Here is a 144,179-nt window from a genome sequence, read left to right as displayed (position 1 = left end):
TGCCAGATCAGTGCATCCTTCGGCCAGTTCTGGAAATTTTATCATGGTGGTTTCTTTTGGAAGAGCTTCTTTTAAGCTAGATGAAAGTTCAGTGAGCATTGCTCTTGAAGCAGCAACTGGGGGTTTCAGTGGAAATCTTAAGGTCTCACTTCTTCGTGATCGAGTTTTCTCCTTTTGTGTGTCCACCAAGACTGTTGGTTTCCATCTTTTTAATCTGAGGAGTTTTGCATGCAAGCAGTTTAAGTGTTTTTTCCATCTTTGGGGAAGAGGTGGACCAAATTGGCAGAGAGAATTTCAACAATGGCAAGATGAAAATCAGCAATCTTGGACACTTGTGAGTCCTGGTAAAAAAAGGGTTCAACTTGGCATGAATGCATTGAAGCAAGGAAGGCCAAAACCTATATTGAAGGCAAAAGATGCTCCTCCTAAGAAGTTGTCCTTCTCAGAATCCATTGAATACACAGCGTGTCAAGGATATCAAAAACCTTCTTTTGCTCCTGGTGTGATTTTGCCACCTACACATGTGACATCCACATCACCACCACTGCTTTTTGGTTCAGCAAAACCATTTGATTTTGTACAAGAGAAGATTGGAGCCAAGCTTAAGAATCATATGGTTGATCTTGTTCCTAGTACAAATATTGCAAGTACTTCTGGTGTTAAAGATTGTTTAGTGGAAAATCCTGACCCTGCTAAGCTTGTAGAGGACCCACATGGATATATTGCCCTGGAAAAATTAGTTGATGATATGGCATATGAAGTTTGGGAGTGCTCGAGGTGTTTATCTATGGGACATAATGCCAGGGAGTGCACAAGGAAAGTCAGATGTCGTTTTTGTTTCAGATATGGTCATTTTCGGAAAAATTGTTTTGATTGGAAGCAAAGTAAGTCTTTTAAATGGGTGCCTCGGGAAGGTACCAATGTAATTAATGAACCCCTGGTCGGTTCAGACAATGATTCCCACCTGGAGTCGGTTACCCAACGGAGGAGGGACGGTTCAGATTCTAGTCATATTGCTAAATGTACACAAGTACCTCCTGTAGAGTCCTCTTCCCCTGTTTGTCCGCCCTCATCTTCTCCGCTGCCACCACCGTCGAGTGCTCCGACCATGGCCAACTACGAGGTTGATCCTACGCCTTGGCTGCCGCATGGACATCAAATCATCGATGGCGGCCCCACCCGTTTACCCAGAACTTTCTACAGTCCTTCGGTCGATCCGCCTCGGCGCCATGACAACATCTGCGTCGCTGAGCTTTTACCTCCGCCGCCAGCTCCTTTGATCCCGCATTGGAGGCAGCAGGTACGGAATTTCATCGAAGATCATCTGCAACGCACTGTGGAGGAAGTACAACCTTGTTTATTGGGGTTAGCTTTTTATCGTCTGCGAAGCCCTGCCGCTACAGCTGCCTTGGTGAATCATGTACCTTATCAAATTCAGCAAGGGGTTTTCGTTCGATTCGTGAGGCATGATGATAGGGATAATCATAGAGCTGTTCAGGGATTTCGTAATGGTTGGCTTATGTTCCTTAGCATCCCTTTGGATTTTAGGACGGACTATGACTTAGCTAATGCCATCAGTTCTTTTGGGAAATTACTGCATTGGCATCAAGATGATGCTCTGCTTGAGAGGACGATTTGTTATGTGGCTTTTTCTTCTGAAGCAACTGTTCCCAGGGATGTAGTGTTCACCAAATTTGCTTCTGTTGGTGGGATCAAGGAGTCATGGACTGCTGTTTGCTATATTTTAACTGCTGAATTTGCTGATGCTTTGCCCAATGACGAGGATCAAATGCCTGTCAATGGTAACCCACATCCACTGCCTGGACAGTTCTTGCCAAATTTGAACAACTTTGTGCTCCCACAATATCCTGAAATTGGTTGGAATGACCCTATGCCTCTGAATATTCCTGAACAAGTGCAACCTCCAGAGCAGGGCTTTCAGCACCCACAGATTCTCTTGGACCAAGAACAAGGCAATGATCAAGATCAGGTGATGGAAGTGCAGGGGGAAGGGCAGCAACCTGACAATGTTCTAGAGCAGCAGGTGGAGCATGAAATTCAGCAGGTTAATGAGTCAGCTGTTATTGACTCATCAAGTTCAGAGGGATCAGTTAATATGATGCAGGGGCCCCAGCAGATGATTGTCAACACAATTGAGCTTCAATTTTCTGTTTTGGACAAAGACCTTATCTCCTTTCTGGACAGACAATTTCCTAGCTATAAAAATTGCATGGATGGTCTGATTGTTGGTCCTATCTTGCCAAAGGAAATATTGATGGATAAAATCTCTAAGGATCTAATTCCTAGCATGTTTATGCACACAATTCCTGCTGCAGTAACAGTCTCTAAGCTTGCTTGGCTTAAGTGCTCTAATGACAACTTCAGGCTGCAGAATAATTACTTTATGGTTCCTGCTGGTATAGAACCTCTTGCTAGGAAAGGGGTAACCAGGAAAGGCAAGAAAGTCATCCCACCAAGCTCTAGGGTCACAAGGAGTGCTCTTAAAGCTCAGATGAGTATTCAGAAGCATACTTGGAGGAATAAGGATAAGAGATCTTCTGCTGGTGTCTCTTTGTTCACTGATCCAGTGGACAGTTCAGATTGGACTGTGAATTCAGTTAGGAGGTGTACAAGGCACATGGCTAAGACTGGTGGGTACAAGTTTGAATTCATGAAGGACAAAAGCACAGCAAGGAAGAAGGCACAAGCATCCAAGCCTGATGAAGCAGAGGAAGAGGTGGTTCCTTTCATACCAGTACCAACTCTGCAACACATTGGTAGACAGTTGCAGATATCAGAAGAAGAACTGACAGAGGAGAGGCTTATGGCTACTTCTGATGATTCCAAGGGCACCACATCAACCGGTAATAATGATGATTGAAGGAATCTGTAATGCAATCAGTGTTGCTTTTGTGTCAGTTCATGAGGAGAATTTTGAGAATGAACAACTTGTTATTTTAATCACTATCTGTAATGACATTATTAAGTACTCATGTGGTTATGAAATCTCTTTATGTGACCTGCTATGTATGGATCACTTTGGCTACTACCAGTTTGGTTTTCAATGAATAGTCCATCAAATTTGAAGGTTGATTGGAATGTGCTTTGTTGGAATGTTAGAGGCTTAAATGATAAAGACAAGAGACTAGCTGTATACAGCAAGATTGATGAGAGTAATTGTGCCATTATATGCTTGCAAGAAACCAAATGTGAAAATTTTGAGCACTCATTCATCAGGACTTTTTGTCCTAAACGTTTTGATAGATTTGTGTTTGTACCTTCCATTGGTGCTTCTGGAGGTATTATTGTGCTTTGGAACAGTAAGGTTTTTATGGGAACTTTAATAGAAACAACTCATTCGGCTATTAGAATGCAATTTGCTTCTGCTCACACTGCTGAAATTTGGACTATGATTACTGTTTATGGACCTTGTAGAGGGGTTATGAGGGATGAATTTGTCCAATGGTTATTTGATTTGGATATCCCTGTGCATGATAATTGGTTACTTCTTGGAGACTTTAATTTCATGAGATCAGTGGATAATAGGAATAAACCTGGGGCTGATATGGCAGACATTTTTCTCTTTAATAATATTATAAGTCACCTGGGTTTATTGGAACTGCCTCTAAAGGGGAGAAGATTCACTTGGTCAAATATGCAAGCTACTCCACTCTTGGAGCAAATAGACTGGTTTTTTACATCTTGTGAGTGGACATTGAGATTCCCTAATACAATGGTTTTTCCACTTGCAAAATCCACCTCTGATCATACTCCCTGTGTGGTATCTATCTCTACCTCCATACCAAAGGCAAAGATTTTTCGGTTTGAGAATATTTGGTTAGAGCAGCCAGGTTTTATGGAGGTGGTTACAAATGCTTGGAATATGCCAGTAAATAAGAAGAGTGTGGCTTCAGTGCTAACTGCAAAATTCAAAAATCTTAGATATGCTTTGAAGAAATGGGGGAAAGGCCTATCACATCTGAAGATACTTATTGAACAATGCAATAAAGTTATCCTATTTTTTGACAATTTGGAAGACTCCAGAGATCTGAATAGAGCTGAATTTAATTTTAGGAATATTGTCAAGACACATCTGAAGAAACTTTTGAGTATACAATCAAACTATTGGAAGAATAGGTGTACAATTAGATGGATTAAATTAGGAGGAGAAAACACCAAATTTTTCCATGCAAAGGCCACTGAAAGATATAGGAATAATGTTATATCAGTACTAAAAGATGAACAAGGAAATCCATTGGTGGAACACAATCAGAAAGCTAATGCATTGTGGGCTTGTTACAGAAATAGAATGGGAGTTACAAATGATAATGCAACACAAGCCAATATATCACATCTGATTACTCCAGTGGAAGGTTTGGATATTCTCTCTAAGGAATTTACCACAGAGGAAATTGAGGGAGTCTTGAAGCATTTGAAAACTGATAGAGCTCCTGGGCCTGATGGTTTTAATGGAATGTTTGTCAAGAAATGCTGGAGTATAATCAAGGATGACTTCATTAATCTGTGTAGGGATTTTCACAAAGGACAAGCCCCTCTGGAGAGTATTAATAGTTCATACATCACCTTGATTCCAAAGAATTTGTCCCCAGAGACAGTGAATGATTTTAGGCCAATTTCTTTAACAAATACATGTCTCAAATTTTTGACAAAGTTGGCTGCTAACAGGTTACAGTTACAAATCAAAAGTTGCATTCATGAAAATCAATATGGATTTATAAGAGGGAGAACCATTCAGGATTGTCTGGCTTGGACTTTTGAATATTTGCATCAGTGTCATAAATCCAAAAGAAAAGTGATTCTACTCAAATTAGACTTTGAAAAGGCTTTTGACACAATTGAGCATAAGGCTATCATCAAGATAATGGAAATTAAAGGTTTTGATTCAACTTTCATTCAGTGGGTTAAAGAAATTCTGACTTCTGGTTCTTCTGCTATCCTTTTAAATGGTGTTCCTGGGAAACCTTTCTTGTGCAGAAGAGGGGTCAGGCAGGGTGATCCTCTCTCTCCTTTGTTGTATGTTCTTGGTGGTGACCTGTTGCAAAGTTATGTGAATCATGCTTTCAGAGAAGGAAGATTGAAGGCTCCAATTCCCAATAGAGGCAGTAATGATTACCCTATTGTACAATATGCAGATGATACCATTATAATGTTGCCAGCTGAGGCAGATCAGTTACAAGTATTGAAAGAACTATTGGAGGAATATTCTGCTTTTACTGGACTCAAAGTTAATTACCACAAATCATCACTTATTCCTATCAACATATCTCAAGCTGAAGCTGAGGCTCTGTCAACGCAAATACAATGTTCTATTGCATCAATGCCCTTCCCATATCTTGGCATTCCTATGGGCACTACTAAGCCAACAATAAGAGATTTATCTCCCCTAACTGATAGAATTGAAAGAAGGCTCACTGCTTCATCCTCTTTCTTATCATATGGTGACAAAGTTAATCCTGGTCAACTCGTTTTGTCATCAATGCCCATACATTATCTTAGTACACTAGATATACCAGATGGAGCAATTGAGGTAATTGATAGAGCTAGAAGGAATTGTCTGTGGAGAAAGAAAAAAGATGATGATAAGGCACACTCTCTGGCTTCTTGGGAGATGGTTTGTAAACCAAAAAACAAGGGTGGATTAGGTATCATTAATCTGAAAATTCAGAATAAATGTCTTATGTTGAAGCAATTGCATAAATTTTACAACAATGTGGATCTTCCCTGGGTCAAATTAATTCGAAACTCATATTATTATAAGGAAGTCCCACATGCAGTTACTATCTGTGGTTCCTTTTGGTGGAGGAATATTATGAAGCTAATTGATATTTATAGGAAAATGACACATTGCAATTTGGGGAATGGAGAGACAATTCTATTTTGGACGGATAACTGGAAAAATATGCTCTTTGATGAAAGGTTTCCAAGACTTTTTTCCTTTGTCAAGGATAAACTTATCTCGGTAAATGAGGCGTTACAGATCTCTGATCCTGCACAAGCTTTTCATCTCCCTCTATCAAATGAAGCTTCAGATGAGTTCAGAATGTTACGAGCATTTTGAGAGGTGTTGTCACATCGGAGAATCAAGACCAATGGCTTATTTCATGTAACAAAAATGGAGATTTTGTTCCAAGTCAAGTCTACAGATTAACCTACCAACATATTCCCTCTCATTTTCCATCTCAATGGATCTGGAAAAGTAAGTGTACATCAAAGCACAAATTTTTTGCTTGGCTAATTGTGCATGATCGTATCAATACAAAGGATATGCTTAGAAGAAGACACTGGAATGTCACATCAGATCACAGTTGTGTGTTATGTAGTACCCATGCATTAGAAGATTGGTCACACTTATTTTTTGAGTGTATGTTCAGTGTGAGAATTTGGATATATCTGCAAGTTAATTGGGTACATGGTTCTGGGCCAGAGATGTTAAAGGGGACTAAGAGAAGATTCAAAGGCCCTCGTTTTACAGTAAATTATAATTCTTGCATGCTCGGAATATTTGGAAGCAAAGGAACAATAAGATCTTTAGAGGCATGCAGCCATCTTTCAGGAGTTGGAAAACTGGCTTCATTACAGATGTTACCCTTCTTAAGCATAGGGTAAAGGAGAGTTCTGTAGGTCTTTTGTCATCATGGATTGACAACCTGTTGTAATTAGTAGGTAGGTAGTTGTTGTATATATTTTTTTTTTAGACTTTTGTACATAATTTCTTTTGATAAGCAATAAAAGGCTGTGGGGGGCTCCCCTGCAGTAGTTAAGTTCAAAAAAAAAAACTATACCATCTGGTGCTACGAAATCAAAAGGATCGATATATAAGAACGAGAATATAAATTGTCAAATGGGTGTATTTATTCTGGATTGATGTCAGTTGTTTCCAAGCATTCTAGCAGACAACGATATAATAGTTCATACTACATGGAGTCCAAGATAACGACACGATAGCTAAATACAAGATCAGAGACAAAACGATAAGATCAACTCGGCCGAGAGATATTTAGACTCCATGCCCGATGGCACATCGCCGGCACCATGCCTCGATGGCTCGTCACCTGCAGCTAGCAGAGCTACTCGATCAACAAAGTTGCTGCATCCGGAAATTCAGGGCACGGCAGATATATGAACATTAGCTCCGATATGAACAATAAAAATGATGTCTCCAATAGCAAGAAAATAAGCTTAAGGGTGTCCCCTGCTGGGGTGGCCCCTGGTGGTGGTTGACTTGCGTCTACGGCCCACAGGCTGATGCTGACAAGATCACCTTCCTCGCAGAGCTCCGCGACATCCGCGGGATACAACATGGCCCATGGGCTCTCTGCGGGGACTTTAACATGATTTACCGCCATGAGGACAAGAACAATGGGAACCTGAACCACAGGATGATGGGTAGATTTTGCCGCTTCCTGAATGACTGCGAGCTCAAAGAGATCTATCTCCATAGGCGCCGCTACACCTGGTCAAACGAGAGGGACACACCCACTCTTGTTCGGCTGGATCAGGTGTTCACCACGGTCACCTGGGAGGAGATGTTCGGTAGCTGCATGTTGCGCTGCTTGGCGACGGTGGTGGCGGATCACTACTCCCTCGTGCTGGATTGTACCACAAAATCTGCAGGGTGGAAAAGGTTCCAGTTCGAGCGCTTCTCGCTGAGGTTGGATGGGTTCAGTGAGGTGGTGCAAAACAGCTGGGGTGTGGTGGATGGAGACCCGAACCCTTTCCGGCGGCTCACCGCCAAGCTGAAGCGTACGGCGCGTAGCCTCATAAGCTGGAGCGATAAGAAGGTGGGGTGTGTCAAGATGCAGCTGATGATAGCGCGGGAGGTGGTGCTGAGGCTGGATATCGCCATGGAATCCCGACAACTGTCTCAGGACGAACGTCGACTCTGGGCCCACCTCAAGCACGCCTACTTGGGTCTAGCCTCCCTCGAACGCACTATGGCTCGCCAGAGGGCCAAGATTGCGTGGCTTCGGGAGGGCGACTCCAACACATCATTCTTTCACCAGCATGCGGCCTATAGGAGGCAGAAGAACATGATCCACAGCATGCAGGTGGATGGCGCGGTCATATCGGACCATGCGGCCATGACTGAAGCGACCTTCACGCACTTTGAGGGTCTGCTAGGAACCTCGGTGGACAGGGTGCAGGACTTGGACTTTCTGAGTACCCACTCAGAGGATCTTTCCGAGCTGGAGGCTGCGTTCACTGAGGACGAGAGCTGGGAGGTGATTAGGCGTCTGCCGCCGGGCAAAGCGCCAGGACCCGATGGCTTCACGGCCGAGTTCCTGCAGAAATGTTGGAACATGGTCAAGGGTGATTTCATGGCTGCCTTCGACAAGCTGTTTACGATGTGTGGGCGCGGTTTCAAGACCTAAATCAGGCACTGATGATCCTGCTGCCTAAGCGCCCGGACGCGGCGGCGCTGGGTGATTATAGACCGATTAGTGTCATCCACATCTTCGCCAAGCTGGTGGCTAAGACTTCGGCTACTAGGCTAGCCCCTAGGATGGAGTCGCTGGTGGATCGCAACCAATGCGCGTTCATTCGCAAGCGGTGCATCCATGACAACTTTATGTTGGTCCAGCAGACACCTAAGTTCTTGCACGGGAGGAAGGAGCCGCGGGTGATGCTCAAGTTGGACATAGCTCGGGCGTTTGACTCTGTCTCGTGGGGGTTCCTCATGGAGGTCCTTCGCAAGATAGGGATTGGCCCCAAGTTCCGCGAGCTGGTCTCCATTCTGCTATCCACGGCAAGTACCAGGGTGTTGCTCAATGGCAAGCCAGGCTCCCCCATATGGCATAGGAGGGGCCTGAGACAGGGCGACCCTATGTCACCGTCGTTGTTCGTCCTGATGATGAACTCGCTTAATAGGTTGCTGGCCAAGGCCATCGAGCTGGGTGTTCTTAGACGGTTGGCTCGGCGTGACCTGGTGACATCGGTGTCGCTGTATGCGAACGATGTGGTGATCTTCTGCCACCCGGATGAGTCGGAACTACGCGCTGTCCGCGGCATGCTGGAGCTCTTTGGGCAGGCTTTGGGATTGCGCACCAACTTCGCCAAGTGCTCGGTCTCCCCCATTGGATGATCGGAGGATGAGGCTGCTGGCGCCGCTAGACTGATGGAGTGCCAGCTGGCGCAGTTCCCGGTGAAGTACCTAGGCACCCGCTCTCTATCAGGAAGTTGTCGGCTACATCCTTTCAACCCCTGGTAGACCGGTTGGCTGACAAACTCCCTACCTGGCGGGCTTCCATGATGCCCAGGGCAGGGCGTTTAGCGTTGATTCGCGCGGTCCTCGCGGTGATCCCTTTTCATCAGCTGATGGTGCTGAGGCTAGACAAGAAGACGTTGAAACAGGTGAACAAGATTTTGCGCGGCTTCCTGTGGGCTGTGGGCTGGCAGTGCAGAGGCCAATGGAGGACATTGTCATGTCAACTGGTCCAAGGTATGTCGGCCGCTGTGGCTGGGGGGGTCTGGGGATCCCCAACTTGGCGCGCACTGCGACCAGTCTAAGGGTGCGTTGGATTTGGAGGATGCGTATAGACCCCACGCGACCTTGGCGCAGGCTTGATATGCAGTTCTCAAAGATGGAGCTCGACGCCTTCGCGGCCTCCACCACGATGGAGGTTGGCAATGGAGAGTCTGCCCTCTTTTGGGAGGACAAATGGCTGGATGGCAGGTCCATCAAAGAGATAGCGCCGGAGGTTTACGCGCTGGTACCTAATCGCCGCAGGAAAGCGCGTACGGTCCGGGAAGCGCTAATCGATCGAGCCTGGATCCCCGACATAGCTGGCGCGCCAAGTGCACTCACACTCTAGCAGTACGTACAGCTATGGGGTAGGCTACGTGAGGTGCAGCTCTCTGCGGAGCAAGATAGGATGGTGTGGCGTTGGACGATGGATGGACGATACAGTGCTCGTTCCTGCTATGACACCCACTTCCAGGGGGCCATCACTTCAGGATCGTGGAGGCTGAACTGGAAATCCTGGGCGCCGCCAAGGGTGAAGTTCTTCATCTGGCTGGCCTGCATGGATAGATGTTGGACGGGTGAGAGGTTGGCGCGGCGGGGCCTGCCGCATGCGCCTAGATGCCCGTTGTGCGACCAGGCTGTGGAGACCATGTCACACCTGCTCACTGGGTGCTCTTTCTCCAAGACGGTGTGGTTTGAGGTCCTCTCGTGGATCCAATCCACCTCAGGTCCTCCCACGGTGGAGGATGACTTCGCGGAGTGGTGGTCGCTGGCTGTGCGGACCGCCCCTCGCCAGCTGCGCAAAGGAACTTCGTCGATTATCATGCTTACGGCGTGGTGGATATGGAAACACCGGAATGCAGCTGTCTTCGACAACGCACGGCCTTCGGTGACGTCCCTATTCAACGACATGAGGTCCGACGCGCGGCTTTAGGCGGACGCGGGGGCCCAGGGTGTCCGTCAGCTCCTCTCCTAGACTAGTTTCCTTTTCTTGGGTTGAGTTGTATGGCGGGGTGTGCCGTTTTGGGGGCTTCTACATATAACTTTTTTTTCTATCAATACATCGAAACGCAAGGCTTTTGCGTTTTCGCCAAAAAAAAAGAGAATAAGCTTCAATCGTCTGAATCCAACAAAATACAAGAGTTGCTGCACATATAACGGATCGAATTTCATCTGAATCCAACAAAAATGAATGCAACCATGTCATCATGGTCGATAGCTGGAAAAAAGTACTACATGATCAAGTTGCATACATTATTTTCAAGTAGCTCAGATTTCGTAATAGCGTGGTTCACTTCAAGCATGTATATATAAAGTAGCTCCATTAGTTACGAGTAGTACTTCAAATTTTCTGTAATGAACCTAAATTCCAAGATTGGCGATCATCTATTCAACTTTGTTTCGAGATGAATGGGTCATGCTGGCATCCCCGTTGCTGATGCCGCCGGTAGTCCCCGGAGAACCTAAAGAGTCATCTGTTGGATAATTAGGCACAATTTCCATGATTAATTCCAGAATATAAAACATGATGACAGCAACTACTAACATGTGAAACTCGAACATACTAGATGCATTAATCAACATGAGTAGCAGCAACGCAAACGGTAAAGCATCCATCGCTAAACAGATCGAGATATGTCGCACGTACCGATCTGGTGGAGGTGGCGGTGGAGGTGTAGCAGATGATGTCGCAGCAGTAACGTTGTTGATGACAACGTTGTTGACGACGGGGACGACGGGTCGAAGTAGACGGCATTGAAGACGACGGAAGGCAGCACCGCCCGACTTGGACGGAAGGCGACCCGTGATGAAGAACTTGAGCAGTCGCGCAGAGCGCTTCCCAAAAACCTAATTCGCCCTCTCCCGTACAGGATCGCAAGGACGAGCGGTTCCGGAGACCTGCTCTCCCGTTCGCCGATGCACGTCGGCGCGCGGGATGGAGTAGGCTACGATGGCGGCGCAAGCAGAGAGAGGTGGAAACCCTAACTCGTGTATTCAGTTTTTTTCTGCGGTAGCCGGGCAAGAGATTATATAGGCTCGGGAAACCCTAGGCAACGTGGGCCACGCCCACGTCGCACGAACGTTTCGAGTCGGTTACAGATAGCCGAGCGACCCGAACCGACTAACTGTGACGCGTCCGTCTAGAACTCTGTTCGTTTTCCTGAGCTGCAAAAAGTAAGGAAAGTCTCGGCTCGAGGCTCAATCCACTCACCACGAGCGCGGCGCGCGTCGTGACGTGTCGTGTCGAGTCGAGTCGAGTCGAGTCGAGACGAGCGAGCGAGGAGGAGGAGGAGCGCGCGTGTAGCACTCCTATTCTCACTCACTTACTAGTGGTGAAACAACCCACCTTATAAGGTGGTCTAACTTCCTCTCAACTTTCCATGTGGGACTAAACTTCCCACCTCTTGCCACTCACTAGTGAGCTGCCACCAACTTGGGCTCAAACTCACAAGGCTGCCACTATGTGGGCTTTGAGATTTATAGGGAAAACTGAAATCTAATTTGGGCCACTAAAAGTGGGCCCAATATTTCAACAATCCCCCACCAGATCTCAAATCCCCATTTAGAGATTTACCAAATACTCGCTGCTTGTTTATATACCAGTTGTTTCAGACGGAGACCGTTAAGTTGAACTTCCGCCTAGAACCTTAAGCTACATCCATTCACGCTTGAACAATGGACTAAGCCTTGAATTGCAAGTTTTGCGTGAACAGGGTTTCACTCAAAGTCATGACCAGTACATGGCTGCCAGTAGCCTACCCCGCGGGTGAAGCATATGCGTCATACTTCATGGTCTCTTCATGAGTTTACTAGAGATCACCCAAATCTCATAGATTGCGACGTTTAACAATCGGACTCATATAGGTGTGTTATTTCAAGAATGCTCCGTAGGACAACATCTTTGCTATAATAGCCAACATAAACACATTAAGGCTTGTCGCCAACCCGCCTTACAAAGCAATTGAGAGTTGTGTATCTTCACATAGAGAGGGTTACATAATACTCTCCTCAATTAAACCACTAGTTTGTTCTTCCCGTGTCCTAATTCACGGGATCTCCGATCACAAAGGTTGGGTTACCACTATGGTGTAACATCAACGGGTCTCAAACCCATCTCCTCGATGCACTTTCTATCACATTACGTGATAGTCCCTTTGTAAAGGGATCTGCCGGGTTTTTGTCTCGTTTGAATATATGTAACAGTTATTACTCCGGAGTTTCGCAATTTTCTCGACGTGACTTCAAACGTCTCTTGACGTGTCTTGATGACTTCGCGTTATCCTTAGAATTGTTCACTTTGACAATTACAGCTTGATTGTCACAATTCAAAAGGATTGCCGGAACAGGTTTTTCAACCACAGGCAAGTCCATCAAGAGCTCACGCAACCATTCTGATTCAACAGTGGTTGTGTCTAAAGCAATAAGTTCTGCTTCCATAGTTGACCTCGTCAATATGGTTTGCTTGCAAGATCTCCATGACACTGCGCCACCTCCAAAGGTAAATACATACCCACTTGTGGCGTACAGATCAGCTACATCTGAGATCCAATTCGAATCACTATATCCTTCAAGCACAGCTGGGTGCCCTGAATAGTGAATCCCATAACTCATTGTACCACATAGGTAGCGCATGACCCTATCAAGTGCATGCCAATGATCAGTACTCGGGTTTGACATGAACCTACTCAACTTGCTAACAAGCAAAAGAGATGTCGGGTCTAGTCGCGCTCGCTAAGTACATGAGTGAGCCAACGATCCGAGAATATCTCAATTGATCTATGGCGATTCTCCGGTTCTTGCGTAATGTCACATCGGGATCATAAGGTGTTGAAGAAGGCTTGCTATCAATATAGCCGAACCGGCTCAAGATCTTCTCAACATAATGGGATTGCGTTAGAGTAATCCCACTCTCGTTCTTAATCGCCTTGATGTTCGAATCACATCGGCTTCTCCCGGATCTTTCATATCAAAGCTCTTTGACAAGAAAGACTTGACCTCGTGTATTACTTTCATGTTTGTACCAAAGATCAGAATATCATCCACATACAAACATAATATAACACCTTCGCCCCCACCATGGCGGTAGTAAACGCACTTGTCAGCCTCATTGACAATAAAGCCTACAGAAGTTAAAGTTCTGTCAAACTTCTCATGCCATTGCTTAGGTGCTTGTTTTAGGCCATATAAAGATTTTAGCAACTTGCACACCTTTCTTTCTTCACCTTTTACTACAAACCCATCGAGCTGATCCATATAGATTTCCTCTTCCAACTCTCCATTAAGAAAAGCTCGTCTTTACATCCATTTGATGAACGATAAGACCATAGGAGGCAGCCATGGAAAGTAGTACTCGAATGGTGGTAAGTCTAGCGACAGTGTGAATAGGTGTCGAAGTAATCTTCGCCTTCTCTCCGTGTGTAGCCTTTCGCTACAAGCCGCGCCTTGTACTTCTCAATAGTACCATCAGGTCTTAGCTTCTTCTTGAACACCCATTTGCAGCCCACAGGCTTGCATCCATGGGGTCGTTCGATAGCTCCCAAGTTCCATTAGAAAGAATCGAGTCCATCTCATTATGGACAGTCTTCTTTCCGACCATCTCGCATCCGGAGATGCATATGCCTCCGCAATGGACGTGGGAGTATCATCCACAAGGTACACAATGAAATCATCACCAAAGGATTTTTCAATCCTTCGTCTCTTGCTCCGTTTAGGAGCTTCATTGTCATCCTTCTCAATAACAATCTCATGTGATTGTTCAAAATACTCATTAGATGTACTAGATTCAGGAACTATCTCAGTAGAAATTCTAGCAATGCTATGCATATCTTTCATAGGAAACATATTCTCAAAGAATGTTGCATCACGAGATTCCATAATAGTGTCAACATGCATATCGAGTACTTCGATTGAACTACTAAAAATCTATAGCCTACACTCCGCGGAGCATAACCTAGAAAGATACAATCCACTGTCTTTGGTCCGAGTTTGCGCTTCTTAGTAATTGGAATATTGACTTTCGCCAAACATCCCCATGTGCGCAAATACGAAAGTGATGGTTTTCTCCCGGACCACTCCTCGTAAGGGGTTTTATCTTTATTCTTGTTAGGAACTCTATTCGGGACATGACATGTAGTCAACAAAGCCTCCCCCACCATGCCTTTGATAAACCAGCAAGTAGCTAACATGGAATTCACCAAGTCGAGTCAGCGTGCGGTTTTTCCTCTCGCAACCCCGTTTGATTGGGGCGAATAGGGAGGCGTCCTCTCATGAATAATACCATGTTCCTCACAGAATTCATCAAAGATTTTAGGAAAATATTCACCACCACGATCGGACCTAAGACGCTTGATCTTTCTCTCTAGTTGATTTTCAACTTCGGCCTTATAAATTTTAAAGTAGTCTAAAGCTTCATCTTTAGTCCGCAACAAATAAACATAGCAAAATCTAGTCGCATCATCAATCAATGTCATGAAATATCTCTTTCCACCTTTTGTCAACACACCATTCATCTCGCATAGATCGGAATGTATGAGTTCTAGAGGTGCCAAGTTTCTCTCCTCGGCCGCCTTGTGAGGCTTTCGAGGTTGCTTTGATTGCACACAACTATGGCACTTAGAACCTTTGGCAATGGTGAAATTCGGAATTAAACTTAAACTCGGATAGCCGAGACATTAAACCAAAATTAATGTGACATAAACGAGAATGCCAAACACCGGTATCATCACTAACATTGCCACAAATATGGTTCACGAGACTTATTACGAAATCGAAAGCGAAAAGCGGAACAAGCCTCCGCACTCATAGCCTTTACCAATAAATTGTCCAAACTTGGAAACAACTACTTTATTCGACTCTAAGACAACCTTAAACCCATCTCTGCATAGAAGGGAGCCGCTAACGAGATTCTTGTTCATAGTAGGGACATGCCGCACGTTCCTCGCTCGCACGATCTTCCCGAAGTGAACTTCGCATCTACCGTGCCAACACCACGAACGAAACATGTGACCCATTCCCCATCAAGACGGAAGAATCCCGAGCGACCTGGTAAGAAGTGAACATGGATATGTCGAGCACACACATGAACATTAGCACCCGTATCAATCCACCAACATGGAGATTGAAATACCGAAAGAACAAGAAAGAGATTACCGTACCCATCAGCATTGCTAGCGGTCACCGTGTTGACTTGCCTCGCCTTTTTCTTGCGGTCTGCCCTCTCCGGACAGTCCTTAGAAAAGTGGCCAGCCTCTCCACGAGTAAAGCAGCTCGGATCTCGCTTTGTTTATCATCTTCTTCTTTTTGAAGGTTGTAGTCTTCATAGGCTTATTGAAGGAGGGCTTGTTATTCCCTTTGTTCTTGCTCGTAGGGTTTCTTCTGCACCATATTGGCGCTAGATCGACCCTCTCCTTTCTCGGCAGTATCCTTAGCCCGAGCTTTCTCCTCAACATCAAGAGACGCTATCGAGTTTTCAACCGATATCTCCCCGTCTCTTGTGTTTGAGAGTTGTGGCAAAGTTCCTCCATGAAGGGGGCAACTTCGCAATAATGCATCCAGCCACAAACTTGTCAGGTAAGGCACACTTAAGGAGTTCAAGCTCTTTCGCAATGCACTGTATCTCATGAGCTTGTTCGACTACGTAACGGTTGTTCACCATCCCGATGTCATGGAAGCTCTCCATGATGTACAGCTTCATCGCTCGCATCGGTTGCACCAAATTTAGCATTCAAGGCATCCCGTAGCTCTTTACCGTCCGTTATGTGCATGTACACATCACACGGACGATCAGCAAGAATACTCGTAACGCATCCGACGAAGAGAGTATTGTTTTCCTTGAACTTGTTCCGATCTTGGTCGAGATATAGTTCCTTCGGGTAAACCATTACTAATTTCGAACACTTTCGGATGAGTAAGCCGGAGCGTGGCCTTAACCTGCCACCTCTTAAAGTGCACACCGGTAAACTTATCCGGCCTCGATGCATCGACAGAAACCAGCCATTGTTAACTCAGAAATTGCCTACAATTAGGTTTTTGGATTGTTGGATAATTAGGCACAATTTCCATGATTAATTCCGTAATATAAAACATGATGACAAGCAACTACTAACATGTGAAACTCGAACATACTAGATGTATTAATCAACATGAGTAGCAAGCAACGCAAACGGTAAAGCATCCATCGCTAAACGGATCGAGATATGTCGCACGTACCGATCTGGTGGAGGTGGCGGTGGAGGTGTAGCAGATGATGTCGCAGCAGTAACGTTGTTGATGACAACGTTGTTGACGACGGGGACGACGGGTCGAAGTAGACGGCGTTGAAGACGACGGAAGGCAGCACCGCCCGACTTGGACGGAAGGCGACCCGTGATGAAGAACTTGAGCAGTCGCGCAGAGCGCTTCCCAAAAACCTAATTCGCCCTCTCCCGTATAGGATCGCAAGGACGAGCGGTTCCGGAGACTCGCTCTCCCGTTCGCCGATGCACGTCGGCGCGCGGGATGGAGTAGGCTACGATGGCGGCGCAAGCGAGAGAGAGGTGGAAACCCTAACTCGTGTATTCAGCTTTTTCTCGCGGTAGCCGGGCAAGAGATTATATAGGCTCGGGAAACCCTAGGCAACGTGGGCCACGCCCACGTCGCACGAACGTTTCGAGTCGGTTACGGATAGCCCACGATCCGGGAGCGACCCGAACCGACTAACCGTGACGCGTCCGTCTAGAACTCCGTTCGTTTTCCCGAGCCGCAAAAGTAAGGAAAGTCTCGGCTCGAGGCTCAATCCACTCACCACGAGCGCGGCGCGCGGTCGTGACGTGTCGTGTCGTGTCGTGTCGAGTCGAGTGCCGAGTCGAGGACGAGCGAGGAGGAGGAGGAGCGCGCGTGTAGCACTCCTATTCTCACTCACTTACTAGTGGTGAAACAACCCACCTTATAAGGTGGTCTAACTTCCTCCCAACTTTCCATGTGGGACTAAACTTCCCACCTCTTGCCACTCACTAGTGAGCTGCCACCAACTTGGGCTCAAACTCACAAGGCCGCCACTATGTGGGCTTTGAGATTTATAGGGAAAACTGAAATCTAATTTGGGCCACTAAAAGTGGGCCCAATATTTCAACATCATCAGCCAGTGGCGGCCTCATGTAGGCTGGGACTGGCATCTTCGCCGGGAGGCTGGGCAGTGGCATCTCCAACCGCAGAGCGCTGACGGCCTTCCTGATGGACGGTCTCAGACTGGGTTCGGGGTGCCCGCACCAAAGCCCTACCACCATGACACGCTCCATCTCCTGCTCGACGAAATTGCCATCCAACCGCACATCGGCTGCCTCGAGGATGGCCCCTTGGCCATAAGCCTCCCGGCACCCACTACACCGGGTGGATGACGACTCCCTCATCATCGTCTCGGGCCACGGCCGGCCTTCGGCGAGCAGCTATCTCCGGCAGGACGACACCAAAGCCGTACACGTCGGACTCCATGCTGGCCCCCGCCTCGAGTACACGCACTTTGGGTCCATGTACCCAAGTGTCCCGGCTGCACCTGTCGTGAGCGAGGCCCCGCCATCGCAGACGAACCTTGCGAGGCCGAAGTCACCGAGCTTGGCATTAAAGGACACGTCCAGCATGATATTGCTCGGCTTGACGTCCCTGTGCACGACGCACTGCTCCGTATCATGGTGCAGGTACATCGCCGCGAGCCAAGGCCAAGCGCGACCTCGTACCCGATCTGTCCATGGAAGCAAGTAGTCCGGCTTGTACAAATGAGCATCTAGACTGCCGTTGGGCATCAGTTCATAGACGAGCAGGAGATCACCTTCATCACCACCATTAAACCATCCAAGGAGCTGCACAAGGTTTCGGTGCCGGAGACGGCCGATGATCCTCACCTCGGCAACAAACTCCTTCCAGCCCTGGCGGGAGCTCTTGGACACTTTCTTCACGGCAATGTGAAGGTTCGTGTCCTTGAGGAACCCCCTGTACACGCACCCAAAGCCTCCTTCGCCTAACTTGTTCTGGCTGGAGAAGGCATCAGTGGCTACTGCGAGCTCATTATATGTGAATCGCCTGGGGCCAGTACCTTGCTCGAGCTCATCTTGATATACTCTTTTGCTGCGGTAGTAAGCCATCAGTTTCGCCAGTTTTTCCAGGTATGATCTCATGGCAACCTTGGCTGCTGCCACCCATTTTCGCCACCGGTTCCTCAGGAACCAAACCAACTTGACGATCAAGCACACCACTAGCACCACGAGGACGGTGACAAGGCTGGCAATGATGGCCACCTTTCGTCGTCGCTTCCTGCGAACCTTCGCCATCTCCCTCTCATAATAATTTCTCCTCTCGGCCATCTCCTTCTCATCTTTCTCCATCTCCTTCTCATATTTCTCGCTATACTGGTATCTCTCCAGCCGCACCTTCACCGCCGGTTTGTCTGCCAAGATGGCGTACCGCAGGTAGCAGCTCGACCCTTTGATGGCGCCGCCGCTATTGTTCGGGAACAATCGCGGCAACTGATCGGTGTAGTAGGAGAGGCAGCGTGTGCACTCGCTCGGCGGCAGGTCCCTCGTGCACTGCACCACCGCCCGCACCCACTGTGTGTCGGTGAACGGTTGTGTGCCCTCCGCGATCCGCACGGCCGCTTGGCTGGCCTTCACCGTCAACCGTTGAATCAGCTTGAGCCTTGTCTGACTCAAGCCAACCTTGTCCACAACATACCCTACAAGTAACCCTCCACCGTACCAAGTTTGGTCAGGGGCTCTGCTGTTCCAAGGTTTGTAAGGGGTTCCTCCACCGTACCAAGTTTGGTCAGGGGCTCTGTTGTTCCCAGGTTGGTAAGCTGTTTTTTCCACCTGGGGCGCGACGGAAAGGTCGACCATGTCAACGACGGAGAGGTCGGCAACAGAGAAGAATGACTCATCGGAGTATTGGAGGGAGCAAGAGTTGTAGACAGCGCGAACCGTCCGGCTGTGGGGGCACAACATCATGATACCATCGGGTGCGCGCTCGAGGCAGTCCTGGCACTCGGGATCGGTGTCGCCGGCGTAGCACATGAAGAGGCCAAAGGCCTCATCGCCTGCCGTGCCGAACGTACCGTTGAAGAAGCCGTTGGAGTCGACGGCCATGGGGATGGCCGACAGGAGCCGGTAGAGGTTCAGATGGTATGGGCTTCCGTCGCTGTAGTTGCCGGCAGTTGAGCACGAGATTACAGATGGTCGCAGGGGCTGGGTGGCCAGGCTGCCGTCGAAGTCTTCTTCAACAAGTGGACGGGCATGGTAAGCAGGGACGATTGCCAGGAGCAGCAGAAGGCAAACCCATGGAGTTAAAGCCATGGCCGGCCAGTGGTGGTGGCGACCTTGGTGAGTTGTGAGCAACAACAATCACACGAGGCACCCGTTGATGTAAGTACATCGGTGTATATATGCAGAGAGCAGCTATGCCACCGAGAATAACCCCCTCCATGTGCATTGCTTTAAATATTCCACCAGCTCGTGATATTTTGCATTTTCTGGGAGATTGACCAAGATCCGTCAACTTCGGTGGGCACACTGTTTTGGTTATTTTGGGCATCAAGTCGTTGAGAGTCTATCTTGTGCTACAACCATTATTGCAGGAAAATTCCACACTGATTTATAGCTGCACCAAGCCACCAACTGTGAGTTGCCGGCACTTGAGCATGAGATTACAGCTGGCCGCAGTGGCCGTGTGGTCCTGCTCTCGTCAATGTCTTCGACGAGTGGTGCTGGTGGTGGTGAGGGGGCACAGCGCATGGCGTAGCGACAACAGTCGGGAGTAGCAGAAGGCAAACGCATGGAGGTGAAGCCAAGGCCGGCCAGTGGTGGTGGTGACTTGATGAACTGGTGACCGACGCAATCACACAAGACACTGCCCCTTGATATAGGTAGAGGAACCATCCCTCTGAACTCAATACACTGAAAATGAGCACCACTCCATCTCCACTGCTTTCAATATTTCACCACCACCTAGTGGTATTGCACGTATTTTCTGGAGTTTGTAGAGACTAGAGAAACCTTCACACTCTTTCGTTGCCATTTTCTTCCAATCTTCTCTGCGACAACGATTGCGGAACTGGAAACTGAGCTACCAAAGTTGGACTTGGTTATCAAGATATTTTCGTCCCGAGTTGGGCAGCGATTGTATACAAGACTAGGGGTGTTCAATAACCGGTTGGGACAAACCCGTCCAACCAATTTTCTCTGTCCCCTGCAAAAAAAAAAAACAATTTTCTCTGCCACAGCATTTATGGCTTAACCATTTGGAATTGTTTGTTCTGTTCAAAGAAATCTTGTAGGTTTAGAATCCCTAGGAATTTTCTCTATGAGACTTGTTTGATAGGAATTTCTCACAAGGCTTGTTTGATTTGTAGCACTACAAGCTTCCAGAACTTTTTTCTACAATTCGCTTTCCACTTGGTTCCAACTGGAAACTTCCATTGAATCTGACCTCTTGAAAACTGAAATATTTCCTTTGTTGCTATGAAAACTATGACATGCACCTAATCCCTCAAGAAAATTCCAGTTTTTTTTTCCTTGCGTCACTTGCAACGACTTGTAACATATGTACCATGCCATCCAACTCATACTTTTGCTATTCGTGTATTTTAAAATACTATGGATAAGTGAGGTTTACTAGAGTTCAAAAACTTTGTCGGTCAACTCAGCGCTATTAATACTTTGCTTACCAAGATTGATGCAGGGTCCCTACTGTTTTTCTGTGTGTGGCACTCAACCTGAAAGCAACTGGGCATCTAATAAGTAATAAAACATCTTTGGCACTAATAAGTTCACCATTACGTATACTTAATTAGAAGACCAGACTCTGGCAGCTAGCTCCAACCGGTCTCCAGTCTCCACTGCTGTCACTGTCAGAAATCAAAGGAGACTGACTCACAAGTTTCCAAAAATCATGAAAAAGATCATACGAGTGATCAACAGTGGCACGCAGAAGCTAAGATAGTCAATAACTAAGTGGTTTCGCTCTGTAATAGCATGCATTATGTTCGCGTATTTTGGAAACTCTAGCATGCATCAGCTGAGTAGAGTGATACAGTGCAAAAATTAAATACTATGCACAACTTATATCTTAGTTTGATCTGACTGGTGTTTTCTTTTTCAATTTGGGCATAGGCCTTTGATGTTTTCTCCTACTCCCTCCGTTCACTTATAAGACGTTTTGGCAAGCTAACGGACTGTCAAAAGGTCTTATAAAAGTGAACAGAGGTTGTACTATGTATCAACAGAAAAGCAGAACCACTGCCCTGTTTAAAAAAAGGCATGGATTGGACTCACCTTTGCTCCTGCAGGCTGATCATTCCTGCTCCTGTGCGTGCTTTTGCCTACAGTGGGGCACATGAAAAATTGATTCAGTTTTTGCTACATGCTGATGGGGGAAAAACCCCAACTGATTTATAATTATTTTCTCACTACAAGGAAGATGCTATATATTTTGACAGAGATGTATAATTACGTTTTCATGACTTGTCGAGCTTTAGACATGCCTTGAACGACACGGTGTGACCATATGGTCATATAATCCATTGCAGCAACTAAGAGGCAATCAACCTCAATGCTGATAGTGACAACAATTTAATTCTGGTAGAGGCAATCAACGGATACTTGGTTACCTCGCTAGGAGTTAGCTATGAGTCTTTGTCAAATGGAATATACTGAATTATTAGCTCACGCTGAGTTGGCTGAAGATTTCTTTAATTTGACTATTGAGGCCTAGTTGCTGTCAATGTATCAATAAGCCGTATTAAGGACGTTACAAAAACAACCATATAAGGGGTGTGGTGTGTGATCGTGCGACTCACCAACAGACACACCTCTGGCCACCATGGCTCCACCTCCATGTCTTTGCGTTCTGCTACTCCTAGCAGTCATTGGTGCACGCTGCGCCGGAGCACTGGAGCAATGGGGCACTTGATCAGGACTGCTCAAGTGTCGGCAAGTACAGCGATGGAAGCCAGTACCCTAAGAACCTCTACGGCTTCCTTGAGAAAATCACCTCGTTGGCCACCAAAAAATACCACAAAGGTGTGTCTGCCATGGGTGCTGGAAAGATCTTCGCCGTTTTCATGTGCTATGTGGACCCCGACTCTTCCATGCCTGCGTGACAGAAATGCCCTGCCTCACCTGAGTCGATAATGAAGGTATGCCCCCATAGCCAGACAGCCCACATTGTCAATGGCTACTGCGTCCTCCGGTACTCAGGCAGATCCTTCTTGTCTATGAGCTGATGCCCAAAGGCAGCCTCGATGCCGGAGCCGGCTGATGATCCTCATCTTGGAGACGAACTCCTTCCAGCCTTGACGGGAGCTCTTGGAAACTTTCTTCACACCAATGTAGAGGTTCGTGTCATGGAGGAACCCACAGTACACGGACCCAAAGCCTTCTGCTAACTTCTTCCCGTCAGAGAAACGGTCAGTGGCGGCTGCAAACTCATCATACGAGAATCGCACAGCACAGGCCCAGTCCCTTGCTCGAGCTCGTCTTGATCTATGGTTTTGCCACAGAAGTAGACTGCCTCGTCTCCAGCTCTGATATCACTGCCGCTGCCGACCGCCTTTGCCGTTGGCGCCACACGTACACCATCACTATTAGTAAACACAATTGGTCCTATTTCATACATGAGCAGATTGATCTGGTAGTTTATCGCCTGGCTACTATACCTCATTCCTCGCCCATTTGCAAGTTTCTTGACCAAATGGTGTCAAGGCTGTTATTTCACTCAACAGTCTTACACAGAACTACAACCTTTTCTTCTTCACCTAACGATATATTTCTAGGTAAAATGATTTCAGTAGAACCCAAATGTTGTCACACTTGCCCAAATTCCGTTATGTCCAACAAAAATAAGTTGGACCTACTTATGACGAGTCTCACCATGAAGTCAGCCTCACATCTCCTTCAGCGTATTTTCTTCTTCACATCTCTCATCTCTGTCCAACCCCCAGTCTCCAACACATTTTCTTCTTCACATCTCTGTCCAATCCCAGTCTTCAACTTGGATTTCTTCTTCATCCTCTATTACCTTAGCTGCATGTCCACTCCATCTTCTTCTTCACCTCCTCAAAGAGGTGACCACTGCTGCATAAGATTTTACATGAAATGTCAGAGAGATTATGCATGAAATTTCCGCACTTGGTGGAAGCAACTCTCCTGGTTCCAGCCTAATGAGCTTCCTGACTTTGACTCTTCCTCATCCACACCATAACTCTTCTCTTCCCCACAGCTTACGCCATCCTACCATCAATTCATCATGCCACTCCTCCCTTGCTCACAGTTTCCAGTGGCGAGGCCATGACAGCCAGCGAAGCATACAACCCGAGCATGTGCCAGAAGTCCTTCACATGCAGCAACCAAGTCGATGACCAGTACCCGTTCTACCTTTCCAACGAGTCCAAGGTTATTGACGGGGTAACCAACTTCTAGTGGGGCTCTCCCGGCATGGCCATCCTTTGCAAGAACAGCACTGCCATCCTGCAGCTCGGCGGCGGCGGCAATTACACTGTGCTGAGCTTCGACCATGGCAACTACACCATCACGCTCGTGAGCGCGGACGCACTGGCCGGCAGTGGGCATGGCTACCCAAGAGTCCAGCACAATGCCATCATCCTGCCGGAAGTGTGGCACAACTTCTCAACCACCGGCAGAACAGCAGCATCTCCTTTGAATGCAACTTCACGGCCTCTGCACATCAGACGCCGGACATCATCACGGTCAACTGTAGAGGCTTTGAACAAGGTCACTTTTCATAGGGCTGGCTAGTAAGCTGGAGTATAGCCAGCGACTGGGGAGCAGCAGGTATGGCGGGATTCCAGCTGAGCTGCCCCCCGAGCGACAGCTCACGCCGTGTTACAAATGCAAGCTGTCAAAGGGCCACTGCTGCTACAACCAGGTCGGTGGGTTCCTTGGATGCTTCTGCTCTGAGGCCATGTTGCGAAGGCCGCAATGCACTAAGCAAAGTTACCTCTAAAAGCATCAGGAATGTCCATTAAAAAATCTCAACTTATTTGGTAAAATGGTGAATTTTAAATATCAGGTGGACATACATTTGAATGATAGAATGCATTTCTATAAGTCTCTTGTTTAACTTACGCACCCCGACCGATACGATTTTGTCACTATGATGATCAATACATGTTAGGAATCTAAGGCAAAGGTATATAACTGCCTAATTAAGGACAAAGGAAAAAAGATAGAAAACTCATATGAAATCAAGAAAAACGCAGAAACATTTATGGATCTCTTCTATACGAAATCCGTTGTCAAGTGTCAACCTTTATTAAGGGTGCACATAACATGGTTAAAATGGTATTGGGTATTTGTTCACGTTTACTTGTGGTACTCTATGAAAAATTCAGATACCTCTGGGAGTGTTCACGTTTGCTGTTGAGACTTCACCTAGGAGTGTGACGCTTATGCTAACAGAAATAGAAACGTCTAACTTTGACAGCAGGATAAATATAGAAAGAACGATTAATTCTTTAATATTCCAAATAGAACACTAGAAAATGGTAGAACATTCATACAAAATCAAGAAGAAGAAAAATACTAGAGATACAGAAGCAATTAGGGACCTCTAAGCAAAATATGACAATTATGATGTTCATAAATGATGAGAAAGCTTATAAAAGATTTAAGAGCTTAATATTTTGTCCACAAATCCATACTGCAACTACTCATGACCAGTGCTAAAAAAATTGCAGGTGGTGGGCACATGAAGAAACAAAGAAAAATCATTAAAAAAAAGCCTTATACTAGATGTTTTGGATCTTCCCATTTGTGCTCGTTACCAAATCAGCTTCAATCATGTGAACTTACTATCCTAATAATCATGTTCAGTTTATGAAAATAGTGAATGCAGCAGCCAATTTTCAGCAGTGGATTTAAGAAAGTATGTACGAATATTGTTTCAGCGCTTCAGAGAGCAATGGCGAGATCGCAGAGATTGTAAAGAAGATGATGGTTGTTGGATTTTGGTGTATACAGTTAAGTGCTAGCAATTGACCAACTATGACTAGAGTTGTTGAGATGGTACAAGGGAGCACGAGCCGCCCAGAGTTACCGGTAGAAGTACTCTTAAGTAGATAACCATTGTCTCATTGATATGTTTCTTGGCTATTCACTTCTTCCAGTATTGCACAACTGCAAGTAAGCTGCAAATTTCAAGACTTCCTTTGCATGCAGTTCATTTGCAATTAGCAGTGCACCTATGAAATTGTTCACTGTGGTGACCATATAGGACTCTATGTCTGTATGACTATAACACCAAGTAATGAGACTCTTTTGCACAGTTATAATTTGAAGTCGATAAATCATAGGTACATTACAGATTCAGTAGTCACTTTAGGCTTTAAATACTTTTCAATTCCTACACTAACTATGCAAATAAGAAACAGCATAAACAAATTCATTTGCCAGTCCACAAATCCATACCAGAGGGTCACACAAACTACAAATACCATGCTCGCTGTTAAGTACTTGAACTGTAAAATACACGATGGAGATGTGGAGTCAGAGCTTACCTATTCAGAGCATCGGAGTAATTCAAATTTCAGAAGTGAACAGCCTGTTGTAGGCCACGTCGCCGCCTGAGTTGAGGCCCAATAAGCACAGCCACATGTGAGTAAAGTATCGCCGGAGAGAGGGGAGGTTGCAATGAGCGCACCGTCTACAGATTAGCTGACCAAGGAGGTAGCCCAACGAGCTTAGTGAGGTGGCGAGCACCAGTATGTGCCGATGAAGTTTTGTCAATTATCTTACAGCATAACAGGACTGTTTGTCTTTTGCTATGTAGGGTTGTCAATTTTGCAATACCAGTACTTCAGTATGCACTAGTGCTTACCAGGTGCTTACACATATTCTAGGAACAAGCTTGATTGTACTCAGTGGTAAAGTTCATATATGTATAATATTCCAGGAAAGGGAATTCCTTCCCATGTTTTCCATATCAGAGATCTTACTAGAGCTTGATTCAAGATTTTTGAATTTAAGGCTAAAAGGAACACAAACAGCTCCGAAGACAAAACAAGAATATTAAAAAAAAGAAACAGAAAATAACAGGGAGTGGGGGTGGTTGAATGGTCACTGACTGAAAACAGTGGTCACCATGGGATTTCTTGACCATCCCAAGCAAAGAACTTCCCGTTGTCGCTCTTCTTGGCATTGTCGATGATGGACAGGAGCTTCTGTACAGAGAATTCCCTCGTGAAAAGCTTATCCTTGGCCACATTTTTTTGGAATGGCCGTGAGAGGTCGGTGTCGACTGTTCCTGGATGTAGCAAAATGCAGGCAATGTTGTCCTTCTTGCCCAATTCGACTGATGCGGTCTTTGTCACTGCAAAACATGACGAATGCGTGCATTTCATGAGAAACCTAAGAGAAAGAAAGGCAGATAATTGTGTGATGACTAGTTTTTCCTGGATAGAATGAATGATATGTTGAATGAGTGAAACTTAGATGATAACAAGATTAGTATGGATAACAGGCTAGTGAAATCTGAATAGAACATGCATCTTACTGTTCACATACATTGATTCAGTGCGGTCTTAGAAGCTCTGTACGAATGCCAGCCTCCCAAACCATTGTCCCCTATCGAGCCAACCCTGGCGCTCATATTTGCAACCAACGAGAAACCTTTCCCTGTTTCCGAGCTCGCACCAATCTTCAGGAACGGGCGCATGTGCTGCCAAAAAAGAAGATCAAATCAGGCATCAGAGTACAATGAAAGATCAATTCAGACACTGGAGTGCAATGAAAGATCAATTCGGACACTGCGGAGTACACTGAAAGATCAATTCAGACAGTTGAGTACACACACAGCATAGACTAGAAGAATGCCAACGCGATCGGGAGCAGAAACGAAGATGGTGATCTCTATTCTCTACCTTGATGACTAGAATAGGTCCAACAGCATTCACTTCATACGCCAGTAGCAGGGACGACTTCTGAACTTTGCTCAGTGAGGTCTCTGCAACATGAGACCAGAGCAACCCTTATTTCAGTCAAACCATCATCAGGCCATAAGCCCATCACCAACCGAATGCAAACTGGAAAGCAGTGCCCCAGTGTAAAAACAGACGGTTCTCGATGGCTGTGTGAAGAACAGACCTGGCTGTATGACATTTGGGATCGAAAGGATGCCGGCGGCATTGATCAGCAGGTCGAGGGATCCGTGGGTCTCCCCAATTGCGGCCGCCGCAGCCTGCCATGAAACAACAGGTAGTATCACTGCATCAGCTTGCGGAATTGTGCGGGGAAAGGGAAGGGGAGATTATCCATTAGACCATTACCTCTATGGTGGTCTCGTCGGTGACGTCCAGCGGCAGCACGGTGAGGCGCCGCGCGTGCTCCCGCCTCAGCTCCTGGAGCTCGGCGGCGGAGTCCGGGGCGCGGCACGTCGCCACGACGCGGCCCTGGTCGCTCCTCCGCAGCAGCTGCCTCACCTACGGGCAGAAATCGAGAGGCGTGAGACGGGATCAGCGAACCGGAGATTCCAAGAAGGGCGACGCGCAGACGGAATGCGGATAGGAGGGATTGGGTTTGTGTACTCACGAACTCGAGCCCGATGCCCCGCGACGCGCCCTGCACCATGGAGACGCCGCCGGCGGCGCCGTGGGCTGCGGGGGCGGACGAGAAGGCCCTGACCACCGTCGACATCGCCGCTCTGAGCGTGCTCCCGCGCATCGTCTCCGGCCCTCTCTTCCGTCCCGGCGTTCAATGGCGTCGCCGTCTTCACGCCTTCACATGGTTGGGCGCCACCGTCGGTACTGGAGGTTGCAGTAATGGCGGACCGGATTTGCGCGGCTGGAGGACGGGACACGTGTCCTCGCTCTCCCCTTGGGCTTCTCGTCTCTTTTTTCCTTTTTCTTTTCTTTTGCCATTTTAACCAGGGGCACTGATAATCTCGTCTGAAATGTACTACGGATAAAGTAATCTTATATGTGCAATGCTTTTTCTCATAGGCAAAATTGCATATACTTGATCCATATAACATTTTCACATGGGATATGCAGTGTATTGGTACCGAGGATTCGTATGATTCTGAAAATATAGAAATAGCAAAAGCATAGAAACAGGACATGTGCAAGAAATAGGATTATGAAAAGACATGAACTTTGTGAAAGTAGATGTTTGAATCACATTTTGCAACATAGAAAGTCAGATTTGCAAAAATAGGAAACAATAAGGAAATTCTTAAAACCCATAATCAAACCAAGATTAAGTTGAGATATTATGCGACTTATGGCATTTTGCCTTGTCCTTTACGCGTAGAAATGTAAATAAAGGTTTGACCCGATTGTACGATTCCTTTCTGAAGGAAAATAACAGGAATAGAAAACTTTTCTTTGACTGCACTATCCACCCATTTGATTCAAAGGAATGGAGGATTTTTTTTCCCTTTGGTTTAAGTTTGAATCAAAGAGGCCCCATATTGGTGTCAGAATATGACATGGAATAGGTAGACGGAAGCGGTGCAACCCACGTGTACAAGGCACTCTTTTGCATCTTTGTCCCTATTGTTTTCCAAATTATTTTTCCATTTTTATCATGAAAGACTAACACTTTTCTGATTGTTATTTTAATTGACCCACACTTCATCATTTTCCACTCCTATATCTCCCTCAACTTCTACATCTTCCTTCATGTTCTCTCTAATCTGAGACCCAATCTGCTCACCTGCTTAAGTGCCTATTGTAATAAATCTTGCTGCATTTTCACCTCCAACTCTAGTTTCTTTTTACCGTCATTAGTTTCATGGCACTCTTTTTTCCTTCTAGTGCAAATCTAGTTTTGTGCCTGGCATTTCCTCTTCTAGAGTTTCAGCCTGTTTAAAATTTTATCACCAGCATTTTCCTCCATTTTATCATTTTCCAGGTTCTCTCTTTCATGAACAAAGTTTTCACTAGGGGATTTTTTCTTTGTTTCTTCTAATTACCTCTAATTGTTCCAGTGACAAGCTTGGTAACAAAATGTTCTCTCATTTTCCATCATCATGTATTGCCCTTTTATTATTCAAATCCTAACCATGTGGGCATTAGTTGTTGCTATGGTGCTAGCTAAGCTACCAACTTGACATGATTATATCACTTCTTTTATTTATGTTTTTGAAACAAAGGGAAAAAAATTGCATATTTTCATTGATTAAGAAGAACTTGATTTTTAACGTTACAAATTAGCCAAGAAGATTAGGATACATAAGCCTACTCTCGTGACATACTAGCACTCAAACGCTTAGTTCATGCGATCGCCCAAAGAGAGGCATTGCGCTTGATTGCTGCAAGGACGATCGTGTGCATCGAAAGCGAATTTGTTGAAGACCCAGACATTCTGCTCATTCCAAATATCCCAATTCACGAGCAAAAGCAAAGTAGAGAGACCCTCTCATCTCTGCCCCCACCCCCGCAAGCGAGCGCCACCACTCCTTGACAGAAGCAAAAAAAACTCCAATGAGAGATGTCCATATAAAGTAGGTCGAGCCATTTCTTGATGCCCTTCCAAACTCGGATAGAATACCGATATTTGAACATGATGTGTGATGTGGTCGCCGGCTCACACTTTCAAAGTTGGCAAATGCCACAATTTGGCCAACCTCGACGCGTAAGCCTATCCACCGTCCATACACGATCTTGTAGGATCAATCAAGCGAAGAACTTGCACTTTGGAGGTGCCCAATCATCCCAAACCACCGGCTTCGTGAAGGAGTTAGTACGCGCCTCAAATTGTATCAAAATAGGCCGAGGCGGTGGAGTATCTTCCATCACTTGTATGCTTCCAAATAATTGTGTATTCGGAGTGCCCAAAGAGATAGGTGGGTTTTTTTTTGAACATTCGCTGCTCAGGCTTTTATTCCATCAACGATAAAGTATCTAATTGAATAGGTTCAACCTGAAATCCAGGGATTTGTTCATAAGTAACAACTAAAGAAATAACATAAAGAGCAGCGCGAGCACATCATGTGCCGCTCTATTAGCCTCTCTCCTAGAAAAAGAGAACCTAAAACCCTGGAAATTGGAGACAGTAGCTTTCATCTCCCTTAAGACCTGATTAGAGGCTAGCATGTGCCCCTCATCCTTCTCCCACGCTGTGACCAGCAGCTGGCAATCCGTCTCCACCATAATGTGCATCCATCATGTCTCCTTAGCAAGCATGACAACATGACGGCATGCTAACAATTCCGATGTAGTCGGATCAGTGATATGCTCATATCTTCGGCATTTAGCGACCAAATACGCACCCGTATGGTCTCGCGGAACCACTCCCACTCCCGCTCTTTCAGCGATCATGTCCAGAACCCCATCACAATTTAGTTTCAGCCATCCATGATGGGTGGTTTGAATCTTGTTCCATATAGGAAGGAACTCGGATATTGTCTTGTATTAGTATCCATAAACTCTTACTTTAACCCCTTTTACTGAAAAGGACCTAGCTAGGAGGCTGGATTGCTTTTTTTTTTTGAGAATCCAGGAGGCTTCATTGCTAAGACATACATGTTCATAGTTTCGTATACATAATTAATAATTTACATGTCATGGGAGATCGCGGAAATTAGGGGGATCGCTTCTGCCTCTCGGGTCGCCTCCGCCTAGGCGACTCCGGAGGCCCCCATCCCGTCACCTAGAGCCCCAATCCCCGCCCTTGCCTAGCCGCTGCCGCTACCCCCGGTGGTGGCGGCGGTCGTCCCACCAAAGTCCATGGGCTCTTTGGTGGCTGCGTGTCCCATGGTCCTCTAGGCGGTGGGGCACGGCATCGAGCGTGTCTGGCGACGGTGCTGCGGAGGAGGTGCTGAGGTGGTGGGCGCTAGAAGGGGAAGTGGTGCAATCCACGTCTACAATGCACTCTTTTGCATCTTTCTCCCTATTGTTTTCCCAGTTATTCTTCCATTTTTATCATGAAAGGCTAACACTTTTCCAATTGTTATTTTAATCGACCCACACTTCATCATTTTCGGCTCCCATATCTCCCTCAACTTCTACATCCTCCATCGTGTTCTCTCTATTCTCAGACCCAATTTGCTCACCTTTATTCATGTCTGACACCTGCTTAAGTCCAACTCTAGTTTCTTTTTAGCTTCATGAGTTTCCTGCCACTTTTTTTCTTCTAGTGCAAATCTAGCTGCTTGCCTGGAATGTTTGTCTTCCTACAATTTCAGCCTGTTTAAAATTTCATAACTAGCATTTTCCTCCATTTTATCATTTTCCAGGCTCTCTCTTTCATGAACAAATTTTCACTAGGGGATTTTTTCTTTGTTTCTTCTGCATTGCCTCTAATTGTACCAGCGACAAGCTTCCTAACGAAATGTTCTCTCATTTTCGATCCTCATTTCTTGCCCTTTTATTATTCAAATCCTCTTGAGCACTGTCTTTTTTGTTGCTGACTTCTTGTGTTAACCCTGTCGGCAGGGAGGTGGCCACATATATGGCCAGACATGCGATGTGAAGTGTGCAATCATGAAGTGTCTGTGAACGTGCATGCCCTAGCCATTTGGTAGACTGTCTCCTAAAAGCATTAGCTGCTGCTGCTATCGTGCTAGCTAAGCTACCAACTTGATATGCTTATATCACTTCTTTTATTTATTTATTTATTTAAAACAAAGGCAAAAGTTTTGCCTATTTTCATGTCACCTAGCTAGGAGGCTGGATTGTTTCTTCTTGTTTGAGAGTCTTGGAGGCTGCATTGCTAAGACGTACATGTTCATAGTTTCGTGTACATAATTAATAATTTACATGTTATGGGATCGTAGAAATTGGCGGGATCGCATCTATCTCTCGGGTCGCCTCCGCCTTGGCGAGTCCATAGGCCTCCCATCCCCGTCGCCTCGATCCCCCATCCCCACCCTTGCCCGGCCGCTGTCGTTGCCGGCGGCGGTGGCGGCGCTCGTCTCACCAAAGGTGGCGGGCTCTTCGGTGGTAGCGCGACCCATGGTGATCTAGGCGGTGGGGCATGGCATCGGGCGTGTCTGGTGACGGCGCTACGGAGGAGGTGCTAGGGTGGTGGGCACTTGAAGGGGAGGGTCGGTGCGGCGCGCCATGGCCGGTGGCGGTGCTTGCCTACCGGCGGGGGAGCGGGCCGATCTGGGCCCAGCGAGGTGGCGGCCGCATTCTCTCCAGTCGTATCCTCGGTATCCATGCAGTTCGTCGCCTCCTCTGCTGCACGCTGGTGGCATGGAGGCTACTGGCGTGGCTTTGAATAAAGGTGGTTGTCCTAGGGTTCCAACTCACGCCAAGATGATGATCTGCGGATGTGAGTCCCCATCGATCTAGCTGGAGTGTCGTGTTCTGGAAGACTTTGATACGTCCCAAACGTATCTATAATTTCTTATGTTCCATGCTACTTTTATGATGATACTCACATGTTTTATACACATTATATGTCATTATTATGCATTTTCCGGCACTAACCTATTGACGAGATGCCGAAGAGCCGATTGCTGTTTTCTCGCTGTTTTTGGTTTCAGAAATCCTAGTAAGAAAATATTCTCGGAATTGGACGAAATCAACGCCCAGGGGCCTATTTTTCCACGAAGCTTCCAGAAGACCGAGGGAGATACGAAGTGGGGCCACGAGGTGGCGACACACCAGGGCGGCGCGGCCCTAGTGTGTGGGCCCCTCGTGACGCCTCCTGACCTGCCCTTCCGCCTACTTAAAGCCTTCGTCGCGAAACCCCCAGTACCGAGAGCCACGATACAGAAAACCTTCCAGAGACGCCGCCGCCGCCAATCCCATCTCGGGGGATTCAGGAGATCGCCTCCGGCACCCTGCCGGAGAGGGGAATCATCTCCCGGAGGTCTCTTCATCGCCATGATCGCCTCCGGATCGATGTGTGAGTAGTCCACCCCTCGGACTATGGGTCCATAGCAGTAGCTAGATGGTTGTCTTCTCCTCATTGTGCTATCATGTTAGATCTTGTGAGCTGCCTATCATGATCAAGATCATCTATTTGTAATGCTACATGTTGTGTTTGTTGGGATCCGATGAATATTGAATACTATGTCAAGTTGATTATCAATCTATCATATATGTTGTTTATGTTCTTGCATGCTCTCCGTTGCTAGTAGAGGCTCTGGCCAAGTTGATACTTGTAACTCCAAGAGAGAGTATTTATGCTCGATAGTGGGTTCATGCCTCCATTGAATCTGGGGGAGTGACAGCAACCTCTAAGATTGTGGATGTGCTGTTGCCACTAGGGATATGTTATCACCAGATTTTGGCTAAATCAGGAGGTGGGCCGCGATCAAGATGGGCTTGGAAGATTACATATGAAAGATCTATGAAGCGGCCTCGCACGGAGAAGTTGGGCTAGTTAGCCCGTGTATCTTAGTAGAATAAATTATGTATCGATTTAGAAGTTAGAGTTTATCTCGTGCACGGTTTAGTGCACATCCACATTAGAAAGTCCCCGGACTATAAATATGTACCTAGGGTTTATGGAATAAACAACAACTCACGTTCAACCCCAAAAACAAACCAATCTCGGCGCATCGCCAACTCCTTCGTCTCGAGGGTTTCTATGAGGTAAGCGACATGCTGCCTAGATCGCATCTTGCGATCTAGGCAGCACAAGCCCCACGTTGTTCATGCGTTGCTCGTACTGAAGCGCTTTTGATGGCGAGCAACGTAGTTATCATTAGATGTGTTAGGGTTAGCATTGTTCTTCGTTTAAGCATGCTTACGTAGTGCAACCCTTGCATATCTAGCCGTCCTCACGCCTATCTCGGGTGTGGGGGCGGCACCCGCTTGATCATTATTTAGTAGATCTGATCCGTTACGATTGCTCCTTGTTCTACAAGGATTAGTTTAATATCTCGCAATAGTTTGGCCTTACAAAGGGGGAGGATCCTGTGGCACGTAGGGTGGCGTTCGCAAGTCCTAAACGGGATGTTCCTAGGATCAACTTCATGTTGGTTTTTCGGCCTTGTTTAGGATCGGCTTACGAGCACCGTGCGTGGCCATCCGGCCCAACCCGGAGTAGGATGATCCGATTATGTGGTGAAAACCCTAAATCGTCGTAGATCTCATTAGCTTCATCTTGATCAAGCAGGACCACCAAGTATTCGTACACCCCGTACGGATCATGGGTGGATCGGCTCTTTGAGCCGATTCACAGGATAACCTCGAGAGCCGATCGAGGCTCGTATTTAACGTTTACATGTATGCCCCGCAGAAACTAAGCGAGGCAATCTCATCACCTTCCCGACCAGGTATAGGTCGGGTGGCACGCCCTTGCACTTCGCAACGCCGCGTGTGACCGAAGAGCATTGCGGGCCGTCGCTCGGAGGGGTCTCAGCCAGCCGCAGCTCTAGGCTCTTCCCGGCTCTACAGTGTTGACAAGGCCGCTGCCCGCCGGTGGGTTTTGGCAGTCAACACATTTCTGGCACGCCCGGTGGGACCATCGTCTACATCAACCACATCGCCGTCTACATCTGAGATGGCGGACGGCACGCCGCTCACATGCGACGAGATCAAAGCCATCCTCGAAGCCGCACTCTTCGGCTCCTCCCACCGAACCCACCCCCATGACGTCGGGGGAGGGGCTCCACGCCCGAAGGCGCGCTTGAGGAGAGAGATCTCTCCACCCCGTTGAAGGAGCGCACCAAGTCTCGAAGCATGGGGATCTACCCAAGGAGCTCGAAGGGAACATGACGGGATCAAGGCAACCCTTGGAGCCGAACTCATCGGCTCCGCCGAGAAGACCCGGCCGCATGATATCGGGCTTGGTACGAACCCACGCCGGGGCCCGGTGTCGACACGGTGGATCTCAGCCACCCCATAAATCGGCCAAAGTATTCCTTTGGTGTCAATGTGGCAAGAGCCGCAAGCTACCACGGCAAAGAGGAAACAGAAGCAGCCACTCCCGTGGCAAGGATGAAGAAGGGGCCGATCCGTGCGGCCAACCCCGAGGTGAGGACATGCGGTACCGGCAAGGGAGGGAATAAGAAGCATGCGGTATCAACGCCCACACTCTAAGCACCCTCTCGGCAAATACGAGCAACACCAAGACCGACGTCGGCGCTACGGCGCCGACGAGGAGGGAATGTCCGGTCCGATGCCGAGGTCGGAAGGTACCGCCAACATGGTAGAAGCAACAACGGGTACGGTCGTCGCGCCGAAGGGAGGCCAAGGGGACGGAGTGACATGGATAAGCACCGGGAATGCCCGTTCTTCGAACACTGCTGGGATTCGAGAATGAGCCGATTGCCCACAATCGGCAATTGCCCGGAATGCAATCGAGAAAAGAAGGAGGCAGCCAACGTGTCCGTGTTCGAGCGCTTAGGGCCTCTCCCACCACAAAGCAAATGCGCTGAGTCACCTCGTTGGGAAGATATTGAAGATTCGGAAGACGAGGGAGAAGTGGAAGAAGACAGTACCACCGGCCAAGGTGGTGCCACCGACGGACTCAGCCGTTCCCGAAGCGCAGGGTTCAGCGATTGCGCGGCCTGGAGGAAGCCGAAAGGTTGTACATCGCATACGCTAAGAAAGGCACGGCCCGATCTGGCTGCAAAGGTTCAGCGAACCCCGGATGAAGAGGGTCGTCCACGGAAAATGGAGTGGCGCCCTAAACAGAGGAAAGCCGATGATGAGACATCGGGCGGCACAAACATGGTACTCGTCTTGCCGACGGAGCGTAGCGCTCCACGACTCTACGGAGCACACAAGGTGGATGACAGCAGGCGCATCAAGTCGGAGGTTGGGTTGGTTTCATCCAGCCGACCAAGTAGCAAGACCAAACCAATGGGCAAACCGGAGAGGCTGATCCTTGTGATCGGCCCCAAAAATCTATGAAGGAACTTACAAAACCTTCAACGAACAAACAACGTGGAGGCCGATTCCGATGATCGGCCGGGAATATCCTCACCCACCATTCTCGCCTGGGTTCAACATGTTATCCAACGAGCCGATACCATCAATTCTCTTGACAGAATCGGCTCGGAGGGCACCCGGTATATAAAGTACGAGGGTGTGCAACAGAACCATTTCATCTTCTCGTTGATGGGTATTGGAACATGGGGGCCGATATACAAGTCGGCCGGAAAAATAAAAAATAAAAATTGGAATTCGGAAAATTTCAGGCATAGCCGATGCAAGCGAGCATCGAAAAATTTCAGGCATAGCCGATGCAGCGAGCATCGACTTAAGAGCAGAGGGGGTAGTTCCCTCCAAGAGTCTGGAGAGCGTCAGAAACACGAAAACGTTCTCACCGGAAGGTGCTTCAGCCTGCCGAAGATGATGAGCTGATCTGATCAGCAAGGCGCAAGGTTTGGACTAAAGAAGCTCGGGGGAGGGCGGCTCGTCCTGGAATTCCCTCATTCTAAAAGAGCCGATTTGTTCTAAATCGGTTGATACGGCGTTGTGAGTTAGAAACCAAGGATGATTGACGTAATCAGCTCGCTGCTATTCTTACCTTGAAGGCCCGGGGGCAGCTCACTTTGAAGGTCTCTGCTCCGGGAGCCGATCTCGTTGGGATCGGCCGAACTCTCGCACCGCAAGTTACCCGAAGAACGGTGCTTATGTTGCAAAATTATCATAGCTTGCTGGATCGGCTGTATGGACCCTCAACGGAAGGGAGGTAATCGGCTGGTGGCCCGGCGGGGTAATTCTCTTGGACAGGGTTGGGCCCGCCCCGAAATCTAAATGGTGATGATCCATCCTTTACCCTCGCCGTGGCTAAGGCTCGGGGGGCAGCTCGCCCTCGAGGTCTAACCAACTCTGTCAAGGTGGGCCCGCTCTTCGTGTCGGCTCGTTCAAAAGACGGTGTTTATTGTAGAGGGAAGCTGTCGGAGCTGAACGAGCAGAATTCGGAGAGAATAAGGAAGAGGAGACCTGACATTATTTCAGGAGGTTTGCCGCTAGGTCCAACATGTCATCTTGAATGAGATCTGTGGATTCGCGCGAATAAGGCGTGGACTTGTGTGGCAAGGAGTTTGGGTCTAGATGGATCTATCTCAAAATCTAGTGTGGAGGCCGGCGCGATGCCATCGGCTTGTTGGGCATGGTCTAGTGTGGCAATCGGCAGAATCAGGAGGGAAGACAATCGGCTAAATTATCATAAATGGAATCGGCAAAATCGAGTTGGGGAATTTCTTCATTGATGAGCCAGATTTCTTACAGAGAAGAGCTGATTGCCCTCAAAAGAGAAGACCAGGGGGATACATTGCCCCGTCTGCCATCGCTAGTCCTATGCTAAGACCCTATCTAGGGGCCGCCGCTGCCCTCGTCGTCGTCGTCGTCACCGTCGTCGCCACCGCCGGTGCTACTCCCCGCCGGCTCGTCGTCGCTGCTCCGGCGGCCGCCGATAGGACCCTCGTCGTCTTCGTCCTCTTCGTCGGCGTCGCCGTCACCGTCGACGTCGCCGAAGTTCCCGGGCCGCAGGTGGCGGCGTTTGGCCGGCGGCTCATCGGAGGAGCCGTCTTCATCCTCTTCCTCCTCTCCCTCTTCCTTCACCTCCTCGGAGGTGGTGAAGTCCGCCCAGGAGAGGCGGTCGTCTTCGCTCTCCACCACCGCTTCCTCGCCAGCAAGGAAGCGGAGATCGCTCTCCCCGTCGGTCTGGGATTTGTCATCCTCGGACCGGACGGAGGAGTCATGGTCCTCTTTGTCCCACTTTGTCGGGGCAAGGATGTCGTACGCCGCTTGCGTCCCCACGAGGGCGTCGACTCTCGGATTGGAGAGGACACGTGGGAAGGATCCGACGAAGAGGAAGAGGAAGAGGAAGAGGACATGGTTGCGAGAGGAGGGTTTTTTGGAGTGCCACCGCGGAAGGGGAAAAGAAGAGAACTGTTCGTTGCGGCTAAATAAAAGGAGGTGGGGGTTTTTAATTTCCGAGCAGTTCTCGAGGACATGGTGCCAAAACTGTCAAATCGTGCAGAGAAGTTGGGAAGGCAAGTCGTCATGATGAGGCATGCTGCGACAGTTCTGCTCTGCCGTGATACGACCCCTCTGGGGAAAAAACAGAGTGGTTTTGAAATTACCATTACCAAAACCAGGGGGGCATGTGTTATCACCAGATTTTGGCTAAATCAGGAGGTGGGCCGCGATCAAGATGGGCTTGGAAGATTACATATGAAAGATCTATGAAGCGGCCTCGCACGGAGAAGTTGGGCTAGTTAGCCCGTGTATCTTAGTAGAATAAATTATGTATCGATTTAGAAGTTAGAGTTTATCTCGTGCACGGTTTAGTGCACATCCACATTAGAAAGTCCCCTGGACTATAAATATGTACCTAGGGTTTATGGAATAAACAACAACTCACGTTCAACCCCAAAAACAAACCAATCTCGGCGCATCGCCAACTCCTTCGTCTCGAGGGTTTCTATCGTGTAGCGACATGCTGCCTAGATCGCATCTTGCGATCTAGGCAGCACAAGCCCCACGTTGTTCATGCGTTGCTCGTACCGAAGCGCTTTTGATGGCGAGCAACGTAGTTATCATTAGATGTGTTAGGGTTAGCATTGTTCTTCGTTTAAGCATGCTTACGTAGTGCAACCCTTGCATATCTAGCCGTCCTCACGCCTATCTCGGGTGTGGGGGCGGCACCCCGCTTGATCATTATTTAGTAGATCTGATCCGTTACGATTGCTCCTTGTTCTACAAGGATTAGTTTAATATCTCGCAATAGTTTGGCCTTACAAAGGGGGGAGGATCCCGTGGCACGTAGGGTGGCGTTCGCAAGTCCTAAACGGGATGTTCCTAGGATCAACTTCATGTTGGTTTTTTGGCCTTGTTTAGGATCGGCTTACGAGCACCGTGCGTGGCCATCCGGCCCAACCTCGGAGTAGGATGATCCGATTATGTGGTGAAAACCCTAAATCGTCGTAGATCTCATTAGCTTCATCTTGATCAAGCAGGACCACCAAGTATTCGTACACCCCGTACGGATCATGGGTGGATCGGCTCTTTGAGCCGATTCACAGGATAACCCGAGAGCCGATCGAGGCTCGTATTTAACGTTTACATGTATGCCCCGGGCAGAAACTAAGCGAGGCAATCTCATCACCTTCCCGACCAGTGTATAGGTCAGGTGGCACGCCCTTGCACTTCGCAACGCCGCGTGTGACCAGAAGAGCATTGCGGGCCGTCGCTCGGAGGGGTCTCAGCCAGCCGCAGCTCTAGGCTCCCCCCGGCTCTACAGTGTTGACAAGGCCGCTGCCCGCCGGTGGGTTTTGGCAGTCAACAGGATAAAACATCGATGCTTTGTCTAAGGATATTTGTGTTGATTACATTACGCACCATACTTAATGCAATTATCTGTTGTTTGCAACTTAATACTGGAAGGGGTTCGGATGATAACCTGAAGGTGGACTTTTTAGGCATAGATGCATGCTGGATAGCGGTCTATGTACTTTGTCGTAATGCCCCGATTAAATCTCATAGTACTCATCATGATATATGTATGTGCATTGTTATGCCTTCTTTATTTGTCAATTGCCCAACCGTAATTTGTTCACCCAACATCTCGTTTATCTTATGAGAGAGACACCACTAGTGAACTGTGGACCCCGGTCCAATTCTTTACATCTGAAATACAATCCATCGCAATTGTTCTTTACTGTTCTTCACAAACAAACATCATCATCCACACTATACATCTAATCCTTTGTTTACGAGTAGCTTCGGTGAGATTGACAACCTCATCGTTACGTTGGGGCAAAGTACTTTGATTGTGTTGTGCGGGTTCCACGTTGGCGCCGGAATCCCCGGTGTTGCGCCGCACTACACTCCGCCACCAACAACCTTCACGTGCTCCTTGACTCCTACTGGTTCGATAACCTTGGTTTCTTACTGAGGGAAACTTGCTACTGTGCGCATCACACCTTCCTCTTGGGGTTCCCAATGGACGTGTGCCTTACATGCCATCAAGCAAATTTCTGGCGCCGTTGCCGGGGAGATCAAGACACGCTGCAAGGGAAGTCTCCCACATCCAATCTCTTTACTTTGTTTTTGTCTTGCTTTGTTTTATTTTATTTACTGCTTTGTTTGCTCTCTATATCAAAAACACAGAAAAATTAGTTGCTAGCTTTACTTTATTTATTGTCTTGTTCTCTATATCAAAAACACAAAAAAATTAGTTACTTGCATTTACTTTATTTAGTTTTATTTATTTACTACTGCTAAAATGAGTAATCCGGAAGTTGAAGTTCGTTCCGTTAAGCAACAAGGGGGAGAAAGCTTTAAAGATGCTTGGTATAGAATTAGCGATGCTCATCATAGGTGCATTAAGAAACACTCCACTATTATACTACTTAGAAACTTTTATGTTGGTATCTCTAGTTGGAATAGGTATGTTCTTGATACTCTTGCGGGAGGTAATTTCCTAGGCACTCCTGCTTTAGAAGCTAGTTGCATTATTGAGAGTCTAGTTGGAATACCACTTGTTAATGAAGTTAAAATTGAAATCTCTCTTGAAGATGTCATGAAAAAGTTGGAAGTCATAGAGAAAGATCTTCCAAGTATTGAGACTAAATTGGTAATATTACTTAATAGCACTAATAAACTTGATAAATCTCTAGGTGGAATTAATGAGAGAATTGCCGCTTTAGAAACTTGTGCTACTCATGATAATCGAACCCATAGGATTAGTGAATTTGAAGAAGCTATGGGAACCTTGGGTTCAACTTTTTCTTCTCTTAAGTTTAAGGAGAAAGCTTATGTGAGTAAGGAGCAAAAATTCATGTATGCCTCTAAAGTGCCTAAGCCAAAAAGCTATTATAGGCCTAAAATTGACAAAGCCCTTAGCACCACTATGGATGATGGAACATCTAAGATACCCATTGATGTTGATGCTTCGTCTCTTGATAACACTTGATTCACACTTTCTGCGCCTAGCTGAAAGGCGTTAAAGAAAAGCGCTTATGGGAGACAACCCATTATTTTACTTCTGCACTTTTATTTTATATTTGAGTCTTGGAAGTTGTTACTACTATAGCAACCTCTTCTTATCTTTATTTTATTGCATTGTTGTGCCAAGTAAAGTCTTTGATAGTAAAGTCAATACTAGATTTGGATTACCACGCAGAAACAGATTTCTTGCTGTCACGAAATAGAGCTGCCCTCTCTGTAGAAAATTTATAAAAATCTGCCAATTTACGTGCGTGATCCTCAGATATGTACGCAACTTTCATTCAATTTGGGCATTTTCATCTGAGCAAGTCTGGTGCCTCTAAAAAATTATTGTGGTGAAGAATATGTACTTATGTGTCTTATTTCTTAATAAGTTGCTTGTTGAGCGGTAACCATGTTTCTAGGGACGCCATCAACTTTTACACCTTTGTTGAATATCATGTGAGTTGCTATGCATGTTCGTCTTGTCTGAAGTAAGGGCGATTTTCATGATCAAATGGTTTGAGTATGCATATTGTTAGAGAAGAACATTGGGCCGCTAACTTAAGCCATGATTCATGGTGGAAGTTTCGAGTTTGGACAACTAATCCTCAATCTCTTATGAGAATTTTAACTCGTTGTTGAATGTTTATGCATTAAAGAGGAGTCCATTATCTCGTTGTCTATGTTGTCCCGGATTGATGTCTAAGTTGAGAATAATCAAAAGCGAGAAATCCAATGCGAGCTTTCTCCTTAGACCTTTGTACAAGCGGCATAGAGGTACCCCTTTGTGACACTTGGTTGAAACATATGCTATGCAATGATAATCCATGTTAATCCAAGCTAATTAGGACAAGGTGCGAGCACTATTGGTATACTATTCATGAGGCTTGCAACTTATAAGATATCTTATACATAACACATGCTTTATTACTACCGTTGACAAAATTATTTCTTGTTTTCAAAATGAAAAGCTCTAGCACAAATATAGTAATCCATGCTTCCTCTCGCGAAGGGCCTATCTTCTACTTTATTGTTGAGTCGGCTTTACCTACTTCTTTCTATCTTAGAAGCAAACACTTGTATCAACTGTGTGCATTGATTCTTACATGTTTACCTATTGCACTTGTTATATTACTTTGTGTTGACAATTATCCATGAGATATACATGTTGAAGTTGAAAGCAACCGCTGAAACTTATATCTTCCTTTGTGTTGTTTCAAAGCTTTTTACTTTGAATTTATTGCTTATGAGTAAACTCTTATGCAAGTCTTATTGATGCTTGTCTTGAAAGTATTATTCATGAAAAGTCTTTGCTATATGATTCATTTGTTTACTCATTATCTTCATCATTGCTTCGAATCGCTGCATTCATCTCATATGCTTTACAATAGTATTGATCAAGATTATGATAGCATGTCACTTCAGAAATTATCTTTGTTATCGTTTACCTACTCGAGGGCGAGTAGGAACTAAGCTTGGGGATGCTTGATACGTCCCAAACGTATCTATAATTTCTTATGTTCCATGCTACTTTTATGATGATACTCACATGTTTTATACACATTATATGTCATTATTATGCATTTTCCGGCACTAACCTATTGATGAGATGCCGAAGAGCCAGTTGTTGTTTTCTGCTGTTTTTTGTTTCAGAAATCCTAGTAAGGAAATATTCTCGAAATTGGACGAAATCAACGCTCAGGGGCCTATTTTTCCACGAAGCTTCCAGAAGACCGAGGGAGATACGAAGTGGGGCCACGAGGTGGCGACACACCAGGGCGGCGCGGCCCAGGTCCTGGCCGCGCGGCCCTAGTGTGTGGGCCCCTCGTGACGCCTCCTGACCTGCCCTTCCGCCTACTTAAAGCCTTCGTCGCGAAACCCCCAGTACCGAGAGCCATGATGTCTACGGGTGCTTCTATTCTTGTAGACAGTGTTGGGCCTCCAAGGGCAGAGGTTTGTAGAACAGCAGCAAGTTTCCCTTAAGTGGATCACCCAAGGTTTATCGAACTCAGGGAGGAAGAGGTCAAAGATATCCCTCTCAAGCAACCCTGCAATCACGATACAAGAAGTCTCTTGTGTCCCCAACACACCTAATAGACTTGTCAGATGTATAGGTGCACTAGTTCGGCGAAGAGATAGTGAAATACAAGTAATATGGATGTATATGATTGGTAATAGCAATCTGAATAAAATATGGCAGCGAGTAAACATGCAACAGAACAGTAAGTAAACGGAGATTCGATGTTTGGAAGCAAGGCCTAGGGATCATACTTTCACTAGTGGACACTCTCAACATTGATCACATAATAAAACCACTCTACACTCTTTTGTTGGATGATGAACACCACTAATTGCGTAGGGCTACAAGAGCACCTCAATGCCGGAGTTAACAAGCTCCACAACATTCAATGTTCATATTTAAATAATCTTAGAGTGCATGATAGATCATTGCAATTACACCAAGTACTAACATAGCATGCACACTGTCACCATCACACTATGAAGGAGGAATAGATCGCATCAATACTATCATAGCAATAATTAACTTCATAATCTACAAGAGATTACAATCATAACCTACGCCAAGTACTACATGATGCACACACTGTCACCGTTACACCATGGAGGAGGAATAGAGTACTTTAATAACATCACTAGAGTAACACATAGATGAATAGTGATACAAAACTCATATGAATCTCAATCATGTAAGGCAGCTCATGAGATCATTGTATTGAAGTACATAGGAGAGAGATTAACCACATAGCTACCGGTACAGCCCTTAGCCTCGAGGGAGAACTACTCCCTCCTCATGGGAGACAACAGCGGTGATGAAGATGGCGGTGGTGTCGATGGAGGAGCCTTCCGGGGGCACTTCCCCGTCCCGGCGGCGTGCCGGAACAGAGACTCCTGTCCCCCAGATCTTGGCTTCGCGATGGCGGCGCCTCTGGAAGGTTTCTCGTACCGTGGCTTTTTCGTATCGAGGTTTTAGGTCAGGGACCCTTAAATAGGCGAAGAGGCGGAGTCGGAGGGCTGACGAGGCGACGACACAGTAGGGGGGCGCGGCCCACCCCCTGGCCGCGCCAGCCTATCATCTGGGCCCATAGGGCCCTCCTCTGGTGGCTCTCGGGTGTTCTGGAAGCTTCGTGTGATTCTAAGATGTTGGGCGTTGATTTCGTCAAATTCCGAGAATATTTCCTTACTTGGATTTCTGAAACCAAAAACAGCAGAAAACAGGAACTGGCCCTTCGGCATCTCGTCAATAGGTTAGTTCCGGAAAACGCATAAATATGACATATAATGTGTATAAAACATGTGAGTATCATCATAAAAGTAGCATGGAACATTAGAAATTATAGATACGTTTGGGACGTATCAAGCATCCCCAAGCTTAGTTCCTACTCGCCCTCGAGTAGGTAAACGATAACAAAGATAATTTCTTAAGTGACATGCTACCATAATCTTGATCATACTATTGTAAAGCATATGAGATGAATGCAGCGATTCGAAGCAATGATGAAGATAATGAGTAAACAAATGAATCATATAGCAAAGACTTTTCATGAATAATACTTTCAAGACAAGCATCAATAAGACTTGCATAAGAGTTAACTCATAAAGCAATAGATTCTTAGTAAAGGCATTGAAGCAACATAAAGGAAGATATAAGTTTCAGCGGTTGCTTTCAACTTCAACATGTTTATCTCATGGATAGTTGTCAACACAAAGTAATATAACAAGTGCAATAAGTAAACATGTAAGAATCAATGCACACAGTTGGCACAAGTGTTTGCTTATGGGATAGAAAGAATAGGCAAACTGACTCAACAATAAAGTAGAAGAAAGGCCCTTCGCAGATGGAAGCATTGATTACTATTTTTGTGCTAGAGCTTTTCATTTTGGAAACAAGAAACAATTTTGTCAATGGTAGTAATAAAGCATATGTGTTATTTATAAGATATCCTATAAGTTGCAAGCCTCATGCATAGTATACCAATAGAGATCGCACCTTGTCCTAATTAGCTTGGATTAACACGGATTATCATTGCATAACATATGTTTCAACCAAGTGTCACAAAGGGGTACCTCTATGCCGCCTGTACAAAGGTCTAAGGAGAAAGCTCGCATTGGATTTCTCGCTTTTGATTATTCTCAACTTAGACATCCATACCGGGACAACATAGACAATGAGATAATGGACTCCTCTTTAATGCATAAGCATTCAACAACAGATTAATATTCTCATAAGAGATTGAGGATTAATTGTCCAAACTGAAACTTCCACCATGAATCATGGCTTTAGTTAGCGGCCCAATGTTCTTCTCTAACAATATGCATACTCAAACTATTTGATCATGAAAATCTCCCTTACTTCAGACAAGACGAACATGCATAGCAACTCACATGATATTCAACAAAGGTAAAAGTTGATGGCGTCCCCAGAAACATGGTTACCACTCAACAAGCAACTTATTAAGAAATAAGATACATAGCTACATATTCTTCACCACAATAGTTTTTAAGGCTATTTTTCCATGAGCTATATATTGCAAAGATAAAGGAATATAATTTTTAAAGGTAGCACTCAAGTAATGTACTTTGGAATGGCAGAGAAATACCATGTGGTAGGTAGGTATGGTGGATACAAATGGCATGGTTATTGGCTCAAGGATTTGGATGCACGAGAAGAATTCCTCTCAATACAAGGCTAGGCTAGCAAGGTTGTTTGAAGCAAACTCAAGTATAAAATGGTGCAGCAAAGCTTACATATGAACATATTGCAAGCATTATAAGACTTTACATTGTCTCCTTGTTGTTCAAACACCTTAACCAGAAAATATCTAGACTCTAGAGAAACTAATCATGCAAACCAGATTTTAACAAGCTCTATGTAGTTCTTCATTAATAGGTGCAAAGTACATGATGCAAGAGCTTAAACATGATCTATATGAGCACAACAATTGCCAAGTATCAAATTATTCAAGACATTATACCAATTACCACATGCAGCATTTTCCGTTTCCAACCATATAACAATGAATGAAATAGTCCAACTTTCGCAATGAACATTAAAGATAAAGCTAAGAACACATGTGTTCATATGAACCAGCGGAGCGTGTCTCTCTCCCACACAAGCATGAATTTATTCAGAGAATGAAAATAACAAAAATGAAAATAAAAGCACACAGACGCTCCAAGTAAAGCACATACGATGTGACGGAATAAAAATATAGTTTCACTAGAGGTGACCTGATAAGTTGTCGATGAAGAAGGGGATGCCTTGGGCATCCCCAAGCTTAGATGCTTGAGTCTTCTTGAAATATGCAGGGATGAACCACGGGGGCATCCCCAAGCTTAGACTTTTCACTCTTCTTGATCATATTGTATCATCCTCCTCTCTTGACCCTTGAAAACTTCCTCCACACCAAACTCAAAACAAACTCATTAGAGGGTTAGTGCATAATCAAAAATTCACATGTTCAGAGGTGACACAATCATTCTTAGCACTTCTGGACATTGCTCAAAGCTACTGGAAGGTAATGGAACAAAGAAATCCATCCAACACAGCGAAAGAGGCAATGCGAAATAAAAGGCAGAATCTATCAAAACAGAACAGTCCGTAAAGACGAATTTTATAGAGGCACCAGACTTGCTCAGATGAAAATGCTCAAATTGAATGAAAGTTGCGTACATATCTGAGGATCACTCATGTAAATTGGCAGATCTTTCTGAGTTACCTACAGAGAACACTGCCCAAATTTGTGACAGCAAGAAATCTGTTTCTGCGCCGTAATCCAAATCTAGTATTGACTTTACTATCAAAGACTTTACTTGGCACAACAATGCAATAAAATAAAGATAAGGAGAGGTTGCTAAAGTAGTAACAACTTCCAAGACACAAATATAAAACAAAAGTACTGTAGTAAAATAAAAACATGGGTTATCTCCCAAGAAGTGCTTTCTTTATAGCCATTAAGATGGGCTCAACAGTTTTAATGATGCACTGTCAAGAAATAAGAGTTGAAGCAAAAGAGAGCATCAAGAAGTAAATTCAAAACAATTTTAAGCCTAACCCACTTCCTATGAAAAGGAATCTTGTAAATAAACAAGTCATGTAGGCATAATGCAACAAGCATAGGAAAACTAGACAAGCGCAACTTCAAGATTTTCAGCATATAGAGAGGTGTTTTAGTAACATGAAAATTTCTACAACCATATTTTCCTCTCTCATAATAACTTTCAGTAGCATCATGAGCAAACTCAACAATATAACTATCACATAAAGCATTCTTATCATGAGTCTCATGCATTAAAGTATCATTACTCTCCACATAAGCATAATCAGTTTTATTAGTTGTAGTGGGAGCAAATTCAACAAAGTAGCTATCATTATTATTCTCATCATCAAATATAGGAGGTATAGTATCATCATAATAAACTTTATCCTCCATAGTAGGCGGCACCAAAAGACCACTATCATTATAATCATCATAAATAGGAGGCATATCATAATCAACATAAACTTTCTCCTCAATACCCGGAGGGCTAAAGAGATCATTTTCATCAAAACCAGCCTCCCCAAGCTTAGAACTTTCTATATCATTATCAACAATGGTGTTCAAAGCGTTCATACTAATATCATTGCTACTAGCATGCAAATAAGGTTCCATAGGTTTTTTAATTTTCGCATTAAACCATTCATGTCTTGACTCAGGAAATAGTACAAAACGCTCACAGATGTTTTCCATTATGCCTTACTAGTGTTTAACAAGAAACAAAAAGATGCAATTGCAGGATCTAAAGGAAATAGCTTCGAGCATTCACACACCGGCAACAAGACTAGGAAATAGCTTAGTAGTCGGAGGATGTGAATACCTTTTACCTTACCTCCCCGGCAACGGCGCCAGAAAAGTGCTTTACCTGGGACCGGAGTATGAGTGCCTTTTACCTTTCCTCCCCGGCAACGGCGCCAGAAAAGTGCTTGATGTCTACGGGTGCTTCTATTCTTGTAGACAGTGTTGGGCCTCCAAGAGCAGAGGTTTGTAGAACAGCAGCAAGTTTCCCTTAAGTGGATCACCCAAGGTTTATCGAACTCGAGGGAGGAAGAGGTCAAAGATATCCCTCTCAAGCAACCCTGCAATCACGATACAAGAAGTCTCTTGTGTCCCCAACACACCTAATACACTTGTCAGATGTATAGGTGCACTAGTTCGGCGAAGAGATAGTGAAATACAAGTAATATGGATGTATATGAGTGGTAATAGCAATCTGAATAAAATATGGCAGCGAGTAAACATGCAACAGAACAGTAAGTAAACGTAGATTCGATGTTTGGAAGCAAGGTCTAGGGATCATACTTTCACTAGTGGACACTCTCAACATTGATCACATAATAAAACCACTCTACACTCTTTTGTTGGATGATGAACACCACTAATTGCGTAGGGCTACAAGAGCACCTCAATGCCGGAGTTAACAAGCTCCACAACATTCAATGTTCATATTTAAATAATCTTAGAGTGCATGATAGATCATTGCAATTACACCAAGTACTAACATAGCATGCACACTGTCACCATCACACTATGAAGGAGGAATAGATCACATCAATACTATCATAGCAATAATTAACTTCATAATCTACAAGAGATTACAATCATAACCTACGCCAAGTACTACATGATGCACACACTGTCACCGTTACACCATGGAGGAGGAATAGAGTACTTTAATAACATCACTAGAGTAACACATAGATGAATAGTGATACAAAACTCATATGAATCTCAATCATGTAAGGCAGCTCATGAGATCATTGTATTGAAGTACATAGGAGAGAGGTTAACCACATAGCTACCGGTACAGCCCTTAGCCTCGAGGGAGAACTACTCCCTCCTCATGGGAGACAGCAGCGGTGATGAAGATGGCGGTGGTGTCGATGGAGGAGCCTTCCGGGGGCACTTCCCCGTCCCGGTGGCGTGCCGGAACAGAGACTCCTGTCCCCCAGATCTTGGCTTCGCGATGGCGGCGGCTCTGGAAGGTTTCTCGTACCGTGGCTTTTTCGTATCGAGGTTTTAGGTCAGGGACCCTTAAATAGGCGAAGAGGCGGAGTCGGAGGGCTGACGAGGCGACGACACAGTAGGGGGGCGCGACCCACCCCCTGGCCACGCCAGCCTATCATCTGGGGCCCACAGGGCCCTCCTCTGGTGGCTCTCGGGTGTTCTGGAAGCTTCGTGTGATTCTAAGATGTTGAGCGTTGATTTCGTCCAATTCCGAGAATATTTCCTTACTAGGATTTCTGAAACCAAAAACAGGAGAAAACAGGAACTGGCCCTTCGGCATCTCGTCAATAGGTTAGTTCCGAAAAACGCATAAATATGAAATATAATGTGTATAAAACATGTGAGTATCATCATAAAAGTAGCATGGAACATAAGAAATTATAGATACGTTTGGGACGTATCAAGCCACGATACGGAAAACCTTCCAGAGACGCCGCCGCCGCCAATCCCATCTCGGGGGATTCAGGAGATCGCCTCCGGCACCCTGCCGGAGAGGGGAATCATCTCCCGGAGGTCTCTTCATCGCCATGATCGCCTCCGGATCGATGTGTGAGTAGTCCACCACTGGACTATGGGTCCATAGCAGTAGCTAGATGGTTGTCTTCTCCTCATTGTGCTATCATGTTAGATCTTGTGAGCTGCCTATCATGATCAAGATCATCTATTTGTAATGCTACATGTTGTGTTTGTTGGGATCCGATGAATATTGAATACTATGTCAAGTTGATTATCAATCTATCATATATGTTGTTTATGTTCTTGCATGCTCTCCGTTGCTAGTAGAGGCTCTGACCAAGTTGATACTTGTAACTCCAAGAGGGAGTATTTATGCTCGATAGTGGGTTCATGCCTCCATTGAATCTGGGGGAGTGACAGCAACCTCTAAGGATGTGGATGTGCTATTGCCATTAGGGATAAAACATCGATGCTTTGTCTAAGGATATTTGTGTTGATTACATTACGCACTATACTTAATGCAATTGTCTGTTGTTTGCAACTTAATACTGGAAGGGGTTCGGATGATAACCTGAAGGTGGACTTTTTAGGCATAGATGCATGCTGGATAGCGGTCTATGTATTTTGTCGTAATGCCCTGATTAAATCTCATAGTACTCATCATGATATATGTATGTGCATTGTTATGTCTTCTTTATTTTTCAATTGCCCAACTGTAATTTGTTCACCCAACATCTGTTTATCTTATGGGAGAGACACCACTAGTGAACTGTGGACCCCGATCCAATTCTTTACATCTGAAATACAATCTACTGCAATTGTTCTTTCATTGTTCTTCGCAAACAATCATCATCATCCACGATATACATCTAATCCTTTGTTTACGAGCAAGCCGGTGAGATTGACAACCTCACTGTTACGTTTGGGCAAAGTACTTTGATTGTGTTGTGCAGGTTCCACGTTGGCGCCGGAATCCCTGGTGTTGCGCCGCACTACACTCCGCCACCAACAACCTTCACGTGCTCCTTGACTCCTACTGGTTTGATAACCTTGGTTTCTTACTGAAGGAAACTTGCTACTGTGCGCATCACACCTTCCTCTTGGGGTTCCCAACGGACGTGTGCCTTACACGCCATCAGACTTCACCGGCGAACTCCATGGACGATTCTTGCCTAGAGATTCCTGGATCGGGTGGGATTCGGCCATGCGCACCCGTGTTTTTCTCTGGCCGTTTGGTTTCAGATGGAGCGCTGCGAAACTCTGCTCACTGTTACCATCATGAAGCTCGCTTTCTCCTTCCATTGTGAAGTCAGCCGGCTTAGAATGTCATTGAAGTCGGGAACTGAGGACTAGCTATGGTGGTTCTAGTCTTTGTGGCGATAAGGAATTGGCTTGGTGATTTTTGACTTGAAGAAGCGGCAACGTAAGTGGGAGCGTCAGCACATGAGAAGTTCAAAGTCTTGCCTCTCGGGGTGAAAATTCAAGGTTTGGCCTTAATTGGGCAATGAGCTAGTTGAAGGCATTGTTTTGTGAGAGGGGGCTTTCTCCAAGGTGAAAACCTAAGATCTTTGATCAGGCGATGACTGCGGTTATGCATTGTTTCCTTCTTGAGGCTTCATTTTTGGGAAGTTGGACTTCTGGTGTTATTTTGGTGGTGTTAGTGATGTTGCTACAAGGGTGTGATCGTTGTATCTGGAATTTTCTTTTACTGTAATTTTTTGTTCTTGTTTTGTTGTGTGCATCCGTATTGCTAGTTGTTGGAGAAGCTAGGTGTAATTAGTATTTTTGCGATATTAATATATAGTTTTTGTCGAAAATGTCATGGGAGATGAAATGGACGTACACATAATTCTTACTTTTGACCGGCTGAAAAATTGTCCCTCTCTGAAGTCTTAACAAGATGCAAAAGATACACTTTAGAGACGATCCGTGCCGACCAAAAATTAAATAAAAAAAATGAACATCTCAAACACAGGCATGATTAGAGAAGACTCAATCCTTTTTAGCGATCAAGCAACTCTACCAATAATCCCATCTGTAGTTCTGTACGAAGCAATACGTGTACCTATACACATACACGCACACATGTTCCCCTTCGCGCCCGAAAATCTTAGATCTCGCGCAAGAACGCACAAAAGAATCAATCAAATTCAGAAACGATACACAGGCATGCATGCAGTAATGTCGTGATGGTATCATTTGACCATCGGTGACACAACTAGTTAGCACGTAGCGTAGAGCTGGGCCAGCTCCCTCGCGACGTCGCCGCCGTCGTCGTCGCGGAGGTCCGCGGCGTTGTCGAGCATCCACAGTAGGTGGTCGAACAGCACCACCTCACACTTCACTGCGACCTCCGGCGCCTTGCTTGCAATCCCATCGCCACCGCCATCTCCGGTGGTGGTGTCGATGAGCGCGGTGATCAGAGGGTGGTTGAGGTGCTTGGCGCTGATCACGTACCGCCGCCGCGAGCTTCCCACGAACACCACCGCTGCGCCCTCGCCGGCAGCGGCGGACACCGCCGCCTCGTCGCCGGCGATGTCCCTGGCGGACATGGAGCGGAGGTTGCTGTAGGAGCTGGACGACCTGCTGCTCCCTGTCCGCGACAGGCTCTTGCACTTGCGCAGCAACACGTTCCTCAACCTGTGCATGTATGCAACTAAGACAAGTTCAATCAGACATGCACGATCAGAGGCAGCATGGCAAACAAAATCGAGACTGGAATGAGGAGTTTGCAGTTGAAAGAGCAAGGTTAGTTGCAGATGTACGTGTGGGTTGTGTTGGTGTGAGAAGGTCAGAGGTCACACAGGAGGGTGGCACGTTGTTGTAGGCAAGTGAGGGTAGTTCATCAGTCCTCACCTCACTTTTGCATGGCGGTTGGCCTAGTTAATTGGAGTGCAGATGTAGATATGATTTAATCTGCAATGGGACCATCCATTAAATATTTAGTTTGTGCTTCCATAGACCCCAAATCTTAAAGCAGTGTAAACCACTAAAGAGACACAAGAACAGTTGAGATTAAACGATAAATGTTTAGAATTATGGGTAGGATGGCTAGGATTAAATGATACCACGATACCTCTACGGAGGCTTACACTGTTTTGAAATTTGAATGTGTATGTTTAAATATTTTTGTTTTGACATACCAGGTACAACATAAGATTCATGCATGCTTGCTGAAGATTCACAAAGAATTTTTCTCAAAGCAGCATAGAACTCAAACGATTTCGGTGCATAATACGGAGTTGATGCAAAAGATATGAGGGCGAGGCTTTAAGCTCCGGTGAGAGTTTTCTCTCTTTATCCGCTCACTCAATTTTGCGAGATTTGAACGGGTATAAAAAAAAGTTATAATCCAACCATTCTAAGAAAGAGTAGCACGACCGACACTTTTGAATGGTGAAACTCGGTAGTACGTGACTAGTTCTAAATTTGAACATTCAAGCAGGAAAGCACATTTTCTCAGAGGTAGCGACTTGATCTTGATGGTACCGGCTTGACCATAACACCTCAAAAACGTACATCAGTACTCGAAGGTGCTGGGAAAGAGCGCTCGGAGGCTCCAATTAAATAAACAACTAGTTTTCGTCCGGAAAAAACTATTTGCTTGGTAGTTTCTGATTGGATGTAACTCGGAGGTTCCGGATCCAACAAACACCCTCTCACGGAAAATTACCAAGTCTCTGCTTGGAGATTCCATAGAAACTTCACTCGAGTCCTTCACCTCAACTTTGCCAAAGAAACCCACATGGCATAAAAAGGTGATGGCTCGCCTCGAATCATCACTTAGCAAATGTTGTCCTTATTCATCCAAGTTGGCATATAGTCATTATTCGTCACGTGGCACACCAGCCAGTGGATAACCATAGGTCCATATGTTGACAGGTGGCCTATCAAGTAGTGGAGCACCACATGATATGGAGTTGCACTCTCCACCTTGAGCCAGCTAATAGACTCAAGGAACTCCGAGCCTATAAATTTTGACCTCACCAACAGTTGAGCACTTGCACCAACAACTAGTAAATCATAATATATAGTCAGTACCAATTAATGACTAACTCCTCCAACATTGAGATTTTGCAGGCATGCGGAGCTTTGCAACCTCACCTTTGGACACCTTAAATCCATGGCACTTGAGTGCTCAATAAAGCTTGGGATACCCAATACTATCCACCGTTGTGGATGCGACGCCTCACTACATGACCTTTTCGCTGTCCTTCCAGTACTCGATAGCAAGAAGCCCTACTTACTTCTCCTCATGAGGTTCCTTGCCACGGCGGGTATCTTCATAGCTGATGATTCGGCAACAGGGGAGTGCACAAACAGTGGGGAAGCCACTACCTACCATATCACGCCGCTGTCTCGCCTCCTAGTGGATGATGACACATGTGGAAACATCTTCACAAACCTCTCGGCTCTCGCCATTCGTTCTTTCCCAAACACACGATGTCACACCAGCGTTGCACCTCTCCGATTAGTTCACAAGTGATGAAGGTTCGGCTGCGCCTGAGATGCCGTTTAGGATGGTCCACGGAATAGACCCATGGACAATCACGACTCATGATCCAATGGTGAATCCCGTTTTCAATGTTGGCATGGCAGCCAATACCCAATTTGCAATGAATTTCATCATCGACAACTGGAGCGAGGTGTTTGAGGGTGTATCCTTGTTGGTCGATGTCGCTGGCACGATAGGCATAATGGTGAGGTTCATTGCCAAGGCTTTACCGCATATCAAGTGCTCGGTTCGGGACCTCCCCAATGTGATCAATTCCATCCCGGGTGATGGTATTGTCAAGTACGTCGCGGGCGACATGATGAGGTACATCCCAATGGCTGATGTCGTGTTCCTCAAGGTAACCCAATAAGCTTTTCTTTGAGTGAAAATCTATTACGAACCATTTAATTTAAACGATTGATGTTTAATGTTTGTTGCAGAATGTGTTGCATGATTGGAACGATGAGGACAACATGAAGATCCTGACACAATGCAGGAAGGCGATCCCCAAACTAGGGGGAAAGTCATCTTCATGGACATCGTCGTCGGGTCGCTTTCAAAAGCCATGTACGAAGCCCATGTCATGTTCGATCTGTTGATGATGGTGATCACTGCAGGCAAGGAGCGTGATAAGAGCGAGTGGTGCAAGATATTCATGGACGCGGGGTTCAGTCATTGGAAGATGAGTCATGTTATGGGTGTATGGACATCATCGAGTTGTATCATTAGATTGTCGTGCATGGCCGCACCAAATGTTTGTAAGAACCGGAGTTAGTAGAGAGGCACATCCGTGTAGGGGTCACCGTAGGTTGCCGGCAACAATCCCACGGGGTGATCCGATGCACGAATGGTTCCTGGTGCTGACGAAGCCCTAGGAGGCCAGTGCTACGACCTGTAGACAACTGCTTTGAGGCTTGGAGCCTATGTACTTACAGATGGAGCCATGGAGGATTCTAGGGACGGGGTGGATGGCGGATGAGAAAGAAGAGGGTTGGAGGACGCGGTGGGAAAGAAACGTCGGGTATATAGGGACAAAATAGGAAGGGGAAAGAACAAATGGCTGGAAGGGGAAAAGATACACGCTACTATGATGACTTGTGGACTTCTTGGGAGCGTAAATGATCGGGTCTGAAAGGCATCAACGGGAACTGCATGCATGAGATGATGTGGAAGTGGGATGACTGATGTGGTCGGCCTGATGAGGGGGCATAATTGCATGTTTAGAGAAGTAGTTTAGTGGGGATGAACTTCTTAATTAGTTATATAAGATACTATCGAGTTGGCAATTCTATGCCCATGAGTTGTGAAACTTCATCAATCAATCGAGTTGGCATCTCTATGCCCATGAGTTGTGAAATATATTCATCAATCGAAGCATGGACTAGTAAAGGATATTTGTCCATGTAACATTACCGACTAGGGACCTAGAACAAACATCATACAGTGTATGGTCTCACAAACAAGTCACATATTTGTTTTTTTTTTTGAGATCAAGTCACATATTTGTTGATACATGTCACTGATGGTGTTCAAAGATGATATTAATAACTCATGAATACATACTGAAATATAATCATCACATCATTTCCTCCAAGGCATATTTCCAAGATATACGTGGTTGGGTGAATTCCCAACAATACTCCTCCTTATGTTAACATTGCACAACGGAAAAATGCTTTGTAATGTTAGTCTAAAGTCCCGCTGAACATTGGTTTTAGGTGGGCCTTAACTGGTGATAAGCGACTTCTTGGTTGCAGGTAAAGGTAATCAAATGGTGTATGGTGGTCTGCTAGTATAAGGTGCATGATCCAAATGGGAACAAGCAAATTGGCACCGTGTATTGCTTCAGCATTCAAGTTTTACTTCTCTAGAGAACTGCTAGCATATGGCCTACCGATACAGTTGAACCATCTTCTATTGCATCGAGCTGCATGTACTGTATAACATAAGCAAATCGTGTAAATGTTGGTCAGGATTATTGATGCTTCTTTAAACAGTTATGCCTCCCTTGAATCTGGTGAAATAATTTTATCTGGACTGAGAGAGGACTGCTCCCTCTCTGAGTTAAAATACCTGAACAGTATTAAATGTTAAGCACGGGACTTGGTGTTTTCTTTTAAGAAATATATTGAGCATCGAGTCACATTCTGAAAACATCAGAGAAGTCGGCATTGAGCATTGGCCTTTGGGAGCGATCATTAGTTTTTATATTTAGGTGGGCCTTAACCCACCTATTGTATAGTACCTTCTAAGAGTATTGATGTAATGCTAATTTAGCTTTCTAAAAATGCTTACATAACGAAGGTAATAAATCTGTATTTCCTCTATTTTTTGCACAATAAATGCATTGATCGGCTTTACTACAGTCAAGTACTACCTCAATGCTATTCATGCTCACATGATTGGAAGTTCCAGTGAACATGCTGGTGAGGGTCATCCCCAATTTCTGATCCTGGTGACCACTGGCTCAGCGAAGTGCAAGTGAACCTTTTATCTGAAATTGCAAGTACACGGTGTATTATACCTACGATTCGGTGTCCTTTTGGAATTTTTAAGTCGGACTATTTTTTTTTGTGCCAGATCATTTTTCTTCTTCAAAAATTATGTTTCTTGTGATTTAAAGAGTGGACTAGAGTCTAAAAAAGAAAAATTAACACAGCGGCCACAAGTGATACAAAACGCATGGCTCATCTCAAATCGTCCCCTAGCTAGCAAATAGAGCGCTGCCATAAACAGCTGATTCACGGCATACTTCATAAATGTTGTCCTTATTTTTTATAAAATAAATCAACCCAGTGGCCTCATGTGATACGAAACGTATGCCTCACCTCGACTCGTCTCTTAGCAAAAAGCAGTACCACAAGCTTGTATTCTTACTTATTAAGAAATAAATAATTAATCTAGTGGTCCCACGTGACAATGGCTCGCCTCGAATCATCCCCAGCAAATAAAATAGTGCCTTAAATAGAAAATCATTGGCAAATATATTGTTCATATTCATCCAACTTATTAATTGTTGCCTTAGTTTAGCCATAGTGGTAGTATCTTAGCTAGTATCATGTACATTGATTTCACAAAAATGCTGATGTAGCAGCTAATTAAGGAGAAGAGATGAGTTTAGAGTATCATAGGTGGATACTGTATCATAGCGCATATCACGAGAAAAATTAATGTCAAACAAATCTTATATATCAATTTGCATTGAGATTCTAAATAGCAATAAATATAGCATAACTATGGTACTATCCCTACATAATATTTAGCACTATGGTCAGCCTTATTCATCCACATGGCAGTGTGGAACACCACTAGTGGACAACCACATGTTACAGGTGGCATATTAAGCAGTGGAGCGCTGCATGCTACGACTCCACCCTTTGGCTTTTAGCTTTTGGCTTATACCAATAATATTCAATCAAAAGAAAAAGGAAAACCAAAAAACCTTTTTTTTTTGTTGCTTATAAGCCCATCCAAAAGGCAGAAAACATCCAACCAAACAGCCCACCTCCGAGTCTATAAATGTGGCCCTAGACACCCTTGAGCTCACTTGCACCACCAGCAGCGAGAAAATCCATCATGGCTGAAAACCACCAGTCCGTGCCGGTGGCAACCTCGTACAACGACGAGGTTCTGCAGGCCCACGCCGAGCTATGGAACCTGACCTACGGCTACCTCAAATCCATGGCGCTCGAGTGCGCCGTCAAGCTCGGGATCCCCAACGCCATCAACCGCTGCGGTGGCGCTGCCACGCTGCCCGACCTGCTCGCTGTCCTCCCAGTGCCCGAGGGCAGGAAGCCCTACCTACCTCGCCTCATGAGGTTCCTCGCCGCGTCAGGTATCTTCACAGCCGACGCTCCGGCATCCACAGGGGAGTGCGCCAACGGCGGCGCGACCGCCACCTACCGCCTCACGCCGCTGTCCCGCCTCCTCGTGGACGACGGCGCCACGGACCTCTCGCCGTTCGTGCTCTCCCAGACCAACAGGTACCACGTCGCGGCGGCGCTGCACCTCCCCGAGTGGTTCAAGAGCGACGACGCGGCCGAGATGCCGTTCAGGATGGCGAACGGCGCGGACCCGTGGACGGTCTTTTCCCGTGACCCGGAGATAAGCCGGGTCTTCAACGCCGGCATGGCGGCCGACACCCGGTTCGCGATGGACTTCGTCGTCACCCACTGCGGCGACGCGTTCGACGGGGTGACCTCGCTGGTCGACGTCGCCGGCGGGACGGGCACGGCAGCGAGGGCCATCGCCAGGGCCTTCCCGCACATCAAGTGCACCGTCCTGGACCTCCCCAGCGTGATCGACTCCGTCCCGGCCGACGGCGTGGTCAAGTACATCGCCGGTGACATGATGAGTTCCATCCCGAAGGCTGACGCTGTGTTCCTCAAGGTACAACTACAAGTTCGTAACCTAATCTATTGAACATTTCCATAAACATGTCCAATGTTCATCACTTGCAGTACGTGTTCCATGACTGGGACGACGAGGACTGCGTGAAGATCCTGAAGCAGTGCAGGAAGGCGATCCCGGAATCTGGGGGCAAGGTCATCATCGTGGACATGGTGGTCGGGTCTCCGTCCAAAGCCATGTACTACAAAGACCAGGTGCTGTTCGATCTGCTGATGATGGTGATGACAACAGGCAAGGAGCGTGACGAGCATGAGTGGCGCAAGATTTTCATGGACGCCGGGTTCACTCACCACAAGACAAGGCCTGTTCTCGGGTCCATGGCCCTCATTGAGCTGTACCCTTAATTAGCTATGCATGCATGACTGCAGCAAAATGTCTGTATGCCTAAAGTATGTGTGCCGTGGTAACGGCTGGTTTGTTTGCTTGCCTCAGATGGCTTCTCTGTATGATCTGTTGCCCGGCTGGACTTTGATGGAAATTAATAAAATCAGATCATTCTAGCTGTTAATTCATGATTTTTCTGTTTGCAGGTTAGTAAATTTCTTAAATCACATAAGTATATATCGCTGAGCCTTCTTTCCTGAAAAGCATCTATCAAAGATCTGTCGCCAAGGATTAAATCCATCGGCAGAAACAACACCAGATCATGAATTTTACCGCGAGAGTAGGCTTTTCTTTTCCTAGCATCTTGGCTAGGCTTGTAATCGAAACTTCTCTTGATCAATGAAACAGGCAAAGCTTTTTTCCTTTGTTTCAAAATAAAAACATTGCTCTCGCTCACCCAAACACTCGGGCATTGCGTCGTTTCCATAGCATCCATGCTGTCAGGATTACAAGTGTATCAAATTTCCTCCTGTCTGACTTCTGAACCTGCTCCCTTGAGGAAATCGGCCTTCAAGTCCTAGGTGCCGAGACGCAAAGCCTAAACCCTGTCGTCCTGGTGCCAGCATTCCACGCCAGTAAATCGGCATGTCAAACCGTTGGTGCTATTAGCAAAATCCCATTACGACTTGAGTACGCCTCTGGCATCAACCACTGATTGTTGTACAGACTTCAGGCACTGGATATCAAGTTCAGAACCAAAAAACAAAGATGAGCACCTCAATAGCAGAAACAAAAGGAGGAACTTGTCTTGAGCCACCACACTTCCAAGGTTTCTGATCGCTGCGGTTCAGCTAGTTGACGACCTGCAGCCTGCAGGCTCCCATGCCAAACATCTCTGGCATACACACACTGCACCAAGATGTTATCGACAGTGTCCTTGTCCTGCAAGCACAATGAAGCCTGATCCTGTAGCCCTTGTTGTGTTCTCCTGTCCGAGGTTCACAACCTGCATCTTAGCGCAAGCCACCAAAATTAATAAAATCAGATCATTCTAGCTGTTAATTCGTGATTTCGCAGGTTAAATCCATCGGCAGAAATAACACTGGATCCAACACAAATTTACAGTCAAAACCACATGAAGTTGTAATTAAACATGCAAATACGAACTCTGTAGGTCCAGCATGGGTTGTGTCGGTGAAGGTGATTGTATGTTGACCCAAATGATTAGAGTGGTGAGTTTGGTTTTGAAAGGGGTTGGCTATTTCAATGGTGATTAAGAAATAATAGTAGCCCGACTGATCAGTACAACCCACTTGCTGAAGAACATAACCCATGCAGCAACAACAATCTATTACAATAGTAACGCCTGGAAATCACTTCACTGCGCACCCCAACCAACCCATCATCAGTTCTGTGTTGCCTATGCTTGCGCCTCAAAACAGTTGCTGACAGCAAATGGCAACAGAGTACGTTTGTCGATTGTCATGTACAGAAGGAGAAACATCATATTCTGGATTCACATGTGTCCAATACAAACTGTGATAATAAACTTGGGGTGAGAGTACATTGACATGAAACATTACTACAAAAGACAGACCAAAGAACAATTTAACTATATATATGAGACAAACTGAGCATTCTTTTACAGAGTATCCTTGATAGTATAACTTTCTTGTTCCTCAGAACCTCTTTGTGCTGTCGCAAATCTCACGACAAGAATGTGGAAATGCAGATTTCTGCGCAAAAAAACCTGGCAGCATACCATGACATGTTCCAGCAGACAAACGAATCTCAACCTTGCGCAGGATCCATGATTTTACAGGAGAGCCCTGCCTCTCTGTATGTCAATCAGCCTGCTCGGGATTGTAGATTTGTCTAAAAAGAGGTTACAATGTACAGGATGCATGCTCCAACATACAAAATGGCTACTGGAGCACCTCAAATGGCTGTTCGGAAGCAAATTATGTGGACTTTTTAGATACTCTTTAAGATTTTCCTTTCAGAATAGCCACTTGAGCAGGCTGCCATCCATCTATGTGAAGGACCAAAATCCTGTTGTTACTTTTTCTGCTTTTGTTTACAGAAGACAGGTACAAGAAAATATATGCCTGCTATCTATGTTGTGCTTGGGAATCTTCAGAGGAGATACTAGAATGAGGTGAGGGGCTCTCGGACAACTCTAGTTGTGGCGACAATTGGCCTGGGAAACTGCCTTCAGGCTGGTCATCGCTTTCAGGGCACTCTGTACAGATGTCAATGAATAAAACATAAATATTATGACAGTGTCAGCCCCAATATCTCCAGAGAATAAGGACTCGGAAAATTTACCAAATAATGATTTGATGGTTGGTCGTTTTGGCTTGTTATTCTTTTTCTTCAATTCAGCTGCAGAGCCATAAAAAGAAAAATCATGAATAATGTATTCTGCAAGAAACCATGTCCAGATCACTTTTTGCGAAGAATGCAACAAGAACAAGGAGGCAAGGCCGCAAGGAAAGATGTCCAACCTATTCCTGGAAGTTCAGGATCATTCACTATTTCAAAGTTCTTGTAAGTATAACCGACAAAATTCATGTCCTTGGAGGAAAGCATCTGCATAAAAGAAAATTGGCTCAGGACCTTGACCAGGTAGTGAAATGATTGCTAGACAATAAAATATCATGGATCAAAATGTAATTCTTAGTCCAATAACAATTCAGTGATAACATGCACTAAAAAGGCAAGGTCTGTTGACAATGCAAAAAACCAAAAGGATATGCATTCTATTGATCTCTGTAATAAGTACCTTTCTCCAAGGACCTGCCTTTGATGAAGTTTGCATGGGAGGCGCGGTCTGGAATAACACCAAAAGCATAACTGTAAGTACTCGTTGAATAAGATAGATTACAAAACCTAAGATTCTTGCACTGGTGTGTTCTTATTTGGAACCAAGAGCAGGGCAGTGTCAGGATAACTTGTTTAGGGTTTAGGGTTAGGGTTAGTGTCAGAATAACAAGTAGAAGCTCTGATTTGTGTTGTCTACTATTCAGATAAGTAATTAAGTAGTTCTTGGTTTCTCCCCGTAATATTATTTTATTCTTTCAAAGTTCTTATTTATGGGAAATATGATTTGTAGGTATCTCTGTAGATGTATTATTGGGGTAACTACTTGAGAACAATAAACTAGCCTATGTAGCCAGAGGATAAGAGCTCACCTCCTCAAAATCCTCAAAGTTCTGTGTGTCCAACTCATCAGTAACTTCAGGTATGAAAGCTGCTTCCATCTGATATAGCTTTTCCCATTCAATGCTTCTAAACCATGGATGAGCCTGCATGAAGACTTTGTAAATGACCAAAAATTCAAATTCAATACTCGAAATCAAAACAAACAATCTAAACGATTTTCACCTTTATCTCATGTGCTCCTTTCATCCCAAGTCTCAGATCCACATTACATAATAGCTTATTAATTAGATCTTTAGCTTCTGGTGAAAGTTTGGCCTCTTCGGGAAATTTAAGATGGCTTCTCCAATTTACTATCTGCACAATTGCACCCAGACATCTGCTTAGTCGTAACAAGAATTCACGTACAAAGGCACAATTCTTATGAAAGGGCATGTTTTAGCTACAGGTACAAGTAGAGTACTTGATGTAAAAACACCATTCAAATTTACCTTCCTACATGTTGACATTGGATCTTCGGAATAAAATGGCGGATAACCGACAAGCATCTCATACATAATGGCCCCAAGTGACCACCTACAACATGTAAATATGAGAAAAAAAAAATCATCATTTAGGCATGAATTGCATACTAAGTTAAGAAGAACAAAACTAACCAGTCACATTCCATTCCATATCCTTTCTTCAATAGGACCTCCGGAGCAATGTAATCAGGTGTACCAACAGTTGAATAAGCCTGAAATTCCATTAAACAACATATATAAACGAAAGCAGAGCCAAGGCAATTATATCGTGTAAAAGATTACAGAGCCTGAATAACGATAGTACACACGGCTGCTCTTGAGTGTCAAATAAATGACATCTGCTTAGAAACTTTATCATTTAAGATTCTGTATGATAATGCAACACGCTGGAGAAATCTATTTCCATGTTATCATTTTCACGATGTGCTGTAGCAAGTTGTTCAATGGAAAGCACATCAAAACCTTCAATAATTTCACATGACTCGCGCAATAGTGTTTCACATGTAAATAGGTAATAATGAGAATGCCCGCATGTTCTTGGCTTCTTATAGCAAAATCGATTGGGATGCTTTTGCCTATGCATGCCTCTTTATGACCATTCTGCAAGAAATGTTAGTGCCAAAAGACTTGGGCCTAGAACTCCTAAGAGAATGCATAAGAATTAAGCAAGCACCGGGCTACAGGGAGGAACCAACGTATTAGTCTACCAGACAGTACAGTCTTAGTCCATGTTTGAGTTACAGTATCCAGCACGAATGATATAAGAAAGTTTCTACTGTTAAGCAAAGTATTGACTTACCAGCATCCGGCGATTCTTTTGCCAATGTAATAACTGTTCCTGCTGTGTCCGCCTGGGAACAGCAGGGCTACTTAATGGCTTATCACCATCTGCTGATGAATTGGAGTTATTTCCCGCTGCATTGTCGAATTCAGTAAAATTTGGAAAGCTGCTACTATCTAGAGGCTTGCATAGGCCAAAATCTGAAAGCTTCAGATGGCCAGTTCGATCTAACAATAAATTGTCAGGCTTGATATCCCTGAAAAGATGTAAAAAGAGTGAGCTGCAAGTTGCAGTTACTATACAGTTTGTGATGTTAATCTATTACCTATGAATATAATTATGCTTGTGAATGGATTCAATGGCTAGTATTGTCTCCGCAACATAAAACGAAGATTCCTCCTCTGTCAGTGTATCCTTGCGCATAAGTAGAGTCATCATGTCACCACCAGGAAGATACTCCATAACGAGGTACAGAAACTCGTCATCTTGGAATGAGCAATAGAGCTTAACTATATAAGCACTGTCAACCTCTGCAAGGAGGTTCCTTTCAGCTCTCACGTGCTCAACCTAGAAATAGCACATTACAAAATGAATCATTTTGCCACATAACCTGATTTAATACTTGATTAAGCTAACATGATGTACCTGGCCTCTTCGTAACATTTCAGACTTCTTGAGCTTTTTCATCGCATATACATTAGATGTAGTCTTTTCTCTACAGAGTCTCACCTGCAGAATATCAGTATAGACCAGAGGTAAGCAGTAGCAAAGTAGGATGAACAAAGACTTCCATGATAAACAGAAAACTATTCTGCATGTACACACAAGAATATGCTCAGTGAATAACTGATGCATCACCTCTCCAAAAGCACCTCTCCCAATAATGGTCAGCAATTCAAAATCATCGACGCCCATTTTGTGCCTCCTTAGGCGCATGTATTCTGTCTCTTTTTTTTCTAAATCCTTCAGGATATTATTTTGCTCCTCTACGGATACATCAGCATCAGCAAGCTTCTTCTCCAGCATCAAACGCCTACAATATAACTATATATATTAAGATGCAGTTATGGATAGCACCAAACAAGAACAGGCACTCAATGGCATGCAACCTATGGTTAGCCAAAACCCACATAAAGCAGTTTTGAAGGACCTACGGCAGGTCACAAGAAGATAAATGCAGGCAAGTAAAAACTATCTATGGCAATAAGATCTCTGTGAACAAGCCTCTGTATGCTCCATGCCATCTTCCTTTACCGACTTAGAGCACAGTAGCCAAAACTGAGAGCATCAGCGCCATTGCTTTCGTAATGTACAATAGCTTGTATAGGCATTGCGTGAAAGAACACTTTAAGGTACATATACAGCAACATTTCATTCCTACTTATGTAGATTTGAGTTGGTGGTCGTCCGTTCACTCCTTTTCTAGTCTTCCTCTTCTCAGACCTCACAAGTCCGATCATGCAAATCTACGAGTACAGTAGCAAGCTACCATCTCCTCAGCCATCCCAATAAACTAAAGCCTCAAAGTCATTTAATTTGACATATAACTTGAGTAAACTATGTTCCACATAGTTTTCGTAGCGTAGCACGAGCGTGTTACTAGTATAATGATGTTTCCTGCTCCCATTAAGTCTAGTAAATGTACAGATTTCCAAACAGAATCAAAGTTGTACCCCGTTTCTACTACATTGATTTACTGGAACTTATCACTTATGGTATTCTCATTATTATATAACATTGTTCTGGAGCACACCAGTTTTTAACCAAGGAAATCAGCACGTTGGATTTTGTTCCAGAACAGGAGGCAATACATCATTTATCAGCTTCCACGCTATTTCGGTCCGTCCGAGTGACACACCACCTTACCTCCTTTGACCCTATTTTCCCTATTTTTACACAACGACACGGCACTACAGCCATGCACACCAACTTCACAACATTATCTTTGATTATCACAATATTCTAATCAATTTCCCTCCACGATCCTAGTAATATTATGCTACCAACAAGGCAAAAAGAAAGCATATACACTGAGGTAATTACACTGACATCATAGCTAAATGCACAGCCATAAAATTGCGAAAAAAACACCTCTTCGTCCAAAATTAGGCGGCAGCTATCGCATGCCATGCAACACATCCAAGATTATACATCTCCATGACTACATCCTCAGCGCCCAGGTGCATACACTAGTACGGCAACACCAGTACCACATTCAATAGTCAACACTAGCCAGTAACTAGTAGTCTACTACTCTGCGAACAGCGAAGTCGGCACAATTCCACCATGATGCAGCCATCTTATAAGGGACTAGGACATGGATCACGACCCACTAACGGAGTGGTGCAACGAATAAGCCAAGCAGGACGCCAATTCACGGCTACTAATCTATTACCTCCACAACGGGACACCCACAGAGCGATCTCAACCAAATCCATACACATTGTCAATTCAAAGCTTAAATCAGCAGGCGGCAAGAAAGCATATACACAGAGGTAATTACACTGACATCATAACTAAATGCGCAGCCATAAAATTGCGAGAATTCACCTCTACGTCCAAAATTAGGCGGCGGCTACCTCTACGTCCAAAATTAGGCGGCGCCTATCACATGCCATGCAACACATCTAAGATTATACATCTCCATGACTACATCCTCAGCACCAGTTGCATACACTAGTACAACAACGCCGGTACCACATACAAGAGTCAACACTAGCCAGTAACTACTAGTCCACTACTCTGCGAACAGCGAAGTTGGCACAATTCCACCATGATGCAGCCATCTTAGAAGGGACTAGGACACAGATCACGACCCACAAACGGAGTGGCGCAACGAATCAGCCAAACAGCACGCCAATTCAGGACTACTAATCTGTTACCTCCGCAACGAGACACCCACGGAGCGATCCCAGCCAAATTCACACACATTGCCAATTCAAAGCTTAAATCGGCAGGCGGTCAACCGGACCAGGTGATCCGCGGGCACAGAGAGAGCACGGAGCGACTGACCTCTCCTTGCGCTCTTGCATCGATCTGGCCTGCTCCCTGTAGTGGTTCTCGATGCACTGCTTGGCCGCCTCCGCCTTCTGCTTGGAGGCGCTGGACACGACCTCCCCGTCCCCCTCGCCACCCTCCGCCGACATCCCCGGCTTGCCCTTGTCCTTGTCCCGCTGCAGCTTCTGGAGCCAGCCCCGGGCGGAGTCCATCGGCCGGCCGGGCGGTGGAACAGCACAGCAGCACAGCAACAGCACTGAAGCGGCGACCGGGATCGATCGGATCAGGGCAGCGCGCCGGCCATTGCGGCCGCGGAGGTGGGTGGGATCTCCGGATCTGGCGGGCTAGGGTTCGATTCGGTTTGGATGGGCTAGTGGAGCGCGCGGGCGCGGCGGGCGGGCACGAGCGCCGCGCGATTCGAATCGGGTAAAGAAATTCGGCAAGTGGGCGCGTGGTGGTGGTGGTGGTGGCGCTCTAGTGGATGCGGTGGGGGAGCACGGCGGGGAGAGGCGGCGCCGCCACTGCCGGCGTTGGAACGCCGATCGAGGAGGATTTTCTTGCGCCGATTGTTTGTTTGTTTGTTTACTGTTGCTCCGTTCAAAGCAGAGTGGGAGGAGAGTGGTGGAGTGGAGGGGAGGGCGCGCGGTTTGCTTTCATTTTTTCTTTCGGAAAAGGCCCTCTACAAAGACTACAATTGAGTTAATAAAATGTTTCTGATGAATTCAATTCGATTGAGATTTTGAAATATATTTTCCATTTATCTAGCTAAATGCTTGTGTGTTGCTATCGATCAACGAATTGTCTTATTTTCTCCAATAAATCTAGCTTATGCATCACATAGGCGTGTTGAAAGTGGTGGCTACGGGATTGGGCAGTTAGTGTTGAGTGCAAATTCGCCCCACTCCTTATTCCCTGCCAAAATATGCATGACGCAGACGTCCCCGTGCTATATCTCTTCTTGATTTTCCATGGATGGAGGCAGTTGGAAATGAAATTTAGATGACCTTTGTGATTCCTTTGAAGGAATCTGACACGCCTCCTTTGACCTAGTCCACATTCGGTGCGGTGTGTATGTCCGCTTATGCATCTATATCAGTTGCTTCCGTCCAATGACTATGGGATGAATGAACAACGATCCAACGAATGACATCAACGGGTTCAAGGCCGCGTCGTCGTCATAGTCCTCGTACGTGTCCGGCACAACAAGTTTCAGCTCTTCGTCATGCCCAATAAACCCTAGGAGGAGTCCTCGTGATGGAGCGCCCTAGGTTTTCAGTTATAGCGCCCCTGATTGATTGCTACCGTATATGATCCCTTATTGATGTGAACCAGCCAAAAAATCATTCATGGCGAATATGGAACGGTCATTACAACAACATATAATTATGTGTTTCTTTTTTTCTAATTTGAATGTGACCACTCACATGGATAGGTAGAAATCGAGGAAATACTATCACCACCAACTCTCGTCTAAAAATAAAGAAAGAAGAAATGTGGATGTCAAAATCAATGATTGATGTAGTTATTTTTACGAAGATAACCAATGTGGTTTTATGTGTAGATGTTCATGGAAAGATGGAAATAAGAAGACCGGCGAAGACATGGGTCTATGTTCGGTCTTATCATAGCATATACTGCCTCTAGTGAATACGAGACCGATGGGATCGGCCAAGTGAATGACACCCGATTGAAAATCAGCTTCTTTTTTTAAAAAAATCAGCTTAATGTATGTAACCTTGATAAAAATAAGTTGGACGTCAAGGGTGCCCGCACAGAAGCCTCATACTCGAGGGAGCAAACTGCAGAGCTTCGTTGCAACACCTCGATACATGTCCACGTGGCAACATCTGCATGTGCGTGCGCCAACCCGCGCTGTCGCTGTGCGCACCGCGACGCGACCGCGCGGAGCGGCACGCCACCTCTCGCTACGGACGTACACCAGCGAACTATCTATTCTGGGCTGTGTGCCTGTGTACTAGGCGTGTAGCTAGCTTCTCCCGCGGATCACGGAATCGGTGCGTATATCTCGCGCAGATGCTGGTGATCCTTCCCGGTGGCAACATCACGGCACGTCGGGACCGATCATCACGCACGGCGTGTGCCAGCACATGCGTCGACGATTGATGTCTCTGATCTCTCCGTGCTTTGCTCGAGCTGCACCGTGATACTTGAAGCAGTGGCTACCCATGATCTCTGGATTTGGCACTCTTTTTTTGGTATGCCTGGATCCAACAATGACATCAACGTCCTAAACTGCTCCCCGATCTTTTCCACGCTTGTTGAGGGTCATCCTCCACCAGTGAACTATGTGATCAATGGTCGGCACTACAACAAAGGATACTACCTTGCAGACAGTATCTATCCAAAGTGGGCAACATTTGTGAAGACTATCTCGAAACCTAGCACCCCCAAATTTTGCGAGTTTATCAAGAAACAAGAAGCTTGCCGAAAAGACGTCGAGCGTGCATTTGGTGTCCTCCAGCAGAGATTTGTTGTCGTCCGGTTCCCCGCTATGACATGGTCCAAAGATCAGATGTGGGAGGTGATGAACTGTTGTGTGTGCTTACACAATATGATTATTGAAAATGAGCGAAAACATCCGATTCCTCTGTCTGAGTAAGAAGCACCATATGATAGAGAGGGTCCTCTTGCACAGCCTAATCACCAGGTACCGACATCATGGGCCGCCTTCATTGCTATGAGCCAGGAGATTCGGGACTCTACAATGCATCAACAGCTGCAAGATGATCTGGTGGAGCACATATGTACGCTCCGAGGCAACGCCAACGCCGACGCCAACTAGTCTGTCTTAATTTGTTTCAAAACTTGTGAAATTGTGTGCTTCATTTGTTTCAGCACTTGTTAAACATTGTACTGATTTTCGCCGAATTTGTTTCAGCAATTTCCTGACTCTTGTTCGCCGAACTTGTTAAATTTTATGTCGAATTTGTTTGAAATATGTCAAATGGTCGAGGGTGGGGGTTTCCTGCCGCGGGGACGGCTGGAACTTCGGCGCTCCCCAGGCCAAAATTTCCTCCAATCCGGACGAAAATCGCCGGATTTGGGCATGGAGATCGCCAACGAGTGGAGATGCTCTAACACATAGTGCATCTGTGTTCGCCACTTCATTCGTTCGTGATCATTTCTCAAATATAAAAAAAAATACTTGGTTCATGTCATTTACGAAGGCGATATTCTCGAGAAAGTAAGGAATTAACCAATGAAATTTGTAATTGCAAAAATAAAGTAAGCACGAGCGCCGCGCGACTCGAATCGGGTAAAGAAATTCGGCAAGTGGGCGCGTGGTGGTGGTGGTGGTGGCGGTGGTGCTCTAGTGGATGCGGTGGGAGAGCACGGCGGGGAGAGGCGGCGCCGCCACTGCCGGCGTTGGAACGCCGATCGAGGAGGATTTTCTTGCGCCGATTGTTTGTTTGTTTACTGTTGCTCCGTTCAAAGCAGAGTGGGAGGAGAGTGGAGTGGAGGGGAGGGCGCGCGGTTTGCTTTCATTTTTTCCTTTCGGAAAAGACCCTCTACAATTGAGTTACTCCTACTAAAATGTTACTCATGAATTCAAGTCGATTGAGATTTTGTTGATAAGAAATGCATTTTCAATTTATCTAATAGCTAAATACGTGTGTGTTGATATGGATCAACAAATTGTCTTTTTTCTCCAATAAATCTAGCTTCTGCGTCACATAGGCGTGTTGAAAGTGGTGGCTACGGGATTGGGCAGTTAGTGTTGAGTGCACATTCGCCCCGCTCCTTATTCCCCGCCAAAATGTGCATGACGCGCACGTCCCCGCGCTATATCTCTTCCTGATTTTTCATGGATGGAGGTAGTTGGCAATGGAATTTAGAACTGGATGGCCTTGGTGATTCTGTCAAAGGAATCTGACACCGTGACACGTCCTTTGACCTAGTCGACACTCGGCGGTGTGTGTGTGTTCGCTTATGCATCTATATCAGTTGCTTCCGTCCAATGACTATGGAATGAATGAATAACGATCCAATGAATGCCAACAACGGGTTCAAGGAGGCGTCATCGTCATAGTCCTAGTATGTGTCCGGCACAACAAGTTTCATCTTTTTGTCATGCCCAATAAACCCTAGGAGGAGTCCTCGTGATGGAGTGCCCTAGGTTTTCAGCTATAGCGCCCCTCGTGCTGCCATATATGATCCCTTGCTGATGTGAACCAGCCAAAATTGCATTCATGGAAAATATGGAAAAGACCGTTACAACATATAATCTTGTGTCTATTTAAAAAAAATGGAAACTCTCATTTAAAAATAAAGAAAGAAGAAATATAGATGTCAACATCAATGATTGATGTAATTACTTTTAGGGAAATAACTGATGCCGTTTTATGTATAGATGTTGATGAAAAGATGGAACTACGAAGATCGGCAAAGACATGAAAGTTCGCGATTTTCTCTTTCATGACGTAACTTTCTAAAGAAAATTTTAAGATTACCTTGAAATAAAACTAGCAACCATATATATCTCTTTCATCATTTGGTTATCCTTGTTTTTAATAGATATTTGGATTATGGCACTGCGTGGCAACTTCCAACATCTCCCATTTTTCCCTAAAAACACCTCTCATTTTATTGCACTGTTTTTTGTCCTCAAGTACGCGACTGTGTCTGTCTATCGCCCGAAGGCTATGCACAACACAAGGTGGTTAGAGGAGTGCTTACAAAAAATAAAGTAAGCATTTTTTTTCGAGAGCACGTCGAAGACTTGTAATGATTTTGTAAAGACGAAGCATTTTCACAAGCACCCACGCTTATATTTGTAAACGGGAGGAGCTTAGTCATGCATCCGGTCGATCGGATAACGAAAAATAAGTTGGATGCCAAGGGTGCCCGCACAGAACCCTCGTAGTCGAGGGAGCAAACTGCAGAGCTTCGTTGCAACACCTCAGTACGTGTCCGTGCAACATCCGCACGTGCGCCCGCGCTGTCGCTGTGCGCACCGCGATGCCACCTATCGCTACGGACGTACACCAGCGAACTCGTGTTTACGTGGTCCGGTGGCACTGGCACGCCACCTCTATCCTAGGCTCTCCCGCGGATCACGGAATCGGTGCGTATATCTCGGTATCTCGCGCAGCTGGTGATCCTTCCCGGTGGGCCTACCACGGCACGTCGGGACCGATCATCACGCACGGCGTGTGCCAGCACATGCGTCGACGATCGATCTCTCTGATATCTCTCCGTGCTTAATTTGCTCTAGCAAGCAACGTGCACGTCGCAACTTGCCAAGCTCAATGATCCTGCGTGGTGTGCGCTAGCGATCTTTTCCAGCGAGAGATACTACTGTCGCGACACAAGAAGCGCGAGTACGCAGCTTGGAAGTGAGCATCCGTAGACATGGTTATTCTGCAAGATTTTTGAAGGAGGGACAATCTAAGACATCAGTTATTTCCACGAGGTATAATCTTCTGCTACGGATCCTCTTGAACTTTCACGGGAGGAACATGCATGTGGTGTTTTTGTTTTTCTGTGAAAAAAGATTATATGGGATGAATCAATGGTTTCTTTTTTTGAAGCAATGCCTAGTACTCCATGTCTCCATCCGATCCATATTACTTGGTGCTAAAATGAATATATTTACGACTCAAATATGTTTAGATACATCTATATTAGAGTTAACTAATATAAATTAGAGGGAGTAGCGTTTTACTACATCAAATAGAATAGAATCTGGAGGATTACCATCCCAAACTAAAAAGCTTTTCGAGTTGTAAGCATTCCTTGCAAAATTATGCAACAACGATGCAGGGGTTATGTGCTTGTATGTATTATTTGGTGTTTATTTAATAAATATCCTTACAAATCACAAATTTTGGAACCAACTATTTCCATTTTTACCTTCGAAAACTCCAAGCAATTGTGTGCAAACTCAAAGTTCTCATTTCCCCTCCGTCTTTCTCTCTCTTCCCCCTCCACTTTTGAGTGTGTCATGTCGACCCCAGGCTCCTCTCACCCTTCCTCTCCGGCAACTTCACCAGCCTTAGGCGACGGGGGAGAGGAGGATAGCCTGTACAAACTAGTTGTAGGTTGTCTAGGGCTAGGGTTCAGTCTAGAGTCAGTTAGCATCCCGTTTTGGCACTGTGTCGGTCGAGATATGGTGACCAATGCTTGCAGGCGGCGTTTGGCGACTGGAGTGATTCTAATACTGCTTTGCGGTGCTCCGGTGAGTGGGACCTGGAGGTGAGAAGCGGTGCCTCCTCTCCCGCCACAAAAAGTTAGCTCAAGGTTGCTCCTGACAAGGAAGATCTAGAGGTTTTTGTCCCTGTTCTTACCGCCTTGGTGGTGGAAGGAGCAAACGAGAATGAGATCAGTATAGATCCGACGAGATATGGAGCAAACCGGGGATGTTGAGTGTTGCGTCAACTAATTCATCAGTGAATCCTTCGGAGGGTGACATGGGTATTGGGAACTCATCCTCGGTGGCATGAACGTTGTCAACCCTTCACGACGAAAGGCGGCCACTCTCCCCTTGGATGCTAGCTTTGGATGGCCAACGTAAGGCCTTCCTCAATTTCCAACTGTGGAGGCCCTTCATCTACACCATGAGTGGCTCCCGCTATGGCGACCCAAGTGTTCATGTTCCTGGTGTTCGCAGTTGCTCATGGTTTGGACACGTCACGAGCTCGATGGAGATGGAGATGGACCTAATCACATTCTGCTTTGAGGTTCTATGATCTAATATCATGGACTTGATTATATTTTTCAACTCTTTTCAAGATTTTATCTGTATGGTCTTTGGATGGATCCTAGCTTTAAAAAGGAAAAAATCATCACCAACATCCTTGATGAATTCAAACTCTAGTAGACGACGAGAGTTGGAGGGAGAGCGATAGTGCTGCGAGAGTAGGCGTAGGTGTGTGTTGGGGTCTTTCAGTGGGGTTGTTCGCAACCCTAACCGTTTCTTGTAAATTGTTTTGCTACCTTCAATAAAGATATGGTGCGTCTTTGGCGCACTCTCGAAAAAAAGGAAAAATCAGCTAGACCATAAATCAGTCTATAGCACCCCCTTCATTATCTTTTATTCTACATTTTAGGAAAAATCTGATAAATTAGTAGTGCATTTATTAGTACTACTTAAAGTTGCTAAACAACCAATCCAAACTACATTAAAAATGGTGACATCCAATATATAAAGCAGAATCATTATGTTTTCCGTATTTTTGTTGACTAAAGCTAGAATGTAGAGTATTTCAGAATAAATTTTAGATCTACAATGTAAATTATGGGTGTGACTATTTCTCAGATAATACCATAAAGTCGCAGTTATAAATCATGTTGCAACTTATGACTAACACGAATCACGAAGCAAATCAAATACTGAGAACTAGCAAATCTTGCAGAGTATTTTAGAATGGAGGGAGTAAGGTGGAATTGTGGATTGCCATCGCGGGCTGGGCTTTCATGGTTTAACCTGCATTCCCGTTTGGGGCCCAGATGCTTCACAAGCCCGAAGCCCCGAACCCAGTACTCCCTTCCTCAGTGACACCTTCGTCCGCCACCACCGGCAACCACCTCATGGCAGCCGCCAAGGCCACCAGCTTGGCCTCGGCGGCGGAGTCCGCCGTGTTCCGGGGCAACCAGGAGCTCACCCGCCTGGCGCGCTCGGGCCAGCTGGCCGCCGCGCGCCGCCTGTTCGACGAGATGCCCCGCCGCAACACCGTCTCCTACAACGCCATGCTCTCCGCCTTCGCGCGCCACGGCCGCTTCGCCGACGCGCGGCGCCTGTTCGACGAGATGCCCCGCCGCAACACCGTTTCGTGGAACGCCATGATCTCCGCCTGCTCGGACCACGGCCGCGTCGCGGACGCCCGGGAGCTGTTCGCCGCAATGCCCGCCCGGGACGACTTCTCCTGGACGCTCATGGTCTCCTGCTACGCCCGCGCGGGCGAGCTGAAGCTCGCGAGGGACACGTTCGACCGGATGCCCGGGGAGAAGTGCGCGGCGTGCTACAACGCCATGATCTCCGGGTACGCGAAGAACGGCAGGTTTGACGACGCGGTGACGCTGCTGCGGGAAATGCCGGCCCCTGACATAGTTTCTTGGAACTCGGTGCTGGTGGGGATGACCCGGGATGGGAAAATGGCCCGGGCGGTCCAGTTCTTTGACAAGATGCCGCAGAGGGACATGGTGTCCTGGAACGTGATTCTGGATGGGTACGTGCGTGCTGGGGATCTTGCCGCGGCTTCTGGCTTATTCGAGAGGATCCCATCGCCTAATGTCATTTCTTGGGTTACCTTGCTGAATGGTTATTGCCGGGCAGAGAGGATAGGTGAGGCGAGAGAACTGTTCGACAGAATGCCCGAACGCAATGTTGTGTCTTGGAATGTGATGCTTGGTGGGTACGTGCGGCTTTCGAACATGGAGGAGGCCTATAAGTTGTTCACGGAGATGCCGGATAAGAACTCAATCTCATGGACAACTATCATAAGTGCATTAGTGCGTGCTGGGAAGCTCCAAGAAGCAAAGGATATGCTGAACAAGATGCCTTTCGATAGCTTTGCAGCAAAGACTGCGCTGATGCATGGTTATGTGCAGAGCAAGATGGTCAAGGATGCACGCCACATCTTTGATGGACTTGAGGTCCGAGATGCGGTGTGCTGGAATACCATGATATCTGGCTATGTCCACTGTGGAATGCTTGACGAGGCCATGTCGTTGTTCCAGCAAATGCCGAACAAGGACATGGTTTCTTGGAACACCATGATTGCTGGCTATGCCCATGATGGTCAAATGCGCAAGGCAGTAAGTATTTTCAGAAAGATGAATCAGAGGAATGCAGTATCGTGGAACTCAGTCATCTCCGGATTCGTTCAGAATGGGCTCTGTGTTGAAGCACTCCAACATTTCGTGCTCATGACGAGGGATGCAAAGGTGCCTGACTGGTCTACATATGCGTGTTGTCTCAGCGCATGCGCAAACTTGGCTGCGTTGCAAGCTGGGAGACAGTTCCACAGTCTTCTTGTCAGGAGTGGGTATATCGTTGATTCCTTTTCTGGAAATGCCTTGATTTCTGCATATGCAAAGTGTGGTCGGATGTTGGAGGCAAGACAGGTATTTGATGAGATGGCAGGTCAGGACATCGTTTCATGGAATGCGCTCATTGATGGCTATGCTTCTAATGGCCGTGGGGCTGAGGCGATCTCAGTTTTCCGAGAAATGGAAGCCCATGATGTCCGACCTGACGAGGTCACATTTGTGGGTGTCTTATCAGCTTGCAGTCACGCAGGATTGGTTGACGAAGGGTTGGCTTTCTTCAACTCGATGACAAAATACTACTCGTTACAGCCTGTGGCTGAACACTATGCTTGCATGGTGGATCTACTCGGAAGAGCTGGGAGACTTGCTGAAGCCTTTGAACTTATTCAGGGAATGCAGATCCAACCTAATGCTGGTGTATGGGGTGCAATGCTCGGAGCATGCCGGCTACACAAGAATGACGAACTCGCACATGCTGCAGCCAAGAAGTTAATTGAATTGGAACCTCACAAGACTTCAAACTATGTGCTGCTGTCGAACATCAGCGCAGAGGCAGGCAGGTGGGATGAAGCTGAGGAGATGAGGGTCATGATTACAGAAAGGGGAGTGCGTAAGCCACCGGGCTTAGCTGGATCAACATAGCGAATACGGCCTGCACCGTGTCTTGTAACGATTCGCAGAAACCGAGTGTGCGCATGATGAGGTGGTTGTTACCCGAATCAGACTCTTGCCTGCTGTATCCTGGTTATACCCCTGGAACTCCCATGCCAAATGTTGATGCACTGAGGCGCTCAAGGCAGTGATACGACACAGCTGAGGGGTGAGGAGAGTGAGGTTTTGCGGAACTTAACTCGATCCTGATTCTTCTTGTCTGGTGTATGGGGTGCACTGCTTGGAGCATGCTGGGTACACAAGAACGACGTGCTTGCAGAGGTTGCAGCCAAGAAGTTAATTGAATCGGTATCTCACAAGGCCTCAAACTATGTGCTGCTGTCGAACATCAGCGCAGAGGCAGGCAGGTGGATGAAGCTGAACCACCGGGCTTAGCTGGATCAACATAGACAATATGGCTTTCACCGTGCCTTTTCATGATTTGCAGAAACCGGGCAATACGCATGATGGGGTGTCTGTTACCTGAATGAGAGACTTGCCTGCTGATTCCCGGTTGAAGCTCTGGAGTTCCCATGCCAATGTTGATGCACCTCAGGCGCTCAAGACCATGATACAGCACAGATGAGGAGCGAGAGTGGGGTTTTGCAGAACTTAACTCAGATCCTATTGCTTTTGTCACTGCGGGCTTAGCAGATACTAGTAGTGAGCACCAAGCATGTTGCAGCCATGTGATTCTGGGATACCATTATTACAGTCACAATGAGTGGCTGAACCAGTGTACTTAGGCTAGCAGAGCATTCCGTTTTGTTGATGCAGAGTTCAGGAAAGTCCCCGATTCATCATGTTTAAGCCTGTGATTGTCATGTCCTGACAACATGCTTTGATCCAATCGTGAGCTGTACAAGGCGATTTTTTTTTTATTCAGTCAGAGCTAGCTAACTCGGGGATCCACCATGCTGTATGCTAAAAATTCAGATGGCTTACGGCACTTAGCTGGAGTCCTGTATATTCAGATCGCAGATTGAGTAAAATATGAGTAGAATGAACATGTGTAATTTTTTTTTTCCTTCAGACATTATAGCCGTCTGTATATTCATTTTTTGTACTAGCAGAACAGTCTGTATATTCATGTATGGACCTTTTGGGGTGGCCTGGCCCTCTTGCTAATGCTGCTGTTCTTCTACGAGTAGCCTGAATGGGCCTTGCCACGCTTGCTTAAATACGGCCCAGCCCACTCGTTCCAGCCCAAAAGCCCAAACCTGAAAGCGGGCACGACCCGTCAACCCGCGGAAACCGTCCTCTTTGCCCTGCCTGCCCCAAACCCAACCAAAACCCTACCTCCTCCTCTCCTCCCCGCCGTCTCGCCGCCCTCCGCCGCCCCCATTTCCTCGCCGGCCCCAAAACCCTAGCCAAACTCCTCGGCGCCGCCGGCCATGATCACCGGTGGACAGAGCTACGTCGCGGCGCCGCCGGCCTTCTCCGCCGACGGCCGCCTCCTCCTCGTCTGCTCCGGCCGCTCCGTCTCCGTCTTCAGCACCTCCACCGGCATGCTGGTAACCGCAAACTAACCCTCACCCACCCGCCTCACCTTCGCCTTGCGCCGCGCCTGACTCGCTGTGTTCCGCCGCAGGTGTCGGAGCTGGAGGGGCACGAGGCGGACGTCACGGCCGTCGTGGTGGTGCCGCCGCCAGCCAGCGTCGCCAAGCTCGCCACCTACTGCTGGACGGCGGGGCTCGACGGGGACCTCATCTGCTGGGACTTCGCGGCGGCCGAGCTCGTGCGCAAGGTCCACGTCGGCCTCCCGGTCCACTCCATGGTGAGTCGCCGCTCGTACGGGCCTGTCGGGTTGCTGCCGAGGTTAATGGGACTAATGTCTCGTGCCTGTGTCTGAGTGCAGGTGATTCCCAACATAACCAGGACAGTGAAATCAACAGAGGTGCACACCCCTCTCGCATTCGTCTCCGTGGAAGACACGAGCAAGGCAGCCGATAAGAAGAAAGCGTTGCGCGGGCAGGTCAGGATCTATGACTTGACCAAAGGGCGCCAAGTGGGCTGTCTACTGGCTGAGGTGAGGTTCTCAGCTTTTAATTACACATTCCCTTGTTCCTGTGAGAACTTTTGCAATTTGTAAAATTCATCATGACATTATTTACTTCGATGGAAACAGACGCGCAAGCCAGAGAAGATTGTCGCGAGCGTTTCCGGGGAATTTCTGGGCATTGCGAACAAGAGGCAGCTCTACATATGGAGCGTACCCACGGAGGGTTTCAAGCCCGAGAAGATCAGGAAAATTAAGCTTTCTCACACGAAGAACCTGACCACGCTGGCCTTCCATCCAACTGAGAGGATTGTGGCTGGCGGTGACTCCACGGGGAGGATCTTGATTTGGAGAGCTTTTGGGAAGGCGAAGTTTTCTGGAACTGCTGGCGCGGCAGATGATGATAGGGATGGCGTGAGGGGTCAGGACGATGCAGATACTTGCACTACGTTGCATTGGCATTCTAGCGAAGTGAAGTTCCTCAAATTTGCTTCGGATGGGGCTTACTTGTTCTCAGGTCTTACTTACTGATGCATTTACTCTGTGTGTACATCGTTTTATGCTATATGTTAGTCTTCTCTGTATGTTGATCTTGTTGTCTAGTTTTATAATTTCGCTGACGAGCTTATTGTCTTGTAGGTGGTATGGAGGGGGTTATTGTTGTATGGCACCTTGATAGTGGGAAGAGAAGGTACAAGCCACGTCTAGGATCTCCTCTTATGTTCTTTGTAGATTCTCCAGACTCTTCCATTTCCTGTGTAAGTATTACTTCTTTTACCTCCTGCATTATATTTGGTGTACTTACAAGAACCTGAGACTTATTATTTATCTGCAGAAAATTTATTTGTTGATTTATGAAGGTCTCTGAATCCAGTATTCTAGCATGTTGTAATAATTATATATGATGGAAGTTTAGTTTGTCTCATATTTGTAGATATACTTAATTTTTTATCCCTTTCTTGGTTGTAGTAGCACGAAAATGTACAAAATACGACCATCAGATTCCTAGTAGGCACACCTGGACCTGGCATGAAATATGTGAACATCCATATGGTGTCAGTGTGCCCGATTTCATAAAGTTTTGTTGGATTGCCAGTTTCCTTATGTTTTATAGTTTGGACACATAAACCTGCTTTCCCTCCTTTTAGTGTAGTGCTGCTAAATTTGTACCGAGCAACACTGCTGCACCTATAGTTATGCTTTAGTCACTAACTGGCTCTGCATCGTGTCTGTTTAATATTGTTGAGTTTGTAACCTGTGTTTTGTCAAACCTAGGTGCTCCTGTAGTTCATAAAGTAGAAGGGAATTTCAGCCCTGCTTATAAGGAAAACTGGGCCAGAAAACCTGTGTTTTGTCAAACCTCCTTGTAAGAGGACAGGGTGCTCCTGTAGTTCATAAAGTAGAAGGGAATTTCAGCCCTGCTTATGAGGAAAACTGGGCCAGAAAACCTGTGTTTTGTCAAACCTCCTTGTAAGAGGACAGGGTGCTCCTGTAGTTCATAAAGTAGAAGGGAATTAGCCCTGCTTATGAGGAAAACCGAGCCAGAAAACCTTACAAGCTTGATTAATTTCATTGTGCAAGCTATCTTGCTAATCTAGGTCAGAAACTAGCAAAGCTGACCTAGCACAGCACACGCAAACAAAGCACACCCCTCACTGACATTGCCAGCTGCAACAACGTCGTCACCCATTGCACTAATGACCTGACCACTCCGACTTTAGTGCAGTATTACCACTGCGGAGCACATGCCCCTCTCTTCACCAAAAACAAAGTTTGCTAGTCAGATGAAGTTGGAGAGAAGACAGGTCCGAAGTGAAGCGGATCTGGGCCTCTCCAGCTTTGATCCTGAAATAAGTTTGTCTGGTCCCTGTCTGGTCATACCAAACAAACCAATGAGAAAATGTTGTGCACCTGTGAAGTATCAGGTGGTTCCTGTCACATCAGTAGAAGATATTGAAGCAGTAGTTGTAGATGGTTGGTTCACCAATGCTTCTTTGCGCAAGTAATATTTACTTTTGGAGGATGCAGGTTCATGAATCCAGGCTGGTACTGCTTCATATTAAGAACTAATTAGGTGATGTAATTCGAACTGAATGACTAAAGTAAATCCATCAAGCTTTCACTTTGTTATGTAAAGGCGAACTGTATTTACTTGTAAGTTTGAATGGGATGATGATTGATAGTGAGGCTGACAGCATTTGTCATTTGCAATTGGACAGCCAAGCCTCTTTTCCAAGTTACATTTTTGTTCTGTTACCATTTTTTTGACTCATTGTTTGAGTTACTGTGGAACTTGTTATTTCAGGTGTCATGTACAAGTAACCAAGTTCATCTTCTGAAAATGCCGAATATGGAGGTCCTGAAGACCATTTCTGGAATTAAGGTTTGTAAATCAAAATCCGCAGTTCTGCCGTTCAGCAGATGGGATCGCTAGTTTTTTGGTTACCCTTTTTCTGTTAATGATTCAATATGCTTAAACCTTATGGTTATATTGTCTGTGTTTATTTTCCCAGCTTCCTATTGCTTCGCCAGACCTACGTAGACGAGATGTGTGTGAATTTGATTGCACTAATGGCCTTGTTGCTATACCAACGGAAGATTACTGCATACAGTTCTACAGTTTGTTTGAAAACACTGAGGTTTCAGAGGTAAGACAATCAACTTGAAGAGATTTTATGCGTGCAAATTTTCTAATAGGATTGACCCCAATATCGTTAACCTCATCAGGTGCAAGTTTGTGAGAGGAACTTTCAGCCTGTTGATGATATTACGGTGTGATACCTTTCTCCCATACTGCCAGTGTTTAATCCCTTAAGTTATCTTCGTGATATCCTTTATTTAATTTTGTTTTTGTCATTTTTCTTCTCGTGGTTATGTTGCATCTTGTTCATTTGATAATATTTGAAAGCACCAAATATTCTGCTGTAATCCTCTAAATATACTGTACTAATATATTTGACACACTTCCTGTCATATTTACTATCATAGATTTCTTTTATTGTGATCTCTGGTATACTATTCTCTACATGCTGTGCCTGAACAAGTGATCACTTAATGCTTGGTATTCATAATTTGACATGTGTTTCTTTTTTCCTTACCATAGATGTCCATTTCCTTAGTTTCATTGTCCATTGGTGGTGAGTTTATGTGCACTGTGGATGTCAAGCTTCCTGAAGAAGAATTAGGTGGCCTTATTACACTAAAATTTTGGAACCATGGGTCTCGTGCCGGACAGTTTCATTTGTCCACTGTCATTTATGAGCCTCACAGGTTGGCACATGATAATTTCAGGCAGTGATATATAGTGTTACTGCACAATTTTTACTATGTTCTCTGACTCGTATATTTGATCTTCCAAAGTGATGCTGGGATCTCTGCTATTGCTTTCCGCCCAGGAAAAAACATGGCTGTGAGCTCCTCTTTTGGCGGCAACTTCAAGGTGTGCATGTCGTGTCAGCTTTGTGGATGATACCCTATTTAATTCTCTCCCTCTTTCCCTGAGTATATTTTGACCTGTAGGTATGGGTCCAAAGTTCGTCTTTACAATCAAGAGAGGGAAAAAGTCAATCTGGTTGGAGGTGCCAATCAGTTGGCTCATACAAGTGAGTTGACTACTATTTCCTCTAAGCAATACCTGTTTATATTAAATGGTTATGATTGTATTTACTGTAGCTATCTGCTAACCTATTTATTTACTGTAGCTATCTGATGACCTATTTACTGTAGCTATCTGCTGACCTGTATCATCATGATTTATAGAGCGATCATTTCATTTGTTTTTTGGCAGATGATGTGCTGAATAATTAAAATTTTGCAGGAAGAAACCTATGACAGCTGCAGCCTTCTCAGGCGATGGATCTGTTCTTGCTGTTGCAGCTGAGAGCGTCATTACATTGTGGGACCCTGATAATAATGCACTTGTTGGTGTGATTGCAGAAGCACTATCGGTATTTTACTATCCCTCATGTTGTACTTTGGCCATTATACTTACAGTAGTGTTCTGATATTTCGTACATTTCATGTGCAGCCCATTACCAAACTTTCTTTCATTGGCACGTCGACATATTTGATGTCGCTATCTCAGAGTTCAATACCACAGGTTGCAGTGTGGAATGCGTCAAATCTTTCCATGCAGTGGTCTTACACCCTTTCTGCAGAAGGTACAAAACTATGATACCACTTTCTTGAAAATAGCATGTAGCTCATGATGAATGCTTTACATTTGTTATTACTTATTATGCTTCCTGTATTTGGCAACCCAATTAATGGAGCTCTGAATCTTTGATCCGCTATTATTGGTTGCACGACTATAACTCCTTAAGTAGGCCCAGTATTACCATTCAGATAAGTTTGACCATCTTCAAGGGCTATCAAATGATGGTTCAAGTAACTCAGCTCCAGTGTAATACTGGAAGCGGATGTGGTTCACGATTGAATAGTATTTCGCACTTGCTCATATGGAGTGAAATAGCGTCCTATGATTACTGCAGCTGTCCTTGTTCTAGCCCGGTTCTCCGTACCAATGTGACAACGGTTGCAGGCAGTAATGATAGAGATTGCTTTGACAGCCAGCTTCCATGTCCTTTGACAAGCTAGCATTTGTAATCCAGTTTTCATGTTTGTGCTTTTGACAGCTGCATGTTGTTCGTCCAATAAGAGTGAATTTGCGGTTCTTTCTCTTCTAAGCTGCCATGAAGGAGGAACACCAGCAGAGCAAGATGGTGTAATACTGTTATTTGATGCAGAAAATTCGAGCCCGGTGTCGTCCTTTTCTGTAAAGAAGGTATGCTCTATTATTATATCTCATGACCAGCTAGTTTTGAAGTGCAATATAGATAAGACTATGCAAGTGATTTATTTTTGTTGTCCATTTTAAGAATTTGTAATTTTGCAATGCATGCTGTTATAAGTTCAGAAGTTCTTAAGGCTCAAGAGACCACCTCATCCTAGAGGATGGGTTGTGGTCCTGATTTTGCGGGATGGGCCATGCCATTTTTTTTTGTCTAGGCTTATGAGAGTTGAGGTGGCCCTTAACCATCCATTCTATTAGTTAAATCGAACAAGTGGGTTGTGTTCGTGGTTAGCATTAAATTGTCCATTAACCGTCTGGTTCCTCTAACCACAAACAGCCCATCTGTAGTTTAGTTTCTGTTTTTTTTTTTGGGTTTGGTTTCTTCTCCACTGTAGGCATCTGCCTCTTGAAGGGAAAAATGACCAATGCGTGTATTGATGCAGAACTCTGATTACTTTCTCGTTTCAGGCTAAAGGCGGTAGCATTGCTTTTGTGAAGGATGATTCCTCGATGGATGCAGACACCAATGCCACTAGAGGTGAAGAAGCTTCATTGCTGGTTTATGTGAATGGTTCACACGAGTATGTTATCTTTGATCCCCGGAACAATGAGGTGTCACAAATTAGCAAGCACACACAGAAAAATATCCAAGCCGATGAACCTGGTGAGTTAGTTGTACGGCTTTGTTGTTCATTGTTTTAACTTGCTCATATTTATAATCTGTATTTTCTAGTGGGAAGGTTTATATGGTACTTGAATATCATATGACAAGTTGACAACTCTTCTCTTGTTGACATGACCATCATACCTAGTCTCTTTCCGAAAATCATTACTTTGTGCATGGTGAAAGCAATATTTTTTGCCGCCCTAGAACCTGTAGAAATTGTACTTATGCTCTTCTGTGTCGTTGCAGCACGAATCGGTTATGCTTCTATCTACGGAGAGCTTCCAAAACTGGAGCTGAAGAAAGAGGTTTCGGATATTCCATTTATCCCGTCAGAGAGACCTTGGGAAACTATATTCACCGGATCATCTCATGTTCTTCCGCCTCTCACGAAACTATGTTCTGCTTTCTTGGCATCATTGCTGGAGAAGAGACCTGTCTCAAACGAGTGAGAAGAACTGAAGCTTTGTCCAATGGTATAATGGTATACTTGCTGGTTGCAAATGTCAATGCACAAAAGAAACTGAACATGAAGAAAACATGCTCCTGGTGGAGGTTGGCATTGACAGATGTTCTGAAACTGGCTCTGACCCTGGTGTCAGGTTAGAGAAAACCATGCACCTGGTGGGGATCGTAAGTGCTCTTTTCGTAGTGATCATATTTAGAAGGTGTCAATGTACCAATCGTAGCAATTTTGTCCGTCAAGGTTCATTCTGCAATCTGAATAGCTAAATCGTTTTTCTTTGGGTGTTACCACGTGTTTTGATCTAGTGACGCAATGCGTGCTACAGATATGTGGAATGTTTCAGTGTAGTGGAGAATACAGCGATATAACCTGTATAACATGTTATGCCGACATGATGGTTTGCAGACTGAACATTTGATGTTTCTGTTATCCTATTTGTTCTATTTAGGAAAAAAAAAAGAAAACTTGCATGAAACAAAAAGCCAGGCCCTAATGTCTAGGGCATGCCACCACAGGAAGATGCAAGTGCGCTTTTTTTTTTTACGACTGTGCATCCCGCTCTCGGGGAAGATCTTTTCACTGCATTTATAATTCGCCATGCGAACACAGTATCTGTGCGTGATCACGGCTGGGCTGTGCCTCTTTTTTTTGTGCTCTTTGGCATCTTTCGCAGCTGACAGCCGTGCACCTTCCCGTGGTGGCGATAGCGTTTGCGTGATTTCGTCTTATAAACTGGTCACGTTTTCTCTAAACTTTCGGTACGGTACTAAACTCCCGAGCGAATAATCGGCTCCGCACCGGCCCTAAAAGGCCTCCGAAAAACTCGGCTGAGGAAGGCCCGTTCCAGGCCCACGTGGCCCGTTCCCTTTCCGATGTCTCCTGTTCGTCGAAAATCTCCTCCCGTCCGCAGTTGGAGCTCGATTGTCTCCCCAGAATCCCAGATCGAGGCGAGAGGACGATGGCGAACCAGCCGACCACCCAAGCTGCTCAGGGGCGAAGACTCGCATCGTCGACGTCCCCGAGCTCATAGTCCCCGTGGCGGTGTTCTCTCATGGCGGGTGTAGCACCTCTGCGCGCATGTTGTCGTCGCCGGCGCGCCGCCGCCGACAGCATGGCCGTTGTCGCTGGTTCCTCCATTGTCTCCACCTAGGTCAATCAGCCTCCCTGCTCTCCTAATCCACCGCGGGACGTCAGCAGAGGAGCGGTGAGGAGGCCCTGCTGCTGCACCTTAGCGGGCAGCGACAGTGCCGGCTCGACGCCGGTGTGCGCGCGCGTGCGTCATGGAGATACGCCATGGCAGTCCCCGTGTCGGACTCGCGCGCGGCATGGCGATTTGGTCCGCTCATTGGTGCTACAGACGGGGAAGATTTGACGATTGAGTTACTGGTTTGAGGAGGAGCGGCTGCACTTTTAGAGGATTTGGTAGAAGCTGAGAAAACAAGGATTGGGAGAGTGAAACAGCGGCAGCGAGTGTGTGTCCAGCTCGAAGGAGTGGCGAGCTCGTCATGGAGATATGTCATGGCACTCGCCGTATGGTATGGCATGGTGATTGGGACCGTCCATTGGTGCTCCAGATGGGAACACTTGACATCTTAGTAGCTGATTTTGGTGTTTTGAGTTTTGACTTTTGAGCGAGGATTGGCCGCACGATTGATACGATTCGGTTGAGGGAGGCCAGAAACGAAGTATCGGGAGGCCACAAGAGAGAAGAAGGATGGATCGGGAGGATTCGGTTGAGGAGCGGCTGCACATTCAGAGGACATGGTTGAGGGTTGCCGATTTAGTAAATCTGTATGTGTCAAACCACAAAGCAATTTCATTGAATCATCTGCACGGGCACTGCAATTTGAAGCAAGAAAAGTATTGCTCCACTCTGATGGTGCCTACCGCCTGCATTGAGCCGGCCACATCAACGACGAGCTCGACGCACTGCTCTTCGGTTTTTGGGCATCCCAAACAAGAGACAGCTCTACGTATGCAACATACCTATGGAAGGTTTCAAGCCTGACAAGATACGGAAAGTAAAGCTTTGTCACACGAAAAACTTAACCACCCTAGCCTCAGAGTAGCCAGTCTGTCAAACAAGAGTTTTGCTATAGCCTCATGATCCACCGATCTAATCTTCTTCCCATCAGTCCACCCAATCTTGAGGCCCCTACTCTCCGTCTCGGACAGCTTAAGGCTCTTCATCAGATCCTCCACCTTGTCCATCACACCATAGATCCACACTAGGGAGATCTAGGTGTTTTACAATCTTGTGCCTAGATACATGTTTTTTCCTTTAAACGGAAGGCTCCATGAGCCCAGCTTTGAATTAGCAAAGCCAACAACCGGCTATGATTACAACGATAAAATAAATTGAAAAAAGAGAGAAGAAACTGAAAAGGTTGGGGATACCAGCTAGAAATACAATCACATGGTGCGAAAAGCTGAAGAACTAGAAAAGAACAAGCAGACCCTCTACTTGTAACATATAGGCCCGAGTCTTCAGCTGAACACTGGCGGCTTGACCTGAAACTTCAAGCGCCAAGACACCACTCCAAGAAGCAGCACCAAATCAGGGCACCGGCTAACTGCACCATTGAATGAGCGAGATTCCAGGTTCGAGGGGGGGGGGGGGGGAGCATCATGACAATGCCTTCAGGAAGGAAAACGACGCTCGAAAGCATCGTCGTTTCCAGCATAGAACAAGGTCAGGCAGGGCTTTCGCGGATGCTCCAACACCCACTCCAAGCACCACCTATGGCATTGCCTTCGAAACCAAGATGGCCACCGGCTAGTGAAAAACACTGGTGCCTCCCTGTGGCAAGGCACCACATCCGACAACCTCCCTAGGCTCAAGAGCAGCCACACAAACTAGGAAGACCACCGCTTAGAAGAAGCCGAGCTAGCTTGATGACGCAAGGCAACCCCAACCCAGAGTCCAAGGAGGAACACATAAATTAACCAAGATAGTAGGCAGCAGATAGTGCTCACAGGTAGCAGGCAATCAACATGTGGATGGGCATCATGGCCAAGTCTCCAAGGAGAAAAGCAACATCCATGGACGTCGCCGTGGCCGGCAGCGGCGGCCACCGAGAAATCCCCACCCACAAACTTTGGATACAAATCCTGCCCGCAACCCCCACGACGACCAAAACCCTAACGCGCCACGCAAACCCGTCGGCACAAACCAGCCCCTGTTGGTGGCGCACAACAGGCCGAAAGGTTGGCCGGGCGACGACGCCATATGAGGAGGAGCTCGACGTTGTCGGGTGCGCGTGGGGCAGTGATGTCTACGCACGCTTCTATTCCTGTAGACAGTGTTGGGCCTCCAAGAGCAGAGGTTTGTAGAACAACAGCAAGTTTCCCTTAAGTGAATCACCCAAGATTTATCGAACTCAGGGAGGTAGAGGTCAAAGATATCCCTCTCAAGCAACCCTGCAATTAAGATACAAGAAGTCTCTTGTGTCCCCAACACACCGTTTTCAACAAGTTCTGCTACATATTGGAGACAAAGCATTATCAAGGCAAAATACTTCATCCAAAGCTGAGGAGCAAAAAAGATTATTTTTATATAAACTAGCTTCCCCAAGGTTGGGTTTTTCCATAGCATTAAAAATAATGGTGTTCAAAGAATTTATACTAATAACATTACTACCACTATTATGCAGACAAACTTCCATAGGTTTTTAAATTTTCTCTTCAAAAGCATCATGTCCTAATTCAATATAAATTTCATAAAGATCTCTAATTTTGTTGTTGTTTTCCATTAAGCCTAACTAGTGAAATAAAAACAAGAAACAAAAAGATATAATTGCAGAATCTAAAGGAAATAGCTTCGAGCACTCACACACCGGCAACAGTGCTAGGAAATATCTTAGTAGTCGGAGGATGTGAATACCTTTTACCTTACCTCCCCGACAACGGCGCTAGAAAATAGCTTGATGTGTACGCACGCTTCTATTCCTGTAGACAGTGTTGGGCCTCCAAGAGCAGAGGTTTGTAGAACAGCAGCAAGTTTCCCTTAAGTGAATCACCCAAGGTTTATCGAACTCGGGAGGTAGAGGTCAAAGATATCCCTCTCAAGCAACCCCGCAATTAAGATACAAGAAGTCTCTTGTGTCCCCAACACACGTAATATACTTGTCAGATGTATAGGTGCACTAGTTCGGCGAAGAGATAGTGAAATACAAGTAATATGGATGATTATAAGTAGTAATTGCAATCTGAAATAAAAATGGCAGCAAGCGAACATGTAGCAGAACTTGTTGGAAACGGTGTTTCAGTGCTTAGAAACAAGGCCTAGGGATCATACTTTCACTAGTGGACACTCTCAACAATGATCACATAACTGAATAAATAAATGCTACTCTCAAACACTCTCTTGTTGGATAACAAACACCATTCATTGTGTAGGGATGCAAAAGCACACCTCAAGCCGGAGTAAACAAGCTCCACAACGTCATAAAGGAATCACACACGATGCGCACACTCGTCACCATCACACCGTGGAGAGTGACTCCGGAGTTCATATTAAAGTAAACTCTAGAGTGCATAATAGACAAGAGTAACATCTACATATTCAACTAGATTACAAAGCTCATGATCACATAAAGATCACACCATGGGAGAGAGAGATGAACCACATAGCTACCGGTAAAGCCCTCAGCCCCGGGGGAGAACTACTCCCTCCTCATCATGGGAGACAACAACAACGATGAAGATGGCGATGGAGTCGATGGAGATGGCTCCGGGGGCAATTCCCCATCCCGGCAGGGTGCCGAAACAGAGACTTCTGTCCCCCGAATTAGGGTTTTTGGTGGCGGCGGAGCTACGGAACTCTTCTGGAGAAATCGTCCATCCCCCTAGGGTTTTCAGGGCAGGAGCTTAATATAGGCGAAAGAGCGGCGCGAGGGGGTGCCCGAGGGGCCCACCCCATAGGGCGGCGCCGCCCCCCCTGGCCGCGCCAGCTGATGGGGAGGAGGCCGTGGGCCTCCTCTGGCCTAGCCCTTCTGGCTCCGTGGGTCTTCTGGAGAAATAGAATTTCTGTAATTTTTTTGGATTTTTCCGAGCACTTTGGTTTTTGGGCCTTTTCTGCAATAAACAGACATAATAAACAGAAACTAGCACTGTGGCATCTTGTTAATAGGTTAGTCCAATAAATACCATAATATGATATAAAGTGCATATAAAACATGTAGCTATTAGCATAAAACTAGCATGGAACATAAGAAATTATAGATACGTTGGAGACGTATCAAGCATCCCCAAGTTTAGTTCCTACTCGCCCTCGAGTAGGTAAACGATAAAAAGAATAATTTCTGAAGTGACATGCTACCAACATAATCTTGATCAATACTATTGTAAAGCATATGAGATGAATGAAGTGACTCAAAGCAATGGTCTATAGTTTGCTAACAAAAAGATAATGACTAAACAACTGAATCATATAGCAAAAACTTTTCATGAATAGTACTTTCAAGACAAGCATCAAAAAGTCTTGCATGAGAGTTAACTCATAAAGCAATAGATTTTTAATGAAATGTTTTGAAGCAACACAAAGGAAGATTTAAGTTTCAGCAATTGCTTTCAACTTCAACATGCATATCTCATGGATAATTGTCAACACAAAGTAATATAATAAGTGCAATAATGATGTCTATGCACGCTTCTATTCCTGTAGACAGTGTTGGGCCTCCAAGAGCAGAGGTTTGTAGAACAGCAGCAAGTTTCCCTTAAGTGAATCACCCAAGGTTTATCGAACTCAGGGAGGTAGAGGTCAAAGATATCCCTCTCAAGCAACCCCGCAATTAAGATACAAGAAGTCTCGTTGACTGCCAAAACCCACCGGCGGGCAGCGGCCTTGTCAACACCGTAGAGCCGGGAAGAGCCTAGAGCTGCGGCTGGCCGAGACCCCTCCGAGCGACGGCCCGCAATGCTCTTCTGGTCACACGCGGCGATGCGAAGTGCAAGGGCGTGCCACCCGACCTATACCTGGTCGGGAAGGTGATGGGGATGCCTCGCTTAGTTTCTGCAGGGCATACATGTAAACATTAAATACGAGCCTCGATCGGCTCTCAGGTTATCCTGTGAATCGGCTCAAAGAGCCGATCCACCCATGATTCGTACGGGGCGCACGAATACTTGGTGGTCCTGCTTGATCAAGATAGAGCTAATGAGATCTACGACGATTTAGGGTTTTCACCGCATAATCGGATCATCCTACTCCAGGTTGGGCCTCGCGGCCACGCACGGTGCTCGTAAACCGATCCTAAACAAGGCCAAAAAAACCAACATGAAGTTGATCCTCGGAACATCCCGTTTAGGACTTGCGAACGCCACCCTACGTGCCACTGGATCCTCCCCCTTCGTAAGGCCTAACTATTGCGGATATTAAACGAATCCTTGTAGAACAAGGAGCAATCGTAACGGATCAGATCTACTAAATAATGATCAAGCGGGGTGCCGCCCCACACCTAAGATAGGCGTGAGGGCGGCTAGATATGCAAGGGTTGCACTACGTAAGCATGCTTAAACGAAGAACAATGCTAACCCTAACACATCTAATGATAACTACGTTGCTCGCCATCAAAAGCGCTTCGAGTACGAGCAACGCATGAACAACGTGGGGCTTGTGCTGCCTAGATCGCAAGATGCGATCTAGGCGACATGTCGCTACCCGATAGAAACCCTCGAGACGAAGGAGTTGGCGATGCGCCGAGATTGGTTTGTTTTGGGGTTGAACGTGAGTTGTTGTTTATTCCATAAACCCTAGGTACATATTTATAGTCCAGGGGACTTTCTAATGAGGGCGTGCACTAAACCGCGCACGAGTAAGATTCTATCTCTAAAATACGATCTAATATGTTACAGATACACGGGCAATTAAGCCCAATTTGGCATAAAAGGCCGATCCACGTATTCCTCCATGTATATATATATCTTCAGACCATCTTGATCGCGGCCCACCTCTGACTTGGTCAAATTCTGGTGATAACACATGCCCCCTGGTTTTGGAAATATCATTTCCAAAATCATCATGTTCTTCTCTCGTCGGGTCATGTCGTGGCATCACCGTTGCAGTATCTCTTGTCTCTCCATATTTTGCAGTGAGGAGCCATGATGCCGATAATGAAGGCAGCGAGGATTAGTAACATGGCATCAGTGGTATGCAAACAATCGGCTCTCCTTGAGCAATCGGCTCTTTATTAAAAACCCTCTTTTAATACTGAAGAAGCGTTTCCAGCCCAGCCGTTTTGCCGATAGTCGAAGTCACACGATCTTCTAAAAGGAAACCGATGGCGCCGCATCGGTCTCTCTCATAAACACACCGGGTAACGTTGAGCTAGCCATCCTTCCAAACGGTAACCCGCGACCTCCATCTGCAAAGACAGAGTCAGATCCCCAAATCGTCGCCTGAGCGGTTCCAATCCACCACCCCCTACACAGATCTCGACCGCGCGGCTTCCAATTCCTTCAACGCATCCCATGGCGGAATCAGCTAACACCGATACCACGGTTTCCGGACTGAAGGTAATCCTCAACCTCCTCTCGCCGTTTGACTTTGACGCGGGATTAATCAAACACCTGAATTAATGCCTCGCTCCGCCACTAATTTAGGTTTCAGACATTCTTCTGCCACATCCTTCTCTCGCAAATTCGATGTGCCTCGGTCCTCGTTCTTCTGAGAGCCCCGCCTCGTTAATCTCATGCGAAGCTAACAGAATCCCCTTTGTGAGCCAAAACCTAGATCTGACTTCCTGGGCCGACTGCCTGCGAGCCTGGCCCAATCCCCCTGAAGGTTGGGTGGCATGGTACAGTAGGGTATCAAAATCCCACTATGCCACTTGGGAAACCATAGGAATAGCCGATGCCCTGTCATTATCGCTGTCTCCTCTCGAGAAGAATGAGAACATCTTGAAAACCATCGGCTACTTCTGGTCTGACGCACTTGAACTGTTTCATGTTTGGTCATGGTCCTATGACTCCGACCCTGCTCGGATGTGGCCATGATCACGGGGCTAGACATTGCATCTCCCAGCCCTTCGCATTCAAGCTGCCAAAGGTCCCTTTCACTCTCTCCTCTAAAAAAGAGTGTACCAGCTTGGGGTGCCTATCTCAATCGTTATATGAAAACCAAAGGCCCCGTGACGGAGAGGGAGCACACAGCCTTTTTGAATTTCTGGTTGGAGCACTTCATATTACGTGGTCCGTCACTTGCTCCTACCAAGAATTACCTCTCCTCGGCCTATGAACTCGCTAAAGGCACCCAACTTGGTCTAGGCAAGCTATTCCTTGGAGAGATTTATCGATCCCTTCAACTGATGTCTGTCAAACTGTTCACTCGCAAGACAGTTAAAACTGGCGGCCCCTGGTGGTTCATCCAACTGTGGGCCCAACTATACTTCCAAAGCCAAATCCCAGACTTCCCATCGCTGACCAACTGCACCTTTCCGGATGAAAATGGCAAGGAAATTCGATGCACCAGCTACGGCCAAGCCCCGTATGGTCTCCCGGGTAGCCGATTGATCCCCAAGGAAGCGAGCAGGGTGGTTTAAGATTTTCTTCCGGGGTTTAGACAACCCCTGTTCCACCCTTATACTGAATCGGCAAATTTTGAAAACCCCGTCTCTTTCCGATTGGACGACTTTGCCGATGACGCCGGCACACAAGCACTTGTACTCCCTCATGATTCGTCCTTGCTTTCTCCCTGTTGGCATGAGCACCTCGAACCGGATCATCAAGCCCGGTTATGAGTGTTATCAACCGAGTAGTAGCGGCTCGGCGGCTTGGTCTCGGACAGTGCCTCCACACTTCTTCCTACACCACCCGACGGCAAGTAGAGCTGAACTGCTCGACATCCTCACCGCCCAAAGGTGCTATACCTTCTTTGACGCTTTGGCCATACCAATTCCCCACGACCTCCGTTTCTCCTTCACCACCGACGGTTTTGAAACTTGGTGGTCTATGTGGAAGACCCATGTCTTCAGGAGGGCACTAGGACCGCAGCTGAAGGAGCTTGACGCCGAATATGACCCCCCTGCCGACCAGGTACCGTCACTTAAGTATTTCTTGTAACTGCCTTACGGTGATTGTCCGTGAACTGACTCTCTTCTCCTGGCAGCAACAAGATGGCCCAGCTCCTACACAAGCCGATGGCTCCCCTTTCGTCTTTCTTCCTCCGGCACCAGTGGTTCTCTTCTGCCAGAGTTCGCCTCCCCGAAGAAAGTTATAATGCGAGTCGGCCGATTTCACCGCAATCGGCTTCCAAGAGTAAAGCATCTTCGGGGCCCGTTGCCCCCGAGCCTCGACTCGGGCGAGGACGGCGGTGAGGAAGGTAGCGGCCAGGAAAACCCCGAAGCGTAAAGCTCCGGCCCGGGAAAGCTTGCGTGTAAGTTGGTTCGGACCCCGCAGGCGCTCGTCCGCTTTTTTCAAAGAATTTGTTCACGACGCGCTTGTATCCTTTCCTACAGGCCTCTACTGAAGGATCCTCCAGCGGAGCCGAAGAAACCAGCCAGGGAGAAACGAACTCGGGTGATTCCGAAAGGTCCACTACCCGGAGTCAGACGGCTTCGCCAGCGCCGGCTTCCAAGAAAAGGTTGATCACCGGAACCCCTGCTCCTCAGGCCCCGACCAGATCAGGGTTACGTACGAAGCACCGCTGTGTCAAAAGGGCTCGTAAGAATCCACCAACCTCTTCATCAAGCCAGGAGGTCTCGAATGTAATTATCTTCGTGGTCACGCTTTCATGCTGTCCCGTTATCATTTGGATCGGCTAACCACTTCCTCTTGTAGGCCGCCGAAACGTCTAGCGGGGATGTTGAGGAGGTACCGAGGCCGTCCGCTACCCTGGATCTAGCTGCCCCGACGCCAGCGGCTGCACGAGCGGTTGATCCAACCGAGCCCCCAGAAAGGCCGATCGTTACTGCGTCGGCTGCTCCTTCTCCCTTGGGAGAGGTATGTCTCTCCTCTTTGGCTCCATCAGTTCCTCGTTACCTGTTAAACTCACTGTGTTTGCCTTATCAGGGTTGTGATCTCTCGAGCTTGCTTACGTTCGACCCAGCATCCATCGATCCCATTCCTTCCAAGGCCAGTGGGGAGCCGGATATCAGCATGGTCCGTGGCCAGCTCCAGCGCCTCAAGGACTTGCTCTCTACCTCTATTGAGGCTCTGATTGAGAATTCCGAAGAAGTCAAAGGCATCCTCGAGGATATCCATCCTCATCTCCCTATGACCCTGCAAGTGAAGCTTTGGCCCGCTTGTCACCCCTGTCGGTCTTTAAGTCACGGGTGCAATCAGCTCGCCAAAGGATTACTCTTCGCCACTCCCAACTTCCGCTGAGAGCCGATATTGCCGAGAAGTGCCGACGGCTCAATGAGAAGAAGGCTGCTCTGGACGCCAAGACGGATACTTCTGCCACCCGCACCGAACTCGAGACCTTGCACAAGGAGCTGGAGGACCTTGAAGAGAGGGTAAGGGTGACCAAACAGCTCATCCAAGACAAGGAGGCCCTTGTTGCCCGCTCTGAAGAAGAAGCAAAAAATCTCACAGCCGATCTGAAGACCGATCTGGCTGAAATCCGTTCCCTGAGCAATCAGCTGGTGACGGGCAAAGACGCAGATGACGAGGCTGAGATCGCTGAGGCGGAACGCATCCGTGTTGATGCCATCATTGCCCTCGGTGTGTTTCTTCAGTAGGGCCTTCATAGACAGATGATTTTGCTTCTCAGTAGGGCCTTGATGTGTTAATCGCTACATTTGCAACGTTTTGCTTCTCTCCCCTTTTTGTTTTTTTTTTACTGGCCGACTTTCCACCGGCTATCATTTACCATCTGTCTGGTGTGGTGACCATATGCCTCCCTCGAGCCGAATCTGTCTGGTAACTACAGATATCGGCTTTGCGGGTACTCGCACGCCAGCTCCGTTGGGATTCGTGTAGCCGACGTGGTCGCTGTTCGTTAGATCGTCGTTGGACCCAAGCAAACCGTGTGGTGAACATAATCTTCGCCGGCTCGCTGGGTCAAAGACCTCTCGTGTAAATCTGGAGCACTGGGCTCCGTCGGGAGGACGAGCAATGCGTTCGCATCAGCCGAAGTCTCGCCATCGGCTTTCTTCTGCTTGGTAGACGGGACTGGGATGGCAATTCTCCTTGGTGAGTCCCGAAAGCTGGTCCTGACGGCGAGTACTGGTGGCTCATGATCTCCGGGATCACGCGCAGAGCGACACGCTCCAACACGTTGACCAAGTTCTCAGAGTGGCGGTGTAGCGAGTGAGCCACCAGGTAGTTGATCTCCTGCCGCGGACCCCTGGTGCGTTCCTCCGACGGGGTAGAGAGGTCTATCCCATCGAGCGCACCTTGCGGTGAGAATCCCTTCCATCTGATGCCATGGGTACGGGTTCTCTGAAAAGAGCCGATGAGGTCGGCTTCGAGGGTGGCCTTGATCTCGTTGTACTCGCTTCTTGAGCTCGTCGGGCGGATCCTCGTAGGTGACCGGCGTGCCGTCCGCCATCTCGGATGTAGATGGCGATGTGGTTGATGTAGACGATTGTCCCACCGGGCGTGCCGGAATGTGTTGACTGCCAAAACCCACCGGCGGGCAGCGGCCTTGTCAACACCGTAGAGCCGGGAAGAGCCTAGAGCTGCGGCTGGCCGAGACCCCTCCGAGCGACGGCCCGCAATGCTCTTCCGGTCACACGCGGCGATGCGAAGTGCAAGGGCGTGCCACCCGACCTATACCTGGTCGGGAAGGTGATGGGGATGCCTCGCTTAGTTTCTGCGGGGCATACATGTAAACATTAAATACGAGCCTCGATCGGCTCTCAGAGTTATCCCGTGAATCGGCTCAAAGAGCCGATCCACCCATGATTCGTACGGGGCGCACGAATACTTGGTGGTCCTGCTTGATCAAGATAGAGCTAATGAGATCTACGACGATTTAGGGTTTTCACCGCATAATCGGATCATCCTACTCCAGGTTGGGCCTCGCGGCCACGCACGGTGCTCGTAAACCGATCCTAAACAAGGACAAAAAAACCAACATGAAGTTGATCCTCGGAACATCCCGTTTAGGACTTGCGAACGCCACCCTACGTGCCACTGGATCCTCCCCCCCTTTGTAAGGCCTAACTATTGCAGATATTAAACGAATCCTTGTAGAACAAGGAGCAATCGTAACGGATCAGATCTACTAAATAATGATCAAGCGGGGTGCCGCCCCACACCTAAGATAGGCGTGAGGGCGGCTAGATATGCAAGGGTTGCACTACGTAAGCATGCTTAAACGAAGAACAATGCTAACCCTAACACATCTAATGATAACTACGTTGCTCGCCATCAAAAGCGCTTCGAGTACGAGCAACGCATGAACAACGTGGGGCTTGTGCTGCCTAGATCGCAAGATGCGATCTAGGCAGACATGTCGCTTACCCGATAGAAACCCTCGAGACGAAGGAGTTGGCGATGCGCCGAGATTGGTTTGTTTTGGGGTTGAACGTGAGTTGTTGTTTATTCCATAAACCCTAGGTACATATTTATAGTCCAGGGGACTTTCTAATGAGGGCGTGCACTAAACCGCGCACGAGTAAGATTCTATCTCTAAAATACGATCTAATATGTTACAGATACACGGGCAATTAAGCCCAATTTGGCATAAAAGGCCGATCCACGTATTCCTCCATGTATATATATATCTTCAGACCATCTTGATCGCGGCCCACCTCTGACTTGGTCAAATTTTGGTGATAACAGTCTCTTGTGTCCCCAACACACCTAATACACTTGTCAGATGTATAGGTGCACTAGTGCGGCGAAGAGATAGTGAAATACAAGTAATATGGATGATTGTAAGTAGTAATTGCAATCTGAAATAAAAATGGTAGCAAGCGAACATGTAACAGAACTTGTTGGAAATGGTGTTTCAATGCTTAGAAACAAGGCCTAGGGATCATACTTTCACTAGTGGACACTCTCAACAATGATCACATAAATAAATAACTTCTCTTCACTTGTGCTACTATGAATTACTTTCCTATTGGAATCACTAATCATGTAGTGGCTACAAAAGCTCCGCTCAAAATTCATCAAGTACTTGACAAACACCACTCATAGGGATATCCTCATCAAATCATAATCCAAGACAATACCATTGCAATTTAGACCGAGTACTAACATAGCATACACACTGTCAACAATATCTATGAAAGGGGGAATATATCACATCAATACTATCATAGTAATAGTTAACTTCATAATCTACAAGAGATTACAATCATAACCTACGCCAAGTATTACATGATGCACACACTGTCAACTTTACATCATGGAGGAGGAATAGACTACTTTAATAACATCACTAGAGTAGCACATAGATTAATAGTGATACAAAGCTCTTGATCACATAAAGATCACACCATGGGAGAGAGAGATGAACCACATAGCTACCGGTAGAGCCCTCAGCCTCGGGGGAGAACTACTCCCTCCTCATCATGGGAGGCAGCAACGGCGGTGAAGATGGCGGTGGTGTCGATGGAGATGATTCCGGGGGCAATTCCCCGTCCCGGCAGCGTGCCGGAACAGAGATTCTGTCCCCCGAAACTTGGCTTCGCGATGGCGGTGGCTACGGAACTCTTCGTGGAATATCTTTGATTCTGGTAGGGTTTTCGCGACGGACAGAATATATTGGCGAAAGGGCGGAGTCGGAGGAGTCCCAGGGCTCCCTCACCATGGTGGCGCGGCCAGGGTTGTGCCTGCGCCCCCCTATGGTGTGGGGCCCCCTTGGCCCCCCTCCGGCCCTTCTCTGGCTCTCCGGGTCCGTCTCGGCAAAATATTGACTTCCATCTTCGTGGGGTCCAATTCCGAGAATATTTCCCGTGTAGAATTTCTGAAACCAAAAACAGCATAAAACAGGAACTGACACTTCGGCATCTTGTTAATAGGTTAGTTCCGGAAAATGCATAAAAAACGATATAAAGTGTATATAAAACATGTGAGTATTGTCATAAAACTAGCATGGAACATAAGAAATTATAGATACGTTTGAGACGTATCAAGCATCCCCAAGCTTAGTTCCTACTCGCCCTCGAGTAGGTAAACGATAACAAGGATAATTTCTGAAGTGACATGCTACTATCATAATCTTGATCAATACTATTGTAAAGCATATGAGATGAATGAAGTGATTCGAAGCAATGGTAAAGACAATGACTAAACAACTGAATCATATAGCAAAGACTTTTCATGAATAGTACTTTCAAGACAAGCATCAATAAAACTTGCATAGGAGTTAACTCATAAAGTAATAAGTTCTTAGTAGAAAGTTTTGAAGTAATACAAAGGAAGGTATAAGTTTCAGCAGTTGCTTTCAACTTCAACATGTATATCTCATGGATAATTGTCAACACAAAGTAATATGATGAATGCAAATAAGCAAGTATGTAGGAATCAATGCACACAGTTGACACAAGTGTTTGCTTCTAAGGTAGAAAGAAGTAGGAAAACTGACTCAACATAAAGTAAAAGAAAGGCCCTTCGCAGAGGGAAGCATGTATTACTATTTTTGTGCTAGAGCTTTTATTTTGAAAACATAGAAACAATTTTGTCAACGGTAGTAATAATTCATATGTGTTATGCATAAGACATCCTATAAGTTGCAAGCCTCATGCATCGAATACCAATAGTGCTCGCACCTTGTCCTAATTAGCTTGGATTTCCATGGATTATCATTGCATTACATATGTTTCAACCAAGTGTCACAAAGGGGTACCTCTATGCCGCCTGTACAAAGGTCCAAGGAGATAGATCGCATTTGATTTCTCGTTTTTGATAGATCTCAACTTGAGGACATCCGTACCGGGACAACATAGAAAACAGATAATGGACTCCTCTTTAATGCATAAGCATTGAACAACAGATAATATTCTCATAAGAGATTGAGGATTAATGTCCAAACTGAAAATTCCACCATGATACATGGCTTTGGTTGGCGGCCCAAAGTTCTTCTCTAACAATATGCATATTCAAACCATTTAATCATGATAAATCACCCTTACTTCAGACAAGACGAACATGCATAGCAACTCACATGATATTCAACAAAGGTGTAATAGTTGATGGCGTCCCCAGAAACATGGTTACCGGTCAACAAGCAACTTATAAGAAATAAGATACATAAGCTACACATTCTTCACCACAATAGTTTTTAAGGCTATTTTCCCATGAGCTATATATTGCAAAGACAAGGAATGAAATTTTAAAGGTAGCACGCAAGCAATTTACTTTGGAATGGCAGAGAAATAGCACATAGTAGGTAGGTATGGTGGACACAAATGGCATAGTTTTTGGCTCAAGGTTTTGGATGCACGAGAAGAATTCCCTCTCAGTACAAGGCTTTGGCTAGCAAGGTTTTTTGAAGCAAACACAAGTATGAACCGGTACAGCAAAACTTACATAAGAACATATTGCAAGCATTATAAGACTCTACACTCGTCTTCCTTGTTGTTCAAACACTTTTACCAGAAAATATCTAGACTTTAGAGAGACCAATCATGCAAACCAAATTTCAACAAGCTCTACGGTAGTTCTCCAATAATAGGTTTAAACTACATGATGCAAGAGCTTAAACATGATCTACTTGAGAGCTCAAAACAATTGCCAAGTATCAAATTATTCAAGACAATATACCAACTACCACATGAAGCATTTTCTGTTTCCAACCAAATAGCAAGAAACTCTCAAAACAAATATAAGTGAAGTAAGAGAGTACTTTCTATAAAATAACTAATAGCTCTGAAAAAGAGATACATGAAAACCAAGAGCTAGAAGCTACACAGTGCGAAAACTGAATACTCAACAAATATAAGTGAAGAATAGGAGTATTCAAATGAAAAAGCGGAGCGTGTCTCTCTCCCAAACAAGATAGATAGGATCCAATTTATTCAGAGAACTAAGATAACAAAACGAAAATAAAAGCACACAGACGCTCCAAGTAAAGCACATAAGATGTGACGGAATAAAAATATAGTTTCACTAGAGGTGACCTGATAAGTTGTTGATGAAGAAGGGGATGCCTAGGGCATCCCCAAGCTTAGACGCTTGAGTCTTCTTGAAATATGCAGGGATGAACCACGGGGGCATCCCCAAGCTTAGACTTTTCACTCTTCTTGATCACATTATATCATCCTCCTCTCTTGACCCTTGAAAACTTCCTTCACACCAAACTCAAAACAATCTCATTAGAGGGTTAGTGCATAATCAAAAATTCACATGTTCAGCAAGGACACAATCATTCTCAACACTTCTGGACATTACCCAAGGTTACTGAAATTTAATGGCGCAAAGAAATCCACTCAAACACAGTAAAAGAGGCAATGTGAAGTAAAAGGAAGAATCTGTCAAAACAGAACAGTCCGTAAAGACGAATTTGTTCGAGGCACTTAACTTGCTCAGATGAAGAAGCTCAAATTGAATGAAAGTTGCGTACATATCTGAGGATCACTCATGAATTTTCGCAGATTTTTCTGAGTTTCATACAGAGAGATCTACTCAAATTCGTGACAGCAAGAAATCCGTTTCTGCGTAGAAATGCAAATCTAGTATCAACCTTACCATCAAAGACTTTACTTGGCACAACAATGCAATAAAATAAAGATAAGGAGAGGTTGCTACAGTAGTAACAACTTTCAAGACACAACAAAATAGTAGCAAAATAAAAACATGGGTTATCTCCCAAGAAGTGCTTTCTTTATAGCCATTAAGATGGGCTCAGTAATTTTAATGATGCTCACATAAGGATGAGAGTTGAAGCAAAGAGAGCATCAAAAATCAAGTATGAAACAAATTTAAGTCTAGCCCACTTCCTATGAAAATGAATCTTGTACACAAATAAATTCATGAAGAACAAAGTGACAAGCATAGGAAGATAAAACACGAGTAACTTCAAAATTTTCGGCATAAAGAGGGGAAACTTAATATTATTAAGATGCATATAACCATGTTTCCCTCTCTCATAATAACTTTCAGTAGCATCATTGATGAAATCCACAATATACCCATCACTTAAAACATTCTTATCATGGTTCATATGCATAAAAGTATCATTAATTTTGGCATGAGAAAAACTCTTCTCATTAATAGTAATTGGAGCAGGATCATTATCAAGAATTTGAACATGGTAAACAAGTTTCATACTAAGGGAATGGTTTTTGGTAATCCCATCATAACTATTACAAGTTTCATAAGGATAATTATTACCTGTGTCATAGCATTCTTTATAATAATTGTCAAAGATTGGAGGCATAGTGTCATCATAAGAAATAGAATAGTTATCTTCCACAGTATGTTCATCTGTAACCATACCATCATTGTTACTAGAAGGAGATGTATCAAACATATAATCATCAGTAGCAAAAGGATTTTCAAACACCTCATCCCCAAGCTTAGAGCTTTCTATATCATTATGGGAGGAAGCATGGATAGTACTGATACTATGGCAATTATTAACATCATAATTTTCAGAATTAGTTTCCCAGAGATTTTCAATATCAAAAGTAGTGTGCTCTTCTAAATCGTGATCACTAATGTAGGTAAAGGGCATAGGAAGATCATTATACTCAGATTCATTATCATAATAATAATATGAGCAACATACTTACGGTTACCTATCGTTATCTCATACACGCGGGGATATGCCGTTACCTCTTTCTTTTTATTCCCCCTCTTCTTGTTCTTCTTCTTCTTCGTTCCCTTCTTCTTCTTCTTCTTCTTCTTCTTCTTCTTCTTTTCCTTCTCCTCATTCCATTCCTTAGGAGGAAGAGGCTTGAAGGGAGGCTTCTCCACATAACCTGATTTATTTCCAGAAACAATAGAAGAAACTTGGGATGATTCCTCCTTTTTATTAATAAGTTTAAAACACACAACGGTCCTATCATATTTTGGCAGAGTGTCATCTTCTAAAATATTTTGTATGTAAGTATTTGTATGGCAATTATCAATGCAATAAGAAAGACACCCATGCAGGACACTATTAATATCAAGATCACTCATATCTAACAAAGAAATTTTTCTTGATAACTCTTCACACCCCAAAAATAAAGTAAGTTCATCATGCTGATTAGGAATGATTTCATCATCGCAATACAAATTTGCAGCACTCATGGGGTTCGAATTATCATTGGAGGAGCATTGAAAATTAAAATGACCCACTCTATGGCAAAGTTCACAAATAAAAGGATAGAGGGCACACACTTTTTCACCAAGATCATCTAGAGCCCTAAACCACTTTCTAGTTTTTTCATTCCTATGATGGATACAATATTCATCTTCGATTTGATTAATTCCACAAGGTCTATGCATTCCACAAAAATTAACATGCTTATAAGAAATAGTATTTTCAGAAGTTTGGGCATGTTTATTGCAATCATTAACAACAATTTCATTTTCCATGCAAGTGTCATTGAAAGGTTCATGATACACGTACCAATTTTCTTTAGGAACATTAATACGAGAAGCAAATGCTCTATAGTAATCGACCATAATTTGAGGATCAAGACCATATTTAGCACTAAGCTCTTGAAAATCAACAATTTCAATGAAAGACTTAATGCATTCATATTCATAGTTCATACCTGATTCTTTACCTTTGTCGTTCTCCCAATCTTCAGCGTTCTCCTGAATCCTATCAAGAAGGTCCTATTTAAACTCTTCTTTATTGCGCGTGAATGATCCAGAACAAGTAGCATCCAGCAAGGTTTTATCTTGAAAAGAAAGTCTTGCATAGAAATTATCAATGATGATATTACCAGGAAGCTCATGAATGGGGCATTTGAGCATTAATGACTTCAATCTTCCCCATGCTTGGGAAATACTCTCTCCATCACGAGGCCAGAAAATATATGTGCGGTTTCGGTCTTTGTGAATTTCACTTGGAGGAGAGAATTTTAGAATAAAATAGAGGCATAATATCCTCCCAATCAAGAGAATGCCTATTCTTCAGCAATTTATACCAATGCGCCGCTTTACCAGACAACGACATAGAGAATAGTTTCTTCCTCACTTCATCCATAGAGATACCTGCACACTTGAATAACCCACACAATTCATGCAAAAACAGTAAATGATCTCCAGGATGGACAGTTCCATCCCCTTCATAGCGGTTATCCATAACACGTTCAATAATTTTAATAGGTATTTTATATGAAATACTTTCAATTGGTGGATTTAAAATATCACAAGCATCACTAGAGTTATCGCATATGGGAGATAAAGTATTATCAGAGCAAATTTTCTCCCCTAAAGATGGGAAGCTAAAAAGATCATAAAAACTAGCTTCCCTAGGCTTAGACTTCTCCATAGCATTAGCAGTAATTGCGTTCATACTAATAACATTGCTACTAGCATGCAAATAAGGTTCCATAGGTTTTTTAATTTTCGCATCAAACAATTCATGTCTTAACTTAGTAAATAGATTAAAAAGCTCACTGTTATTTTCCATTATGCCTAACTAGTGAAAAATAAAAACAAGAAACAAAAAGATGCAATTGCAGGATCTAAAGAAAATAGCTTCGAGCACTCACACACCGGCAACAGTGCTAGGAAATAGCTTAGTAGTCGGAGGATGTGAATACCTTTTACCTTACCTCCCCGGCAACGGTGCCAGAAAATAGCTTGATGTCTACGCACGCTTCTATTCCCGTAGACAGGTGTTGGGCCTCCAAGAGCGAGAGGTTTGTAGAACGGCGAGCAAGTTTCCCTTAAGTGAATCACCCAAGGTTTATCGAACTCAGGGAGGTAGAGGTCAAAGATATCCCTCTCAAGCAACCCTGCAATTAAGATACAAGAAGTCTATTGTGTCCCCAACACACCTAATATACTTGTCAGATGTATATGTGCACTAGTTCGGCGAAGAGATAGTGAAATACAAGTAATATGGATGATTGTAAGTAGTAATTGCAATCTGAAATAAAAATGGCAGCGAGCGAACATGTCACAGAATTTGTTGGAAACGGTGTTTCAATGCTTAGAAACAAGGCCTAGGGATCATACTTTCACTAGTGGACACTCTCAACAATGATGACATAAATAAATAACTTCTCTTCACTTGTGCTACTCTGAATTACTTTCCTATTGGAATCACTAATCATGTAGTGGCTTGATACGTCTCAAACGTATCTATAATTTCTTATGTTCCATGCTACTTTTATGATGATACTCACATGTTTTATACACATTATATGTCATTATTATGCATTTTCCGGCACTAACCTATTAACGAGATGCCGAAGACCAAGTTGCTGTTTTCTTCTGTTTTTTGTTTCAGAAATCCTAGTAAGGAAATATTCTCGGAATTGGATGAAATCAACGCCCAGGGTCCTATTTTTCCACGAAGCTTCCAGAAGACCGAGGGAGAAACGAAGTGGGGCCACGAGGTGGCCAGACAATAGGGCGGCGCGGCCCAGGAGCTGGCCGCGCGGCCCTGGCGTCTGGGGCCACCTTGGCGCCTCCTGACCTACCCTTCCGCCTACTTAAGCCTTCGTCGATAATAGCCCCAGTACCGAGAGCCACGATACGGAAAACCTTCCAGGGACGCCGCCGCCAATCCCATCTCGGGGATTCAGGAGATCGCCTCCGGCACCCTGCCGGAGAGGGGAATCATCTCCCGGAGGACTCTACACCGCCATGGTCGCCTCCGGATTGATGTGTGAGTAGTTCACCCCTGGACTATGGGTCCATAGCGATAGCTAGATGGTTGTCTTCTCCTCATTGTGCTATCATTGTTAGATCTTGTGAGCTGCCTAACATGATCAAGATCATCTATCTGTAATGCTACATGTGCGTTTGTTGGGATCCGATGAATAATGAATACTATGCTATGTTGATTATCAATCTATCTATGTGTTGTTTATGATCTTGCATGCTCTCCGTTGCTAGTAGAGGCTCGGCCAAGTCATTGCTTGTAACTCCAAGAGGGAGTATTTATGCTCGATAGTGGGTTCATGCCTCCATTGAATGCTGGGGAGTGACGAGCAACCTCAAAGGTTGTGGATGTCGTTGTTGCCACTAGGGATAAAACATCAATTCTATTCTAAGGATGTATTTGTTGATTACATTACGCACCATACTTAATGCAATTGTCTCGTTGTTTGCAACTTAATACTTGGAGGGTGTTCGGATGATAACTCTGAAGGTGGACTTTTTAGGCATAGATGCATGCTGGATAGCGGTCTATGTACTTTGTCGTAATGCCCAATTAAATCTCACACTACTCATCATATCATGTATGTGCATTGTTATGCTCTCTTTATTTGTCAATTGCCGAACTGTAATTTGTTTACCCAATATGCTATTTCTTATGGGAGAGACACCTCTAGTGAACTGTGTACCCCGATCCATTCTTTTACATCGAATACAATCTACTGCAATACTCGTTTTACTGTTTTCTGCAAATAATCATCTTCCACACTATACATCTAATCCTTTGTTACAGCAAGCCGGTGAGATTGACAACCTCACTGTTAAGTTGGGGCAAAGTACTTGGATTGTGTTGTGCAGGTTCCACGTTGGCGCCGGAATCCCTGGTGTTGCGCCGCACTACACTCCGTCACCAACAACCTTCAACGTGCTTCTTGGCTCCTACTGGTTCGATAAACCTTGGTTTCTTACTGAGGGAAAACTTGCTGCTGTACACATCATACCTTCCTCTTGGGGTTCCCAACGGACGAGTGCTTTACCGTCACAAGGAAGCTACTACGCCCACGTCAACTGTACGCTAGCAGCTCTTTTTCTGGCGCCGTTGCCGGGGAGATCAAGACACGCTGCAAGGGGAGTCTTCCACTTCCAATCTATTTACTTTGTTTTTGTCTTGCTTTACTTTTATTTACTACTTTGATTGCTGCACTAAAACAAAATACAAAAAAATTAGTTGCTAGTTTTACTTTATTTACTATCTTGTTTGCATTCTCTATTAAAAACACAAAAAAATTAGTTACTTGCATTTACTTTATTTACCTTTCATTTATTTCGTCATGCTTTCCTCTAAGTTCACTCTGAAAGACATACCGATAGGGCAAGGGTCTATCATTGGAAGAGATAATATAGAAGAATTTTTCACTCACGTTAGTATGATTGAAGATTTTGAAGATAGACATTTGGTAGAACTTGCCCCTACATATGAAAGTGCCCCTGCCTGTTTGGTACGCATGATAGAAACTAGATTTATTAGCCTCAACCCCATGATACAACACATGTTTTTTACACTTTCTGATATGGAGATGGGAGAAAAGAGAGATTTTGTTTTAAAAGTCCTTGTTAGAGAATTTGGAGGTATAGCAAGAGAAGCTAGAAAAGTTTTTACTAAATATAATATGCTTGGCTCTTATACCAACTTTGCTAGTATCCTTGAAAATATGGACATGGATAGAATAAAGTACACTAATAACGTTAATGATGGTGGGGAGATTAAAGCACCAATACCTTGCAAGCTCCTAGGAATGCATGAAGCTCTAGAAGATAATTATGCTTGGCTTGTCCCTGAAAATTTGTTTGATGAGAATAGCAAGCCTAAGACTAATGAAAAGGGAGCCTCTGAAACTTACATAGATAAGATACAATGCATAGTTGAGAAAACTCCAAACCCCGATGTTGATGCTTCATCTCTTGATAACACTTGATATACACTTTCTGCGCCTAGCTGAAAGGCGTTAAAGAAAAGCGCTTATGGGAGACAACCCATTATTTTACTACAGTACTTTTATTTTATATTTGAGTCTTGGAAGTTGTTACTACTGTAGCAACCTCTCCTTATCTTAGTTTTATTGCATTGTTGTGCCAAGTAAAGTCTTTAATGATAAAGTTGATGCTAGATTTGGATTACTGCGCAGAAACAGATTTCTTGCTGTCACGAATTTGTACATTAGTCTCTATAGGTAACTCAGAAAATTATGCCAATTTACGTGCGTGATTCTCAGATATGTACGCAACTTTCATTAGTTTTGAGTTTTCTCATTTGAGCAAGTATCATGCTCCAGAAAAATACGTCTTTACGGACTGTTATGTTTTGACAGATTCTGCCTTTTATTTCGCATTGCCTGTTTTGCTATGTTAGATGGATTTCTTTGTTCCAATAAATTTCAGTAGCTTTGTGCAATGTCCAGAAGTGTTAAGAATGATTGTGTCACCTCTGAACATGTGAAATTTTTGGTTATGCACTAACCCTCTAATGAGTTTGTTTCGAGTTTGGTGTGGAGGAAGTTTTCAAGGGTCAAGAGAGGAGGATGATACAATATGATCAAGGAGAGTTAAAGCTCTAAGCTTGGGGATGCCCCGGTGGTTTACCCCTGCATATTTCAAGAAGACTCAAGCGTCTAAGCTTGGAGATGCCCAAGGCATCCCCTTCTTCATCGACAACATTATCAGGTTCCTCTAGTGAAACTATATTTTTATTCCATCACATCTTAGATGCTTTACTTGGAGCGTCTTTATGTTCTTGTTTTTGTTTTGTTTGAATAAAGTTGGATCCTAGCATTAATTGTGTGGGAGAGAGACACGCTCCGCTGTTGCATATGGACACATATGTCCTTAGGCTTTACTCATAATATTCATGGCGAAGGTTGAACTGCTTCGTTAAATTGGTATATGGTTGGAAACAGAAAATGCTACATGTGGTAATTGGTATAATATCTTGAATAATGTGATACTTGGCAATTGTTGTGCTCATGTTTAAGCTCTTGCATCATATACTTTGCACCTATTAATGAAGAAATACATAGAGCTTGCTAAAATTTGGTTTGCATAATTGGTCTCTCTAAGGTCTAGATATTTTCTAGTTAAGGTCGAACAACAAGGAAGACGGTATAGAGTCTTATAATGCTTACAATATGTCTTTTATGTGAGTTTTGCTGTACCGGTTCATACTTGTGTTTGCTTTAAACAACCTTGCTAGCCTAAACCTTGTATCGAGAGGGAATACTTCTCATGCATCCAAAATCCTTGAGCCAAACACTATGCTACTTGTGTCCACCATACCTACCTACTACATGGTATTTCTCCGCCATTCCAAAGTAAATTGCTTGAGTGCTAACTTTAAAATTTCCAATCTTTATCTTTGCAATATATAGCTCATGGGACAAATAGCTTAAAAACTATCGTGGTATTGAATATGTACTTATGTGTCTTATTTCTTATAAGTTGCTTGTTGTGCTATAACCATGTTCCTGGGGACGCCATCAACTATTTCTTTGTTGAATATCATGTGAGTTGCTATGCATGTTCGTCTTGTCTGAAGTAAGGGCGATTTACCATGAGTTGAATGGTTTGAGTATGCATATTGTTAGAGAAGAACATTGGGCCGCTAACTAAAGCCATGATTCATGGTGGAAGTTTCAGTTTTGGACAACTATCCTCAATCTCTTATGAGAACATTATTTGTTGCTAAATGCTTATGCATTAAAGAGGAGTCCATTATCTGTTGTCTATGTTGTCCCGGTATGGATGTCTAAGTTGAGAATAATCAAAAGCGAGAAATCCAATGTGAACTTTCTCCTTAGACCTTTGTACAGGCGGCATAGAGGTACCCCATTGTGACACTTGGTTAAAACATATGTATTGCGATGATAATCCAGGTAATCCGAGCTAATTAGGACAAGGTGCGGGCACTATTGGTATACTATGCATGAGGCTTGCAACTTGTAGGATATAATTTACATAACACATATGATTTATTACTACCGTTGACAAAATTGTTTCTTGTTTTCAAAATAAAAGCTCTAGCACAAATATAGCAATCCATGCTTCCCTCTGCGAAGGGCCTTTCTTCTACTTTTACTTGTTGAGTCAGTTTACCCATTTCTTTCTATCTTAGAAGCAAACACTTGTGTTAACTGTGCATTGATTCCTACATACTTGCATATTGCACTTATTATATTACTTTATGTTGACAATATCCATGAGATACACATGTTATAAGTTGAAAGCAACCGTTGAAACTTAATCTTCCTTTGTGTTGCTTCAATGCTTTTACTATGAAACTATTGCTTTATGAGTTAACTCTTATGCAAGACTTATTGATGCTTGTCTTGAAAGTACTATTCATGAAAAGTATTTGCTATATGATTCAGTTGTTTACTCATTACATTAACCATTGTTTCGGATCGCTGCATTCATTACATGTGCTTACAATAGTATTGATCAAGATTATGATAGCATGTCACTTAAGAAATTATCTTTGTTATCGTTTACCTACTCGGGACGAGTAGGAACTAAGCTTGGGGATGCTTGATACGTCTCAAACATATCTATAATTTCTTATGTTCCATGCTACTTTTATGATGATACTCACATGTTTTATACACATTATATGTCATTATTATGCATTTTCCGGCACTAACCTATTAACGAGATGTCGAAGAGCCGATTCTGTTGTTTCTCGCTGTTTTTGGTTTCAGTAAATCCTAGTAAGGAAATATTCTCGGAATTGGACGAAATCAACGCCCAGGGTCCTATTTTTCCACGAAGCTTCCAGAAGACCGAGGGAGAAACGAAGTGGGGCCACGAGGTGGCCAGACAATAGGGCGGCGCGGCCCAGGAGCTGGCCGCGCGGCCCTGGCGTCTGGGGCCCCCGTGGTGCCTCCTGACCTACCCTTCCGCCTACTTAAGCCTTCGTCGATAATAGCCCCATTACCGAGAGCCACGATACGAAAAACCTTCCAGGGACGCCGCCGCCGCCAATCCCATCTCGGGGAATTCAGGAGATCGCCTCCGGCACCCTGCCGGAGAGGGGAATCATCTCCCGGAGGACTCTACACCGCCATGGTCGCCTCCGGATTGATGTTTGAGTAGTTCACCCCTGGACTATGGGTCCATAGCAGTAGCAAGATGGTTGTCTTCTCCTCATTGTGCTATCATTGTTAGATCTTGTGAGCTGCCTAACATGATCAAGATCATCTATCTGTAATGCTACATGTGCGTTTGTTGGGATCCGATGAATAATGAATACTATGCTATGTTGATTATCAATCTATCTATGTGTTGTTTATGATCTTGCATGCTCTCCGTTGCTAGTAGAGGCTCTGGCCAAGTCATTGCTTGTAACTCCAAGAGGGAGTATTTATGCTCGATAGTGGGTTCATGCCTCCATTGAATCTGGGGGAGTGACAACAACCTCTAAGGTTGTGGATGTGCTGTTGCCACTAGGTATAAAACATCAATTCTATATCTAAGGATGTATTTGTTGATTACATTACGCACCATACTTAATGCAATTGTCTGTTGTTTGCAACTTAATACTGGAGGGGGTTCAGATGATAACCTGAAGGTGGACTTTTTAGGCATAGATGCATGCTGGATAGCGGTTTATGTACTTTGTCGTAATGCCCAATTAAATCTCACACTACTCATCATATCATGTATGTGCATTGTTATGCTCTCTTTATTTGTCAATTGCCGAACTGTAATTTGTTTACCCAATATGCTATTTCTTATGGGAGAGACACCTCTAGTGAACTGTGTACCCCGGTCCATTCTTTTACATCGAATACAATCTACTGCAATACTCGTTTTACTGTTTTCTGCAAACAATCATCTTCCACACTATACATCTAATCCTTTGTTACAGCAAGCCGGTGAGATTGAAAACCTCACTGTTAAGTTGGGGCAAAGTACTTGGATTGTGTTGTGCAGGTTCCACGTTGGCGCCGGAATCCCTGGTGTTGCGCCGCACTACACTCCGTCACCAACAACCTTCAACGTGCTTCTTGGCTCCTACTGGTTCGATAAACCTTGGTTTCTTACTGAGGGAAAACTTGCTGCTGTACACATCATACCTTCCTCTTGGGGTTCCCAACGGACGAGTGCTTTACCTCACAAGGAAGCTACTACGCCCACGTCAACTGTACGCTAGCATGGCTACAAAAGCTCCAATCAAAGTTCATCAAGTACTTGACAAACACCACTCATAGGGATATCCTCATCAAATCATAATCCAAGACAATACAATTGCAATTTAGACCGAGTACTAACATAGCATACACAGTGTCAACAATAGCTATGAAAGGGGGAATAGATCACATCAATACTATCATAGTAATAGTTAACTTCATAATCTACAAGAGATTACAATCATAACCTACGCCAAGTACTACATGATGCACACACTGTCAACTTTACATCATGGAGGAGGAATAGACTACTTTAATAACATCACTTGAGTAGCACATAGATTAACAGTGATACAAAGCTCATGATCACATAAAGATCACACCATGGGAGAGAGAGATGAACCACATAGCTACCGGTAGAGCCCTCAGCCTCGGGGGGAGAACTACTCCGTCCTCATCATGGGAGTCAGCAACGGCAATGAAGATGGCGGTGGTGTCGATGGAGATGACTCCGGGGGCAATTCCCCGTCCCGGCGGCGTGCCGGAACAGAGATTCTGTCCCCCGAAACTTGGCTTCGCGATGGCGGTGGCTACGGAACTCTTCGTGGAATATCGTCGATTCTGGTAGGGTTTTCGCGACGGACAGAATATATAGGCGAAAGGGCGGAGTCGGAGGAGTCACAGGGTGCCCTCACCACATGGCGGCGCGGCCAGGGTTGGGCCCGCGCCCCCTATGGTGTGGGGCCCCCTTGGCCCCCCTCCGGCCCTTCTCTGGCTCTCCGGGTCCGTCTCGGCAAAATATTGACTTCCGTCTTCGTGGGGTCCAATTCCGAGAATATTTCCTGTGTAGAATTTTTGAAACCAAAAACAGCAGAAAACAGGAACTGGCACTTCGGCATCTTGTTAATAGGTTAGTTCCGGAAAATGCAAAAAAACGATATAAAGTGTATATAAAACATGTGAGTATTGTCATAAAACTAGCATGGAACATAAGAAATTATAGATACGTTTGAGACGTATCAAGCAAGCAAGCATATAAGAATCAATGCACACAGTTGACACAAGTGTTTGCTTCTAAGATAGAAAGAAGTAGGTAAACTGACTCAACATAAAGTAAAAGAAAGGCCCTTCGCAGAGGGCAGCAGGGATTAAATCATGTGCTAGAGCTTTTTAAGTTTTGAAATAATAAAGAGAGCATAAAAATAAAGTTTTGAGAGGTGTTTGTTGTTGTCACGAATGGTAGTGGGCACTCTAACCCCCTTGTCAAACAGACTTTCAAAGAGCGGCTCCCATGAAGGACGTTATCCCTACCAGCAAAGTAGATCATCCCTCTTCTCTTTTGTTCACACATGTATTTTAGTTTTATTTATAGATGACACTCCTCCAAACCTTTTGCTTTCACAAGCCATGGCTAACCGAATCCTTGGGTGCCTTCCAACATTTCACATACCATGGAGGAGTGTCTATTGCAAAATTAAGTTGCTTACTGATAAATCAGGGCAAAACATGTGAAGAGAATTATTAATGAAAGTTAATTAATTGGGGCTGGGCACCCCATTGCCAGCTCTTTTTGCAAAATTATTGGATAAGCGGATGTATATGCCACTAGTCCATTGGTGAAAGTCTGCCCAACAAGATTGAAAGATAAAACACCACATACTTCCTCATAAGCTATAAAACATTGACACAAATAAGGAGCAATAAAATTTTGAATTGTTTAAAGGCAGCACATGAAATATTTACTTGGAATGGCAGAAAAAATACCACATAGTAGGTAGTTATGGTGGACACAAATGGCATAAGTTTTGGCTCAAGATTTTGGATGCACGAGAAGCATTCCCTCTCAGTACAAGGCTTTGGCTAGCAAGGTTGTTTGAAGCAAACTGATACGTCTCAAACGTATCTATAATTTCTTATGTTCCATGCTAGTTTTATGACAATACTCACATGTTTTATATACACTTTATATCATTTTATGCATTTTCCGGCACTAACCTATTAACAAGATGCCGAAGCGCCAGTTCCTGTTTTCTGCTGTTTTTGGTTTCAGAAATTCTACACAGGAAATATTCTCGGAATTGCGCGAAACAAAAGGCCACGTCCCTATTTTTCCAGAAGCTTCACGGAGTCCGAAGGAGAGACGAAGGGGGGCCACGAGCTGGCCACACAATAGGGGGGCGCGGCCCACCCTTCAGTCGCACCGCCAGGTGGGGAGCCCACCTCGGGACTCCACCGACATCGCCCCTTCGCCTATATATTGCCCCAGATGCGAAAACCCTAAATATATCGGTCTTCCGCCACGAAAAGTTACGTAGCCGCCGCCATCGCGAAGCCAAGATCGGGGGACAGAAGTCTCTGTTCCGGCACGCCGCCGGGACGGGGAAGTGCCCCCGAAATCCATCTCCATCGACTCCATCGCCATCTTCATCACCGTTGCTGTCTGCCATGATGAGGAGGGAGTAGTTCTCCCCCGAGGCTGAGGGATCTACCGGTAGCTATGTGGTTCATCTCTCTCTCCCATGGTGTGATCTTTATGTGATCATGAGCTTTGTATCATGTTGAATAAGTAGATGATACTCTTCACCTATGTGCTACTCTAGTGGTGTTATTAAAGTAGTCTATTCCTTCTCCATGATGTAAAGAGGACAACGTGTGCATCATGTAGTACTTGGCGTAGGCTATGATTGTAATCTCTTGTGGATTATGAAGTTAACTATTACTATGATAATATTGATGTGATCTATTCCCCCTTTCATAGGTATTGTTGACAGTGTGTATGCTATGTTAGTACTCGGTCTAAATTGCAACGGTATTATCTTGGATTATGATTTGATGAGGATATCCCTATGAGTGGTGTTTGTCAAGTACTTGATGAACTTTGAGTGGAGCTTTTGTAGCCACTATGTGATGATTAGTGATTCCAATAGGAGAGTAATTCAGAGTAGCACAAGTGAAGAGAAGTTATCTAATTGTTCAATTATGTGATCATTGTTGAGAGTGTCCACTAGTGAAAGTATGATCCCTAGGTCTTGTTTCTAAGCATTGAAACACCGTTTCCAACAAGTTCTGCTACATGTTCGCTTGCTGCCATTTTTATTTTAGATTGCAATTACTACTTATAATCATCCATATTACTTGTATTTCACTATCTCTTCGCCGAACTAGTGCACCTATACATCTGACAAGTGTATTAGGTGTGTTGGGGACACAAGAGACTTCTTGTATCTTAATTGCAGGGTTGCTTGAGAGGGATATCTTTGACCTCTACCTCCCTGAGTTCGATAAACCTTGGGTGATTCACTTAAGGGAAACTTGCTGCTCTTCTACAAACCTCTGCTCTTGGAGGCCCAACACTGTCTACGGGAATAGAAGCGTGCGTAGACATCAAGCTATTTTACGGCGCCGTTGCCGGGGAGGTAAGGTAAAAGGTATTCACATCCTCCGACTACTAAGCTATTTCCTAGCACCGTTGCCGGTGTGTGAGTGCTCGAAGCTATTTCCTTTAGATTCTGCAATTATATCTTTTTGTTTCTTGTTTTTATTTCACTAGTTAGGCTTAATGGAAAACAACAAAAATATTAGAGATCTTTATAGTATTTATCTTGAGTTAGGACATGAGGTGTTTGAAGAGAAAATTAGAAAACCTATGGAACTTTATATTAATTCTAATGGCAATGTTATTAGTACGAATGCTTTGAACACCATTGTTGCTAATGCTATGGAAAATTCTAAGCTTGGGGAAGCTGGCTTTGATGAGCATGATATTTTTAGTCCCCAAGTTTTGAGGAGAAAATTTTCTTTGATGATACTTTGCCTCCCATTTATGATGATTATAATGATAGTGGTATTTTGGTGCCACCTACTATGGAGGATAAAGTTTATTATGATTATACCATGCTTGCAATATATGATGATTACAATGATGGTTGTGATAGTTTTACTCCCACTATTACTAATAAAATTGATTACGCTTATGTGGAGAGTAATGATACTTTTATGCATGTGGATCATGATAAGAATGCTTTATGCGATAGCTATATTGTTGAGTTTGTTCATGATGCTACTGAAAATCTTTATGAGAGAGGACAATATGGTTGTAGGGATTTTCATGTTACTAAAACACCTCTCTTTTTGCTGAAAATCTTGAAGTTGCGCTTGTCTTGTTTTCCTATGCTTATTGCATTATGCTTACATGACTTGTTTATTTACAAGATTCCTTTTCATAGGAAGTGGGTTAGACTTAAAAGTGTTTCTTATTTGCTTTTTGATGCTCTCTTATATTCAACTCTCATCTTTATAAGAGCATCATGAAAATTATCATGCCTAGCTAAAAGGCTTTAAAGAAAAGCGCTCTTGGGAGACAACCCATTGTTTTTTTTCTGCAATTTTTATTTTATTTTTGAATCAAGGTGCTTGTTACTACTGTAGCAATACCTTTGTATCTTTACTTTATTGCATTGTTGTGCCAAGTAAAGTCTTTGATAGAAAGTTGATACTAGATTTGGATTTCTGGGCAGAAACAGATTTCTAGCTGTCACGGTTTTGCGTTTTTCTCTCTGTAGGAAAATCTAAAAAACTTGAAAAAACTCATGAGTAATCCTCAGATATGTACACAACTTTCATTCAACTGGAGCTTTTCCATCTGAGCATGTTAAGTGCCTCGAAAAATTTCGTCTTTACGGACTGTTCTGTTTTGATAGATTCTGCCTTTAATTTCGCATTGCCTCTTTTACTGTGCTTGATTGGGTTTCTTTGCTCCATTAAATTTCAGTAACCTTGGGTAATGTCCATAAGTGTTGGGAATGATTGTGTCCTTGCTGAACATGTGAATTTTGATTATGCACTAACCCTCTAATGAGATTGCTTTGAGTTTGGTGTGAAGGAAGTTTTCAAGGATCAAGAGATGAGGATGCTATAATGTGATCAAGAAGAGTGAAAAGTCTAAGCTTGGGGATGCCCCCGTGGTTCATCCCTGCATATTTCGAGAAGACTCAAGCGTCTAATCTTGGGGATGCCCAAGGCATCCCCTTCTTCATCAACAACTTATCAGGTCACCTCTAGTGAAACTATATTTTTATTCCGTCACATCTTATGTGCTTTACTTGGAGCGTCTGTGTGCTTTTATTCTTGTTTGTTATTTTCATTCTCTGAATAAATCGGATCCTATCATGCTTGTGTGGGATAGAGACACGCTCCGCTTTTTCATTTGAACACTGGTGTTCTTCGTTTTACTTTTAATGTTCATGACAAAAGCTGAAAGCCGCTGCACTTATTGTTATTTGGTTGGAAACAGAAAATGCTTCATGTAGTAGTTGGTATACTGTCTTGAATAATTTGATGCTTGGCAATTGTTTTGAGCTCTCAAAGTAGATCATGTTTAAGCTCTTGCATCATGTAGTTTAAACCTATTAGTGGAGAACTACCGTATAGCTTGTTGAAATTTGGTTTGCATGATTGGTCTCTCTAAGGTCTAGATATTTTCTGGTAAAAGTGTTTGAGCAACAAGAAAGACAGTGTAGAGTCTTATAATGCTTGCAATATGTTCTTATGTAAGTTTTGCTGTACCGGTTTATACTTGTGTTTGCTTCAAACAACCTTGCTAGCCAAAGCCTTGTACTGAGAGGGAATGCTTCTCGTGCATCCAAAATCTTGAGCCAAAACTTATGCCATTTGTGTCCACCATAACTACCTACTACGTGGTATTTTTCTGCCATTCCAAGTAAATACTTCATGTGCTACCTTTAAACAATTCAAAACTTTATTACTCCTTATTTGTGTCAATGTTTTATAGCTCATGAGGAAGTATGTGGTATTTTATCTTTCAATCTTGTTGGGCAGACTTTCACCAATGGACTAGTGGCACATCCGCTTATCCAATAGTTTTGCAAAAAGAGCTGGCAACGGGGTTCCCAGCCCCAATTAATTAACTTTCATTAATAATTATCTTCACATGTCTGCCCTGATTCATCAGTAAGTGTCGCGACCCCGGAGGTCAGGGCTAGACAAACCCAGATATCGGATCTGGCATAAGCCTAACCTAGATCTCTAGGGCCTACATGGTGAGAATCGGTAACACAACAGTGACTCTACGACTGAAAGCAAATATATTACAACTCTTAGCAGAGTTAAGATCCAAATTTATTACACACAGAGGTCACTGACCACAAATCAACAAGCAACGGAAAGCAAATTATGTTATCTATATAACAAGACTGCAAAGGGCCTAAGAGGCCATAACATAAGGTGACGTCCCAGCCCATAAGTCTCAGGCTGCCGCCTGAGGAACTCCGAACTACTCGTCGATGTCGAGGTAGAAGCCGCCATCAGTTGGATGGACTTCGTCTGAAACAAAGCATGCAAGGCTGAGTACAGGGACTCCGCAAGACTTAGTACAACCTTTTAGCAAAGCGGGTATGCGAGGCTTTATGTGGAGCTTATTTTGCGGAAAGCCAGTTTTCCTTTGTAAACAAGAGGGAGCAGAAGCTCGTCTATTCAGACCATTTTCAAAAGGGGTAAGAGAGCGATATCAACTCTAGCTCTAAGATCATCATGTTGAATCCACCGAATCTTCATCATCACCTAAACCTATCACCTAGGATCACCCCCTCGACAACCTGAGAAGGGATCCTTATTCACACATAGATATCAAGTTTTACGATTAGGTTCAAGTTGTCTATGATCACAGAATCCATCACCAAGTCGTCCATAACCGTGGACACGGATTTTCAAAAAGATTTACCCTGCAGGGGTGTACAACTTTACCCACACGCGCCGACCGACTCTTAATGCCACTATAGATTAACACACTTCCTTGGTGTGCTTGGCGGAGGGTGGTCGACCAAAACCTTTCCCTTACTTCGCCTATTCCATGAGTCAAACTAGCTCGGGGAGCTCCGTCATCGTAGGTAGCCATTCTCCGAGGCGGTCCCGGTCATTGTGTGCAGGGGATCCAGTTCAATGCCTCCAACATCCTTCACCCCGGCCACGCCCTGTATGATGCACTTTGAAAACCTTTTCCACCTCTTCCCCCATGCGTATGGCAAATGGAACTCGCAAACTAATTGACTCATGGGTAAGCTAGGTAAGTTCGGGCCAAGGGGTTCCCATGTGCCCCGTGTGGCTGTACGCTCAGTCTTGGTTCCGAAGGCGAGAACTCAGGTCCTAGTATCGGCGAGAACGAGTCAAATCACCACATCCCCATGTGGCGGCCCATCCAAGCCTTTAGCATGTTTATTAACATCATCACTGATCTTACCATGTCATCCTGTCAAACTAGGTTCATTCGTAGCTCTGATTCATCAACCGGATGGATCAGACTTCAACAGCTAAGCATGGCTAAGTATAACACATATAAGGCTCTAGCGATGCGAACAAGCTCAGACCTAGTTTTGCTGGGAGCGGTGGATCAGGAACTTTGGGCTACAAAGATGGAACATGCACACATAGGATATCTACCACTGCCGATAAAACATATTTGAAGCGGATGCAATATGTAAGAACCAGAAGTAAAGCATTTAGAAACCATATATGAACCAGGTTAGGGCTTGCCTTGTCCCTCGTTGTTCTGGTGCTGTTCTTCGGGGGCGTTGATCTCAGGCTCGCGTTCTGAACCTATCGAGAAGAACCAAATACCGGAAAGGAAGATCACAATCAAGACAAGGTACAATGCAATGCACATACAATATGATGACATGTCATATTAAGGGGTTTGGGTAACCCTAGGTGCATCGACAAAAATTAAGGGGGTTCGGCATCGATCCCGACATAAGGGGGGGTCGATTTAGGGTTTCATTAAGGGTCCACATTTAATTGGGTCAAATATGTATGAAACATGGATAAATAGCTAGGAAATGTTTTTCTGATCATTTTGATATATAATTTTATATTTTTCTGATTTAAAATGAATTAATTATGAATTTCCCAAGTTTAATTCATTTTAAATCAATTTCAAAAAATTATAAAAATAATAATAAGGTTGGACCCACATGTCATAATTTTATTCTTTTCTAAAATATTTATGAAATTATTAAAATTCTGACCAGGGGACCCACATGTCATATTATTTTCTATTTAAAGAATTACAGAAAAGATTTACTAAAAATACAGAAAATGGAAAAGTCATTTATGGCGTCATGCTGACGTCATGCTGACATCAGCATGGCCATGAGCTCACAATTGAGCTCGGCCGGACAGCAATCCGGCGACGGCGACTAGGCGGTTTGCGGGGGTGCGGCGAGGGGGAAATGGAGCGCCTCGACGTGCTGAGGCGATTGATGGCGGCGCCGACCGCCTTTGGTCGCCGGAGCACGGCCGGCGGCGAGGAGCGGCGGAGGCCGGGTCGGGCGCACGCGGGGGCGGAGCTAGAGGGCGAGAGAGGGGAAACGGAGGGCACAAGGAGGTGCGGAATCTCACCAGGAGCGCGACTGCGGGGTCGACGGTGGCCGGGGGAGCTCGCCGGCGGCGAAATCGACGGCGAGCGGGCGCCGGCAGTAGGTTAGGGTTCGGGTTCTTGGGGCGTCGGGAGAGCGTGGGGAAGGGGAAGAGTGGGGGCTAGGGCTCTGGGCGGCGGCGAGGCTCATCGTGGCCGGCCAGGCCATCGGGCGGCCGGCGTGCGGCCACAGAGCTGCTTGGAACGGCGGGGAAGACGCCGTTTTTGGGAAAAACCCCTGGAAACGGTTGGGCTGGTGGAGGGGTGCGGCTGGGCCACTTGGGCCATATTTGGGCTGCGGCCAGAGAGAAAAGAGAGGGAGAGGAAGGGGGCCGAGCCCAGGGAGAGAGAGGAGAGGCTCTCTCTCTATTTTTTTTCTGGTTTTATTTCCTCCAATTCAAAACCAAATTCAAATCTGTTTTTGAATAGAGTTTGAACTCAAATTTTGCATAGAATTTATTAAACACACATGGGTTTATTGAGTAACAACAAAACCATGTGGCTTGTTTGATAAAAACTTGAGAGATTTGAAGAAGGTTGAATAAGAGAGAAAATTGCATAGTTCAAAATGGAGATGCAAACTTTACTCAAATGCAAGCTACATGCATGAGATGCACATGATCACTCATTTATTTAACTAAACAAGGTTGGGATGTTATAGTAAGCAACTTAATTTTGCAATAGACACTCCTCCATGGTATGTGAAATGTTGGAAGGCACCCGAGGATTCGGTTAGCCATGGCTTGTGAAAGCAAAAGGTTGGGCGGAGTGTCATCTCTAAATAAAACTAAAATACATGTGTAAACAAAAGAGAAGAGGGATGATCTACCTTGCTGGTAGAGATAACGTCCTTCATGGGAGCCGCTCTTTGAAAGTCTGTTTGACAAGGGGGTTAGAGTGCCCACTACCATTCGTTGACAACAACAAACACCTCTCAAAACTTTATTTTTATGCTCTCTTTATGATTTCAAAACTTGAAAAGCTCTAGCACATGATTTAATCCCTGCTTCCCTCTGCGAAGGGCCTTTCTTTTACTTTATGTTGAGTCAGTTTACCTACTTCTTTCTATCTTAAAAGCAAACACTTGTGTCAACTGTGTGTATTGATTCTTATATGCTTGCTTATTGCACTCATCATATTACTTTGTGTTGACAATTATCCATGAGATATACATGTTGAAAGTTGAAAGCAACTGCTGAAACTTAAATCTTCCTTTGTGTTGCTTCAAAACCTTCTATTAAGAATATATTGCTTTATGAGTTAACTCTTATGCAAGACTTGTTGATGCTTGTCTTGAAAGTACTATTCATGAAAAGTCTTTGCTATATGATTCAGTTGTTTAGTCATTATCTTTTTGTTAGTAAACTATAGACCATTGCTTTGAATCACTTCATTCATCTCATATGCTTTACAATAGTATTGATCAAGATTATGATGGTAGCATGTCACTTGAGAAATTATCCTTTTTATCGTTTACCTATTCGAGGGCGAGTAGGAACTAAGCTTGGGGATGCTTGATACGTCTCAAACGTATCTATAATTTCTTATGTTCCATGCTAGTTTTATGACAATACTCACATGTTTTATATACACTTTATATCATTTTTATGCATTTTCCGGCACTAACCTATTAACAAGATGCCGAAGCGCCAGTTCCTGTTTTCTGCTATTTTTGGTTTCAGAAATTCTACACAGGAAATATTGTCGGAATTGCGCGAAACAAAAGGCCACGTCCCTATTTTTCCAGAAGCTTCACGGAGTCCGAAGGAGAGACGAAGGGGGGCCACGAGCTGGCCACACCATAGGGGGGCGCGGCCCACCCTTCTGCCACGCCGCTAGGTGGGGAGCTCACCTCGGGACTCCACCGACATCGCCCCTTCGCCTATATATTGCCCCAGATGCGAAAACCCTAAATATATCGGTCTTCCGCCACGAAAAGTTACATAGCCGCCGCCATCGCGAACCAAGATCGGGGAACAAAAGTCTCTGTTCTGGCACGCCGCCGGGACGGGGAAGTGCCCCCGGAATCCATCTCCATCGACTCCATCGCCATCTTCATCGCCGTTGCTGTCTGCCATGATGAGGAGGGAGTAGTTCTCCCCCGAGGCTGAGGGCTCTACCGGTAGCTATGTGGTTCATCTCTCTCTCTCCCATGGTGTGATCTTTATGTGATCATGAGCTTTGTATCATGTTGAATAAGTAGATGCTACTCTTCATCTATGTGCTACTCTAGTGGTGTTATTAAAGTAGTCTATTCCTCTTCCCTGATGTAAAGAGGACAGCGTGTGCATCATGTAGTACTTGGCGTAGGCTATGATTGTAATCTCTTGTGGATTATGAAGTTAACTATTACTATGATAATATTGATGTGATCTATTTCCCCTTTCATAGGTATTGTTGACAGTGTGTATGCTATGTTAGTACTCGGTCTAAATTGCAACGGTATTATCTTGGATTATGATTTGATGAGGATATCCCTATGAGTGGTGTTTGTCAAGTACTTGATGAACTTTGAGTGGAGCTTTTGTAGCCACTACGTGATGATTAGTGATTCCAATAGGAGAGTAATTCAGAGTAGCACAAGTGAAGAGAAGTTATCTAATTGTTCAATTATGTGATCATTGTTGAGAGTGTCCACTAGTGAAAGTATGATCCCTAGGCCTTGTTTCTAAGCATTGAAACACCGTTTCCAACAAGTTACTGCTACATGTTCGCTTGCTGCCATTTTTATTTCAGATTGCAATTACTACTTATAATCATCCATATTACTTGTATTTCACTATCTCTTCGCCGAACTAGTGCACCTATACATCCGACAAGTGTATTAGGTGTGTTGGGGACACAAGAGACTTCTTGTATCTTAATTGCAGGGTTGCTTGAGAGGGATATCTTTCACCTCTACCTCCCTGAGTTTGATAAACCTTGGGTGATTCACTTAAGGGAAACTTGCTGCTGTTCTACAAACCTCTGCTCTTGGAGGCCCAACACTGTCTACAGGAATAGAAGCGTGCATAGACATCACAAACACAAGTATAAACCGGCACAACAAAACTTAAATAAGAACATATTGCAAGCATTATAAGACTCTACACTGTCTTCCTTGTTGCTCAAACACTTTAACAGAAAATATCTAGACCTTAGAGAGACCAATCATGCAAACCAAATTTCAACAAGCTCTACGGTAGTTCTCCACTAATAGGTTTAAACTACATGATGCAAGAGCTTAAACATGATCTACTTGAGAGCTCAAAACAATTGCCAAGCATCAAACTATTCAAAATATTATACCAACTACCACATGCAACATTTTATGTTTCCAACCAAATAACAATAAGTGCTGCGGCTTTCAGCTTTCGCCATAAACATTAAAAGTAAAACCAAGAACACAAGTGTTCAAATGAAAAAGCGGAGCGTGTCTCTCTCCCACACAAGCATGTTAGGATCCGATTTATTAAGAAAACTAAAATAACAAACGAGAATAAAAGCACATGGACGCTCCAAGTAAAGCATATAAGATGTGACAGAATTAAAATATAGTTTCACTAGAGGTGACCTGATAAGTTGTTGATGAAGAAGGGGATGCCTTGGGCATCCCCAAGCTTAGACGCTTGAGTCTTCTTGGAATATATGGGGATGACCCACGGGGGCATCCCCAAGCTTAGGCTTTTCACTCTTCTTGATCATATTGTATCATCCTCTTCTCTTGATCCTTGAAAACTTCCTTCACACCAAACTCAAAGCAATCTCATTAGAGGGTTAGTGCATAATCAAAAATTCACATGTTCAGCAAGGACACAATCATTTCCAACACTTCTGGACATTACCCAAGGTTACTGAAATTTTAATGGAGCAAAGAAATCCACTCAAACACAGTAAAAGAGGCAATGCGAAATAAAAGGCAGAATCTGTCAAAAAACAGAACAGTCCGTAAAGACGAATTTTTTCGAGGCACTTAACATGCTCAGATGGAAAAGCTCCAGTTGAATGAAAGTTTCGTACATATCTGAGGATTACTCATGAATTTTTTTCAGAATTTTTAGATTCTTCTACAAAGAGAAAAACTCAAATTCGTGACAGCTAAAAATCTGTTTCTGCGCAGAAATCCAAATCTAGTATCAAATTTCTATCAAATACTTTACTTGGCACAACAATGCAAGAAAATAAAGATACAAATGTATTGCTACAGTAGTAGGCAGTACCTTGACTCAAAAATAAAACAAAAATGGCAGAAATAAAACAATGGGTTGTCTCCCAAGAGCGCTATTCTTTAAAGCCTTTTAGCTAGGCATGATAATTTTTATGATGCTCTTATAAAGATGAGAGTTGAATATAAGAGAGCATCAAAAAGCAAATACCAAACACATTTAAGTCTAACCCACTTTCTATGCAAACGAATCTTGTAAGAAAACAAATTATTGAAGCATGAAGCTACTATCATAGAAAGACAAAGCAAGTGCAACTTCAAAATTTTCAACAAAAAAGAGGTGACTTAATATTATTGAGATATATAAAACCATGTCTCCCTCTCTCATAATAATTTTCAGTGGTATCATTGATAAACTCAACAATATAGCTATCACATAAAGCATTCTTATCATGATCCACATGCATAAAAGTATCATTACTCTCCACACAAGCATAATAAATTTTATTAGTAATAGTGGGAGTAAAACTATCGCATCCATCATTATAATCATCATAAATTGGAGGCATAGAATAATCATAATGAATTTTATCCTCAATAGTAGATGGACTGAAAATATCACAAGCATCATTCGAATTACCACATATTGGAGACAAAGCATTATCAAGGAAAAATACTTCATCCAAAGCTGAGGAGAAAAAAAGATTATTTTTATATAAACTAGCTTCCCCAAGCTTGGGTTTTTGCATAGCATTAAAAATAATGGTGTTCAAAGAATTTATACTAATAACATTACTACCACTATTATGCAGACAAACTTCCATAGGTTTTTAAATTTTCTCTTCAAAAGCATCATGTCCTAATTCAATATAAATTTCATAAAGATCTCTAATTTTGTTGTTGTTTTCCATTAAGCCTAACTAGTGAAATAAAAACAAGAAACAAAAAGATATAATTGCAGAATCTAAAGGAAATAGCTTCGAGCACTCACACACCGGCAACAGTGCTAGGAAATAGCTTAGTAGTCGGAGGATGTGAATACCTTTTACCTTACCTCCCCGACAACAGCGCCAGAAAATAGCTTGATGTGTACGCACGCTTCTATTCCTGTAGACAGTGTTGGGCCTCCAAGAGCAGAGGTTTGTAGAACAGAAGCAAGTTTCCCTTAAGTGAATCACCCAAGGTTTATCGAACTCAGGGAGGTAGAGGTCAAAGATATCCCTCTCAAGCAACCCTGCAATTAAGATACAAGAAGTCTCTTGTGTCCCCAACACACGTAATATACTTGTCAGATGTATAGGTGCACTAGTTCGGCGAAGAGATAGTGAAATACAAGTAATATGGATGATTATAAGTAGTAATTGCAATCTGAAATAAAAATGGCAGCAAGCGAACATGTAGCAGAACTTGTTGGAAATGGTGTTTCAATGCTTAGAAACAAGGCCTAGGGATCATACTTTCACTAGTGGACACTCTCAACAATGATCACATAACTGAATAAATAAATGCTACTCTCAAACACTCTCTTGTTGGATAACAAACACCATTCATTGTGTAGGGATGCAAAAGCACACCTCAAGCCGGAGTAAACAAGCTCCACAACGTCATAAAGGAATCACACACGATGCACACACTGTCACCATCACACCGTGGAGAGTGACTCCGGAGTTCATATTAAAGTAAACTCTAGAGTGCATAATAGACAAGAGTAACATCTACATATTCAACTAGATTACAAAGCTCATGATCACATAAAGATCACACCATGGGAGAGAGAGATGAACCACATAGCTACCGGTAAAGCCCTCAGCCTCGGGGGAGAACTACTCCCTCCTCATCATGGGAGACAACAACAACGATGAAGATGGCGACGGAGTCGATGGAGATGGCTCCGGGGGCAATTCCCCATCCCGGCAGGGTGCCGAAACAGAGACTTCTGTCCCCCGAATTAGGGTTTTTGGTGGCGGCGGAGCTACGGAACTCTTCTGGAGAAATCGTCCATCCCCCTAGGGTTTTCAGGGCAGGAGCTTAATATAGGCGAAAGAGCGGCGCGAGGGGGTGCCCGAGGGGCCCACCCCATAGGGCGGTGCCGCCCCCCTCCTGGCCGCGCCAGCTGATGGGGAGGAGGCCGTGGGCCTCCTCTGGCATAGCCCTTCTGGCTCCGTGGGTCTTCTGGAGAAATAGAATTTCTGTAATTTTTTTGGATTTTTCCGAGCACTTTGGTTTTTGGGCCTTTTCTCGCAATAAACGGACATAATAAACGTAAACTGGCACTGTGGCATCTTGTTAATAGGTTAGTCCAATAAATACCATAATATGATATAAAGTGCATATAAAACATGTAGCTATTAGCATAAAACTAGCATGGGACATAAGAAATTATAGATACGTTGGAGACGTATCAGGCAGCAACCTTGCAGAGCGCGAAGAACCACGACGGGAGGGCCGCCACCACCGTCGGCTGCGCGAGCTTCGCCTAGTGGCGTCCTCCGGTGGCGAGGTGGTCGGATGTGAGGGAAGGGGCGGATGCGGTTAGGGGTTTGGTCGCCTCCCAAGTCGCCCTCACGAGAGCGATGCAGGGGCTCTTGTAAGCGGAACCGAGAAAACTGCCATAGAGGCTTTTAGTGGAGGTTTAAAGAGGAAGGTTGAAACCAGCCGGTATCAGTGATAGCTGCTGACGTGGAAGTTGGATTGCAACGGCGCCAGAAAAAGTGCTGCTGACGTGGGAGTTGGATTGCAACGTCGCCAGAAAGTAGCTTCCTTGTGACGGTAAAGCACTCGTCTGTTGGGAACCCCAAGAGGAAGGTGTGATGCGTACAACGACAAGTTTTCCCTCAGTAAGAAACCAAGGTTTATCGAACCAGTAGGAGTCAAGAAGCACGTTGAAGGTTGATGGCGGCGGAGTGTAGTGCGGCGCAACACCAGGGATTCCGGCGCCAACGTGGAACCTGCACAACACAACCAAATTACTTTGCCCCAACGTGACAGTGAGGTTGTCAATCTCACCGGCTTGCTATAACAAAGGATTAGATGTATAGTGTGGAAGATGATTGTTTGCAGAAAACAGTAGAACGAGTATTGCAGTAGAAGTTGTTTAGCAACTTAATACTGGAGGGGGTTCGGATGATAACCTGAAGGTGGACTTTTTAGGCATAGATGCAGTTGGATGGCGGTCTATGTACTTTGTCGTAATGCCCAATTAAATCTCACTATACTTATCATGTCATGTATGTGCATTGTTATGCCCTCTCTATTTGTCAATTGCCCGACCGTAATTTGTTCACCCAACATGCTTTTATCTTATGGGAGAGACACCTCTAGTGAACTGTGGACCCCGGTCCATTCTTTAATACTGAAATACAAATCTGCTGCAATACTTGTTTTACTCGTTTTCTCTGCAAAAAATCATCTTCCACACAATACGGTTAATCCTTTGTTACGAGCAAGCCGGTGAGATTGACAACCTCACTGTTTCGTTGGGGCAAAGTACTTTGGTTGTGTTGTGCAGGTTCCACGTTGGCGCCGGAATCTCCGGTGTTGCGCCGCACTACATCCCGCCGTCATCAACCTTCAACGTGCTTCTTGGCTCCTCCTGGTTCGATAAACCTTGGTTTCTTTCTGAGGGAAAACTTGCTGCTGTGCGCATCATACCTTCCTCTTGGGGTTGCCCAACGAACGTGTGAAATACACGCCATCAAGATCTTTTTCTGGCGCCGTTGCCGGGGAACTGAAGAAAAGCTACACCAAAAGATTTCTAACTCCCACGTCAACTACGCGCCAAAAGCTCTTTTTCTGGCGCCGTTGCCGGGGAGATCAAGACACGCTGCAAGGGGAGTCTCCACTTCCCAATCTCTTTACTTTGTTTTTGTCTTGCTTTATTTTATTTACTACTTTGTTTGCTGCATTATATCAAAATACAAAAAAATTAGTTGCTAGTTTCACTTTATTTGCTATCTTGTTTGCTATATCAAAAACACAAAAAAATTAGTTACTTGTTTTACTTTACTTAATATCATGCATGTTTTTATTTCACTAGTTAAGCATAATGGAAAACAACAAAAATATGAGAGATCTTTATGAACTTTATCATGAATTAGGACATGATGTGTTTGAAGAGAGAATTAAAAAACCCATGGAACTTTATATGCATGCTAATGGGAATGTTATCACTATGGATGCTTTGAACACCATTGTTGCTAATGCTATGGAAAATTCTAAGCTTGGGGAAGCTGGCTCTGATGAGCATGATCTTTTTAGTCCCCCAAGCATTGAGGAGAAAATTTTCTTTTATGATTACAATATGCCTCCTATATATGATGATAGCCACTTTGTTGAATTTGCTCCCACTACAACTAATAAAATTGATTATGCTTACGTGGAGAGTAATAATTTTATGCATGAGACTCATGATAAGAATGCTTTATGTGATAGTTACATTGTTGAGTTTGCTCATGATGCTACTGAAAATTATTATGAGAGAGGAAAATATGGTTGTAGAAATTTTCATGTTACTAAAACACCTCTCTATGTGCTGAATTTTTTTGAAGCTACACTTGTTTTATCTTCCTATACTTGTTACTTTGCTCTTCATGAACTTGTTTTATATTTGTGTCTTGGAAGTTGTTTACTACTGTAGCAACCTCTCCTTATCTTAGTTTTGAGTTTTGTTGTGCCAAGTAAAGTCTTTGATAGAAAAGTAAGTACTAGATTTGGATTACTGCGCAGTTCCAGATTTCTTTGCTGTCACGAATCTGGGTCTATCTCCCTGTAGGTAGCTCAGAAAATTAAGCCAATTTACGAGCATGATCCTCAGATATGTACGCAACTTTCATTCAATTTGAGCATTTTCGTTTGAGCAAGTCTGGTGGCCTAATAAAATCCATCTTTACGGACTGTTCTGTTTTGACAGATTCTGTCTTTTATTTCGCATTGCCTCTTTTGCTATGTTGGATGAATTTCTTTGATCCATTAATGTCCAGTAGCTTTATGCAATGTCCAGAAGTGTTAAGAATGATTGTGTCACCTCTGAACATGTTAATTTTTATTATGCACTAACCCTCTAATGAGTTGTTTCGAGTTTGGTGTGGAGGAAGTTTTCAAGGATCAAGAGAGGAGTATGATGCAATATGATTAAGGAGAGTGAAAGCTCTAAGCTTGGGGATGCCCCGGTGGTTCACCCTCGCATATATTAAGAAGACTCAAGCGTCTAAGCTTGGGGATGCCCAAGGCATCCCCTTCTTCATCGACAACATTATCAGGTTCCTCCCCGAAACTATATTTTTATTCGGCCACATCTTATGTACTTTGCTTGGAGCGTCGGTTTGTTTTTGTTTTTTTTGTTTTGTTTGAATAAAATGGATCCTAGCATTCACTTTATGGGAGAGAGACACGCTCCGCTGTTGCATATGGACAAATATGTCCTTAGGCTCTACTCATAGTATTCATGGCGAAGTTTCTTCTTCGTTAAATTGTTATATGGTTGGAATTGGAAAATGCTACATGTAGTAACTCTAAAATGTCTTGGATAATTTGATACTTGGCAATTGTTGTGCTCATGTTTAAGCTCTTGCATCATATACTTTGCACCCATTAATGAAGAAATACTTAGAGCTTGCTAATTTGGTTTGCATATTTGGTTTCTCTAGAGTCTAGATAACATCTAGTATTGAGTTTTGAACAACAAGGAAGACGGTATGGAGTCTTATAATGTTTACCATATGTCTTTTATGTGAGTTTTGCTGTACCGTTCATCCTTGTGTTTGTTTCAAATAACCTTGCTAGCCTAAACCTTGTATCGAGAGGGAATACTTCTCATGCATCCAAAATACTTGAGCCAACCACTATGCCATTTGTGTCCACCATACCTACCTACTACATGGTATTTATCCGCCATTCCAAAGTAAATTGCTTGAGTGCTACCTTTAAAATTCCATCATTTACCTTTGCAATATATAGCTCATGGGACAAATAGCTTAAAAACTATTGTAGTATTGAATATGTACTTATGCACTTTATCTCTTATTAAGTTGCTTGTTGAGCGGTAACCATGTTTCTGGGGCGCCATCAACTATTCTTTGCTCGGATATCATGTGAGTTGCTATGCATGTCCGTCTTGTCTCGAAGCAAGAGAGATCTACCACCTTCATGGTTGGAGCATGCATATTGTTAGAGAAGAACTTTGGGCCGCTAACTAAAGCCATGATTCATGGTGGAAGTTTCAGTTTGGACACATATCCTCAATCTCATATGAGAATAAAAACTGTTGCCACATGCTTATGCATTAAAGAGGAGTCCATTATCTCGTTGTCCATGTTGTCCCGGTATGGATGTCTAAGTTGAGAATAATCAAAAGCGAGAAATCCAAAATGCGAGCTTTCTCCTTAGACCTTTGTACAGGCGGCATGGAGGTACCCCATTGTGACACTTGGTCAAAACATGTGCATTGCAAAGATCCGGTAGTCCAAGTTAATTAGGACAAGGTGCGGGCACTATTAGTATACTATGCATGAGACTTGCAACTTGTAAGATATAATTTTCATAACTCATATGCTTTATTACTACCGTTGACAAAATTGTTTCATGTTTTCAAAATAAAAGCTCTAGCACAAATATAGCAATCGATGCTTTCCTCTTTGAAGGACCATTCTCTTTACTTTTATGTTGAGTCAGTTCACCTATCTCTCTCCACCTCAAGAAGCAAACACTTGTGTGAACCGTGCATTGATTCCTACATACTTGCATATTGTACTTGTTATATTACTCTATGTTGACTATTATCCATGAGATATACATGTTACAAGTTGAAAGCAACCGCTGAAACTTAATCTTCCTTTGTGTTGCTTCAATACCTTTACTTTGATTTATTGCTTTATGAGTTAACTCTTATGCAAGACTTATTGATGCTTGTCTTGAAGTACTATTCATGAAAAGTCTTTGCTATATGATTCACTTGTTTACTCATGTCATCACCATTGTTTTGATCGCTGCATCCACTACATATGTTTACAAATAGTATGATCAAGGTTATGATGGCATATCACTTCAGAAATTATCTTTGTTATCGTTTTACCTGCTCGGGACGAGCAGAACTAAGCTTGGGGATGCTTGATACGTCTCCGACGTAACGATAATTTCTTATGTTCTATGCCATATTATTGATGATACCTACATGTTTTATGCACACTTTATGTCATATTCGTGCATTTTCTGGAACTAACCTATTAACAAGATGCCGAAGTGCCGTTCTGTTGTTTTCTGCTGTTTTTGGTTTCAGAAATCCTAGTAAGGAAATATTCTCGGAATTGGACGAAATCAAAGCCCGGGGGCCTATTTTTCCACGAAGCTTCCGGAAGTCCGAAGACGAGACGAAGAGGGGCCACGGGGTGGCCAAACCCTAGGCGGCGCGGCCCCACCCCGGCCGCGCCGGCCTATGGTGTGGGCCCCCGTGCCGCCTCTTGACTTGCCCTTCCGCCTACTTAAAGCCTCCGTGACGAAACCCCCGGCACCGAGAGCCACGATACGGAAAACCTTACCGAGACGCCGTCGCCGCCGATCCCATCTCGGGGGATCCAGGAGATCGCCTCCGGCACCCTGCCGGAGAGGGGAATCATCTCCCGGGAGGACTCTACACCGCCATGGTCGCCTCCGGAGTGATGAGTGAGTAGTTCACCCCTGGACTATGGGTCCATAGCAGTAGCTAGATGGTTGTCTTCTCCTCATTGTGCTTCATTGTTGGATCTTGTGAGCTGCCTAACATGATCAAGATCATCTATCCGTAATTCTATATGTTGTGTTTGTCGGGATCCGATGGATAGAGAATACCATGTCATGTTAATTATCAAGTTATTATACATGTGTTGTTTATGATCTTGCATGCTCTCCGTTTCTAGTAGAGGCTCTGGCCAAGTTTTTACTTTTAACTCCAAGAGGGAGTACTTATGCTCGATAGTGGGTTCATGCCCGCATTGACACCGGGACGATGGATGAAAGTTCTAAGGTTGTGTTGTGTTGTTGCCACTAGGGATAAAACATTGGCGCTATGTCCGAGGATGTAGTTGTTGATTACATTACGCACCATACTTAATGCAATTGTCTGTTGTTTAGCAACTTAATACTGGAGGGGGTTCGGATGATAACCTGAAGGTGGACTTTTTAGGCATAGATGCGGTTGGATGGCGGTCTATGTACTTTGTCGTAATGCCCAATTAAATCTCACTATACTTATCATGTCATGTATGTGCATTGTTATGCCCTCTCTATTTGTCAATTGCCCGACTGTAATTTGTTCACCCAACATGCTTTTATCTTATGGGAGAGACACCTCTAGTGAACTGTGGACCCCGGTCCATTCTTTAATACTGAAATACAAATCTGCTTGCAATACTTGTTTTACTCGTTTTCTCCGCAAACAATCATCTTCCACACAATACGGTTAATCCTTTGTTACAGCAAGCCGGTGAGATTGACAACCTCACTGTTTCGTTGGGGCAAAGTACTTTGGTTGTGTTGTGCAGGTTCCACGTTGGCGCCGGAATCTCCGGTGTTGCGCCGCACTACATCCCGCCGCCATCAACCTTCAACGTGCTTCTTGGCTCCTCCTGGTTCGATAAACCTTGGTTTCTTTCTCGAGGGAAAACTTGCTGCTGTGCGCATCATACCTTCCTCTTGGGGTTGCCCAACGAACGTGTGAAATACACGCCATCAAGCTCTTTTTCTGGCGCCGTTGCCGGGGAACTGAAGAAAAGCTACACCAAAAGATTTCTAACTCCCACGTCAACTACGCGCCAACACCCACCTCTGACTCGGTCAAATTCTGGTGATAACACATGCCCCCCCTGGTTTTGGAAATGACATTTCCAAAATCATGATATTCCTCTCCCATCGGGTCATGTCGTGGTAGATCCGTTGCAGTATCCTTCATCATGATGCCCTGCTTTCTCAACTTCTCCGCGTGACCTGGCAGTTTTTAGGCACCACTTCCTCGGAAACTGCTGTGGCATTGAATTTCCACTATATCCCCTTTTATTTAACCGCTATGAACAGTTCTGCTCCGCATCTCCTTCGCATTAGCAGTCCAAAAGCCCTCCTGCGCCACCATGTCTTCTTCCTCCTCTGCTCCATCGGATCCTTCCAGCCAGTCCTCCACGTCCCGTGAGCCGACGCCGGAGTACAACCCGGCGGAGGTCCATGCGGCCAACACCCGTCGCGCCATTGCGGCCGGGGAGGAGTCAGACCATGACTTCTCCATCTGGTCCGAGGACGACCAGTCCTCGACGGACGGGAGAGCGACCTCCGCTTCCTCGCCGACGGGGAATCGGAGGAGGAGAGCGATGACGATCGCTTCTCCCGGGATGACTTCACCTCCTCCGAGGGGTGGAGGAGGAGGAAGAGGAGGAGGAGGACGACGACGACAGCCCCTCCGACGAGCCGCCGGCCAAGCGGTTCTCGCCCCTGGCCGGGCAACCTTAGCGACTTCGACAGCGATGAGGACGACGCTGAAGAAGACGAGGACAACGAGGGCCCGGTCGGCGGCCATTGGAGCGACGACGAGCCCGCCGGGAGCAGCGCCGACAGCGGCGACGACGGCGACGACGAGGGCAGTGACTGACGAGGGAACACCTCGGCAATGCCTACGTATTGTAGACTAGGGTTTCGGGAGAGCGACGATGGAGATTCCGGGGACGAGATTAGGCACACGACGTACCCAGCTTCGGGTCCCCTCGGTGGAGGATCCCTACGTGCTGCTAGCAATCCAGTATATGAGCATAATATGTTTACATGGTGCCGCCATAGGCGGAGCTATGTTGTCTATATTCTGTCTATCTGTTCGCCTCTTATTTCGGGTGCCCTGGCTAGCTTTATATATGCAACCAGCCTAGGGTTTTACAAGAGTCCTAGTCGACTACTTCTTCGGGTTGCCTTGTTGGACCTTCTCCATATTGAGTCTTCTCCATATTGGGCCGAGCCAGGTATACTAATAATGGGTACCCAAAGGGTATGCCCATGTCAGTAGCCCCCGAGTTTATAGGGAAGTCGAAGACTTGCGTAGAAACTCCAAGCATAACCATCTCCGAAGTCTAAGAAAATACAAGGCGAGGTCCATGTTATAGATCATGTGTAGCGTAGATGATGTCGACGATTCTTGAAATTATCGGGTGCGCGGCAGCGCTCCCGATGGGAGTAGCCCCCGAGTCTATGGGCAAATGCTTGCACTTGGGCATAGACTCAAGTTGTACTACTCGATAAAGAACTTGACTATATTTCTGGAAGATTTGATGAAATCCATGTGCTCCCGATGGGAGTAGGCTCCACTCGAGTCGTAGAATCGAGTTGAGTCTGCAAACCTTGATTGTCATAGATGTTGTCGAAGTTATTTTCTATCGGGTGCGCGACCAGCGCTCCCGATGGGAGTAGCCCCCGAGGCTACAGCCAAGTGTTTGCACTTGGGTGTAGGCTCAACTTGCTTTTAATCGACACCACAAATTTTCCTCTTTCTTGTATCTTATCGGGAGGGTGAACAATACTCTCGATAAGAGTAGCCCCCGAGCCTATGAGCAGGTGCTTGCACCTAGGCATAGGCTCGAGTTGTACTACTCGATAAAGAACTTGGCGCAGCCCCTCTTTTTATCGACTCCAGGTCTTTGCTATTTTTATTTGACATCCATATCTATATTGTACAGGGATAATGGTAATTGGGGCTAGTTCATCTGACGGATCGGGTACTAGTTAACTGCTCTAGTGGCAATCCGCAAAAACCTACTTCAAGATCACGTCCCTGGACATGATCTCGGGATACTGGTGTAAACTTCGACGAGTGCCGCTTAAGGTCTTACCATTCGTCGAGTCCCGGCCATATTTATCGGGTACCTAACGCGTCCGTTAGGATTTTTCTTCGTATCCGTTGATACGGATAAAAGTAGCAGAGCGCAGTCTTCGGCGATGCCACGCCCAGCAGAATGGATCTGGGGTCTTACCTTCGCAAATTTGCGGCATTCAGAAATTGATCGCAACTTTGGCGTTCTGAGAATATATTGTCGAGTGCCTTGTTTGGCTGATGCAATGACCCATTTTGCGGGTTCTTCTATATTTTTCTCTCGGGCTTGATGAGACAGCCGAATATATTGGTTCTTCTATATTGTCGTCAGGTACATCGCCGATGCTCTTGCTCAGAACAAATGACGAGTCATTGGACCCGAAGATTTGTCCATCCTCTTTTTTTTCTCCCCTTTTTTTTCTACTCCTCTCTCTTTTTTTTTTTTTTTTTTTTTTTTTTTTTGGTTTCTCCTTGATGATAATTTCGTCGAGTTCCTCCCTCAGGAAAATTTCTTCGGGTCCTCCTTGAGGACAACTCTTCGGCACCTCCTTGAGTATAATTCTTCGGCACCTCCTTGAGGATAATTCTTCGGCACCTCCTTGAGGATAATTCTTCGGCACCTCCTTGAGTATAATTCTTCGGGTCCTCCCTGAGGACAATTCTTCGGCACCTCCTTGAAGATAATTTTTCGGGACCTCCTTGAAGATAATTCTTCGGGTCCTCCCTGAATAAGATTTCGTCGGGTTCTCTTTTGATTTCGTCGGGTTCCTCCCTGAAGAAGATTTCGTCGGGTCCTGTTCTTTCTTGAAGATAATTTCGTCGAGTTCTCCCTGTAGACAATTTCGTCGGGTTCTCTCTTATATACTTTGAATTTTGCTTTCTCCTGCACAAATAAACAAACTTTTTCTATCTTTTCCTTGACTCTCTTTTTCGCATGCGGTGTCAGATGCTTGGATTCGATGATATGTAAAGCGAATATATGCCATGCAGCCCCCGAGTGTCGGGTGCGGCGAAAGGAAACGATAATCAACTTTGTGCAAAATAAAAGAACACTTAGCTTTTTGGACACGACGAAGTCGATGAGTCGAGTGTAGATAAGAAGTCTAGTCAAAGCAGAAACCACCAAATAGCAAAAAAATGGATGCCGCCAAATTGTTGATGAAGAAATAGCCGAGCCCCCGAGCGTTGCCGGGGTGATATCATGATTGTTGCTTAGACACGGTACCGCAGTTATAACCCAGGGCAAAGTCATTGTCGAGCCCCCGAGTGTTAGCCATGTCGCCGAAAGAAGGCCATTAAGGATGAAATACTGAAGATGAAGTCCAAGATGAAGTACTTGAGATGAATCCGCGTTGAAAATTACGCCATTAACCATGAATCATATATTGAAGATGAATCCGCTGATATTATAAAGGATGAATCCATTGACCCGAAGAAAGTAAATCCAACCATAACCGTAGAAGATGAATCCAAGATAACCATATAAGATGAATCCATTGACTCGAAGAAAATATTTCCAATAATAACCATAGAAGATGAATCCAAGATGACCATATAAGATGAATCCATTGACCCGAAGAAAATAGTTCTAGTAATAACCATAGAAGATGAATCCATTGTCCCGGAAACGCATCGGGTAATATTGTATAAGAGTGAACCAATAATAGCCCAAAGAAAACCGATCCAGTAATCCGAAGAAAATAAATCCACAGAACCGAAGAAGATAAAGCCACTAAGTCGAAGAAAATAATTCCACCGAGCCGAAGAAAATAATTTCACTGAGCCGGAGAAGATATATCCAGAGCCGAAGAAAAGAAATTCACCAAGTAACCGAGTATATTTGTAGTAACGAAGTAATGGCACAACCCCAAGTGTTGGGTGAATTTGCTCTAATAATGTAATGGTGCAACATCCGAGTATTCGAGTATTCAGGTGCGACGAAAGTAAATAATAATTGACTCTCGGAATAGGAACACTTAGCTTTTTATCGGGCGCGGTGAAACCGATGTGGAAATAAGTTGTAGTCGCGCGGCGCCTGGTCGGAAGTAGTCGATGAGGATGACGCAATCGATTTGGAGGATCCGCGACAGGTGAGCCCCCAGTATGACGAGTGCCCGACGGCGGGCGTGGCCGTCCGAACAGAGTAATCGAAGTTTTGTTTCAGTCTGCAGTTATATTGTGGCGCAAAAACTTGCGCGCAAATAATATACTTGGCGAAATAAATTTTGAGAATAGTAGTTTAATTGGAAATATAGCACCTGATGATTGTTGCGTCGGATGATGAAATTATGATGGTGAATTCTGGCCGCGGCGATTCCGTGCCGGTCAGACGTGACCAGCTGATGATAATCCTCTTATGTTCTTCTCTCCTTTTCCTTTTGGATTAGCCCGATGGATTTTTTTTTTTGGCCTCCAATACCGATTGTGCTGAAAGCTGAACGCGTGTGTCCTGTTTTGGAATTTTTGGAGCGTCGCTGCATGTGAGCTCGAGTAGATCGCTTCTTCGGACCGATTCTTCTCCTTTTTTTTTTCTTTTCTCTTCTTGGAACTCGAACCCGTAGGGAACCCGTAGGAAGTAGTAATGATGATCTTTTTTCTTTTTCCCCGATAGCTAGCTGCTGTGGCACCTTGTAACTTGGTCCCTGAGCGCCTCTTCCTTCCGAACGTCCACGCCGGCATATGCGCTCAAATTTGGTCGTTGAAGTCGGCGATTCTACTGCTGCCATCAAGTCGACGTTTGTAGTTTGATCGTGTTGAAGAACGTGGCCAGATACGATCTGGCTGCCAATGTAGATGACGGATCCCGCCCGGATAACGAAATCCAGTCGCCGCGATTCCCACAGACGGCGCCAATTGACGAGGGAACACCTCGGCAATGCCTACGTATTGTAGACTAGGGTTTCGGGAGAGCGACGATGGAGATTCCGGGGACGAGATTAGGCACACGACGTACCCAGCTTCGGGTCCCCTCGGTGGAGGATCCCTACGTGCTGCTAGCAATCCGAGTATATGAGCATAATATGTTTACATGGTGCCGCCATAGGCGGAGCTATGTTGTCTATATTCTCGTCTATCTCGTTCGCCTCTTATTTCGGGTGCCCTGGCTAGCTTTATATATGCAACCAGCCTAGGGTTTTACAAGAGTCCTAGTCGACTACTTCTTCGGGTTGCCTTGTTGGACCTTCTCCATATTGGGTCTTCTCCATATTGGGCCGAGCCAGGTATACTAATAATGGGTACCCAAAGGGTATGCCCATGTCAGTGACGGCCCGTAGATAGGACCTCTAGCATAGGGCCAGTAGTAGTAGATGGGGCAATGTATCCCCTAGTATTTCCTTCTGAGAGCAATCAGCTCTTTGATGTAAGAAATCCCGCCTATTAATGAAGAACTTTTCCCCAATTCGATTTTGCTGATTTCCTTTGAGCTTAATTTAGCCGATTCCCCCTCATACTGACCTTGCCGATTCGTCCCCTTTGCCAATGCGTAATGAGCCGATAGCAACGCATCGGTCCTTCGACATTTACCCTTCCATTCTTCAACTGATGATTCTCTTTCCGGTAGATACTGTGGGACTTCCAAGAGAGCCCTTAAATTTCTCCCACCAGTTTCAGAGATCCTTCTTAGCGAGCGCTCATCATTTTGTGAAGAAGGTTGCAACGGAGATCAGCCGATGGTACCCCAATCGGTTCCTCAATAGAGCATCTACCAGGCCTGTTGCCCCCGAGTCTCAGCCAAGGCAAAACAGAGACGAGGATACGCAAATTAGTCGTATGGACCTGGGCTTGATCGTGTGTGGGGAAGTTCCTTATGCAGAGCCGACCGATTTGAACATAAATCGGCTTCTCAAAGCAGAGAGCCTTCAAGGTGAGCTGCCCCCCGAGCTTCTTCAGTTCTTGCCGGCCAGATCGGCTCCTTTCTTTTGGTGGATCTCATGCAATCCATCCTTGACCCTCTGATCGTAACAGTCATTCCTCATGAGTTGATGGCCATGCATCAGCTTTATATCCTTAAGTCGATGTCTGCTGCATCGGCTGTGCTCGAAAATTTTCGAATTTTTTCCCTTTTTTACGGCCGACTATCGCATCGGCCCCCATATTCCAATACCCATCATCAAAAGATGAGATGCTTCCGTTGCACATCCTCGTATTTTATCCACCTGGGTGCCCCCCCGAGCCGATTCTGTCAAGAGACTTGATGGTATCGGCTCTGTTGGATAACATGTCGAACCCGAGCGTAATGGTGGGTGAGGATAATTTTGGCCGATTGCTGGAATCGGCCTCCATGTTGCTTGTTCGATGAAAGGTTTTGTAATGTCCCTTCATAAATTTTTGGGGCCGATCACAAGGATCAGCCTTGCCATGTTTGCTCATTGACGTGTTCTTGCTACTCGTCCAGGCCGGTAGACCGAACCAGCCCAATCTCTGATTTTATCATGTTGGTGCGCTTGCTGTCGTCCACCTTGGATGTTTCGTGTAACCGTGGAGCACCGAGCTTCGTCGGAAGAACGAGCACCATGTTTGTTCCAGCCGATGTTTCATCATCGGCTTTCCTTGCTTGGGGCGCCACTCCATTCTCCGTGGACGACCCTCTTCATCCAGGGTTCGCTGAACCTTTGCAGCCGGATCGGGCCTTGCCTTCCTCAATGTATGCAAGTATAACCTCTCGGCTTCTTCCAGGCCGCGCAATCGTTGAACCCTGCGTTTCGGGAACGGCTGAGTCCGTCGGGGCACCACCTTGGCCGGTGGTACCTCGTCTTCTTCTTCTCCCTCGTCTTCCGAATCTTTGAGATCTTCCAACCGAGGGGACTCAGCTCGTTTGCTCCGTGGCGGGAGAGGTCCTAAGCGCTCGAACACGGACACGTTGGCTGCCTCCTTCTTCTTCCGGTTGCATTCTGGGCAATTGCCGATTGTTGGCAATCGGCTCATTCCTGAATCCCAGCAGTGCCTGAAGAAAGGACAATCCCAGTGCCTGTCCTCGCCGTCTCGCTCCCTTGCCTTTCCCTTGGCACAACGCTCGTGCTCCTCCTCATCGCGGTTATGCCGACGATCTCTTTCATCATCGTCGCTGGACCGTCGGCGTTGGTCGTACTGACTCACATACTTGTTGAGGAGGTGATGAGAGAGAGGTCGCTGATATCTTATGTTCTTCACTTCTCCCTCTGTTACGTAGCGCTTGCCGTCTTGGCGGAGCCGATCGCGTGGAGCGGCTTCCTCTGTTTCTTTGCTATGAGAGCAGCTGCCCTCATCTCCATCCTTGCCGCCGTGGTGTCCAAGATCTACCATGTTGATATTGCACAGAAACCCGGCTGGCACCCTGTATGGCAAGCATACTCCACCATGTTTACGGCGGGGAAGGGGTGTGTGTCGACCTTCATGGCGTATTGGTTGAAAATCAACCGTCCGTTTTCTATCGCCTCTTGGATGTGCTGACGCCACACCCTGCAGTCGTTGGTGGCATGGGAAAGCGAGTTACGCCATTTGCAGTATGGCTTTCCATTCAGCTCTTGCGCCGTGGGGAATTTGAGACCTTCAGGTATCTTCAACTGCTTTTCGTTGAGTAGGAGGTCGAAGATTTGCTCAGTCTTGGTCACGTCAAAATCAAATCCCTCAGGCGGGCCTCGGCGGCTTTACCCATTTGCGGGACACGGGGGTTCCTCCCCGAGTCCACTCAGCCATCGCTACTTCTTGGTCTCCCGCGAGAACTTCGTCTTCCTCCGCATCGACCAGGGCTACTGCACGCTTGAACTTGTCTTGGTACAGGTCCGGGTGGCGCTGTTCATATGCTGAAAGTTTCTGAACCACGTGCGCCAGCGAGGGATAATCCGCTTGGGAGGCCATGTCCTTGAGCTGTGTTGCAAGGCCTGCTACTGCCAACTCGATCGCTTCCTTTTCAGCTTATACGAACCGAATAGCATCGGTTCCTAAGATTCCCGAAGCGGCGGATGTATTCCGTCACGGTTTCTCCGCGCTTCGACGTAGTTGTGCTAGATCGGCAATGCTAGACTCGGAAGCTTCGAATGGTACTGCTCATGGAACCGCTCCTCCAATCGCTTCCAAGTTTGGATGGAGTTCGGTGGTAGCGATGTGTACCACCCGAAAGCCGATCCTGTGAGGGACTCGTGAGAAGAACCTCACGCGCAACTCATCTGACGCTGAGATCGTGCCCAGCTGTGCCAAATATCGGCTCACATGCTCGATGGAGCTGGACCCATCTGACCCACTGAACTTTGTGAAGTCCGGGAGCCGATATTTGGGTGGCAGCGGGATCAGTTCGTAGCTGTTGGGGTACGGCTTGGTGTAGCCGAACGCTTTCCTTTTCGGTATCATACCGAACCGATCTTTCGGAATTGTACAAATCTGATCCGCTGTGATGGCCGAAGGTGTCGAACCCCGAAGATTCGCCGGGGTGGCATACTTAACCAGCCATGCTTGCTTTTCCGGTTCTAAGCCAACCGCAGGAGCTGGGCTTTGGAGGTTCGTCGGGGTGGCGTACTTAGCCAGCCACGATTGCTTCTCAGGATCGGCTCCTGACGTTCCTCCTGCCGTCCCGAGAGGCCGCTGATATTGCAGCCTGGTTCGAGAGTGCCCAGGCGTTGCAGTCCGGTACGTATGCGCACGTGTATCCGTGCGGGATCTCCTTAGGTGGCTCAGGTAGGAATTGGTAGTCACTAGGATCACCACCAACCTTGTAGACGACGTATGCCGATGAGTTCGGCGAGTTCCGGTGCTACCCATGCGAACGGGCTGGGGCTGGAGTGGCATCTCTCCTTTGAAAGTCCCCGAGCCGGTCCCGACGGGGAGTACCGGTGACTCATGATTTCCTGGACGACGCGCGGAGCGACACGCTCCAAGGTGTTCACCAGGCTCTCAGAGTGGCGGTGCAGCGAATGAGCCACCATGTAGTTGATCTCCGCCGCAGACGACCGGGGCGTTCTTCGACGGGGCGGACAGGTCCACTCCATCGAGCGCGCCTTCGGTGTGAAACCCTTCCACCCGACGCCATGGGAGCGGGTTCGGTGGAAGGAGCCGATGAGTTCGGCTTCGAGGGTTGCCTTGATCTCGTCATGCTTCTTCTTGAGCTCATCAGGCAGATCCGCGTATGTGACCGGAGTGTCTTCCGCCATCTCGGATGTAGATGGCGATGTTGTGGATGTCGTTGACGGTCCCACCGGGCGTGCCAGAATGTGTTGACGTCAGAAACCCCCTGGCGGGCGGAGACGGGCAACATGGTAGAGCCGGGAACAACTAGGGCTGCGGCTGGCCCCAGTCCCTCTGAGCGACGGCCCGCAAAGCCTCCTGGTCGCACGCGCCGATGTTTATCACAAGGGCGTGCCACCTGACCTATACCTCGGTCGGAAGGTGTGGATGATGCCTCGCTTAGTTTCTGCAGGGCACACACGTAAACGTTAAATACGAGCCTCGATCGGCTCTCGGGTTATCCCGTGAATCGGCTCAAAGAGCCGATCCACCCATGATTCAGACGGGGTGTCCGAATATATGGTGGTCCTGCTTGATCAAGGTAAAGCTAATGAGATCTACGACGATTTAGGGTTTTCACCGCATAATCGGATCATCCTACTCGAGATTGGGCCTCGCGCTCGCGCACGGTGATCGTAAGCCGATCCTAGACGGGGCCTAAAAACCAACACGAGGTTGATCCCCGGAACATCCGTTCTAGGACTAGCAAACGCCACCCTACACGCCGCTGGATCCTCCGACCCCTTGTAAGTCCTAACTATTGCAGATATTAAACTAATCCTTGTAGAACAAGGAGCAATCGTAACGGATCAGATCTACTAAACTATGATCAAGCGGGGTGCCGCCCCTACACCTAAGATAGGTGTAAGGCGGCTATACATGCAAGGGTTGCACTACGACAGCATGTAATATGAAGAACAATGCTAACCCTAACATGTCTAAGATAACTACGTTGCTCGCCATCAAAAAGGCTTCAGTACGAGCAACGTATGAACAACGTGGGCAGGCTTGTGCTGCCTAGATCGCAAGATGCGATCTAGGCAGCATGGTGCTTACCGGTAGAAACCCTCGAGACGAAGGAGTTGGCGATGCGCCGAGATTTGTTTGTGGTTGAACGTTGGTTGTTGTTTATTTCATAAACCCTAGATACATATTTATAGTCCAGGGGACTTTCTAATGTGGGCGTGCACCAAACCGTGCACGAGATAAACTCTAACTTCTAAACTAAGATGCGATCTAATATGTTACAGATACACGGGCAATTAAGCCCAACTTGGTATAAAAGGCCGATTCACGTATTCCCTCTATATATATATTTCTTCACGTCCATCTTGATCGCGGCCCACCTCTGACTCGGTCAAATTCTGGTGATAACAGTATGGTGCGTAATGTAATCAACACAAATATCCTTAGACAAAGCATTGATGTTTTATCCCTAGTGGCAACAGCACATCCACAACCTTAGAACTTTCTATCACCGTCCTAGCATTCAATGGAGGCATGAACCCACTATCGAGCATAAATACACCCTCTTGGAGTCACAAGTATCAACTTGGCCAGAGCCTCTACTAGCAATGGAGCGCATGCAAGATCATAAACAACACATATATGATAGATTGATAATCAACTTGACATAGTATTCCATATTCATCGGATCCCAACAAACACAACATGTAGCATTACAAATAGATGATCTTGATCATGATAGGCAGCTCACAAGATCTAACATGATAGCACAAGAGGAGAAGACAACCATCTAGCTACTGCTATGGACCCATAGTCCAAGGATGAACTACTCACACATCAGTCCGGAGGCGATCATGGTGATGTAGAGTCCTCCAGGTGATGATTCCCCTCTCCGGCAGGGTGCCGTAGGCGATCTCCTGAATCCCCCGAGATGGGATTGGCGGCGGCGGCGTCTCTGGAACTTTTCTCGTATCGTGGCTCTCGGTCATAGGGTTTTCGCGACTGAGAGTATAAGTAGGCGGAAGGGCAGAGTCGGGATAGGCACGGGGGCCCCACACCATAGGGCGGCGCGGGCCCCCCTTTGGCCGCGCAGCCCTATGGTGGCGGCGCCTCGTGGCCCCACTTCGTATCCTCTTCGGTCTTCTGGAAGCTCCGTGGAAAAATAAGACCCTGGGCTTTTGTTTCGTCCAATTCCGAGAATATTTCCTGTGTAGGATTTCCGAAACCAAAAACAGCGAGAAAACGAGAACTGGCGCTTCGGCATCTTGTTAATAGGTTAGTGCCGGAAAATGCATCAAAATGATATAAAGTGTATATAAAACATGTGAGTATTGTCATAAAACTAGCATGGAACATAAGAAATTATAGATACGTTTGAGATGTATCAAGCATCCCCAAGCTTAGTTCCTACTCGCCCTCGAGTAGGTAAACGATAACAAGGATAATTTCCGAAGTGACATGCTGCTATCATAATCTTGATCAATACTATTGTAAAGCATATGAGATGAATGAAGTGATTCGAAGCAATGGTAAAGACAATGACTAAACAACTGAATCATATAGCAAAGACTTTTCATGAATAGTACTTTCAAGACAAGCATCAATAAGTCTTGCATAGTAGTTAACTCATAAAGCAATAAATTCTTAGTATAAAGTTTTGAAGCAACACAAAGGAAGGTATAAGTTTCAGCAGTTGCTTTCAACTTCAACATGTATATCTCATGGATGTATATCTCATGGATGATTGTCAACACAAAGTAATATGATGAATGCAAATAAGCAAGTATGTAGGAATCAATGCACATGGTTGACACAAGTGTTTGCTTATAAGATAGAAAGAAGTAGGTAAACTGACTCAACATAAAGTAAAAGAAAGGCCCTTCGCAGAGGGAAGCATGG

General features: G+C 45.2%; 6 protein-coding genes and 2 pseudogenes across 6 annotated transcripts; 4 read left to right on the top strand and 4 right to left on the bottom strand.

Annotated features, from left to right (window-relative positions):
• Positions 1 to 10,698: 10,698 nt before the first annotated feature.
• LOC124652203 lies at positions 10,699 to 19,898 on the bottom strand (annotated as a pseudogene).
• Positions 19,899 to 26,354: 6,456 nt separating this feature from the next.
• Positions 26,355 to 28,152, bottom strand: LOC124655692 (C-factor-like). Its single transcript, XM_047194545.1, has 6 exons — positions 28,048 to 28,152; positions 27,786 to 27,938; positions 27,604 to 27,697; positions 27,381 to 27,463; positions 27,025 to 27,178; positions 26,355 to 26,830 (listed from the first exon to the last, which is right to left on the bottom strand). The coding sequence occupies exons 1-6, from the start codon at positions 28,150 to 28,152 to the stop codon at positions 26,598 to 26,600; spliced, it is 822 nt and encodes a 273-aa protein (XP_047050501.1). The 3' UTR covers positions 26,355 to 26,597.
• Positions 28,153 to 51,794: 23,642 nt separating this feature from the next.
• LOC124654639 (auxin-responsive protein SAUR76-like) lies at positions 51,795 to 52,669 on the bottom strand. The gene has a single exon (XM_047193632.1). It carries the CDS (start codon positions 52,474 to 52,476, stop codon positions 52,051 to 52,053), a length of 426 nt encoding a protein of 141 aa, XP_047049588.1. The 5' UTR covers positions 52,477 to 52,669; the 3' UTR covers positions 51,795 to 52,050.
• On the top strand, positions 52,506 to 55,098 carry LOC124655691 (annotated as a pseudogene).
• Positions 55,099 to 57,893: 2,795 nt separating this feature from the next.
• On the top strand, positions 57,894 to 59,175 carry LOC124654638 (flavonoid O-methyltransferase-like protein Os11g0303600). Its single transcript, XM_047193631.1, has 2 exons — positions 57,894 to 58,712; positions 58,784 to 59,175. The coding sequence occupies exons 1-2, from the start codon at positions 57,900 to 57,902 to the stop codon at positions 59,075 to 59,077; spliced, it is 1,107 nt and encodes a 368-aa protein (XP_047049587.1). The 5' UTR covers positions 57,894 to 57,899; the 3' UTR covers positions 59,078 to 59,175.
• Positions 59,176 to 60,846: 1,671 nt separating this feature from the next.
• LOC124654637 (serine/threonine-protein kinase tricornered-like) lies at positions 60,847 to 66,733 on the bottom strand. Its single transcript, XM_047193628.1, has 13 exons — positions 66,537 to 66,733; positions 64,383 to 64,557; positions 64,170 to 64,253; positions 63,850 to 64,091; positions 63,543 to 63,780; positions 62,876 to 62,955; positions 62,711 to 62,795; positions 62,445 to 62,576; positions 62,252 to 62,365; positions 61,843 to 61,890; positions 61,565 to 61,649; positions 61,386 to 61,442; positions 60,847 to 61,299 (listed from the first exon to the last, which is right to left on the bottom strand). Exons 1-13 carry the CDS (start codon positions 66,731 to 66,733, stop codon positions 61,169 to 61,171), a joined length of 1,668 nt encoding a protein of 555 aa, XP_047049584.1. The 3' UTR covers positions 60,847 to 61,168.
• A 7,339-nt stretch (positions 66,734 to 74,072) lies between these two features.
• On the top strand, positions 74,073 to 76,433 carry LOC124658085 (pentatricopeptide repeat-containing protein At4g02750-like). The gene has a single exon (XM_047196524.1). It carries the CDS (start codon positions 74,073 to 74,075, stop codon positions 76,173 to 76,175), a length of 2,103 nt encoding a protein of 700 aa, XP_047052480.1. The 3' UTR covers positions 76,176 to 76,433.
• A 1,145-nt stretch (positions 76,434 to 77,578) lies between these two features.
• Positions 77,579 to 84,233, top strand: LOC124653054 (WD repeat-containing protein 75). The gene is made up of 16 exons (XM_047192109.1): positions 77,579 to 77,698; positions 77,776 to 77,961; positions 78,043 to 78,213; positions 78,313 to 78,700; positions 78,823 to 78,941; positions 80,489 to 80,566; positions 80,697 to 80,831; positions 80,911 to 80,955; positions 81,287 to 81,453; positions 81,544 to 81,622; positions 81,703 to 81,785; positions 82,001 to 82,130; positions 82,211 to 82,343; positions 82,818 to 82,966; positions 83,444 to 83,639; positions 83,889 to 84,233. Exons 1-16 carry the CDS (start codon positions 77,579 to 77,581, stop codon positions 84,089 to 84,091), a joined length of 2,382 nt encoding a protein of 793 aa, XP_047048065.1. The 3' UTR covers positions 84,092 to 84,233.
• The last annotated feature ends 59,946 nt before the right edge of the window (positions 84,234 to 144,179 follow it).

The sequence above is a fragment of the Lolium rigidum genome, chromosome 5 (genome assembly GCF_022539505.1).
Source record: "Lolium rigidum isolate FL_2022 chromosome 5, APGP_CSIRO_Lrig_0.1, whole genome shotgun sequence".
Classification (NCBI taxonomy): Eukaryota; Viridiplantae; Streptophyta; class Magnoliopsida; order Poales; family Poaceae; genus Lolium; species Lolium rigidum.
Note: the sequence above shows the minus strand (reverse complement) of the source record. Positions and strands in the feature narration are given on the sequence as shown.

Coding starts and splice junctions, on each gene's coding strand:
- LOC124655692 (XM_047194545.1), bottom strand. CDS start 28,152: ATGTCGACGGTGGTCAGGGCCTTCTCGTCCGCCCCCGCAGCCCACGGC. Junction 27,698..27,785: donor CCGACGAGACCACCATAGAG/GTAATGGTCTAA, acceptor GTTTCATGGCAG/GCTGCGGCGGCCGCAATTGG. Junction 27,179..27,380: donor GACCTATTCTAGTCATCAAG/GTAGAGAATAGA, acceptor CTTTTTTGGCAG/CACATGCGCCCGTTCCTGAA.
- LOC124654639 (XM_047193632.1), bottom strand. CDS start 52,476: ATGCACAGGTTGAGGAACGTGTTGCTGCGCAAGTGCAAGAGCCTGTCG.
- LOC124654638 (XM_047193631.1), top strand. CDS start 57,900: ATGGCTGAAAACCACCAGTCCGTGCCGGTGGCAACCTCGTACAACGAC. Junction 58,713..58,783: donor CTGACGCTGTGTTCCTCAAG/GTACAACTACAA, acceptor CATCACTTGCAG/TACGTGTTCCATGACTGGGA.
- LOC124654637 (XM_047193628.1), bottom strand. CDS start 66,733: ATGGACTCCGCCCGGGGCTGGCTCCAGAAGCTGCAGCGGGACAAGGAC. Junction 64,254..64,382: donor GGAGAGGTGCTTTTGGAGAG/GTGATGCATCAG, acceptor GATATTCTGCAG/GTGAGACTCTGTAGAGAAAA. Junction 64,092..64,169: donor AAATGTTACGAAGAGGCCAG/GTACATCATGTT, acceptor TGCTATTTCTAG/GTTGAGCACGTGAGAGCTGA.
- LOC124658085 (XM_047196524.1), top strand. CDS start 74,073: ATGGCAGCCGCCAAGGCCACCAGCTTGGCCTCGGCGGCGGAGTCCGCC.
- LOC124653054 (XM_047192109.1), top strand. CDS start 77,579: ATGATCACCGGTGGACAGAGCTACGTCGCGGCGCCGCCGGCCTTCTCC. Junction 80,567..80,696: donor AGACCATTTCTGGAATTAAG/GTTTGTAAATCA, acceptor TTATTTTCCCAG/CTTCCTATTGCTTCGCCAGA. Junction 81,623..81,702: donor CTTTTGGCGGCAACTTCAAG/GTGTGCATGTCG, acceptor TTTGACCTGTAG/GTATGGGTCCAAAGTTCGTC.